Source organism: Numida meleagris, chromosome 1 (genome assembly GCF_002078875.1).
Source record: "Numida meleagris isolate 19003 breed g44 Domestic line chromosome 1, NumMel1.0, whole genome shotgun sequence".
NCBI lineage: Eukaryota > Metazoa > Chordata > Aves > Galliformes > Numididae > Numida > Numida meleagris.
The window spans coordinates 116,658,362-116,776,935 of record NC_034409.1 but is presented as its reverse complement, the minus strand read 5'-3'; the positions used below and the strand labels follow the sequence as shown (position 1 = coordinate 116,776,935).

The 118,574-nt window shown below is 39.5% G+C and overlaps 1 protein-coding gene and 1 long non-coding RNA gene across 2 annotated transcripts; one reads left to right on the top strand and one right to left on the bottom strand.

Annotated features, from left to right (window-relative positions):
* On the top strand, positions 3,132-99,856 carry PHEX (phosphate regulating endopeptidase homolog X-linked). The gene is made up of 22 exons (XM_021408898.1): positions 3,132-3,645; positions 7,806-7,874; positions 9,604-9,765; positions 25,363-25,449; positions 25,707-25,933; positions 29,116-29,184; positions 31,398-31,514; positions 33,228-33,311; positions 33,610-33,755; positions 38,416-38,509; positions 43,611-43,739; positions 47,153-47,254; positions 65,126-65,203; positions 66,843-66,946; positions 74,030-74,088; positions 83,086-83,140; positions 86,482-86,549; positions 87,572-87,702; positions 90,609-90,674; positions 90,781-90,885; positions 92,456-92,532; positions 96,067-99,856. Exons 1-22 carry the CDS (start codon positions 3,534-3,536, stop codon positions 96,167-96,169), a joined length of 2,244 nt encoding a protein of 747 aa, XP_021264573.1. The 5' UTR covers positions 3,132-3,533; the 3' UTR covers positions 96,170-99,856.
* Positions 82,792-84,857, bottom strand: LOC110404532. The gene is made up of 3 exons (XR_002442303.1): positions 83,307-84,857; positions 83,084-83,170; positions 82,792-82,994 (listed from the first exon to the last, which is right to left on the bottom strand). It is a non-coding gene; the product is annotated as an uncharacterized LOC110404532 (long non-coding RNA).

The window sequence follows — 118,574 nt, the reverse complement described above, 5'->3', positions numbered from 1 at the left end:
TGAGCCCGAGCAAGTCTTCCTGCAAGCTTGGGTTGAACATGCACCAACCTCAGGCTGTTTTGTGGTTCCAGCATTCAGTGACAGCCTACATAACTCTGGTGTCTATTGTTTTCAGTGAAACATAGGCAAAATGTGGGATTTTGCAGGTTTATTGAAGGTGTCTGATAGTCAAACCTCAAAAAATGGGAACTTAACCTGAAACCGGGATACATGGAGAGAAGTTCTCGTGATACGATCAACGTCAGCTCTGATCGGCACCCTTCCCTGGCTAGCATAATCCATGGAAGTGAGAATTGTATCTACTTGTAAAGCAGCAAGGTGATGTGCAAATTCTTGTGTTTGTGAGTGAGCAGCCACAGGCATGTGTGTGCACACACTTACGCATGTCGACAAACTTCTGGATACTGGAATGTTTCTTTGGTTCAGCCTGGAGCATGTTCTGTACGGTTTGCCAGCTCTTTTATGTATGGGTTTGAGTGGAAACGTTTGTACATTGTTCTGGCGCTGTTGTCAGTGCCAAAGTGATCCCACTGTTTGAGCGGGATCTTGGTCAGAGGCGGTTCTGAGTGAAAGAATAGTCATTCAGAATGTGCCGCATTTAAATACTGGATATTTTCCTATGTCCGTTCAACATTTTATGAATGTTTAACAGAGTCTGTGCACAGCCTCATTAAATACCTTATTGGACTATAATCACCAGGAGTGCCGTTAGCTGTTCTAGCAGCTTTAAGCACGGTGCGTACTGGGTACCTGCCAAATTACTTCTGCACTTCTGATGAGCAGGGCAACCAGATCCTGGCACACATCAGGAAAGTGTCTCAAATGCGACATTAAACTTCTGTTACTGATCAGCAGTATCAGAAGCTGATTCATATGTTCTCCATACACCTTTTTCAACTGCTGCCTGAAATGGTCCTTTGCAGCTGTTCCATGCAGCTGTTTTGTGCTTTATCTCCAATTTTGTAGTTCCTTACATGCTGGAGAAACCAAAATAAGATACTGACAGCATCCAGGCCCTCGTAACCAGAGGGAAGGACACTGATATGATGCCACATTGTAAATAAGCCCACAAACCCCAGCTTAGAGAAGTCATTGGGCTGCTGGCAGCTGACCTGTGACTCCTTGCCAGAAGGATCACGCAGTGCCCAGGGCTGACTCTCCAGAGGCATTCTGTAGTTGGAGCTGGATGGTTCTTGTCAGGATGCCTCCATGCTCCCATTGCCTTCAACATCGCTTTGGATAAGGTTCCTGTTTGGAAAATGGGACTGAACTGTCCAGCCTCTCCCTCTTATCTGCTTCCCAGTCTCCCAAGGAGAGCTGGAAAATAATTTGTTTCTGCTTTGCACCACTGAAAACTATTCTTGGTTTCTAGTCTGGTGTTGTCCTAGGAAGAGATCCTACCTTGAAACAAAATGCTGTCAGGGAAACACTAATAGAGCATGGTATTCATTCAACACATACTAGGCTGTAAGTAATTACTTCTCTAGAGAGCCAGATTTTAAGTCTTCAATTAAGAGGGAATCCGAGTGAGAAGGGATATGATAATCTAGTGTTGATCAGTTAGGATATAAAGGTGATAGAAGGTATTCACAGGTCTAATAACTGTTCAGTATTTTCAGTATCAGTGGTTTAATAATGACTTTGAAGGAAACTCAGAAAACCAAACAGAAATCCTTGCCAAGGGCTTCCTTTTGAAGTCTACCTGGTGTTTGGATAATGGGTGAAGTTGATCAAACGGTGAGATCGCAACATGTCCATGCATTCTCTGTGTCAGCACTTTGCCCTTTTAACAGCAACTCTGAGACTTGTAGTGATTTGTACATGAAGACTCAATAGCACCGATGTCACTTAAAATTACATTCTCAACTCTGTGCTGGTGACTGAGTTGTACCAGTGATTGTTTATAAACCAGGGATCTGCTCATGCCCTTGGAGTCTTTCACATATCAAATGGAACTCTTGTACAGGCGGGTACATGATTCTCTTTGTTCCCTGACACCATCATTTCCCTCTTCTTTCTCAGCTGTTGGACATCACGGGATAAATAAGGGACAAGTAGGCAGGTGAAAAGAAAAAAATGCATTTTTCCATGCCTGGGCTGAGCAGAGATGAGAATGGCCTTCTGTGTCCTGAACGGGGAGAGGGGCCAGCAATTAGTGTTTTCCCTGCATGACCCCAGCCAGGCTGTAGAAGGCTGGCAGAATCTTCCAAATCCAAGGCTTCTTGTAGGTTGAGTGAGTTTTCCATTTATGCCCATCTGGGATCCGAGTAAACTTGTGTGCAAGCACACACAGTGCTAATCTGTTTTTTCTCCAGACTGGTAAGTCTGCCATCAGATACACCTTGTCTGTCTTCTCTCCTTATGTGTTCTTTTATCAGAGTGGTTGGGGCTGAGAGAAGAACTCAGTGTAGAATTGACTCAGACACAAATTGTTGAGAGCGTGGACATGACACTGCCTTTCCCTGCATCTTTATGTTTTACATGAGAGTCCAGCTCTGGAGAAATTGAGAGCTCTTCAGAGGGCTGAATGTCACAGTCATATTGGGGAATTCACTCCAAAATGCTTAATTTTATTATGGATTGAATGGGGAAACCTTGCCACCTGGAGAGAAGATTGTCAAGTCTAAGCCCAAAACTGGGAAATCCATGCAAATAAGTCTTTTTCCCCTACTTCCTAACTTAAAGTGCCAAATAGATGCTTTCCATTAAGTTGATAGTGATACTTGACTTGGAGGTAGAGATTCCTCTCCTACAGTTCACTGCATATCAGCAAAGACTGAAATACCTTGCCTGGAAAAAAAAAATCCGGTTCTTAAAGGAGCACTATTCTGTAGGTTGTGCTGATTACTGCTTTTGCTGCATAACTGTGATTTTTGGCACAGAGTGTCACATACCAAATTCCCAAAATACAATGCTACACGATATTCTAAGAGTTCTTAGGAAGCTTTAAAAAGGGATTCATCCACTGGGTGAATATCACTTCTGGTGAAGCCACACAATGCAGCAAGAGTGGTTTAGGACAAGAGAACTTTAGTCAGCAAACTGCCTTTTAAATAAGCACAAAGGAAAACAAAAACCTTCAATCAGTCTTGTGTTTGTAAAAGTTGTCAGAAATCCTGCTTTAATTGTGAAGGCTCTACGGTTATATGTTAGAGTAGCTGAAACATCTGTTCGGCAACATTGTGAAATCCTTGTGCTCTGAACTCTTGATAAAGGGGACTGCTGAGCGATTGGCTCGTAGAGACTTCACAGGCAGCAGGAGCTGTAAGTAGAGTGGTCACTGCTTGCCTTGCCTAGTCCTGGTCAGAGGGAAGCACAGAAGACAGCTACAATTTTACGACTGCATGGTTTTGCTTTGAGAGGGAGAGTGCAGGAAGTGCCTAGGAAATGGTTCACGACAGAAACCTGAAGTTGTAAATAGAAGAGAGAAGGAGAGCTGAGGGATGCAGCTTGCAAGTAGTTGAGCTCCTGATACAACGGCAGCAGAGCAAAACCAGACTTCTTCAAGAGCGAGCACATCCCAGCCCATCCCGATGGAAGGGGAGACGGTACCAGCGAGCAGGAGAGCAGCCAACAGAGCCACGCGGATCGCCCTCGGTGTGTTCGTGGCTGGCACCGTTGCACTTGGCACTGCACTTTTCTTGGGTAAGTGAGAAGGTCCAGGCTGGTGTGAGAGTAACCCTCCCGAGCACGCCCGCTCCATGTGAGTGTTTGTGCCGTGCACTGTATTGTAGTGACAATCCTGGTCTTTTCTTTCTCCCCATTTTATTTTTACCCTGAAGTGTGTCAGCACAGAGAGTTTTTTTTTTTTTTTTTTTTTGTGGGGAATGTTAGAGCTAGAAGCTGTAACGTGAGCTTGTGTAACTATTGAAAGCTGAGTTTAAATATGAATACTTGGCTGAATGTGTTCTAGCTAGAATGGGATTCTTGCACAGAACGGGAAGAAAAGGGTAAGGTTATGAATATTGGTAATGCCAATTACAAACTGGCAGTTTGTGACCAACGTGGACTAAAATTCTGTTTCCTGAAAATCAATTTGTAGCACACACATTTTATGGAATCTGTTGGGTAATCGTTCATTTGGTTTTCCTTATTGATTGGCTAAAATTCTTGCAGAAAACTTCAGTAATTCATATGCTTGCACATTTTTTAGATGTTTCTGTTTTTTTCTACGATGAATCGCAAAGCCGTCTTTGCAAAAATCATGAGGTGCATCTAGGAAGAAGCTAAAATATTTTGATCGGATTTATTAGCTGTTACTTGACAAAATAGAGAAGGCATTATTATTTTATCTCTGGGATTTGAAATCATTTGTAGGTTGGTTTTGTTGGAATATAGAATGTTGGAAGGATATACCTATGGCTATAAATGCACTCAGAAACCACCGGACAGTGAATAGAAAGCAGTACTCTGTAAAAAACCTTGTGGATACCGATCCTCTTATGGAATAATTCTGACAATCCTTTCATTTCTTCAGACCAATTTCCCTGGACCTGAGGAAACTCGGTTTCTATGAAAAGTTTTTTTGCTTCCCTCCCATCATTTATGATGTTGTTTGAAAGGTACTCTTCATTCATAGTCACAACAGAGGAAATGGTGTTAGGTTTTCTAGCAAATATTGGAAGCAGCAGTCTCTCACTCAGATAGTGTTCTGTTGTGGAATCAATTCCACAAACACTTGCACAAAAGTAACTATCGTGTATGTGAAGAATCCCACTCAATTCAATAAAATTCAGTAAAAGCCTTTACAAAGGGATATACAATCAGGATTGGATCCTCACCTTGGTAACACAAACTATTGGTTTTACATGAAAAATAATGTTTTTCACTTAAATAATATGATATCAAACACCAGGAAGTAATGGCAAAACCTTGTTCTTTTTTCAGTATTAATTTGTTTGTTTACTTATTACTTGTACAAAGTAACAGAAGTTTACTACAGTGGATTATCAGTGATATGTCCTTTATCCATGGTTCAGACATGAAAATTTAAGCAAATATAATAATTCTCATAGAGCATTTTGTAAGTGTGTTAAGAACTTTCCGTAATCAGGGATTCGGTATCAAAATTTTCATTGGGCTAATGTCTAAGGAAATAGAAATGTTGGCCTTGTGTCAACCAAAATGTTTTTAGAATTTTTTGGAAATTGTCAGAAGATTTCAACCAAAAGGGCAATGGAAAATAATTAAACTGTTTTAACATTTTTTCAATGAAATGCTCCAGTGTTTCATTTTGACACTGTTTTGCTTGTAAGTTTGTGTTTAACTCTTTTTTAGCTTTGTCAAGCAGAAAAGGAAACCACTGTTTGTGGTCGTCTGAAACATTTCAGGCATCTGACAATGACTTTTTTTCTTTAGTTTTCATTTAATTCATGTAACTCGTTGTTTCTGGTGAACCTGAAACAATTGCCCAACATTTTTTTAAATCTGAGAAGCAGAACATCATCTTCTCCTACTTCTTTTGCTTGTTCTCCTTACAAGTCCTACAACTCCCAGAAGGATCTGGAAGAACCATATGTTTTTATTTGGCATTACTTGCTTGTACCACTGGCACTGAAAGACAGGCCAAATCCCCTCATAGTCCCCTCCTCTTTTCTGGATGTCTGTAGTATCAGAACTGTGAGGGCTGCTTTTAATGATTTATCTTTACTGACACTTTCTCATTCTCCCTCATTTCTCCAGGCTTGATGTGGCTCTAGGCAGCCTGGTCTAGTGGCTGGCAACCCTGCACACAGCAGGGGGGTTGAAAGTAGGTGATCATCATGGTCCTTTTCAACTCAGGCCATTCTGTGATTGTATGATTCTGTGATTCTCACCAAGTGCAAAGGGTGGCAGGGAATTTCCCTCTTTTTTCTACTTTTTAAGAAAAAATCTAGCAAACCTTCCAGACCTGGGTGAGTTCTAAAAGGTTAACTTTAAAGAGGGAAAAAGCAAGACTCCATGAATTGGGTAGAGTGTGATGCTTTTCAAAAACTATTCAGTAATAGCCACATTATCCATTATTTGTAGTTTACATGGCTCAAAATTGTCTTCTGGAGACCTACTCTTTGTTTTCTCCTGTTCCTCAGTATTCCGATTACAGTCTTTGTTTGTTTCAAAATCTAGTGCTTTTCTTGGCTTTCTTTTCTTAGCTAATTGCCAAATTGCCTAGAAGTAGTTTTTGAGACGTTGTTTTTCACTGGTTTATTGCAGTATTTGGTAGTCACTAAGAAGTGACTAAGCTATGAAGACCCCCTTCAGGGATTTTTTTAACAGTAAAATTTTCCTGTGCTGATCTACCTTCTCTCATCTTCCTGTTCTTTTTGAACTACAAGAGAACTTTATAATCATCAGCACTGTCAAAGCTATAATACCATGAAATACTTGCCATACCCTTTTGCTTTTGGTTCTGTTTTTGTTCTTGCTATGGATTGAGTTATTAAAAAAAAAAAATGGAGATAGCGAGGTATTTCTTTATGTCTACTGAGCACATCTACTGAGTCTTATTTCATCTGTCCCTTGGGACTCTTTCTCATCTTCATCCCAAGTATCAATTATCTGCATATTTGCTGCCTGACAAGAGTGTCTCAAATAAGCAATCGTGTTTACATTTCAGTGGCTGTGAAAATGCACATTTTTGAAAGAGGACCAAAATTAACTGAGTATTCCATAGCTCTTGTCAGTGAGGTTTTTGGGAGTGAATAAACTTCCAATACCTTAAGAGGACGGCTCATGCAGATGCTGCTCTCTGGCTTATAAACCAGGGTTTTTGCTGCAGACATTGCCAATTTCGCTTATTCCAAACAATAGTGAGGGGACACCAAAGATGCCAGTGGGGGCAGTTGGTGCAGCGCTGCTGCAGGAAGAGCTGCAGCAGGGAAATCCCTGCAGAAGATGGCTAGGTAGCTCCATGTTCGGAGAACAGCAATGGGGATGGATTGCTTGTGCAGTGGTGGTGCTCACTGCCCCCTGTGTAAGGCTGAAGTGCTGTTACTCCAGGCACTGTGCAAATGGACCACATCACACCGACAACCCTTATTCCATGCTGCCTGAGAGCAAAGACAGATGAAGTTGAGGAATCAGGCACAAGAGGGGAAAAATGAGGGCAGCTCCAAAAATAAATCTTCCTATTTTATTATGTTGGCCCACGTGTCCGAGGCGGATGTTTGTGGTATGGCAGTAGAGGTTGAACCTTCCCATCAATATTCTATCAAATTTTGTTGCCATGTGACAGATGGCAGCTGAGAGCCAGTCTGACACAATGGCATCTGACATGGAAGTGCAGATGAAGCAAAGGAGTGTCATTGAAAGTAGAACTCATTGACATTCATCAATGCTCACTGAATGTTTCTGGAGACCAAACAGTGGATGTGAGCACAGTGAGAGGTGGGTTGTGTGTTTCAGCAGTGGTGGCAGCAATGTGAAAGGCAAGCCACATTCCAGAGGGCCACGCAGACTTTTGTGAGCGTGGCATGCAAGCTCTTGTTCATCACTGGCAAAAGTGCATAGCTAATGGTGGTGACTATGATGAAAAATAGTGTTTGGTGTTTGACAATTTGCTTTCTCAAATAATGTTATTGTGCTTTTTGTATCTGTTGTCATTCCCATGGAAATAAATAAAAGGCATTAGTTTGGGAACAACCTATATATTTTTTAGGAGACGTAGTATTTACCTATTGTATGTTATAAGCATTCTAAATCATTGTGGCTGGAGATGCATTAGGGCCAGAGCTTGCACTGATATTTGAATAATCAAGTATACAATATTTGGCTCAAATGGTCAAAATCCATGACAAATGATCTCATTGTGGTTTTCTATTTTGCAGTTAGCCAAGGTCTTATAAAGTTTCATCCAAAGCAACAGTACTGTTTGACTGCAGAATGCATCGAAGCTGGTAAGCAAAAGTTGTCTCCTATCTATTATATCACGATCACAGTATGTTAATGAGATGTTTATATTGTTTTTTCCATATTTCTTTTCACTCAAGATGTTTAATTAATAATGGTGGTTAAAAAAAATAAGAACTTTTTAAAAAAGGTATTTGTCTAAATTACTGCAGATATGTATATTTTCTGCAACTCAACTTTTAATTGCTTTAGTTCTATTCTATCCAGGTTAACTGAAGTTTCCTGTTGGGTTTGTTTCTATTTTTTATTAGAGGAACCAAACACTGGGTGTCTCAACTTTTTTTTTGTTCCTTCCTGGTAATCAGAAAATATTCAAGTGAATTCTGCACAGAAATGCTCTAGGGTCAGGTCTTACATAGTCATGCGCGTGACTGCAGTATAGGAACTATGGCTCAAAATCTGAAACTACTTCTACATCAGTAGGCTCTTTCCCACACAGGTACGCATGTTGTAAACCTCCTGGAGCTGGGACATCTGTCAATATGAAATGTGAGCTAAAGAGATCAGGTTTGGTAGGACCTAAGTCTCATTTTGTTCTTGTCATTTTGACAGCTTTACTCCCTCTAAATCGATGAAAGTCTTTCACTGAATGCAACGAGAGCAAAGATCAAACAATTGTTTCCACATCTGGAAACCTGGCCCTGGATTCATTTCATTTGAAACAAAGTGGATATTGTGTGAACTTCTAAGAATATTTATTTCCATTCTGAACCACATTAAAACAACACTTGTATTTGAAATCCTGACAAAATTCTGTGGGGCTACATACATAGACTATATACATAGCAGACTAAAAGTTATTTAGTGCAGTCAGTCTCAGAGTTTCTTGAGATGAGAGGTGGAACTACAGTTGAGACATGGAAATATTATAGGAAGTACTCTAAAAATAGTGAATGCTAGAAATAGTACTGTAAAGTCTGTGAAAATAATCAGATGTTCTGATAGGAAATTTAATCAATTTTTCTATTTAATTAATTTATTTAGATAAGCCTCAAAACACTTGGCTATCTAGGCAGAAAATGTCAAGTATCTTCATATTCTCTGTTACTTTACCCACATAGGTTTATGCCATAATCTCTGTAACGTGTGATCATTTGTTTACACACAGAGAAGTTTTTTTTATCAAGCTTGTCAGGCTGATATCTTTCTAATGAGTCTCACCTGCAATAGCAACTGTTGGGGAGGTAGTCACAGAAACGAGCTGAAAATACTACATGTATGTCTCCCACTGAATGGCAAATCAGAACTTGATGTGTTTTGCAGCTACTGAGCTAAAGATAAACAGTGCATAATTTTTGGTAAGCTAATTTGTTTGATACATATCACTGCTGTATTCCTCAGGCACATAATTCCATCATGGCAACAGTGGAGAGTCTGTATTCAGGTGTCTGGCCCCAGAAGGTCACTTTCCTGTAGGTTCAGTGGTCATTGTTCTTAAAACATTTGAGCATTCATTGAATAGATATTTTGTCTTTTTCTGTCTCTTATGTAAGTGTTGTTAGATGCTAGAGAAGCTGGGTGTTATTCTTGCTGCTGTTTCAGAAAGTGCAGAGATCAGGACACTCATCAGTCCTAGAATAGCTAGAGTTTGCTGTGAGTGGGGACAGAATCACATTGCAGAAACTGGTTAATCATCATTTCTGGACTTTGGTTTCATATAATTCTCAGTTTAGGTAAAGAAGTTCCGTAACATTTATGTGGTATCCTTTTTCACAGCTGCTGCCGTCTTAAGCAAGATAAATCAATCTGTAGATCCTTGTGACAACTTTTATCGATTTGCATGTGATGGCTGGATATATAACAACCCTATTCCCGAAGACATGTCAAACTATGGTGTATATCCTTGGCTGCGGCACAATGTGGACCTCAAACTGAAGGGTAAATATGTCATTTCTGAAAGTGTTTAGCTGGCTTTTCAGTGTTGCTTGTTAAATGGGTAGTGTTGAAATGAATAAAGATTCCACACTCCATTCTGCTTATTGCATGATATCATGTTCTCTTTTAAGGGTATTATTATTTTCTTTATTGAAAATAACATTGCAAGAAAATTTATTATAACAGAGGCAGAACTGGGGAGGAAGAAAACAACAGGGGTTTTGAACTTGGAGGTGTTGGTTGATGCTGAGCTGAACATGAGACATCAGTGTGCCAGGTCCAGAAGGACCAGGGAGGTGACTGTCTCCCTGTACTCAGTTCTGATGAGGCTGCACGTCTAGTGTAACCAAGCACTACTGTGTTTGGTTTTGGGCCCCTTACTACAAGAAGGACATCGAGGCCCTGGAGCATGTCCAGAGAACAGAAACAAAGCTGTGAGGGGTCTGGAGCACAAGTCTTATGGGGAGCTGGGATTGTCCAGTCTGGAGAAGGGGAAGCTCGGGGGAGACCTTATCGCTCTCTACAATTTCTGAAAGGAGGTTGTGGTGAGGTGGGGTTTGGCCTCTTTTCTTGCGTAACTAGCGATAGGACAAGGGGGAATGTCCTTAAGTTGTGCCGGGGGTGGTTCAAGTTGGATATTAGGAAAAAATTTATTCTCCAAAAGAGTGCTCAGGCACTGGAACAGGTTGCCCAGGGAGGTGGTGGAGTCTCTGTCCCTGGAAATGTTCAAGAAATGTTTAGATGTTGCACTAAGGGGCATGGTTTAGTGGGGAAATATTGGTGATAGGTGGAAGTTTGGACTGGATGATCTTGGAGGTCTTTTCCAACCCTAGTGATTCATGAGTCTATAATTCTAATTGCTGCCAACTCTACAGTTTAAGAATGGTGATATAAAAGGATATTTCTTATACCACAGGAAAGGCAGCAGGAGTTGAACTCCTTCCTCCTTGCAGTAGACTGGTACATTAGGAATCTACTCCTGGTGTACAAGTACAGACTGCACACTGAAGATCCAGAAACAGACAAGCATCTGTCAAGGACAGCACTCTGTTTCTGACAGTGGATAACTGCAGGAAAAGAACATAAGAAGTCAAAAATAGTGATATTTTCTGATCCAGTTAGCTAACTTCCAGAAGGAGGCAATTTGAAACTTTCAGAGGCAGAGGTTGTTTCCTCCAAGTTGCAGTTCAGGTCGCTGTTGAAGTACCTGAACTATCATCAGTGAAAGAGAAGGCTTTTTAAGGATATGTCTAGATAAAAAATAGCCTAGAGTGGAAGAGTGTAGGAAGAGAAGTATCTTAATCTGTATATGACTTGACTTTGTGCTATACTCTGCAGCAAGGTCTCTCATCAGGAAGTTCTTCAAACTGGAAAAAAAGGATTATGATTATTGTTAGTAGGATAAAACTGACAAAATTTCATAATCTCCACTAAAACCACACCACATAAAAGAAGGGAGGCATGCAAGATTCATTATCATTGTCAGTGTGCCTGAGTGACACATACCTTGAGCATATTATTTACCTATTAGTTGACCTTTTAGTCTGCTTTTTGTTCACCACAGAACAGAGATCACTTTTAGAATGCTGTACTTAAATATAACATTAATTTTTTTGTTTGTTTCTGTACATGCATGTGTAGGATCAAAGCCCTTTTCTACTTGTTTTCTTCAGTCACACAATATTCAATTTTCACATCATTAAGCATTTTAAAAGCTGCATTGAGTTTCAGAATATGAGTTTGGAATTTCAAGATAGGATACAATCTGATGAGTGCTGTTTGAAGTCTGCTGAAGATGTCACAACCAACAGAAAAAGTATTGCCAGAGGCTGTTTTAAGTTATGTTTTGCATTCTAATTGTTCTTCTGCCAGGATAAGGCTGTATTAGATAACTGCACATCCTGCATGAACCTTAACCACAAAAAAGACAGATCTAATTTAATATAGAGTAGCAAGCTGTGACTCTCATCCCTAATTTCCTCTTTTTACAGTGCCTAATCAAGGACATCATGCTATGCCACATTTTATACGGCTTTCTTATTGCAGTCCCTTTAGAAGTTGCTAATCCCTAGCTATGAAAGTACAAGACAAAGAAAGAAACATCTAAGTGAGAAGTATTTTCTTAATGGAAGCACCATATCTGAAAAGGGGTGTAATGAACTGCCTGATAATTACATTAACAGATGGCCTGAACTGCTCCTTAGCACAGTACAGGGGAAAAAATGTGAAATGTTTGGTGGTGTAGAGGAGTTGATTTAATATAACATTTTTATCTCCTCATTAAGTTTTTATTGAATAAAATCTCCAAGATATACTCTTGGTAATTAAAAATAAATAAAGAGTGTTGAATATCATATTGTTAGCCAAAGTAACAAGGCGTAACTTTGGCTTTTATATATGTTTGTGCTTTAGCTTGAGTTAATTCACTAAATTAGCTTGACACTTCCAGTTATTAATTTGTAGATGACCACATCCTTGCTGTCAAAATTTTACCAAGATAATGATATTTAGCACTGGGAAGCATATATGGCTAGCCAGATCGTGGAAGCCAATATAATCTCTCTTTCCTAAAGACATCTGAGTGGAGCCTCATACTTTATTGGAAATGTCCTGTTTAATTCAATAGATTAAAAAAGCCCCACTCTTTAAGGAGATGATTATTAAGCAAGTTCCACATTCTGAAATATTTATTATATTAAAGAAATCTGTTAATCTCAAGGCAATAACATGACTTGGCCAGAGATCCACATTCCTCATATTTGATATTCTTTGATGGTGTGATATAGATGGAAGTATTTATTTGGACAATATATTAAGAATGATGCTGTTTAAAATAAATTATTTAAACATCTAATCTGTTTCCTGGTTCCTGAATGTTCCCAAGCTTTAGGCAGAAAGAGAGTTTGAGTATTTGTGCAAAGACGTGCACAAGGCCTTGATTACCCAAGGGTATTTTCAATCTGCTGGAAGTTTCATTTTTTGTTCAGGGCCAATAGACATAGAAGATCTTGCAGCCAATAATAGGCAGCAAGAGTAAGAATTAACTTAATGAGGGCTCTGCACTCTGGTGACAGCAACAGGGCCTGAGGGAACAGCATGGAGCTGTGTCAGGGGAGGGGCAGCTGGGGGTTAGGGAAAGGTTCTGCAACAGAGGGTGGTGGGCATGGGACAGGCTGCCCAGGGCAGTGGGCATGGCCCCGAATGCTGGAGTTCAAGGAGCATCTGGACACTGCTCTCAGACATCGGGTTTGGGTTTTGAGTGGTGCTGCGTGGAGCCAGGGGTTGGACTCCATGATCTTTGTTGGTCCCTTCCAACTCGGAATATTCGGTGATTCTATGATTTGAAGGTACTTCCACCTGCAGTTAACCGGTCCTTTCGGCACTAGACTGTCCCTGACTTGAATGAAACCTTTCATTTTTAACTGCAGGCACATTAAAAAGTTAGCTACAACCACTTTGAGTACTGATTGACTTTTGGAGTCTTTCAAAATGGAGAAAAAATAAGTTTGACTGTGGCCGCTTTTATATGAAGAAAAGTTATTTCAAGCTGTAACAGCTTCAGCTTTCCATTAGGTCAAGCTTGCAGTGTCTCTGAATTACTAAATGTGTTTCACTTACCATAAAATTTCCCGTGCACCTATTTGAGTTCCTGCTGAATTTTTGCATCTTGATTGGTGACCTTAATTAAGAGTTTGGGAGCTCAACTGTCTTACCATTGAAATGCTGTGAATAATTCAAAACTGGAAGTCTGTGGCAAGTAAATCAGTACCTGTGGTGAATGTTGATTGTGAACCAAATAGTTTCTTTCACTTTCTCTGAAATCTGCAGAGTGATGATATACAGCTGGATTTTTTTCAAGTGACCATGCAGGAAACAATAAATTAAAAACCAAAAAGCTCTGCAAATGTTCCTAAATCTCAGCAGTGCAAGGGAGGTGATTAAATTACATAAATTATTTGAGAACATGGCTTTCAGGCCTTTTTGATTTAATTTAAGAGTGTGGAAGCTAGTTACAGATTAAGTCTCCATGCTGATCCTGGCCCAGTGGGACACCTACTTGAGACTAATTTACAGTGCTGAGGTTTTCCAGCGTGGCTATTTTCTGAATGGCTGTCAATTTAAACATAGTGGGGAATTCCTAACATGGCAAACAAGGAATTGAGAATATGGTGTGTGTGTTGTTGTTTTTTTTTAAAGAATATGAGGCAGCAAACAAAATATCTGGTAGCGTAGGAAACTTCTAACGTAATCTGCAATTATTTTATTTAGCAAATAACTACTCTTCAGTAAATCCAGAAAGGCAAAAATATCAGATGGAAATTTATACTATTTGACCACAGGTGTGTCCTTTCAGAGAATCCCAGAAGATGGTGTTGAGTTGCTGTGCTTTGTGCCACAGGGCTCTTGCAGGGCTGGCCTCTCTTCTTCCACTTGTTGACAGACACTTTGTTGGGAGCACTGGGGTGGCTTTGATGTGGTCCATGAGATCTGTAATGTTGTCACTGATACTCACTCCTCACGTTCTGTCTCAGTGGACCTGTCTTTTGTGATTTCTTTCATAAGAGATAGCTTGTTGAGCACTGTTGCAAATTAGAGGAAGAACAACAGTAATTTTTTTTTTTTTTTAAATAAAGAGAGAGAGAGAGGAAGAGAGAGAAGGGATTTATGTTATCCTCTCCAAAAGCCCCTTGTTGGATGGCTGCTCTTGGATAACAAGATAGCAGCAAACAGCAACAGTGGCTGCTCTTTTTTGATTGGCGTTTTCATCTGCAAATGGATCTCTTTTCAATGGTCTAGAACTTTTTTTCAGTTGTTCAAATCTTTCCTATAATGTCCCAAGTCAAATAAATCTTTCTGGGCAACAAGTTAACAGATTTTGATAAAATGAACTACCTGAATCAGAGATGGAGTAACCAAGAATTTTACAGGCTTTTGTGGCTGCTCAAAATGAAAGCTGTATATACAGTGAATGATTTTGGGAAACCATGAGCAGAGAAAGGAGATCATTTTGGTTCCTAAGTGAGGTTTTAAGGCAGCATGGCAGCAGAGCCACAGAATTCCCACAGCATCTCCGTGGTCGAGAGACAGAATGGCATTTCCCTATGAGCCCTGTGCTGGAGCAGGAGCAGGGTTTACACCTCACTACTACTCCTTTGTGTGGCACAGTATTCCCCTAGACTTGGAGGGGGAAGTTCTCTTTCCACTGTTGTCTGCAGAGGGATGATAGGTTCGTATCTGCAGACACTGAATTCCACAGTTACTGTAGGTCTGTATTTGGGACTGGTAATCTTGCAAAAAGAGGCACTTGTACCTTAGAAAACATGGAAATCTGTGACATCTGATTTTCATAGAATCATGGAATCACAGAATCCTTAGAATTGGAAGGGACTTCTGAAGGCCATCTAGTCCAGCTCCCCTGAAATGAACAGGGACACCACAGCTAGATCAGGCTGCCCAGGGCCTGATCCAGGCCTTGGAAGTCTCCAGGGACAGGGCATCTACCACATCAGTAGGCAACCTGTGCCAGTGCCTCACCACCCTCACTGTAATAAACTTTTCAATCTTTTTATTAAAAAAAAAAAAAAATTATTCAAGTACATGTTGAAAGTATTAATACAATTATGTAAAGCTTAATGCTGGTGTCTAGTACAGAGCTCCATCTGTATTGTAACAATTGGGGCTCTTACAATCTTCCAACTTAAATGTAGTTTAAACTATTGCACCTAAGGTTATTGTGATGTGGAATTGCTGTCCTCTATGCTATAATTCTGTTTTGCAGATGTGTGTGTGTTTCTGGAGTGGGTAGCTGCAGGGAATACTGCTCAAAGATTGTTTGAGATTTGCTACTGAAATTAGGTTTATGAACAGGGGCTCTCACATCAGCATAAGATGACTTTTGTTTTTGTTACAGTTTGTGTACATTTAGATTAGTTGACTTTTGGAAGAATTCCATGATGTACTTACTTTTATATATACAAACTCAAAGAATCTGAGTGGGTTGTGGGGGTTAGGGAGACACAGTTTTATCAAACAAGACAGGCTTGATTAAGGTGTCAGCTCCACAAAGAGAATTCTGAGGGATGAGCTCCTGGAGCTGCAGAAAGAACCAGAAGGTTTTATTAAAAATTAATAACTTCTTAGTGGTTTAAAAACATGAAAAGTATAATGTGTAAGGTTTATCTGAGACTGCGCAAGTCAGCACAAGTTCTTCCAAAAGGGATCAATAGCTCAATTCATTGGCATGCTGGATGCTTCTTGCCTTCCAAAGAAGTAGTGGTATACAACATAATGGGTGGTAGGACAATGTGGTTCTGTCTGCATTATTTTTGAGCCTTATGTGAACAAGGAGTTTGTCTTGATGAAATATGTTTGGAGTGATTACTGGGAGTCCTTATAGTGAGACAATTCTGATGACCTGATTACTTGCAATGGGGAGAGTGACAGAAAGAAGGTAAGAAAGTAATGGAGGGCTGATTGAGGAGAGAACACTGGAAAAAATGCGTGCTTTTGTGAAATTTAAAAGGTTTATTATAGGCATCAGAATGGAAAAGAAAGTGTATTGATTTGCTATTTAATTTGTATCAGTGCAGAGTGTATTTTTCTTGGTTGGGGAAACAGGGTGAAAGAAAGGTTGATTGTTCTTCTCTCAAAAATGATATAAGCAATTTCAAGAGAATTCACAGATTTAAGATTTATCTGAGAAATAACTCAGAAAAGTGAGGGAATTATCTTAGCAGTGGATCTGGAGAAATATGGATCCAGATCTTTCAGCTTTCAGGATAACCTCTTAATTGGGGAACTGTAGACTGTGTGGTGGCTCTTTTTCCATCTCTCCTGTTGAAACTGTCTATTTGACATATGGTATTTTAATTTCAAAAGGCATTAAACGTTTTCCTAAATGATTTTAATAGCCAGTTAAGCATTTTAAGATTTTTGAAAGCCTTTGGTGCTGGTTTGTTGGGGCTTATTTTCCACATACACTTAATGAACGGTAGAGGAATCTGAACCACAATGCAGTAGAAATTGAAAATGGATAAATATTTTTGTAAAATCTTTTTTAGTTGTGATGGAGTGAAAATTACATATTTCAGTCTGTTTTCTTATTTTAGAATCATGAAAGCAAACTTTTATATAAAAACCAGTCATTTGATCCGTAATTTTAAAAGGATGGTCTTGGGGATGGGGACTCCTAACTGCATATCAGACTATCCGCCAGACGCCTGAAATAGCAAGAAGCACCACAGAGCAACTAGGAGAACTAGCAGTTAAAAAAAATACATAGTTTAGGGAGCTCCAGAACACAAATACTGTTGTCTATCAATTGTTAAAAGAGGAAATGTGCTGTGGTGTATACTGAAGTTATATAGTAGAAGAAATTCTCAGAAGAACTTGTATTTTAAAGGCATAAAGAAACTCAACCAGGCCCTTGAAATTATGTATTCGAAGCTGGGTCATGATGGTGCCAAAAGGGAACCACAAATGGGCTTCCATACCCTCCCATGAGGCGTGTATCTGCAGTGCTTTACGAGCAGGCTAGAGGTGGCTCAGTTCTTTTCCCAAGGCTTCAAATGCAAAGCAGCACTGAGATGGCAGCTAGGCAGTTAGTAAACCTGCTAAGAGGATCAAGGGTACTTTATCAAGGATAAAGTTTTACTGAAATATTAAACACTGCTTTCTGGAGCAAGGAGATATCTATCTCTTTGCAGGAGTGTTGTCTGAAAGAACAGATTTATCTCTAAGAATAATACAATCTTGGTTTGACTGTACTTGTTCCCAACAGATATATACAGCTTTGAAATATGTCAGTCAATGCTGTTGTTTGTATAACCTCTATGTTAAGTCTGCATAACCTGATGCAAAGGATCTTCACCTCTACCTTTGTAGGAGTCAGGCTTCCAAGCTGATGAGAATATTAGATATGTGTATGATTTTCTCTTTTGAAGAGCTCATAACCTGGATTGTTTGTGATGCAGTCTGTTAATCTCACGTTTTCGTGCAGCAAGCCAAGGAAATTACCGCTGAACAAAGGATCACAGCAGTGTCATCCATAATTTTAGATACTGTGGCCAGTGCTTTTATTTTGAAATAAGACACTGTGCCCTTTGTAGGCCTCATCCATAACGCCCTCCTTCACTTAACTCTGAGCTCTGAAAAGAGAAACTGGAAACAAGACACTCTGAATGAATGTCAGCTGACCCCAAGCCGTTCTGAGATAATCCCTCTTGGAACACGAAAGCTCACATTACTGTAATTAAGACTGTACATTGTTCTAGCTAAGATTTCTGTAACTGCAGCGTGGCTTTTTGTGCTTCCTCTCACATCGTGGGCGAATTATTTCTGAGCAGGATAGCTCTGTGAACTGCAATAAACCTGACTTCTTAAATCCAGTGCACTGGGAGTTTGAAGAAAGGGCAGTGCCTTGATGACAGAGGTGGAGTCCTCAGTGAATGCTCTTGGTGGTGCTGGTGCAGGTGACTACTTGGGCTCTAGGGGTTATGGCTGCTTTTCAGCCATTGTTGACTCTTTCAACAAAACTCTTTAGTGTGAAATAAGTACGCGTTTAGAGTTGGACAGTCCTAATGAGGACTAGATGAACCACAGTTACATAATTGCTCAGGGAGCAGCATTTTGCATGCAAGTGCTGTGTGATTTGTTTGATTGGCCGTTGTTTGACTACCAAGCATTTGCTGCATGTATCTGTATTCTTTAGTGCATACTCATCTCCTAGGGAAACAAAACAACCACATGTGCTTCCCCAGTGGAGAAGATTCTGGGGGCAAGGTTTGCTTCCAAAATGTAACAGGGATGAAATACCCTTTTATTTTTCTACTTTTAAGCTGAAAATCCTCAATGACATCATTAAAATATCCTCCTGCTGGCAAAACATCAGAGGATATCCTCCACATTTCTAGAAGATAGCATGAATTTTGCTTCTTCACAGAAGTAGAACAGAAACTGGGAAGAGAGGTTTAGGTTAGATGTTAGGAAGAAATTTTTCACTCAGAGGGCAGTGAGGCCCTGGCACAAGCTGCCCAGAGAAACTGTGGTGCTCCATCCCTGGAGGCGCTCAAGGCCGGGTTGGATGAGGCCGTGGGCAGCCTGAGCCTGACCCTATGGCAGGAGATCGGAACTGGATGATCTTTAAGGTCCCTTCCAACCCAAAACATTCCATGATTCTATGAAACAAAGCTTATGACTGATAGCTGGAAAGGATGAACAGCTCCTTTAATTATTCAACAGTTTAGAAACCTGAACATTTTAGCTGAGGAGGGTTATTAAGGAGTAGAACAGAGACTTTATTGTTCAATAACCAAAAGAGAAGTCCACCTTCTTTGGCATTCGGTATTTGCAAAGAAACACCTTCTCCACAAGCAGAGTTCCTGAATTTTGGCCTAAGAAACTGAAGATCATTGGGAATAGTAAACATGCAATATGCAGAAAATGTATTTTCTAGCTGCTGCTACTGAAACCAAAAGGAAGAGAATGCTGTTGCATGAGATTTTGACAGCGCCTTACTGTGGGCATAGCTGAAGGATGAGCATCTTCTGCGTTTGGCCGAGTGAATGGATGGGTGTGAGCTGTACTCTTGGACTGCTTTCTGGAACTGTGCTGAGAACAATGCTTTACAAATTGTTTTCAGCTGCAGTACTGAGCCTCATCTGGACAATGCTGAGCAACTCTGTCACTGACCGTAAAGCCACTGCTGGGCTTTCAGTATCTCCAAAGGATTAAGTTCTTTGAGTCTTTGAATCAAATTCAGCATGATTTATGCTCATAAAGCAGCACAGTTTAAATCAGTAAGACTCTGACTTGAGTTAGATATGGAAGAATTAATCCTCTGTGGCTCACTTCCTTTATCTGCAACAGTGGATAATGGCTGCATCTCCTTGTTGTCACATGTCTGAGAGTGCTTGGAGATCCTTATCCTTAACATATAGGGTGCAGTGCCAGGAGCGACCATTAGATTATCTCCTGTGACCTTGTATCACAGGCAATTACGTTACCCGTGTATGCAGCTCACTTGCTTGTGCTGGAAAAAAACATAATTCACATTGGGCTAAAACTTATCTTCCAAAAAAAGTCAAGATGTTAAGGGGCAGAGAAGCCACTATCTCCACAGGTTGCTTGGCTCCAGTGGTTAATCACTGCCACTGCTGAATTTGTCTTCATAGTCCAGTGGCTGGATTTCCTTGTGCCTCTTTTTAGTAGACTAAAGATCTCCTTGGCACCAAGCATTTTCTTATGGCAAAATATTTCTTACTCTAATCTCACTACCTTTCCACCATCTTTTGCAAAACAAAACAACAAATTGTGTTCTTAAAGTCTCCCACTGCATGGCTTTCTTTTCCCAGTTCTCAAGCCGCTCCACCCGAAGAAAAACTTGTTTTTAAAATATGGGCAACAGAGAGCACGCAGAGTTCCAGTCTCTCTCCAGCCTGTGTACACAGTAAAATCACCTCCCCACTTTGATACTTCTCTGTTTTTGCAGTCCAAGACCGCTGCTTTCTCCAACATTGCCCTGGGATTTTATGCTGAATTATTTGCCTCCTTCCAGCTTTTCACTCTTCCAGGGTTAAAACTTTCCAGGAAATGGAATGTCCCCTTGGGGATTTTGTATAGAATTTTTTTAATTTAAAGTCTGAGAGTATTCCCACTGGAATATTCTTTTTCTTCAAGGTAAAAAGCATTAGAATATACTCCAAATCATTATTAGATATCACTGTACAAACTCTTCACTTTGCATTTTCCATGTACAGCAGATGTTTGTAGAAGGATAAGGACAAAAGAGTGGGAAAATAGTGCTACTATCTTCTCTAGCAGTGTGTAGTCTCCATATCTTCAGTTGTAAAGTGCAGTAAAACCTTACGTTATCTCTCTAGAACAAGAAATAAGCTTAGCTAATAACACAGTCTAATTGCATTTCTGAGAGACTATGTATGCAGATAACTATCTAATAGTACACAGAGTATGTATACAGTCTGCAGAACAGGATCCTTATAACCTGAATCTCTCTTTCTAATCTGAATATACGGCATGTGTGCTTCTTTTCCTCACAAATCTGTGCAGCTCCTGTTTCTTGTACTCCAAGTCAGAAGGTAAAAAAGGTACAGGATTTCTCAATGCTGTAAATAAAGTATGGTGGTTGAAAACCAAAGCTGCGTAGGACAGTAGGCTGGAAAATCAACAACGGCTAGAAATGGAAAGTAAGATTAAAGGTAACATTTAGCCACAAGGTTATTCTTAACCACTTTAGAATAGTATGTAGTTAAATACACACATGCACACACACAAAATAGCAAAGCTTACTTTGTAAAGTGCTTTGCTTTCACTTTCAGAAGCAGATGATTGCTATTTACTGTAGGGTTATGAACCACAGGAAACTGGCCTTTTTTAGCTCTCTTGTCCTGGAAAAGCACTGTCTGAAGGAAACGCAGTAAAGAAAGACCTTCCTTCCTTCCCTTCCAAACCCAACACTTCATCCCCAGCTATGGCTATTTTCCTTGACTGCCTGCCTGAGCATCCACAGCTCAGACAACTGAGGATCATTCCAACTATGGCATGGTTTCTGTTGGTGATGCTGAGCCCCTCTGTTTTGTAAAAGGGCTGTAGAGTGTGATGATGTAAGCCTGCCTGACCCAGACTGTCACAAGTCAAAGAACTTTGGTTTGCAGTGCCAACATCCCTGCCCTCAGAACCTTGGTAGAAAAAAAATGAATGATGAAGCAATGCGTGACCTTAGAAGCCTTGGATAGCGGGAACAGTTTTAACCAGTTTCTGTCTGTGCATGAGATAGGTGGTTAATGAGATGAGTTATGTTGTTTCAGCACCATGGAGCAGAATTACCAATAAGTTTTGACATTTGCCATAACTAAGTTTTATGTGAAGGCAGATATAAATCTTGCCTCTGAGCATCCTGTGCATGCAGAAACATAGACAATGAGGTGCTTAGATCAATAGCACAATTCAAGACTCCTTTTATTCCTAAGAGAATAACTTTGGAATTAATTTGGAAGTGAAGGAAACAAAGGACATGGCTGAAGAACAAGAGCTACTTTGACAGAATATCCATTCAAACTTGTACTTTATATTTGACTGGGGACAGGTGATCGCAAATCCATACACTTCCCTTGTAAGAGAATAAAGCAGATGCTTGCAAAGTCAGTAGGGAACTGAGGTCTTCTGCTTTTCTGAGGGTCTTGCATTAGACTGAGTGTTAGCTGGTCTGTGGTAGTCTTTCTTCTCCTACCTCTTGAAAGACTTCGTGGTAATTGCTTTCATTCCGGTGCACAAGCAGTACATATTTGAAGCCATTAAAATTGTTCTATGTGGAAAAGCTGTTTTTCCAGACAGCTCTAGTAAAGAGTTGAATTTTGCCAGGGAGCCTGGATTTGTTCCTTGTGGGTTGCTGGCTGGTGTTTTCTATAGCATAGATGAGATCCTAAAATGCCACATAGTAAGTCAGTGTTCGGAAAGTGCCTCTTCATGCAGGGTCTGCACATCTTGTGGGTCCTCAGAAGCAGTAGCTCTGAGCTCCAGCCCTGTTGCAACTTGCTGCTATGACTAGGCTACTTGCAGCACCTAATCTTACCCATTTAAAGACAGTTTGTTGTATTTACACTGGATGCTATCACAGTGGTGACTTTCTTTCCATGGATACTCCAACTGTGTAAGAACTCAAATATTCAAAGATATGTAAAATAGCTATATATATTTGTGAGTTAAATAGAAAGGATTTCTGAACCTTGTATTTAGATTTTATAACAGCTAATGTAGAAAGCAAATGGATCTGACCCGTGCTCCAGAACTGAGCTTCTGAGTCTTTCCGGAAGCTTGAGGATAAAGCTGAGGAACCTCTATAGTCTGAAGAGCAATCATGGACAACATCCCTTATCCCAGTGTCTAAACACAGTATTCAACCAGCTTATTAAGATTTTCACATAAATTTGACATCATTGGAACCAAGAATTTTCTTCATAAATTAATTCTGTGCAAAAATGGCATCATCTACCCCACCGCATTCTTTGCAAAAGTGTAGAGAGAGTTCCAGCTTCATTCTGCCACATAACAAGGTGATTTGATGGGAAAACTCCAGGTCTCGTTTTGACATGATTTTTTGTAGGTATATTCCTAGAGTTGATTTTATTTTATTGGATCACATCCTCTGTATCACTCCTGAGCTTTAGCTAGGACTTATTGAATTTTATTAGCTTCATAATTTCATGTCTGTGCAGCTCACTGGTTAGGAACAGAAGTTATTACAATGGCTTTAATAGGAGTGTGTTTTTTCATTCTTAGTTTTATGTAGGTTTCATTTATAGTTTCTCTTTAAATGTCATTCTTAAAACATGAATTGATCTGATTGTTCTGCTAAGGACTGTGGACACTGGAAATATGTGTCAGTGGTTGGTATGATATTCTATTTAACAAGCTGAGAAATACTAAGAACTTGAAGATTTAATACCCAAGCTATTAACAAACTTGCTGGACAGGATTCCATATTGAAAATCTCATAAATAAAAGGAAAATGGTATCATTATGTTTCTCAAATGAGGTCTTTTTTTTCCTCCACATGGAGAGAAGAGTTTGGATGAAGAGAACAACTGGCATTCGTTTATCACTGGAATAATCTTTGACAAATAAATATTTTAATGTCAGCTGCATGTTCCCCTGAGTGCAGGTGCTCTGATGGGCATGGGTGAGAAGTATCTAAGAGATGAGGCGTGGCAGGTTCTTGAATAGCCTCTGTGTGGAAGAGGTTTGATTTTACCGTAGCTTGTGTCATTTAGTCCCAGTGGTCTTCTGCTGACTTTGGCAGGCCACTGGAAGTCCTGCATTGCACTTTGTTCTACCTTATGTTTGTGGCATGTTTCTTAAATCAGGCACAGCACCACATAGGACTAGTCTGACTATGCCTTTGCTCATAAACCCTCTTGAAACCCAGAGGGATACCCACTGAGAAATATGGTGTAGGAAAGGTACTCTTGAAGTTTTCAAGGCTTCTTAGCTCTGGGTGAGCACCCAACAGGAGGCATTGGAGATGGTTCCAGCAAAATCATTCTTTCCAGTGGTCCCAGTAAGAGTAAAGTAAAGTTGGGCGTGACCTGTTTGGGTTTCACAAAACCACATCAGGTCCAGCAGAGTTTTCCATCCCATGCTCAAGTGCTGCCTTGCTTCTCTTGTTCATGGAAGTATTCTTGTTGTGCTGTACCTGATCTGACAGATGTTGCTGAAGATAGGTTGGCTCTGTTTAGGCATAGTATGTGTGTGTGCAACAATATCTTGGCTGATTTACAGCCTGGATAAATGGCTCGAGGCAGCTGACAGTGGACTACTGAGATTCAGATGCGCTTTGCATGATATTTCATTTCCATGCATAATGTGAGGAGAGCAAGAGAGACGACAGCTTAGAAAAACTAGTTTGGCCTTCCAGCACAAAAGGACTTGACATATATAGTAAGGGAGCTATATAACACAGCTTCTCATATAGCAGATCCAAACTTGGCCTTCTGTGTCATTCACAAAGCTGAAGCTGTGGGTGTCTGGTGGACAAAAGGGCAGTTCTGGTGAAAATGAACCCCAACAGTCTTGTTCCTGGGATCCTTCCACCTTCTTCTGTAGACCCTAATGACACAGAATGTCAGCACCAGAGGCTGAGCCACCTGGAAAACTCCTGAGTTTCTGCCCTGTGTGATGGCTCCCAGCCACTCCTCTGGTTACCTGTCACCTCTGTTTGTTGAGGTGGCTCTTAGTGAGGAACAGCAGTGAACAGACTCAGTCAGCTGTCTTTATAGTAATCTTTAAAAAAGTACGTATATCCTTGTCGCAGATGGAGCCTAAAGCAATGCACACTTCACTCGTAAGAGGAAGGCAGAAAGATATTTACTGATATAAAATAGGTCTAAGATGGTAATTTGAACAATGATGACAGTGACTCAGCAAGATTTGAAATGGCTAAATATCCTTGACTATTTGCTACACAGAGAGTGGGGGGTGCATAATGAATCTAAGCTCAAATCTTAGCGAAGCTAGTATAGCTTAAAAACAATACCTCACTTACTGTTGGCTAAGTGTCTCCACATCCCAGATGAATCTCTATGCAGGTGTTAAGTAACATCAAGAGGTGTTTCTACTCAAGGAGAGATTCTGGTGTGCAGCCAGCTGCTTGCTTGGGGTTCTTAGGCTGCTTCCTATTTATGGGATAGGATGACTGACTTAGAACTGGATCTATTGAACAAGGTGTTTGTTATCAGTTCACTGAGCATTCAGTTTGAGACAATCTGGTGGTCGTTAACTGTCTCTGGTGAAACCTTGGTTGTTATCAGTCCCAAGGACAAGGTCTTTTGCACCTCACTGTGTGCACTAGGCCTTGGGAATAATGATTGGTCTGGGTGAGGAGGCAAGGAGTGCACTGTCACAGTCCTGTGGGGAGGTGGAAAAAAGTGAAAATACCTCTTGTGTCTGTGTTGTAGCCTAAGAAAATACATATGGAATCTCATCCCAAGTTAGCTAAGTGCTATGACTGAAGTAAACACTGAGACAGGAAAACAGACAGTACCCACATTTTACAGTGTATTGAAAAAATGCCAATTCTTTTTTCAGCATTGCTTGAGAAACCTATCAGCAAAAGACAGGACAGTGAAGCTGTACAGAAGGCCAAGATCCTTTATGCATCCTGTATGAATGAGAGTAAGTGATCTGATTTGGGGACACCTGTGTATTACCCATGTTTATACAGGCAGGCCCTTTTGCTCTCCACTGGACTCCTTGAGGTTTTCTCTAGGACTGCCATGCCTATGCGTTTGTGGGCAGAGCAGTGGCATTGGATTCAGCTATTTTTTCCTGCCTGGAAATCCATCAGTGTGGATAAATCTTTGCTTCTCCTGTGGCTGTTGCTGGATTTGAATCATCTGCCGTGTAACTGTTGTCACACTTTGACGTTTCAGATAAAATCGAAAAAGCTGACGTGAAACCACTGTTAAGCATCCTGAGGCATTCCCCTTTCCGCTGGCCCGTGCTGGAATCCAACATTGGACCAGAGGGGCTGTGGTCAGAGAGGAGGTTTAACTTAGTGCAGACCCTGGCAACACTTCGTGGTCAATACAGCAACTCCGTTTTCATCCGTTTATATGTGGCTGCTGATGACAAAGCCTCCAACCGGTATATCCTGAAGGTACAGGACAGCATATCTATTAGTTTACTTTGCATAGCATTTTGTGATCTCATTTTTTAAAGCAAGCGTGCAAGCCAAATGCTTACGTTTGACTATTGTTGCTGTTATCTACCACATTTGCAGATGTACATAGGTGCCAATTCATGGGAATGCAGTAACCATTAGGTTACACAAGCATTGAAAAATATTTGTGTAAAGGATATTTTCTCCTTTCAAATGACAAAAAAAAAAAAAGGTAAAGTATGTTCCCAGAATCCATGTGTGTGGAAATGAGAGATGTGGATATCTCATCCTGGGAGTTCTGGATGGTGAGTGTCGCTGTTTATCTATGAAGATGAGGAATGGTGCATTGGTCACAAATATTTTGAACTTAAGATATTTTTCTTGAAATGGAAATGTGTTATATTGAGCTTATACAGCACTTTACAACAACAAAAAAAAGTAACCCAAAATCTTCTAAACTGGAAATACAGAATATATCTTTTCCAGAAATTCTTTTGTTTTGGATCAAAGCATGAAGTTTATAACAGTGCATGGCATTACACAACTGTTTAGATTAGTGAGAAAAAGACCATCACCAAAATTGCCTGGCTGTAGTCTGACAAAACTCCAGAGAGAATTGCAACACTTACTGTGAGATGTCATCAGGGAAAGATCCAGTGCCAGGGTCAAATGCATTGTCATCTCTTAGGAAATAGAACTGAATAACCAGAGCAGACCAGCTATTCACTGCTATGAGAATGTAGTTTATAAAGGCCAGAGAGAAGGGACAAAGAGGAAACGTACACCATCATTAATCACAGCAAAATACCATCTACGGTCCATACACTGGTAGTATCCCGGCTAGCTATAGGGGCATATCCAAGAAAACACTGTGTGTGAGACTCAAACAGGAGTTAACTGTGGTGGTACTGGATGTTGTTTCTGAATCAGTTCTTTGAAAGGCCCTTTGACTATGGCATTGGACTGGTATGAAATTCAAGGGTAACTTTTCATCGTTTCTAAGGAGTTTTCCTGAATGGTCGAGGCAACCGCAGATCAACAGTTTGCTGCATTAAGGATGTCATTCTGCTGAGATGCTGTTCAGATCCTGTCAGGATTGCTTTGGCTGAAGATTTAAAGGAACTGAAATGGTAGAATCAGAAGAGAAAATATTTAGCTATCTCCTGTCATACTCCTGCCATTAGTCCTTGACATCTGCCAGCAGAGGGTTTGGATAGGTCTGCATGGCTGATTCTTTGGAAATGAATTATACCTTGTAATATCTTCATCTAGTATTCTTAGTGGCCCCTGTGAATTGGGTATCTAAATAAGTGAAGTTCTACATCCTCTGAATAACATATTATTCCTTAGAGGATTCTGTTTTTATTGTTAATTTGATTAAGAACTTGATCAGTGGAATGCATCAGGCAGTATTCTACTTCGTCAGTGTTTTAACAAATTCCCTGGAGTGCAGCTGTACCAGGGAGTATTTCAATCTGCTTGTGAAAATAGATCTATTGCAAAATTCTTTTGTTGTTCAGCATTGCAAAAGCATGAATGGATCAGAAAAACGGGAGATGCTCCAAATAATGCTTTGTTCAACATTCAATATAATTTTCTTTTTCTTGAAGATGATTAACTTTTTTGTTAATATCTCATATTTGTGCTTTCTTTATTTCAGTGGATTATCAAATCTGACTCTTAAGCCAGGAAAATTTGTATGAGCACTTAAAGCAACAATGACATAGCTGAAATAAAGCAAATAATCTGAAGTTAACAATTGCCAGGACATGCATCTGCAAAGCATAGGAGTATAGAGAGGTTTTTTTGTTGTTTTTTTTTCCTTCAATATGGGGAAGAAAGGTGATACTTTTTTTCAAAGGATCAGAATTGCACTCAACATCACAGCTTCAGTGAACATCTGCTTTCAGTAGATGATTTGTATCATTTTGTTTATGGTGTATCTTAAAGCTTGAGAACATAACTCAGAGGAAATGATGATATTTATTCACTCATTTGAGATTCTATTTGCATTTGCTTAGGTTATTTTTTATAAATGTAGAAAATGTGAAATATAAATGCTGTAGGATATAGATTAAATAGGCTTTTGTGAAATAGTATGAATAAATACAATATTTCTTCGCTACTTTTAAAAAACAAATAAAACATCAAAATAATAATCTTAGAATATCAAAACCATTTTTTTTTCCATTCACATCAATATCTTGTTCAGAATTTGTAAGTGAGCTGAATTATGCTATCAGATTTGGCTTCTTTAACTTACTCGATCACATTGAAGTGTCTTGTGAAATCTCTGTTTCTAGTACTAATTTTAAGAAATCTGCTTCACTGTGATTTCTGGCTGGTTAAGAACTTGAAACATTATGCACATGTTCCCATGTTGTCGTCATTTCATTCAAAAGACTAAGTGAACCCATTAAACTTTCAAATCTGGTTTTAGAAATTAACTTGAAGACCTTATCCAACATTGGGTTATCTGTAGGCCAGCAAGTCTGATCATAGTTTGAATCAGAAATATTTAAAGCCTGTGTCTGCCGTACATCTTTAATGTACTGGAAGCATAACAATTTCCCATGCATGCAATGATTTCTGTGGCTGGAACCCAGCTGTACCTCTGTTCGAAAAGCCAAATACTCATTGCAGCGCTCAGTGCTGGCCTAGGGTGAAGCTCAAATGCATAACCTTAATTTCTGTCAAAGTAGGCTCACGATGCTTTCCAGACACACAGCAGCTGACATGCTCCAGCAGTTAATGGACATTTGGTCCATACACTAAGTTTTGTGTCCAAAGTTGACTCTTGTGCCCCTGAAATATGTACAGCATGAATAGTTGTCTGCACTCTTTATTTGATCCTGTAGACTCACTCCTTTTACATTACCCTACTTGCTAATAGAGCCGTGAATGCATAAATCATGGTAGGTGATACTTTGCTGTAGTAGGTGGCTCAAGGTACTGTGGGAGGCATCTGAGGTTTCCCAGATTGCATTAATATGATTAAGGAAATGTCTGTCAGCAAAGATTTTTTTTTTAATTATGTGAAAATCAGGCTATTTTTCAGGAATGTGTTATGTATTAGATATTTACATTTATCGTTATTGCCAGAAAAATGTGAACTCTTTCAAGGTTGCTAATATGGCTACCTTTAATTATTGAATGCTTTTTCTTGTTATTTTTAACAGCTAGATCAAGCAAGCCTGTCTCTCTCATCTCGAGAGGATTACCTAGAAAACACCACAGAAGCTAAATCCGTAAGTGGTACTAACTAAAACTCAAAATATCTACTTTTGTCATTGGAGATTTTGCTTTGTTGAGCTCCAGGCTGAGAAAAGGTTAGGGTTTGGTTGGATTTAGATTTTTCAAGGTATTTCCTATTAGAAAAAAAACCACAAAAGTGCCACTACTATGAACACTTGCAAAGTTTCTCAAATGAAGATTTTATTAAGAAACGGGATCCCCCGTACTTTTCTTCCCCCTTATAAGGGATCTCTGGAATTCATCTAGTCCAGCCTCTCTGCATAGTGAGAAACAGCTGCAGCAGGTTGCCCAGAACCACGGCCAGTCAGATTTTGAATATCTCCCCAAACAGACACTCCACAAACTCTATGGCAACTCAAAACTGAGCACAGCACTCAAGTGTGGCCTCACCAGTGCTGAGTCAAGGGGGAGGGTCACCTTCAAGCTGCTGGCAGCACAAGGTGGTGGTGTCTTTTGCTGCAAGGGGACATTACCGCCTCACATTCAGCTTAGTGCTCACCGAGACGCCCTAAGCTTTTTTCTGCGAAAGTGCTTCCTATACATTGGCCCCAACCAGCATTCTTGCTTGTGGTTATTTCTCCCCAGATGTAGGATTTGGCATTTCCCTTTGTAGAAATTCGTTATTTCTGTTGGCCCATATCTCAAGGCTAACAAGGTTGTTCAAAATGGCAATGCAACCATCTGGTGCATCAGCCACCCTTCTGCTTTTGTACTTTCAGTATGCAAACATACTGAAGGTGTGCGTGCTAGAAGACCATGTGCTTCAGGCACTCTCTGTAGCTTGAGAGTTGCAGAGCTGTGTCCTGATGAAGGACCATCTAGGTCCAGTAGTCCAACAGAGACAGTTAGCTGGGGCACCCTCCATTCAAGGACGGCTGTCAGAGTTCATTAGCAGCTGCAACAGCTACCCTCACCTTAGCCTTCACCTGACCTGATGGCAATGGGAGTCCCTGCAGCCACTGAGAGGTCCCAGAATTTCCTAGGCCATGGACAAAGAACTCAGAAACTCAAGAATGTCTCAAGAAAGTGGAGCCCAGATGCTGCTGTGTCAGTGAGCTGCTCTCCAGGCCAGATTACTATCATCAAATTAACCTGAATTTATTTAATGAGGGGAACAGGAGTACCTCAGCAGATCTCAGTGATTCATTTCCTCTTCTTCTTCTCTTTATTATTTCTCAGTCCTCTGCTACTGCTTATCTACAAGTTTTCTTGCTGCTTTTCTGTGGAAAGCAAAAATGAGCTGTTGATGTTAAGCACATGTATTAATATTTGACAATGCCAGCGTCTTTTTCACTCTCCTTTGATGAAAGCCTGTGGGCAGTGTCCAGCACATACAGCCCAAAGCTCATAGCAAACAAGCGCTTGGATTGTCATGGGAACAAGTTATTGCTGCTGTTAAGGTATTACAGTATTGCTTCCCTTTAAAGTTCTCTGATAAGCTAGTGAGTTTTTCAGCCACATCCATCTCAGCAGATGTTAGCATCCATAGAACAGTATCTATTTAAAAATTAAAGATGGTAATATGCCAGGAAATGCTTTTGCTTCTGGGAGACTACAGGCCAGCTGGAGCTGATAGGAGCATTTTGATCCCTCCCAAACTTCTGAAAGATGATACTACAGAAGAGAGAGCACAGAAATCACTACAACATAAAGATTGATACATACCGTGTTTTCTGCTGACATTTGTGTGTACACACTAGGCTAAAACATGCTTTTTTAGGATAGCTGGATAGCACAGAGCACTTTAGAAGATACTTGCGTACTGCAGCAGAAACAGAGGAGGGAGGTCCCTTTACCTCCCTGTCTTCTCATCTGCTAAGCTTGCACTTGTCTATCAGTGCTTCTTCAGACCTGTGCTGATTACTGTGTGAGACTGCAAAAACACACACATTGTCTAATCCCATTGTAAGAGCTCTGTGTCCTCAGACAAATCCAGAAGTATCATTTGCACTTCCTGAGATTTATATGCTCTGTGAACCACTGCAGATAGCTCTGTCGGTCATCCACAGTATGTTCATGGCGTTATTTATCCTTTTCTCCTCAATGAAAGCAGGCACTTGAGGTAAAGAAAGTATAACTCTGGTTGAAAGAGCTTGACAGTACAGTGTATTCAAGTCCTTGCTATCAGCTGGATATTTGTGTCCTACTGCTACAGCTGTGTTGAAGTGCAAATCCAGTGATAACTTCCTTTTTCTTTTTTTCCCAGTACCGAGATACCTTTTTGCAGTTCATGGTTGACACAGCAGTGCTTCTGGGTGCAAATGCTTCACGAGCTGAGTCTGATATGAAGTCAGTCCTAAAGCTGGAAGTTAAAATAGCTGAGGTTGGTAATTTTATGTGGAATTGAAAATTGCTTTAAAAACCAAGGGCAATCATGTTTCAAAATGGAAAGTCATTATATTAACAACGTTAGCAATAATGTTTCTTGGAAGGAGGAGGAAAGGAGCAAACCTGATGGAAAGAAATGAACGGTCTTCTTGCTTTAGTTAATTGCTCAACTGAATATTTCTTCTCAAGGGCATTGGGCAAGGAAGTAAAAAATAAAACAAATTAACAAAAACCTTAGCCAAAGATAATCATAGAATCATTAAGGTTGGAGAACTGAGGGCCATCCACAACAGCAGTGATGCAGTGTTTCCATCTCTCTGCTGAAAGTAGATACGAAATTTTGTCAAACCTCTATATGAAAGCAAATAAGTTCAGGAAGAAGGATTGTTATATGATCTCTAATAAGCACAATTAATTATATCCACATCATATTGTGTTTTCAAAAGAGAGTCCTGTTTGTCACTTGGGCTTTTCCTATATCCTGTGTTCCTCTGTACTCTTAAGTGAACATATATCATGGAGAACTTCTGTGCTCAGGAAGAGAGACAGAAGGAATAAAAGGAACATATGTATTTTCAATTTAGGGATGAGTGGCATGCTTAAAGAGATCTTATTGCATACAAGGAAGATTTCAAGTAGATTTGAGTTGCTTTAGGAAGAGGAAAAATTTAGGGAGAGAGCAAGCGGGTTCAAGAAGAGTTTGAAGATCTGCCATATAAATGAAATTTGCGTGAAGGGAGAAGAAAATATTTTTTTGTCTGTATGGCTTGAGCAACAGTAAAACCGCAGACATTTGCTGCAGAATTTTGTTTGGAGATCTGCCAGCTGTTTGGTTAGTCTGGTGTCAATCTCTGCCCTGTTTAAATTCGGCACCATAAAGCCTGTTGCACAGTATGTACCTTAGAGCTGGGCTGGCATTGGCATCAGGAATTCTTGTTTCTTGCAAACAGTGAGAAAATTTATATTTTTGTCTTGTAGTTGGTTGGTTTCTCTATAATGACCCAGACAGACATCTTGGAATCTGAATGTTCCTTGTCAATTATAAAAGGGCATGCTTTGTATTTAGCATTTCTTTTGCTCCATCCTTGAATTTTTACCCTGTAGAGGACACTGAGGCCTGGCTCCTCTGGTCACCCAGATGAGAGGCTCAGTTGGTGAATGCTTTCACTCATTTCTGGCCTGTGTACTTGGGTTTCCTGCTATGGATATCAAGGTAGTTGGTTAAAAGGGAGGAGAAACTGATGTGTATCTGGCTGTTCCTCCAGGTGAAACCAGGTCATAGAAGGGCACATGTTCAAATCCAGGAGATATGCTTCCAGCATGCCTATCTCAGATTTGACATTTAAAACTGTATAGTTTGGAGCTGATAGGATGAATGACATTAATCATCTGGGTGTGCTTTTAGCTTTTATGAACCCATGTTCATTTCCTTGGTATAATCAGAGCTAAAATTGGTCTAAAGTGTTCAGAGAAGACATGCAGCACATCAAATTTCCCAGTAATGAGTTAAACTGGCAATGAATCGTATTCCATTTCTTTGAGTTAAATGCCATCTTCAGAAAGGGAAGCTAATGTCATGAATGCTTGGAAAATGGGTGGTGAGATACTTCTTCACTGGAATTATGATGGATAGTAGTGATGTAAGAGAAGATGATCCTTGTTTTCATCATCTTGGGTTTTTTTCTTCTTTTTTTCTTTTTTTTTCCAGATCATGATTCCATATGAAAATCGAACAAGTGAGGTGATGTACAATAAAATGAACATATCAGAGCTTAGTGCAATGATTCCACAGGTTGGTTGGGGAAATTTTTCTTTTAATTTCTGGCCTGTATAATTAAAAATGCCTTTGGTATAGAGAGGTAGCATGTTAAAGGATTATTATTAGGAATGTATGTACTCAGCTGTAACGTATGTTCTTTTAAATTCAGTTGTGATTTCATGAGGTTTGAAACTGTGGAAAGACAAGCTGCAATAGTTTCTAAATTTTTATTGAGTAAAGTTTTAAAACCATTATCTCAAAGGTATATTTTAATCAATAAATTATCTCCCCTCATAAAGTGCTTTAACCAGTCTTTTCTTTGTCATTTCAGTTTGACTGGCTGGGATACATCAAGAAGGTGATTGACACCAAGCTCTACCCTGAGCTCAAAGATATAGGTCCTTCAGAAAATGTGATTGTCCGTGTTCCCCAGTACTTCAAAGATTTATTCAGGATACTTGAAAATGAAAGGAAGAAGTAAGGACCCAAATTTATGACTGGGCATTAAATGCTGGGCTTGTCCTGGGATCTTTAGGTGCTTCCCAGATTCTAGGAATCAGATCTCTGGGCAAAAGGTCTCCTCATTTTTGTCTGAAAGAAGATAGATGTATTATCTTGTGGACAGCAGGAGAATTTAGTTTCAAGCACCTTTATTAACTCAAACCAGGTCGCAATGATGCTTCCTTTTGCAGATCCATTCAGCCTCTCTTACTTGTATAGGGTTTTACATCTTGTGAAATCATTTACGCCTCTAGAAAAATGCAGGCAGCTCACATTAAACACAATAGATATGCTCTGCACAGGGAAGCAAGACAGCTTCAGGCAATGAGACAAAAAAAGGGGTGTGTGAAGATGATATTCTATTTGGAAGTATCTTTGTTGATGACATATGAGCAGTTTCTGTAATAATTTACTCTCTGCTCAGGTGTGTTGCTGAACTTTTAAAAAACATTTTCAAACTATTGTCTCTAAAAATCATTCGTTGTTGATTGTATAATATACCCACAACTGAGGTTACATTTCAGAAAAGAATAATTCAGAATGTTCTCATATTTTTGATCCTTGCCTCCAATGACAATGCTTACATTAATCCATAGTATTTGTAAAAATAAGAAGCAGATAAAACAATAGGAAACATAAACATGATCATTTGTTTTGCCTACAGATTGTCAAACATACTTGCTTTCCAAACTTCAGACAAATATTGTTAGTGTATCACAAATTTTAGTTTGCTGAAGAAAGTCTTCTACACTGTTCTGGTTTTCCAGGCTTTGTATCTCACAGAGTTAGTTATGTCGGTGGGGATAAGTGGTGATTTAGAGGATGCATTTGTACCAAGACAACAGGGAGGTAGTTACTCTTTGTGTACAAACACTATTCCATGCAAATCTATCGTGCAACTACACAGTAAATACCTGAGAGTATTTACAATGAGGTCATAACATTTCCCTGTGGGATAAAGTCTGAAAGTATAACAAGGATATTTTCTTATGGGTAATCTCATTTTTCTTTCTCCATATGATATTTAAAAGGTGAGAATAATGCCAATAATATGGATTTGGTTTGTTTTATTAAATATTTCCATGGATCAAATTTCTAGTAACAAGGGTTATTCTCCCTCCCAGTTACCCATGTGTTGATGGTGCTGGTGCTTTAGATGAAAGCAATAAATAGGATATAGTGAAATGAGTCCTTGTAATGGAGATGTTTGCAGCTGCTGTAGGAAGTAGCTTTCCTGTTCTCCTGGATGTCAGAATGAATAACTGCTTCACCTTGCCTCGTCTTACTGCATATTTGCAGTGTGGCACAATTAATACAGTACTCCTCAATTCCTGTGTTATAAAGAGGAATTTTCTTTAGAGAGGGATGGGGGTACTAGATCTCCTTTCTGGTCTTGTGTTTCCTCTGAGAAGTTAGTTGGAGAGTTAAGTTACAGTAATTTAACTGGAACTTAAGCCTCTAGCAAGAGACTGAAAATTTTCAGTATTTTAATCAGATTCATGACTCAATTATGAATACAATTACCAACAGATCTCAAAAATTGTGAAAGTGATCTATTTTTATTAAAATGTCAATTAATGTGTCTATCTATCTCATATTAAATCTATCCTCTTTAATTGTCACCGTGTCTATTGATTAAAATATATTACAAACTCTCAAAATTTTACTTGAGCAATCTACTTTATTTCCAGACAGGGTTGAGCCTTCCTCAGCAGATATCCATGAACGCTCGTATAATTTTAACTGTCCCACAAAACAAGCTCTCTCCCACTTCCTTTGGGAGTGTCTATCACGGTGATGGTCATAGTGGCTCAGAAATGGTCAGCCTACACTTTCTGTAACAGTTGTTTTGAAGTTAAAATAGGGAACTGTGTACTGTAATCTCCCCAGAGGTTACAACAACAAATGCTCTGGTCTCACCGGAAGTGCAGAGAAGATCTGTGTTTTATTTTTGCGTTGGATTTTACTCCATGTGGAGAGGTTAACATCTCTGAGCCTCAGTGACGTTATTTGTGTTATTTGGATGAAAATCACCCTCAAATGGGCACTGAAGGCATTTCTTAACCAAAAAGTGTCATTTTTTTTAACATGAATGAAGATAACTGATTTTAAGTTCACACAGTTGACTGAAAAGATAAAAATTGTTCACAAAATAAGTAAACAGACTTTAATAAAAATGAAATTCCTACCCCTCCTACAAGAAGCAAAAACAAGATAATCTTTGACTACGATCATGTCCCCCAGCCTTGAAGATGTAAATTCTCTCAGGCTTTGAAGTGAAACCTTCCTGATTTATGCATTGTATGCATCGGTGGATGCAAGTGTGATTACAATCAGGAATTGTTATCATCTCATCAGAGAGCTAGGTTTTAGGATGTGTCAGCTTTTCATTCCTTCTCAAATTAAAACAAAGCTCAATTAATTGTGGGCTTTTTCCTGAGACAGACATTCCCCTTCATCATTTATGCCTTATACAAAATACAAAAGTTTTTGAATTCCCATGGATATTAATGTCTTTGAATGAGTCACCTTTTCAAGACTCATTCTTCACAAATTTCAGTCTTTCATTCACTCTCAATTTGACAGAGGTTCCTCAGCCTGAATGTAAGGGCAAACACCTCTGGATGAGAACAAGAAGTGCACGGAAGGAGGAATTGACTCTGTAGCAATTAAGTACTGAATTGTAACATATAATTGGTTTATGGTAGCTGTCTACTTAGCTGATTTTTTTTACTGAAGAATTTTGATGGAAATTTTATCCTTAAACCTTTCAATAAATATACTCCTATATATATACACAATATCTATACTCACTTTTAAAATATTTACTCACATAAATACCTACAGAATTGCATTCTAATAAAGTGAGGAATTGGGTAGGTACTGTGGGAGCAAGAGTCCTGCTGAAATGCACGAGGCAGGTACTATGAGGCTGATGGGATTCAGATCACTTTTACAAAATAAATGAGAGAGCTGTATTCTTTCAGGTTGTGTTACTTGCCATTAAGTGAGGAAACTCTACTTCATTAAAAAAATGTGATAATGGGAAATTCTGTGCTTTCTGATATAGTTGAGTAGGTTGGAATACATTTTTAATGACCCTAAGCATTTTGTCAAAATGGTTTAATCACTCAGAGCTAATTGTTTTGTCTGTTGTAACGTATACTATGCTATAAGAATATATTACTTTTGCTGCATAATGTTTGAAAGTTTGAAAAGCTTTTTTCGGATATATTCTATGAATATTGTGAGGATTTACATGTACTGTATGATGTATTTCTATCATGAAGAAGGAATCGTGCCCAGGTTTAAGTGTCACGAGCACCCATCTGTTTCTGGTGTGGTGTCCCACTTAGTGTCTGCACATAGCCAGAGATACTAGGTTATGGTGTTCTCAGTCACTGATAGACAATATATTGCTTTAAGTTGCCTTAAACCTCTTCATCCTCATCTCATTGTCATCTCCCCAGCTGAGGAACCAAGAGCTTAAGCTTGCAGCAACAATCTTTCTTGAGCTGGGGGCTCTAGGCAGGAGCTTAGAGGCAAAACTCAAGTTTTGACTCTGATGATGCTAATGTGGAGAGAACACCCTCAAAAAGTGTTCTCATAGCCTGATTTTATTTGGATGAGGGAACAGTATGTGAAGCATCTATCAATGAAACTAATGGAGTGGCACTGCAGGAACACCTGGCAGCTCCATCTCTATGGCAACTAGAGGTTGAAGAAACTGAAGTTTTAGTGAAGAGGGAGCTGTTCAGATAGCCCATCAAAGCATCTTCTAGTGCAAAGGAAACACTCAGGTCAGTACTAGACTTGTTTTGAGACTGCTTGAAGTCGAATTGCCTATTTACAGTGCAGTTTTATCTCATATAACCACTGCTGATCATGGAGATGGCTCAGTCTAGACTGGACAAATACTTGGTTAAACACTCTAGTCAAGTGCTTGAAGTTTTAGAAAAGGGAGCACAGATGTCAGGTCTCCTGGGGTGTTTGAACAAGTTCTTCCAGGGTTTCTCAGCCTCAGTTCTTTTGAGATTTATCTCTTTGGTATGTCAATTATCAATCTGCAAAATATGAGTGATAGTAATTTAATGAGTGTGGGTAGTAAAAATGTTTTAAAGGGCTTTGTTAACTTCTAAGGAAAGGCATAAATATGAAATAGTGACAGTCTTTAGCACATATGGGATGGATCATTGTCTTTTCTGTTTTATGGTTACAATTTATCTTCCCTACTAATGAGGAGAGAGAACGCTCACTTTGATATTAAAAAAAAGAAAAAGAAAAACAGTTATTTTTCATGCAACTATTATTATGGTACTATTCTTACTACTTCCACTGAAAATAAAAACCACCCTTTGAAAAGAAACATTACATATAGGTGGTATGCTAAGTGCTGAACTTGAAACAGATGTCCTCCAGAAGATGGTTCTCACTGTGCAGTTACGTGCTAACCAGCTGCAATCTTGCAGACTATTCTGTGAAGCAGAGATATAACAATTTGGTCATCACTCATTAATTTTCAAAATGAATTTTGAACTGTTCAGTTTGAATATTTGTGGAGATCTTTCTGTGAGTGCTTTGCTTTGTTACATCATATGCATTTAGAGGGCTGACAAAAACATGTCTGATTTAATAGGACTCTTGCCAACTATCTGGTGTGGAGGATGGTTTATTCAAGGTTATTTAACCTCAGTAGACGTTTTCAGTATCGGTGGCTGGAATTTTCTCGGGTAAGTTAAAGTTTTTATTAGCATTTACAATGTAGTTAGTGTTGTCCCTATCTGTTTCCCTTATAGCTGCTGTTTTGTATTGTTTATATCTTTGCAGAACATGATTTTTCTATGCTGGACACATTTATCGATTAAACTTTCTGTAGGAGTCTTCATTTAAAATAATAAATCCATATCTATTGTGTGTGACACAAAGGAGAAATGTCTTTTGGATTATGTGAGGGAATTTTTGAGACCTTAAAAAGCTTAGGCATTTTATGCTGTAACCCAAAAGCTGGAAAGTTATTGATTTTTTTTGCCAGGGCTGTGACCTGCAAAAGGTCAAACATGTTTGGCCAAAATCTGATCTTTTGAAAAAAAAATGAACTCTTTACACATGCATGAAAATAGCTGAGGCAAAACAAAACTTGAAGATTTCATCTTTTCTCAGTTTACTCTAAACCATTCTTATGCTCTAATGCCAGCTGTATGTGAGCTCTAGCATATATATATACATCAGCTGTTTTCATAGAAAAGCTGATCAGGTACCTTCCAGCTTAGGGCTGAAGAAGCCCCAAAAGATGTGCATTAGTCACTGCCATAAGCTATGAGAGTAGAACTAATTATCTATTAATTATTATGAGTATTTATGTAAAGCACATATTTGATTAAGTGGCTCCTGAATGGAAAACTAACCTGATGATTACATTACAGAGGAACCTGGATAGACTGCATCGATGGGCCAAGGTAAATTGTATGAGTTTCAACAGGGCCAAGTGTTGGGTCCTGCACTTTGGTCACAACGACCCCAGGCAACCCTACGGGCTTGGGGAGGAGTGGCTGGAAAGCTGCCTGACGGAAAGGGACCTTGGTGTGCTGATGGACAGTCGGCTGAATATGAGCCAGCAGTGTGCCCAGGTGGCCAAGAAGGCCAGTGGCATCCTGGCTTGTATCAGGAATGGTGTGGTGAGCAGGACTAGGGAAGTCATCCTGCCCCTGCACTTGGCACTGGTGAGGCCCCACCTTGAGTACTGTGTTCAGTTTGGGGCACTTCAATACAGAAATGACATTAAGGTGCTGGAGCAGGTCCAAAGAAGGGCAACAAGGCTTGTGAAGGGCTTGGAGAATATGCCCTACGAGGAGCAACTAAAGGAACTGGGGCTGATTAGTCTGGGGAAGAGGAGGCTGAGGGGAGACAGTATTGCTCTCTTCAAATACCTGAAAGGTGATTGCAGTGAGACCGGGGCTGGTCTCTTCTCACTGGTGACAGGTGACAGGACAAGGGGAAATGGGGAGGGTTGCATCAGGGGAGGTTTAGGTTGGATATGAGGGAAAACTTCTTTACAGAAAGGGTTGTTAAGCACTGGAACAGGCTCTCCGGGAAGGTGGTTGAGTTACCATCCCTGAATGTGTTTAAAAACCGTTTGGATGTGGTGCTCAGGGACATGATTTAGCGGTGGGTTGTTAGAGTTAGGGTAGTATGGTTAGGTTGTGGTTGGACCTGATGATCTTGAAGGTCCTTTCCAACCTGAGCAACTCTATGATTCTGTGATACTGTGGGCAGTGCAAGGGCTCTTTAAGCAAACCAAAGACAAAACTGTGACTGAAATTTGTTGCACCTTCTTGTTGTTTTCATGCCATGTTTAGATGGTGATATTTTTTTGTCTGTCATAAGGAAAATAAGCTGCTTGGTTATATCTTGACAACAAGATATATTGTGGCACTGAGGGACATGGTTAGTGGGTATGGTGGTGATCCATTGACGGTTGGACCAGATGATCTTAGTGGTCTTTTCCAACCTTAATGACTCTATGATTCAATGAACAGGAGGCTGTTACAATGGTGCTAGTGGTGTGGTGCAGGAGGTGTGGGTGCTCTGTCCTCCTTGGTGAGGCACACAGGTGATAACTGAACCATGAGCTGATCACAAGTCTAAAAATAAACTCCAATACCTTGATGGAAACTATGTAGAAAAGGCCATCTCCTGTGCTCCTGAATCAGCATTGCTAAAGATGCCATTTTCTTTATGCAAAACTGGCTGTCAGCACCACAGTGGCAAGTTTGTAAGAGTGTCCCCTTGTGGAATATTTCTTTCAAGCCAGGTAAAATAGTTTACTGGCCGTCAACAAATCTGCAGTGTATGACTGAATTATATTACAGCCAGGAAAATTCCTGGAAGGAAACAATATCCTTCAGGTACTGTGCTTTTATATACACTATCTAGGTGCTGTCCTTTCTCTGGATACATTCTCCAGAAGCTTAGGGAGAAATCTAATTCAAGTTGTTTCAAAGCTTATTAAAATATTGTCTTCAAGGTTTCACATAAGTGGTTGTGTAAGCTGAGGGGCAGCTCAGTAAGGGCAGTGAGTCAGCAGCTCATTCCCATTATCTGCCTCTGGGATCTGGAGAAAGATAGTTAAGTGCAGTAAATAGAAAGAGGTAATAGTTAATAGCTGTGGTTAAGTGTGGTGAACAGCTTAGGGAAACAGATTTCACAGGTCAGCAGAAATGACATGAGAAACAGAGTTCAAGGCAAAGCTGTTGCTGAGCAGATTGTTCCAGTCAGAGGCTGGAAGACTTGAGATACACAGTTCCTTTGAGATCATAAAAATGGACTCACTAACCTCCTGGTAAGTGAAGAAAACACTGAGTAACTCATACAATGACATGACTGTAAGAAGAATCACTGACCCCTGAAACAAGGGATACATTTTATTTGTGCACTCATTTCTCATCAGCCTCGCACATCCTAAGTAGTATTTTTTCACCAGGTTCTAATTTTCTGTTGGTGGCTTTTACATCTTATGTGCAGAAATCTTGGCACTGAGACACATATCCGGATGGCATTTTGCAAAGAAAGGAGAAAAGAAGTGATGAAACTTTTAAAAACTTCAGGTTGAAAAATAGAACAAACCTGCTGACTCTAGAGAAAGTGTTTGATTACCAGATCAGCACCATCAGCAGCTCCTCTCCACTGACTATTTGAGTTCTAGCAAATGTGCTATGGCTCCTGGGGAACAGCTCCGTTAATTCTCTCATGGAGCTCTGAATTGCCTGGAAAGGCTTGAAATCTGCTATTTATAGTCACTGTAACTACCTGGAGTACTGCATTGTAGAGTGAGACATTAATATTTGGAGAACAATTTCAAGAGAGCTCAAGTTGGCTCTGGTTGTAACATAAATATCAATACACCAGCTGTGAGATATAATCTATTCCTCTCAGCTCTAGTTTTATTTGTCTCAGAGCCTATACTGCCTTTCTGTCCTCCTTACAGTCAAACCTCCTTCAAAATAATAATGATTATTATGTTGTAATAATGCGTCACACACTAAAAGCCAGCTCTGTCTCCTGACTCTCTGTGGTTGATGTGTAGACAGAGCTTTTGGAAGGAATTTCGAGCTCTGAGAATTAATGCTGTCTCCCCTTGTTACTCTGCATCAGGAAAAAGGTCCATTGTGGTTTTGCATGGACACTGGAGAGAATTTTTCTTTTCCTTTTTTTTCTTTTTTAATAAAGTAGAGCGTTATATATGAAGATTGAAGGATTTGGAAAATAAGTTTATTTTCTAATTTGGCTCTGTTTAGGAAACAATTACCTTATTATGCATCAGTTTACCTAATGTGGTTTTCTTATAGAAGAAATGTTCTTTCTGTCATTGAAAATCTATTAGCACATACAGTATTAATAAAAAGCATTTGAAAATGCAATTCACTGGTGTATTTAACTATGAGTCATTGATTAAGCTTAATTACAGCCAATATGATGGAGAAAATCAATCTTTCAACTACCAAAATAGCTGACCTTCAATAGCTGAGCGTTAAGATAGTCTGGAATTTTCCAAGCAAATCCAAGCTCTTTAGTTTTGCTAGAAATCTAATCTTGGAGGAAACTAAGAGGAGACTGGGGAAAAGGAAGAGCCCAGTAGATGCTAGGACAGAGCCTGGAGGCTTCTGTAATTTGTGAGAGGCCAAAATTTTATCCTGCCTGACCTGGTCTGGTGTTGACTGTACCCCACTATTATACAACCAGCAGCTGATAGCTACTGGGCTGGGATTTTGCTTGTTCTTTGTGGAACAAGACAAGTAAATTCCTGATGTAGAAAGGGAACTCTCTGAACCTGAAAAAAGAAAAAAAATCCTGAATCAGCATTGCATTTGCTTTTTGCTTACATGGGCACATTTTGCATTTTGTGTTTTTTTTCATGAACTCTCTCTTTGACTAGAAAATGTGTTGATATCTGGTAAATGCCAACAGTAACAACTTTGAGAAATGAAAAACAAAGTAGCGACGCACTTAAGCTTCATTTTGTCTTGTTCATTTGTGTTTTGGCTGTTCTTGACCATTTCTCTTTTGAAGCTCATGATACGGTAGGATCAGCAGAGCCTGGATGTTTCTATTTAACCACTATTCCATGAATAAAATCCACAGGCTGCTCTAACAACACTTCATTACTGTAACTCAGAGGGGGATTTTTGGGGACAAATATCTATTCTGTGTTGTTGATGATCCAGACCTGTTTTCTCTCAGAAATGTTCTGTTTGGGAATTCATTTCACATAAGATGTGGTATGAGTCAGGTAAACAGCAAAAAAGTGCGGACATGTATCTACTGATGTTAGACAGCTGTAGGTTGCACAGATAAGTGGGGAATCCTCCACTGCCCTGAAGCAGAAGGTGTTTCATAAGGACTGACCTCATTTTCACAAAGACAGTCTTCTTAGACTTCTCACCTAACCAATGAAGAGAGAAACTTTTTCAGGAGATATCTCAGAGCAGGCCGTTTTCTAAAGGGATGTGTCTATCCACTGAACACAAGACTACCAGAATTAGTCTAAAGTTAGCAATTGGGAATGCCTTCCCATAAAAAATCCCCTCATCTTAGTCTCTCTAAGTTGTTACCATTATACTAAGTTTAAAACTTCACAGATATTTATTGGGGTTGAAGAGATTTTTCCATAAGGTTTCTATATTTTCATAAAAATGGAAGTAACTGTAAAACATCATTACTGTTCTTTTTGTTGTTGTTGTTACTATTTAACATGCATAATTTAACTTGACAAGCATAAAAAATGTAGATGCAGGCTTGTATGATGTTATGGCTTATTGCGTTCACCTCCAACAGGTGATCCATGGAACAACATCTTTACTGCCTCAGTGGGACAAGTGTGTGGACTTAGTTGAAAGTGCACTCCCTTACGTTGTGGGTAAGATGTTTGTGAAAGCCCATTTTCAAGAAGACAAGAAAGAGATGGTGAGTCCTCCTAGAAACGTGTTAGTTTCAATTAGTGGCTTACTTATCCTCTCAAAGTTAAAAAAGAGATGTACTACTAGTGACAAAATTCTTAAAGGTGCTTTACTTAATCAATTAAAAGAAAAAAAAAACAACAAGGAGAGCACAGAACAAACACAAAGAAATGTCAGATTTCTGTCCATCTGGGTATTGCCCAATCTTTCCAAATGAGGTCCTTTGGATAAATACATAGGCAGATAAAAACCAGTCTAAACCCATTAGTTTGCATGCATAATGACAAATAATGAGTCACTCTGTGCAGGAGCAGGGAGAGGAGCATTGCTGAGGAATGGTTCAGTTTAAGTAAGGTAATTTAGTACAGTTCTTACTGACCAGTTAGTGAGCGGTCACATTTGCTCTGCTTTAGGGCCACCTTTTTAAGGCTGACTGTGCTACCTGTGTACTCTAACTGAGAAAGCTCAACTGATGTCTTTACTCAGTAGTGAAGGAAAGTATTCTTTCACATTGTTGAGTACAGAGAATAGCTTTTAGCTGGACATTCATCCTCACTGTAAAACTTCAAACACAGCTACATTATCACCTCCCTCAATAACATATTCAAATGATTAACTACCCTTTATGATCATTTATGACTTATTTTCATATTATAGTTTTCTCATTGAGTTTCCTAGTATCTGCTTTTCCAGCTATTGATTTTTCAACAGTTATCAGTTTGAAATCAACTGATTTAGTTATTGAACTTATCTTTTAGCACAGGAGAGCTGCATTTAAGAAACCCATAACCATCATGCATTGGGTGCAGCAGCTCTGTAATGGTCCTGCAGATCCCTGGCTCAGTAGCTGGAGTTTGTCTGCTTGACTTTGTTTAGTTTGACTGTTTTCTTACGGAAGGACTCATTTTTAGGCAGACTAACATTTGGCTTGTCTAAATATTTGACATGTTTCCCTCTCTGCATTTCTTTTGCTGCTTGCCTCCAGCTGGAGTTTCCTCTCTGAGATCCAGCTTTTCAGCTCCCTGATTATCCATCAAGTTTTTAATGTGCTATTTGGCAGATTAGTGACAAAAATATTTCTGGGACATTAGATAGTCTGACCTCTGTGCAAATGGACTGTAAGAAATATACGCTCTGTTGGGGATGAACTGTTATTTCGTGTTTGTGTACGTGAGAGAAAATGATGAAAACCTGACAGAAATAGAGAATGGTTATCTGATGAAATATGACCTAGTTAAAATATTTCTTAGTATGCAAATTCCTTTCAGACCAAGAATTTGAAAAATTATCAAGTTTGAATTCACAGTAACAACCATTGCAAGATATGCATATAACATTTACAGTATAGACCACAAGATTCAGACTTACAGCAAGCTGGAGAAAAAATGTGGATGCAGGTGTAATTTGCTTCAGTCCCTTTAGAAATGTGCTTTTCAAGTTGATCATTTTTGTTGTTATTATTTTCATTTCACTGGTTTTCATTACTATTTCTCTTTCTTAAGGACCAAGAAAGCCCTTCAGAGAATCACTCTTATTTATACGTTTTTTTTTGTTGTTGTTGTTTTTTTTTTCCTGGATCATAAGCAAATCCTGAGTTATGGACAATATGGATTTTCCCCCCATGTTTTGTGACTGATATTCAATACCTTAGAAATTTCCCTCTTCCTCTGTCAGGAAAGACATTATTTGTGTCTAAATATAGCACTGTTTCTAACCCAGAGTGCCTGCAGTGTTTCTTACAGCTATGCCTGAGCAGTTTCAGTAATAGCTTTGATAGCAGGAATAGGTTTCTCCTCCTGCCCCCTGCAGCTACAGCTGGTGCATAAAGCCTAACTACACACCAGGGCCCAGCTGTAGCGCTTTAGTTTGAACTTACAACCTCCAAATACAGGGAGTTCACCTCATTAGTGCACTAAGTTAATTGAGTCAGTGCTCTGTCATCAATACCTTTAAGTTACCCTATTCCCTGGGATGCTGTTTTCTGTGAATGTTGACTGTTTAGTCATATTTAATGCTAGAACTGTTCCAGTTGTCCTGCAATGTTGCTAAAAAAAAAAAGTTTTTTGAAAAGAGTAGAAAAAATGAATAATCAAAAAAGCATTGCTGGGCTTTGTCTAGCTCCACCACAAATACAGATTAGTTCCAGATTAAAATGCACATCTGATACATAAATGACAATTCAGCTGAAGATAATATTACTTTCTGGGATTTAGCCCCCACCTTAATGACTTCTCAAAGCTACCAGATCTATGGAACAAATTTATATATAACTGTGGTATGTGAGATCTTCATTATTTTTAAATGTAACATAACTGATAACACAACAATCCAGTAAGTCTTCATATCGTGGTTGTCTGTCATGGTTTGTACTATCTCAGCTCTGGGCTGACCTGTGGTAAAGTGCTCTGGTAACTGCTGAATCTTCCAAAATGCCTCACTCTTACAGTGTTCTCAAGGTTATGTGTGTTAAGGATCCTCTGCTGATATAAGTAGAAGCAAGTTATAGCCTATACTTTTCTGGTCTGTGTTGCCAAATAGATGCACAGGCGTGAGGACACTTCTGCTCTTTAGACCAATGCAACACATCCCTTAGCTGTCAGACTCTTTGTTCTCTTCATTTCAGAGTTTTCTTAGCCTTTGTGCTCACTGAACACTCATACTATTTCACTTGCTTGTGACATGCTCATGTCTTTTTATAGTTGTTGAACTATCATTTGTACAGAAGCCACGAAGAAGGAGCCAAGATAAAATGATCGTGAGTTCTCCCAGGTTTGCACAGATGCAGGCTGTCCCTGAATGCTCAAGATTAGAGAAACAGTCAGGGCTGCTCACTCTTGTGAGCCACGGCCTCTTCCTGCATTAAGAACAGCTTACTGGCTAAATATTTGAATGCTGCTTTGTATTTGGATCACGATACTCAGCCCAAATTCAGCTCTTTGGCAGTATTAGTAAGGGATGTCTCAGTGTGACATAAACTAAGCAAGGCTACAGATGCTCTCTCTACAGAAAAGGCTTTATCTGTGCAAGCACTTTGCAGCTGGCTCCTTCCTGCAGGGACTAGTGATCTAGGACCAAAGAGACAGAAATCTCCACAAATCACTGCAATTCTCCCAGTGTTTTTGTTTTTGTTTTTTTAAGATTTTGTGGCAGGCATTCTCTCAGTCATGACATGAAAAGATCAGCAGTGAGCAGGTTGTGTGGTACAACCTGAAGGGAATGAAAAGAGGAAGAAATTTGCTTTGAGAAGAATTGTCTGAGGGCTGGAAAAAGAGAATAAATCCACCTTCAAGAACTCCTAGTGGTGACTGTCTGATTCGGAACCATTCATGGTCTTACTAAGTACTTAATGCATTGAAACCTTTCTTATAATGATCCCATCATGGCAGTTTACTGAGGAGGGGTTTGCTAACTGCTTTCCAGATGGAAGAGCTGACTGAAGGAATTCGCTGGGCTTTTATTGACATGTTGGAAAAAGAAAACGACTGGATGGACTCTGAAACAAAAAGAAAAGCTCATGAGAAGGTAATAAACATAAATGGAGGGTGGGTAAAGTCCTGTCAGAGTGAAGACTGGCCTTGAGTGAGAACCCGCCGTTACCTTGTTCTTCCTCCCTTGCCTCCATCTGTCCCAATCTGGCTCTGGCTGATGTAGACTGTGAGCTTGTTTCAGACTTCCTGTGCCTTACCAGCTTGTTTCGTGTGGAAATGGAGGTTTACGCCAATAAGGGAATATGGGAAGTGTCCACATCTCTTATCTTCTCCTGCATCATGGTGGAAGGCCTACCTCTAAAGCCACCTTCCAGGATCATGGCAACCATCCCAGCTGAACACCCATCCTGCTGCTAGTTATGAAGTGTTATGGTCAAGGCTGGCATTACTTGTTATGATTACTTTCGGGTGGTAAGTCAGTAAAACTCAGGAGGTAAAGGTGAAGGCAGGAGGTACTGCAAGCTCCCTTCTTGGTCTCCTTCCTTGCTATTGGTATGTGATACAGGGAAAGGGAACATGTCTAAATGCAGAGCTCTGCACCAGAACAGCAGTCAGGAGAGGCATAAACAAAGCAGAGTGGAGGGAAATGCAAAGGACTGCCTCCTTATTTAGGAGGCAGCAGGATATCAGAGAATTAGTAAATGTCCTCTCTGAATACAATGACATGCAAGTACAACTTTCCTACTCACTGTTCTGGAATTAAAATAGTGCTGTTTTGGTTTGAAAACAAATATAGACTTCAAGGATTTTTTGTTGATTTTGTTGAAAAGGCTGTTCAGGCACTTTATCAGTGGAAAGGTTTAAATTCCATACACAGCCCATTAACATTTTTTACAGTGGTGCCATGCACAGATGCACAAATGAAATACAGCTGCATAAATGGACCAATAAACTCTACATCAAGCAAAGAATAGTAAGATGCAGTTTATTTCTTCCTAACCTGATGGCATATGGGCTGCAGTTATTATTTCTTACTGGCTGTGATGCTTGTTTGTTTACTAGAAATACTCATAGAAATATAATGATCTTTAATTTAGATATTTGACAAATTTGATTCAGACTACAAGCAGGAAGATTTTCTATTACAAGTCAGCTGTTGATTTTCTAGCAAGCAATCTGCTTAACCATTGTGTTAAAAATTTGCTGACTTCCTTCCAGCAGAGAAATGATACAAGCATTGCCACAAACTAACGAACTCTCTAAAATGCTCTCCTTTCCAGGTTAGGGAAGGATGTGTTCAGAAGTTAGGTTAGGTTTTCTGTAGGTGGCAATGACACATGTAGGAAGCTTACAGTATGTGCTCCCATTTTAGGCATCTCAGTTAAGTTTCTGAAGTTAATGGGGTGAGTCTGGGCTGAGCAATGCGTGCCAAAGTAAATTCAAGCTGTACAGTAAAAAAACCTACTATGTGCCATAGTACTTTGAATGTCAAATGGTTTAAATCCATTACCACTGACTTGAACAACAATTTTATAGTTTACTGTGCTAGGAACGAGGTCAAGGTTATGTGACACAAATGTAATGTAATGATTTAGAAATTGCAGTAATATAGAGAGGCGTTTTGGTAGATTTCCAGGCATAGACTTTGTACATGTTTATTAAATACTATTTATTGCTAATGATTTGTATTGGATGTGTGCTGGAACATTTGGATGGACATGTTTTTAATTCAAGAAATGCATTCATTACTTATATAGCCAGATAATTCACTGCAGAAACCTGTGATATATCATAAAACAGCACCTCCAAAATCTGTTACTCCTTAAGATTCTATGAGCCATTTTTTTAAATACTTATGCCGTTATAGAACAGTACAGACAATAGGACTGTTGGAGTAGTGGTTGTTTGATTTTTTTTTTAAAAAAACAAATGCAGTAGTATTGCTATATTATATAGTCCCATACAAGAAATACGTCTTTGTCAATTTGAGAGTGATAGGATTTTGAAAGTTAGGAAGGATCTTTTTCTTGATTTGAAGAAGAGTAAGCTACATGATTCTGGAGGTTTTCATTATTTTACTCTTTGTTTTGGAACACTACCAAGGTAGTTGTTATGACAGTGTTATGTCATAACAGCAGGGTGCTGGAGGCACCTTCTTTCAGACAGAAGGCTAGAGAGGGTCCTCAGCTTTGATTTCTGTGTAGGCAAACTGTAGCATTTTGGCCAATTATTGCTGGGGAGAACCCAGTAACACATCAAACAACTGTTCCAGTTTTTCTGTGATTTCTGTGGTTGATTCCATGGAATTTTTTTATGAGTGTGTGATATTCTGCTTTGAACCAAATTTCAAGTCTTGTGCAAGCATCTTCAGCTTGTTTCTGTTCCTTGAACAAAAGATGGCACCCAATCATTACTATTATTATCTGTTAAGTAAAGAAAGAGAGTTATTAGTTAGGTAAAGAATGTCTTGGCCTTTTATCATGTTTTCATCAGTAGCTATCAAAGGAGGTTGTGCCTCGTTCCCAGTTATGAGGCACAGGAGTAGTGTCAGATCTAGGGACAAGAAATACCACCCTATTTTTTTAATGCTCAGACTACTGCAGTCACCTGTGCTGCAGCACATTGTCCATTGTAGTAACACAGAGTAAAGCTGCTACCTGAAGTTCTACAGCAGAGCTGTAGGCTATATGGAAAGGGCAGGGATTCATATACTAACGATGTCCTCTGGATTTTTGATCTTGCATTCTTGGATGCTCTGGAAAGAGAAGAACTGTAGAGACCTACTGTTTTTTTTTTGTTTGTTTGTCTGTTTGTTTGTTTTATGGGCCTTCTTCATGGGAACTGTTTATTTTGCCATTGGCCCCTTTTTTAACTTCAGGAACGTTTGGGCCATTAACAAACTTTCTGCCCATTTCCTGAAAGAGGAATAAGATCGGTGCAGGATCTGAATGCCTTCCTGGAAGAACAGCATCTCTCAGGTGTCTCTTCTGTTCCTTCTGCAATTGTATCTTCAGGTGACAACACCATAATGCAAATGACTTGGCAGCTTTAAAGAAAATTAACAGCAAATCCTCTCCACAACAGGGATAGTCACAGTCTTACATGTTGACTGATGCCTGTTGGCCGACTGATCCCCATCTTGCACATGGCCAAAGCCAGACCTGTATACCTGCTGGCGGGCTGATGCTTTGCACTCAGAGGGACCGTCGACCTCTGAAGGACATATAAAAGGCCTTCTGGTAGAACTGATGCTTGAGTTGTGCCCCAGGCATCCTGTTGGCTTCATTTTACCGTTGAAGTCGTTCGTGCCTATGACTTGGTATGTCTGTTATGTTAAGCTGCTCACACAGACATCCAGCACTGTCTGTTCACTCTAATTTGATGAGCCTAAAATGTACTAAAAGGATCAAACCAGCAAGTCCATGTGACATAGGAAATATTTTTTCTTGTAACGCATGATTTCTAAGAATCATTCTTTTAGTCCCTGTATACTTTGGAGGTAAGGTTTGTCTTTCCTTCTGTAATAGAATAATATAATGAGAAAATAGCTAATAATAACCCTCCTATCCCCTCTTTCTTCCTCTTCTTCTGTGATCGAAAGACGGATTTAAAACAGCCCATCTTAAAGCCAGTCCTGCAAAGACGGATTTCGACAAGCTGAGGTGTCTGATTCCTGTGCAGTTCTCACCTAATTCTCTGGATGGAGCTCACGCTGCTTCCAAAGCAGTTCCTTGCCGCAGAGGAGCTCTGCTTTCTGTCCTGTCCTGCCTCTGTTCTCTATGAGCCTTGCTTTACTGCTGTATAGTTAACTATCATCCAAATTTCCTAAACTATGCCTGTTAACCTTCCAAATTTTTAATGGCAATCTCTAATTTTAACAGAAAAAAAAAATAGGAAAGATTTTTATTCTTGCTCTTTTAGCCTCTGTTGTAAGGACCCTGAACTTTTGTCCAGATTTGAGGAGATGATAAAATTATTCACGTAGTGAGGACCTAAGGGTGTGTCTCATCAGAGTCCTCAGGTACACAGTCTGCAAGCTGCCGTATCCAAGCAGAGAGATGCCTCCTCTGCTGCCTGGGCACTGGCAGGCTCTCAGCCTCCGAGATGGGTGGTGGCTGAGGATGAGAGGGCAGGCTTTTGTCTCCCTGACCATGAGGGTGCAGATTGCAGCTGTTCTCTCAGCCAAATAACATAGGAAGCTTTATTTTGAAATGGTGGGCCACAGGGAGAAGGGAGAGCCCACAACTGAAATGCCATTGGTGTGGTGACTCGTACGATCGGAGCTTTCGTCTTTAAAGCAGTAATTTATTGCTGCTGCTCTTCAGAGCATAATTCAGTGCAAGATCATCACTGAGATGTAAAATTATTCCCTTTCTTGGGCGGGAGCCATTATTTTATTAATCACTTTTTTCCTTCCTGAAGTGCCCTTTGTGCTTGAGTTTAACTGGAAGCTTGAAAAGACTTTTACACAAGATCCTGTTTTCTGAAAGTTTGCAAATAGGCTGTATTGTAGGAAGTTGGTTTTTTTTTTTTTTTGTTTGTTTGTTTGTTTGTTTTTGCTTTGCAATGCTATTTTTAAGGCATGGATGACAAGCCAAAAAAAAAAAAAATCTTGTTTCTCTGTAATAAGATTTTTTCTGTAACTTTGTTAACCTCTTTAGGTCATAGAGCACAAATCCCAGTGTCACTGTGCAATTATTTTTTGCCTACTGAACTTGCCTCTGCTTGGCTTTACTTCTCTCTAAGGAAGTCATATACACAACATTTGTTCCATTTGCATCTCTCTCTGAACACCGAGGCAAAAGAAACACACAAAAGTGTAAGGACAGTGCCTAGCTATAGGTGTCTCTCTCAGGCAGTGCTAGATTGCTTAGTTTAGCCTACAGTTCTGCTGCTCCAGAGAGCTGCAGCAAACCTACCAATGCAATTGAGGCCATTAGCCCTCTGTAATTCAAGAGCTATCTGTACAAGCCCTGTCAGAACAAAGTGTAGGTGCTTTAGAGGAGGTACATGTCCATGTGTTAGCCTGTAGAAGCCATTCACTTCTCATCTGGAACTTTCTGTCTGCATCCAGCCCTCTGGTCAATTAAATGAGCCCCTGCCATCTTTCCTAGTTCTCCGTAGTCACTCTCTCTTCATATTTGGGTGATTTCACTGAGAACATGATGGCCCTACTGCTCCGACCACTGATCCAATGTTTGGTTCGGACAGTGGCCAAACAGTAGCAGATGCCTAGAGACGAACATAAGGACAGGGCAAGCACAAAGGGATGCTTTCTCACTATCCTTTCCCTGCCTCTGTCAATCTGCAGCTCTGTTGCCAGAAGTGGTGTGTTTGTGTTTATTCAGTTTTTTTCTCTTGTCCAGTGTTTGTCCAGTGACTTTCTGAACCCACGACAAATGTTATCATCCACAGCTTCCCAAGTCAGAAACATCCACTGCCTCACTGTGCTCTCTGTGAGGGAGCACCTCCTCTTGTTTGTCTGCAAAATGTCCTCTGCTCCTCCTACATTCTTGTAGTGGGGAAATCAGAGAATCATCTTTCTCTGTTCTTTTCTCATGCTCATGCTTGTTTATGTATAACCCTGGCACAGCAATACATGCAGGGAGAATAGAGCCTCCTGCATTTATTCAAATAGACTGTTCAGGGCACGCACTGAATACAGTTCTGAAAAATAACTTTTCATTAACATCTGCTGCATACTTGGACAAAAAGGCCAGACACCGCAGCTTTGGGAGCTGAAATTAATCTTGCCTAATGCCATGTTAATTTTGCACAAAGGCAACAAAGCATTGGATCTTGAGAATGGTCAGTGGGTGCTCTGCACATAGAAAAATGCCTCTTTGTATCTTGTGGGTTCTGTGGACCCATTCTTTGAAAAATAATGCAAAATATCAGAGGAACCATCTCCATCTCAGTGCCTTCCGCACCTCAAGTAGGCTTTTTCAGGAAGGAAGGCCAGCACAAGGCTGACAGAACATTTGTAAGAGAGGGGGATGGAGTTCCTAAAAGAGAAGATCCCAAGACACCCTTCACTGGTTCTTTTAAAGAGGGTTTTATATTATTGTTTCAGGAATCTCAAAGACTTCACAAAGAGTCATAAGATTGCTTCAAAGCACTAACAAGCTGCCAGACTTACTTCAGAAGAAGGAGGAAAAGGGGAAAATTTCCAAGGGCTTTAATTGCATTTGGACACTCTATTTCCATTCAAAAGTCAACAGAGGCTCTTACTTCCAAATTTACTGTTTTTTACCACCGAGTTTTATTCTGATCCTCTTACAGCAACACTGTCATTTTTAAATGGGAAAGCACACTTCTACTTAATGCCAGTTCAGCCCTGGCTATACTTTTCCTTTGTGGAACTTAGCTCTCTGAAAGGAGGGTAGTATCTGTCTGGAGAAGTGCTTTGATGTGAAAATTTCAGGTCCTGCCTCTTCTGTAGCATTTTCATTGCAGGGAGCAATGAGAAACTCTCCTGATACAGTTGAAACAAGAAGTTCAGAATTAGCAGAGTCACATTCTAACTCTTTTCCTACATGTCTGCAGCTCTCTTGGGCACTAAAGGTATTACCAGGAGCTTACTTTCTTAGAGGTTGGACTAGATGTTCTCCAGAGGTCTCTTCCAGCCCTTACGGTTCTGTGATTCTGTGTAACTCATTTTTGTCCTTCTGTGAGCAGGGACGTAGGAAGAGAAGGGGGCAAAGTGAGATGGAGCAGGAAGTCAAATAAATGCCACATAGCTCAGAAATGACACAAGAGGTTTGAAAACCTTGCTCTACTTACCTAGTTTAGAATATGGACAGTAGAATATCTCACAGTCCCTCAGATAGCTGTTTGGAAAATGCCAACATTCAGGGTAACATTTTTCACCTGGAAAATAAAGAGAATGAAAGACACTTTCCTTTCAGTGTAAAAGTGTCCTCATTCTCTTCCCCAAACAAAAATAAATCTTCACTTTCCATCAGATAAACAAGAAATTTTTTTTAAAGTCGGATGTTTGTTTGCTGTCACAAACTTTAATTTTTTGAACTCAAAGAATAATCTGTCTCACCTTCCAAATTTAATTTAACCTTCTCCAGAGGACTGGGCTTTTCTGCTCAGTAACCGCAGGAGATGTTCTTCTCCCTTGGCCAGAGTTGAAACTAATAGCCATGGCATGTTTGCTTATCTCTTATCTTTGGGGTTAGATCGCTGCTGTCAGCTTCTCCCTTGTTATCTGGCTGCTGCTACTGCTCACTCAGTTGTGCAGGGATGTCAGTTCCATTAATAACCTGAGCACCGTGCAAACAGATAGTGGAAAACAGGTGAAGAGAGAGGAAATTGTATTTAACCCCGATCTTGCAGCTGTCATTTTTCAGACTCTGCCACAACTGCGTAAGGCCTGAATGGGTGCATGACATCAAAACACATGTAACAAATGGCATGCCTGAAACGCAGAGAGGGAGGTGGAGAGGCAGATGGACACCTGCAGCCTCTCAGGGACAGGGGTGAATCTGGAACTCTTGTGCCAGAAATGCAACATGAAAGCATTGGTATGCCAAAAGGCAGCTTCATTCTTCCAAAGGGCAAGAAGTCTTTCATCACCTCTGGAAGTCTCAGGCAGTTAAACTTTTATTGTTTTTGTTGTTTTACCAAGTAAAGTCACCTTCCATAGAGGAACAGTTACAAAGATATTATAGTCCCTCAGCTGACCAGTAATGGATTCTGAGGCATAATTGTAATTGATTTAAATATAATGTATGCAAAGGTTTAGAATAGAGAGAGATTTGGTTTTTGAGTAAAAAATGGCATTTTCTGCCTGTGCTTTTTTTTCTATATACTTCAGCCTTCATTTTTGTCCATGTATACATCTGCTTTCCCCCCGCATTACATGGCATGGACAACTGGTAGTGGCACACTTGTTGCTGTGCTGATTGTCAAGGCACCAAGCAGAAGGAATGTCACTCCAGAGAGAGGGAAACTTTCAAGTTCTGAGCTGAGCAATGCTTGTGTCAAAAACTGAAATGGGGACCAGGGACATAGAGTAGTGGGATGAGGGGACAAGTCTGCCATGTCTCGTCTCAGCTATGTGTGGGTCTGGTGCTCATTTGTGGCTAGCAATTTTTCACACTCTATTCCAAAAAAAAAAAAAAAAAGTGGCTCTACAACCTTTGCTAAGCAAAGGTAACCTTGAAAATATTAAATGATATTAAATGGTGATGCTAAATGATGCATGCAGAGGCATGCAGAGGTCAGAAGTTATTCCTCTCTCAAACAGGTTATTCAGCATTTTGCTGAGTAAATTGCCAGAAGAAACACCATGGTAAACTCATATCCCATACAACCATGATGTGGAGAGAGCTTCCCTTGCCCTTCCCCTGTGCCTGGGCTGCTCCTCACAGAGGATGCTGCAGCACTCAGTGGCTGAGATCTCTTCAGCACAACAGGGCCTTGGGGACTTTTATTTTGTCAGGCAGCACGGTGCTTTTTGTTAAACCAGCTCTCTCCCCAGAGCTAAAAACAAAAACAGCAGAAAAGCTTTAGCAGCAAGGTGGTGTGTTTCTAGCAATAAGTGGCATGGCAGTGGGAGTGCAGGTTGGCTGATGGGGAACAAAAGGGGTGAGCAGTGAAATGAGTGCGGGAAGAAGTTTCTGTAAGAAATGCAACATAATTTCTGCAACTTGCTAACAGGCCTAAGCCAGTTCAGAGGTGGCCTTTTTTTTTTTTGCATTGCAGATCCTCAGGTCTCTAGTGAAAATGTGTTGGGTAAGAATATCTACTGTAATTTCAAGGGACAGATACAGGTTTTTTTTGTTGCTGTTGTTGTTGCTTGTTGTGGTGTTTTTTTTTTTTTTGTTGTTGTTGTTTTTTTGTTTTTGTTTTTGTTTAATGAAAAAAATTGAACGATTGTCTTGGAAAACATAGAGAGGTGCCTGAAAATAAAGGCTTGAGGAAGAACAGTGTTCTAAAGTACTAAGGATGTGACTAAGTTCAACTGAGGTATATGAGCTACAGAGCTATGCTGAAGGCAGTTTAGCAGCATACTTCAAGGGTATAAATCTACCAGCATGATGTTAATGATGGTCTGTGCCTCCAGAGCAGAATACTTTTGCTTCTGGCTTGCTTGAAATCTAAGTGGAGGAGGCCCTGGCTATCTGCTCACACATCTGTGAATTCACACCCTAATTGGTCCTATGGAGTGTTAGGGGGCAGACAGCACAGAAATGCAGGTGCTGGGGTGGACTTGTCACTGCTGGCATGGTGACATGATGCTGCAACTGGGCCTCACACAGGCTGTCAGTGTGCAGATCTGTGCACCTTCCTTTCTTCTGATCCAGAAGTGTAAACCCTGCTCCGCTGAAAACCCAGCGACTCTTAAAACTCATTTAGGAGCTTTGGATAGTCACACTTTTGTGTTAAGTAATTCTTTTGCCACTTACCACAGCTGTGCTGACCTGCAGATGAGTGGAAGTAAGATATTTTCCCTGAATCTCTCATGAGAAGCAGCCCCTCCTGGCCTAACTGTGGGTGATTGGGCTCCTTGGACCAAAATCACATGGCCACTATGCGTCCTTCGGGCCCATTTGTTTTTTCTAAGGTATAATTACTACTCCATGTGGGTTTTAGCAAGCTCAGCAGGTCAGAAATAATATAAAGGCGGAGCTGTATGTTACTGAGGTAGTGTTCTTCTTTAGCTGGAACATGTGTTGTATTTTCCAGAATGTGTTATGAGGTGATAAGCAAGGAGGCATACACTGTGCAGTCAAATAAACCTGGGTGCAGCTTCAATGATACTGTCAGGAGTGGTTCCCAGGGTGTGTTGTCCCCCAGATCATGCCTGAGCGATGCCTTGGAGAGCATCTGTTGGTACAGTCTGAACCCATTCCCTTTGTTCCTTGTGCCCACTAGCAGCTCTTCCCAGACACTGGAGGAAGACACCCTGCCACAGAGAGGCCAGGCACAGGCAGTGGGCACCATCGGAAGGTATCACAGAGCTGTACATGGTTATCAAGGGTGTTTGGGAATATGCATCCATGAGCACCTGCTGTACCCCTTGCTGTCTTGTTCAGGTCAAATCATGGAGTTAGTCTGTACTCATTAAAAAAAAAAAAAGAAAAGAACGAAAAATAGAAAGGAAAAAAAGCATTGTAGAACATCAAAACTGGAATCTGAGTAGATAATAAGAAAAACCTATTGTTTTATTCATGTGTTCAACTTGGAGTATCCTTTATGCCTCTGAGATTTTGTCCAGATTGAAAGAAAACAAAAATGTGTTTACTCTGCTCAATGCTTAAAGTATCGTTATTCCAATTTTCTTTATTGTGAAGCCAAGCTGAAGGGGTGGGGAGATGAAGGTCACTGGCCAATCAGACTTTGGAACCCCCAGCCACTAACAAAACAACTATTGCTGATAGCTGCTCCTAATCTGGGGGAAATATTTCAGATTTAAAGCCAGATGTAATTACTACTCCACCCCAACCTCGTCCCCAGCCCTCCACATCTTTCTACCTGTAAACAAAAGCCTTCAACTGCAGTCGATAGAGAAGCATTGTCAAGAAATCTACCCTCTGTAGCCTTTGCTTTTTAAAATTCTCATTGACCAAGAGTTGTTTGAGATTCTAGTGTTTTTCCAAAGAGTTGCTCAAGCTTTTCCACATTCATCATTTCAGATCTTTCTGTTGCTTTTGTGGTTGTTAGATTGGGATATAACAAACTGTTTTAAGGTTTTGAGCATATAATTGGCTCTCTTGTTGATCCACTGAAGTCAAACTAAAGCTCTCATTTTAAATTGTGAAAAGGATACATCTAATCATTTATGTATTGTGCAATCATAGAGGAAGATATTTGCTTTGTGAAATGTATTTAATTTACAGAGCTGTGGTTCTGTTCATGGAAGACAGCATTCATGTCTGTCATATATAATGTTCTATTCATAAAAGAATAGATTCATTATAATTGTCATGCAGAGGTTACAAATGGAAAAGGAATTAAAATGGACAAAAGAATTCTTTTTCTTAGTAAAATTAAAGCATAGCTGTCAGTAGAATGAGTTTGGAACCAAGCTGGTAAGAGAATATATGAGAAGGTATAATAATTATACCGCTGCATTGAACTAAAGAGTTATGTTTGTCAAAATGTCTTAGTGAATTTGTATATTTATAAAAGTCATACTGATTCAGGTTTTCTGTTATTTAGCTTGGTTCCTTTGATAAAAGCTCAATGCAGGATGAGTTAAAACTGAAAACTTAATTCCAGTGACGTTAGCATCGCAATGCTTGAACCAATGATTGAGTCTTTGTCTTCCAGAGAGCCAGAACCGGAAGGGATTTAAGACAGAAAAGAGTTGCATTGTGACGTGAATTATTTTTTCCCTTATTTGTTTCTATGCATGGCTGTCCTATTCAGCTTTTAGGTGCTTGCAGCTTTATGGATAATAATAATATTATTGTGATAGTGGATATTAGGAGTAAGTATATATTCCCAAATAACTCTTTGCTTAGAAAATGTTGTGTCTCTTTTCCTTTCCTTTTCTGAGGAAGATAAAGTCCAGTGTGGTCCCTTTTTAAATTTTGAAAGGTGCCTCTTCACCATTGATTGAAGTTTATGATGTGCAAATCCCTAACATTTCATGTGGCCCCTGCAGTGGAAATAAAATACTTCATTAAGATGAGCCCAGTCCAGCTGCCACTCAAGTTGGTGGATCACATCCTATTGATATCCGTAGGGGTTTGGTTTAGCTCCATGATGGAAATTTTCTGTTTTACCAAGATCCATCACTATTTTCCCATTTCCTCTATACATAAAACCTGTGATATTTATGCAGCAATTTTACCAGATGGTTCTTGAATCATCTATTTTCAATGACAAATGAAAAGACCAGAATCGTATATAAAGGCTGAATTAATCTTTGTAATTAAATGGAACATTACTTTGCTGTGAATGATTTTAGCTTTCAGAATGTATTTCATGCTAATTTTTCAGCGAACTGTAATTGTATTAATGTTTTTTTTTTATTTTTAGAAACTTGAAAATGGTCTTCACAAAGTTATTGTGAGTCAAGTTGATATACAGAAGATCTGTGTCAGACTCATATACTTTTGTTGGGGTGAGATGCATAGAAACTTTTGTTTATCTATATGACAGTGAGTTATCAGTACTTGGTGTTACTAGCAGGCCTACAAAGTAACCAAATTTGATTTTGGTGGGCAAAAAAGGCTATCTGAAATCTCACACACCATTTGGTGTCAAGTGAAAATTTCACTAGACTGGAGTGAAGCATCAAAAATGGGTGTTTGTTTCCACCTTAGCAAGTTGTTAGGAGTGAAAGGCCTTTTGTTGCTTTGTCTCTGTAGGAAACTGATCTGCAGTGCTCACATCATGAGTGAAAGGCACGCTCAAGATAAGATCCCCACTGTGTGGAAGTCAGTGGTGGATCTTCCTGGCGTAATCAGTGGCAGAGGGAGTAGTTGCACACCAGGTCCTCTGCCTTGGAGCCAGCTCTCTTTGCCTGCTTGTATAGAAAACTGTTATTGTGACTTCAACGTTTGCTGCTGCTGTGCATCACCCCCTGCAAAAGCCTCTCACTTTCAGTGATGGGAGAAGAAGTCCAAGGAGGTGATTGGAGGGACTGGATACATTGGAGGGAAGGGAAGCCATCCAGAGGGACCTGGACAGGCTGGACAAGTGGGCCCACGAGAACCTAATGAGGTTCAACAAGGCCAAATGCAGGGTACTGCACTTGGGCTGGGGCAATCACAGGTATTTATATGAACTGGGGGAAGAACTCCTCGAGAGCAGCCCTGCAGAGAAGGACTTGGGGTCCTGGTGGACCAGAAGCTGGACATGAGCCAGCAGTGTGCGCTGGCAGCCCAGAAGGCCAGGTATGTTCTGGGCTGCATTAAAAGAGGAGTGGTCAGCAGGGAGAGGGAGGTGGTGGTCCCCCTCTACTCGGCTCTTGTGAGGCTCCATCTGGAGTACTGCGTCCAGGCCTGGGGCCCCCAGCAAAAGGAAGACGTGGAGCTCTTGGAACGAGTTCAGAGGAGGGCCACCAAGATGATCAGAGGGCTGGTGCACCTCTCCTGTGAGGAAAGGTTGAGGGAACTGGGCTTGTTTAGCTTGGAGAAGAGAAGGCTCCGGAGAGACCTCATTGTGGCCTTCCAGTACTTGAAGGGAGTGTATAAACAGGAGGGGGAATGATTGTTCACGAGGGTGAATAGCGATAGGACAAGGGGGAATGGTTTTAAACTTGAGACAGGGGAGATGTAGGTTAGATATTAGGAGGAAGTTTTTCACACAGAGGGTGGTAACACACTAGAACAGGTTGCCCAAAGATGTTGTGGATGCCCTGTCCCTGGACGCATTCGAGGCCAGGCTGAATGTGGCTCTGGGCAGCCTGGTCTAGTGGTTGGCAACCCTGCACTCAGCAGGGGGGTTGAAACTTGATGATCTTTGAGGTCCTTTTCAACCCAGGCCATTCTATGATTCTATGATTCTGTGATTCTATAATTCTATGATTCTATGAGTTTCCTTAAGTTACCAACAGCCTAATATAGGCTGATTACTTAACAGTAGCTGGAGGAAATACCCCATCATTCCTTTTCTTCCTGTACATGTGGTTACTTAACATGCAAACTAGTGAGAGAAATTAATTGAGCCTTTAAACTATAAAAAGTTGTGCATGATGCATTTACAATGGATTCATGTGCAATTATCACATTGTTGGTTCCTGTACATTTGTCACATTTTATTTGCTTTGCCCATGTGTGTGCACACTTCCTGGAAGGCTGATATTTTAATCATACTTTTAATCCTGTCAGGGGCAAAATACTGACTTGATTATCAAAGAACAAGCCAGTCTTAGGAGAGCTTTTTACTTTCTAGTGTTTTATGAATAAGGAGTCTTCAAATTGCCATTAAGTATTATTCAAGTGAATAGAAAAGCTATTCAAGGAAGCAAGAAATTTCCAACATGCAAATTTAGAAACCCTCTCCTAGCAAGACGCTTTCAAACTTATCTGCTGTGTAGATAAGTTGGGCTCTGTCCTAGGCTTAGCTGAAAGGGTTTGGACCTAATGCAAAGCTGTTGGGAGGAATCTCAGTGGAGCAATTCCCAGGGACTCCAAAGGGCTTCCTACATCCTCTCAGGAGTTTTGCTTTGGCTATAGGTAGCAGTCCCCTCCACCAAGAGCCCCACATCCTTCACTGTTGGCATCAGGGGACTTACTGATGTGTCGCAGCATCTTGACCTGCTGCCAGTGCTGCCTTCCTGGTGTGCCTGCATGGGCTCTAAGGGCCTAGACCTCATCCTGGTTGGAGCCAGGGTGCTGGAAACAGTCTTCTAGAAGGACATCCTTAGTCTCTCTGATCAAGTAAGCTTATTCCTCTCTTTCTCCCACACCAGCATGTGCTATGTGGTGGAGATTTTGTCTGGCCCTGGGAGAATACCTCAGCAGGAGGTTTGGTTGTCTCGTGAATAACATTAGGACCGATTGAGACACATTTCTTTTGTGGGACAAGATATATAGCAATATGTGAATTGTAGTTGTACTGATTTGCCCTCCATCAATTCTTGCTTTTCAAAAAGGCTTCTAAATGATGTTGTTTATTTGTGATTTTCCAAAAATTCCAGAGCCAAAAGCTTTGTTTCATAATGGTGCTTTCGCATGTAGCTACGTTACATGATAGCAAATTAAGTCAATGTTTTAGTAACAGTGTGCTTTTCTGAATCTTTGTTATCCTACATGACTGGTGGAACATTCACAAAGACATAAGAATTACACTGCTATTAAGTTCTACCTTAGCATTTAGGCAGACTTCTGCAACACATATCATGGTAAGAATTTCTAAGTAACATATGCAATAAAGTAACATTTTTCCCTAAATATATATGTAACAAAATACAGACAGATTAAGCCATTGTTAAAACATCAAAGTACTAAGAGCAGCATTACTTTCTGAGTTTCAAAATACTCGGAGACAAGCTTTGTTATTTAACAGTGTTTAGTGTTGACTCCATAGCAAAGTATCTCAGTGGCATCTGACTGTTTGTCCTCATGCATGGAAATCTTAAGCTTATAACATCAGTTGTCAAAGATTCAAAGCAAGACTTTGTGCAACTCGACAAATGAGCCTATTACTCCTGAAGTAGCCTGGTTAGGAGAACTCTTCCTTTCTTCCTTTTCTAATGCAGCAGGGCCATGACAAGACTAAATAATTTAAGTATAGCTGAAATATAAAATTAATATTATTATTGAAGTATTAAATATTATTTAAGTCAACCTACATCACACCTGCTATTAAGGAGCCTGGAGGAGGAACCATTCTCCTCCATGAAGATATTTGGTTAAGGAATGGGTTTTTTAAAGTTTTTCAGCACTTTTAAGCGCTGAAAACTGGCATTTCCATACTGCAGCTCTCACTGGGCTGCTTGGAAGAAGAGACAGATGGATGTGGTAGATATTTCACAAGGACTCCTAAATGTCCACATAGGGAAGGAAAGATGAATGTGTTGTGATCATGACGAGACAACTACTACTGTAGGTCTGAGGGCAGTGCCCATCTCTACTTCTTTGAGTAAAAGAGTGCTACCAGACCCAGGCTGGCTTTGTAGCCTTCTGCATTTACAGCCCATGACATGTGAATCTTTTTGCTTTCATTTGGAAGGCAGTCTAGAAGGTTTTTAAAGGATACACTGTATTTTAAAAAAAACCAATAATGTTATTTTATATGCCAAAATACAATCAACAATTTTTGATTGACAAAGTACTGGCTAAATCATGATTGAAATGGCATTGTACCGACAGAGTTAATACTTTTGGCAAGTTGCACTGTAAATTGTTCTTAAAATATTACTCTTCATCATATAAGTTAATTAAATAGATATGATGTAAATACCAAAGTGTTAAGGGGTCAATTAAGTAGATTCAACTCAGAGACTACTTCAAGTAATTCAGACGATGACTGGAACGCATGCAGAGCATTTGATCCACTGAATTCGTGTAAGCAGCTGACTTAATAGAAACTAAAACTGATGAGTTTTGCACTTTGCTTTATCTAGACTAGTATAACAACTGGGACTAAAATACTGAAAATGGAAAATGAAATTTTCCAGCCTCTTGCAAAAGTTCAGTCAGCTGGACCTGACAGCACCATCAGCAACAAAAAATAGATGCTCTTGATTATATACAAACTTGCAGATGTATTGTGCTCTCCTCTCTTTCCCTTTTTTTCCCCTCAGGCATTTAAACTATCTTGAAAGGCTGCTGTACCTTCTGGAAAACTGAGAAAACATTCAGCTGAGAGTTAATTTGGCTCATTTCATATTTCCTGTTCAGCATTTGTCTTCCATTGTTTTTTTTTTTTCCACTGGGGATATTTGCATGACAATGGGATCTTTCTTGCTTAAGAGTTCATCTGCTCCTGCTGCTAATTTCCCACCTGAAGTTGTAATCTTCTATTTGAGACATCTTAATTATCTCAACCGCAATTAATTGTGATGTCACAAGTGGAGGATTATGACTTTAGGTTGGAAATGAGATTGAGAAATTGAAGGAGTTTCAAGAAGCTAATAGGTTTTTCTTCTTGAAAATAAAATAGAAGAGAGTTTTTGTTAAACTGAGGCAGTCCCCTATCAGCTTTCTTACTGTTGTGGAACAAATGATTCTAATTCTTGCTGTCTTTGGTCTTCATGAGAGGCTTTGTTGTATGAGATGCTGTGGAGTGGAAAAAAAGGGCAAGGGTTTTATTGTGGAGAAAAGGGGACCTTCGCTTGAACTGCCATCTCATGCAGAAAGAGAGAAATAGAGGACAGGGGGCCACCGAAGAGGTCCAGGATCTGCTTGCAGATAGAACACAGTGTTGGTATGACTCTTGTTTGTTTAAAGCCCAATCAGTTTGTTGCATTTTGTATCTTGCAATATTCACTTGCATTTAGGCTTTTGACTTTCCAGACAATATTTGTGGAAGAGTTTTTTTTGTGAGGGATGGAGGAGAACCCAAAAACTTTGAGGAGAAATAAAGTTCAGCTTCCCAAAAACATAGGAAATGAAAACTTTGTGCTACCCTGATCCATCACAGCTTTAATTTATTCAATGGCTTTGTCACATTACACTTCTTTGTATGTCATCTTATCCTTTCATATTCTGCTTTTCTTTTGGAAATACACTGTTTTCACAGCAATGCTCTGTCTGGGTGACCTGCTGCTGGTTTTGTGAGGCCATTGCTAAAGTTGTTTATATCTTTATGAAGTGGCAATACTCATCTACAGCTGCTGTCAATTCACACCAGCATGTGTACATGGATTACACATAAACACTGGGACCAGTTCATGACTGAAAAGGAATAAGACAAAGGAAGGCTAAGTGTTGTATTTTAACACCCTTAATGATGTTAGGGAAAGGCTAAAGGCTGTAAATTAGAGGACTAAAAGTAGAGAATGAACTAAAGGTCAGCCAAGTGGTTTTAGGAAAGTGAAATGTCCATCAGAAAATTGTTCACCCATCCTCAGATGTAAAGGGAAGTGATCCTCAGTGAAATCATGCTGATTTGCTCTTGCTGGGATACAGGCTTAGCCACATCTGTGAACTTAATATATTTTAACACTTGGATGTGTACCAGCTGCTGGGCCATTTCCTGGAGTCTTCTGGAAAACACTGAAAAAAAGGCATTTGACCATTTGATTATCTCAGTTACTGGTAGAAAAGATCAGCTGTTAAGAGTAAGATTTTCGTTTTCAAACACATTGCTGTAATTCTGCAAAAACTCTGCAGGTGTCAACAGACCCACTGTGATAATCTGACCACGTTGTGAAGTGAAACTCATTTGTGGCACTGAGTTTACCTTGTAGGCAATTTGGTTTGAAGTTAAATTAAGATGCCCTCAGAGAGACATAATACTATCCAATGGAAAATAATGGGAAAAAAAGGTCATACACTGAGAAATGCTTATATCTGCCAATACTTACTTTCTTTTTTTTTTTTTTTCAAAGGCAAAAGCAGTTATGGCAAAAGTGGGTTACCCTCAGTTTATAATGAATGACACATATATTAATGAAGACATCAAAACAGTAAGTGTCAGACTTGCAGCTTTCTTCTTTTACATCTTGGGACCATTCTTGGCTCTCTTCTACTGCTGTCTAAAATCAAAGCCTTTCTTTTGTTTTGCCCGCATCTGGAGTTCCACTTGCTTGGTTATTTTTAAACATTGGGTTAAGCTCTAGTGCATAAAGCGTCAATGATGTGTTGAAGTGAGAGGGCCACCAGGCTTGCTGGCAGTAAAGTTTACATGGGTGCAAAGAACCTTCCAGCTACTAACCATTTTTCAGGTTAAAAGTAACCCAGCATAAATTTTGTATTTAGTTATAAAAACAAAACAAAAACATATTTCCTCAAGGTAACAGCCTTCAAAAAACTTAGTGCATCTTTTTTGTCTGAATTATCACAATTGGTGCCTATGCAGTGTAGGGTCTCTCCTCTTTCTCCAGGCTAGGAATTTTCTTAGCTTGTTGATATCATGTCTGCAGGCCCTAACCACTGTACAGCCCTACAGTTAGACATGCCGGACAAGGATACTGTTGGGGCCTCCTTCCTGAACCAGTATTTATTCAACCTAGTGACAGCCGGAAGGAAGATGATGAAGAATAACATATTTTGTCATTTTCCAAAGAAGTAATTGTGGCATATGTGTGATGAATTGTATTACCGCAAGTCACAGGCAAAGCAGAACCACAAATTCAATCTTGAACCGCTAACATCCAAGTAGGGATAGTGTTACGTTGCCAGAGAACGGGAAAGAGCACTAAAAGGAGGCATGATTTATTGAGGGTCCTTGGAAGAGCCAACTCTACAAGCTTAGTCCTTGCTCATGGACGAGTAGGGTTAGGTGGTGCTGTGAAGCCAGTGCAAAAATACAGAGGATGCAACCAGCTTTGCCACTTAGGGTACGGAATTACTTGCCCAGACAAGTGGTTATACCTAGCAAAATAATAATAATAATAATTGTTAATCACTGTTGGAAAAACAAACAAACAAACATTTAAATCTGATGTATAACCCCCTCACAAATCCTGGTATTGCTTTAAACTGACGACAGGGATTTCAGCTGGATTTATAAAACATTAAAATACCTTTTTCTTGCATGGTTAGTTGCGTGCATGGGTTGCTAATAGATTTGGAGGCTTGTGGGAACATGGAACCCTATGGCTGTATGAGTTAAGGCGAGGAATGGTAAAAACCTGTGAAAAAGCAGCAGAATCCTCCAAGGGCGCACAATACAAAGCATCTGCAATGAAATGCAAAACAAACAGAGAAAAAGAGGTTTTGTTACTGTCTTAAAAGTGGTTTTAAAATGAACTTTTAAAAATGAGGATAGACCTGTTTCCTTACAGAAAAGAGGCTGCCTTATAATAGCCATAGATACATGCAGTCTGCAATTTGTCACTGGGTACTTCTGATTTCCTCAGCTGCATCTGCACAGGTGAAAGCTTTTCTAATATTCCAGTCCCTTGTGTAAATCCATTCATGATCCATTTTTAAACTAACATTAGAAGATATTTATTCTTCCTACCAAGTGTGGAAATTTCATTTGTTTTGATCATGTCTAAAAAAAAAAAATTATTATTTTTTTAATTAAAAAGTTCTGATTGTTTCTTCAGCTCTTGTTTGCTTGGACATGTTCTGAAAAATATCTGTGCTTTGCCTATACAGCTGAAGTTTACAGAAAGTGACTATTTTGGCAATGTATTACAAACTCGCAAATATGCAGCCCAATCTGATTTCTACTGGCTTAGAAAAGAAGTTCCAAAAACAGAGTGAGTAGACAAAAGATAAATTTTCATACTCTTTTAACAATGTTTTAATTTATAGTATTTAATTTATACAATTTCACTTTAATAGAATTGTAGGCGCAGCAACATATTGCAATAAAAATGCTTATGGGCAAAAAAAAAACCCAACAGTTATTCAGCAACTCCTGTGGATATTTTTATCACAGAATTGCTTTTTTCATTAAGTTCTAGATATTCCTATTTTGATGCATAATAGTCATATGCTTGCAGCTTAAACTTTTAATTTAATGAAAAAAGGAGTAATTGAATCTCAGTTAAAAGTGGATTATGTCTCTTGGTCACAGTTAGAATTTGGAATGGTACAGCAGGGATTTATGAAATAAATTTTCTATGAATGGAACCATTATCAAGAGGTAATGTTATTATTATTAGTAGTAATCAGCACTGTTAGTTACCTGCTGTTGATAGCAATGATATGGACTAAGACATGATTTAATTTACATATGTTATATTTATTTATTTGTAAACCTGAGAATACAAATTGTGTCACATACAGTCATCAAATACATGAAAGAATCAGTCTCTCTTCTTACTGGTGGGTATTCAAATCCTTTAAGTGCAAATTAAAGCCTAAACAGAAATTAATTACTCTAATCATGCTACTTAAAAATGACTCCTCCTGCATGGAGACCTTGAAATCAGTGTGGCTGCTTAGCTCCTGTGATGCAATTTCCTTATGGTCCCAGAAATTCTTGCTCATACTGAACTGTATCTTGTTTTGAGGATGGTAGAGGGTGCCAGCAGGAGAGGCACAGCCTGTGCCTCCTGAAGGTTTTGTAATTTGGTCCTGTGTACTCGAGGGGCTGTTTGTAGCTTAATTTTAATGGTGAGTTTTACCTTCTTGTCTAACTTCCATCAGTCTGAGGTACGACAAAGCTGGCCTTAAATGTATCTGATCTTTCCACATTTTGACTATCAGACCACTTCTTTTTGATGCTTTTGTTTCTCTTTCTGTCTTTCTGTCTTTCTGTCTTTCTGTCTTTCTGTCTTTCTGTCTTTCTGTCTTTCTGTCTTTCTGTCTTTCTGTCTTTCTGTCTTTCTNTCTTTCTGTCTTTCTGTCTTTCTGTCTTTCTGTCTTTCTGTCTTTCTGTCTTTCTGTCTTTCTGTCTTTCTGTCTTTCTGTCTTTCTGTCTTTCTGTCTTTTCTTTCTCCCTTTTTGTTTTTTTTAAGCCTGTATCTTTCATTGAACTCCACAGATCATTGGTCTACACTGAAGCTTGACACTGTGTTAATAGAGAATTACCCTTGGGGATTGTTTGTTTTCTTTTTTTCCTCTTTTTCTTAGTTAATTAGCTTTTAGCAAAATATTTACATTTAGAGATAGATATTATAAAATGATCCATGCTGTGGACTGATAAATAAGGAAAAGAGTATATAAATAAATAAGTTAACGCCTAGTCTTTACTACCACCATATTACCTGCAAAAGTGAAGCACTATATTCATTTAGCAGACAGTGCAGATTTCTCGGCAATCAAAATGGACTCTTTCATCAGCATAATTGACTATATGGAAAATCAAAGTGTTTGTTCACTTAGAACACCAAGGAAGCACTGTCATGGGACAGACGGAGGAGCTGAGAAGGCAAAGGAGTTCAATAAAGAGGAACGTGGATTTCAAAGTGGAAATAGTTATTCTGGAAATACAACAGTTTTGTAATCTAAGAAGCAGAAAAAAGTCTCCCAAACCAGAAGTATTTTACAAAATTCTTTCTCCTATGTTTTGCTCCCTCCTGACCTAGTGGTCACCTGGCTGAGTGAAAAGGAATGGGGAGGACTCAGGTGTGGTGTTGCTCTGGCTATGGATGGAGGGATGCACGGGGACACATTTCATGCTGGCTGTTGCTGAGGAGATGTGATGTTGTACTGGGGTGCCCAGGGGCTGGATACCCTGAAGGCACGCCAGTCACAACACCTGCCTCAGATACTGGCCATGATCCCAGCAGCTGGGTGGGGAGCTGGCTTTTGTCTTCACAGCTAGCTCTTTCAAACCAGAGGGTAAGTGCTAGTATCAGGAGAGAGATGTACCTGAGGGATTTGTGGCAGCAGCTGAAGAATATGATGCCTGAAGCAGTGCCAGTTGGATGGACAGGGCTAAATGGAGGTGGCAAGGCTGGAAAGGGAGAGCATGGGAGGGAGGAGACCAAGCGTGAAGGCAATTACCTTAATCCAGGTGAGACATGACTGGAACAGGAGGAGGTGAAAGGCAGCACATGGGGAGGTGATGGCAGTGTGGAAGGGAGAGACAGAGGAGAATCAGGGTTTTGGTGGCATTTATTTATCCATCCTTGGAACCATATATGTTAATGTGTGTAAATACTCATGTACATAAAAACAAACATCTTTTTAACAGTGATTGAATCTATGCTTCCCAATGCCTATAGCATACTTGCACATAATAAGAAGTTAGAGAACTTTCTGAGCATCTCACTTCATTATTATCATCTTTTTCCTTTGAAGTCAGGAAATCTCAAAGATTGTTTCACTCAGCTCTCCATGCTGGAGTTGTAGGCATCTTGTAACCCTGCTGTAGGACACACAGGAAGTGATCCTGGATTTTCTGCAGGACTTATTTCAATTTTTCAGTCACACACTGTTGTCAGTTCTGGCCCTTGGTTCGCTGCCGAGAAGGGCAGCTTTGAGATGTGCTGGGTTGGATGTGGTTAGGGACACCACAGAAACCGCTCAAAAAAGGAAAAGCAGCCACAGAAGATGCTGGACAGGCTCTTGACTGCCGGAGGGCTCTGAGCTTAGAAATACTGTGAGTGGGCCTGCTCTGGAGAGGAGGGGCTGGATGGAGCCTAATGGAGCCTTTTCCTGACCTCTGAATCTCAGTTTAAGCAGTGATGTGGTACTGGAGGCCACAACTGTCCTTATTGCTTCCCCAGACCTGAGGGAGACAGATGGCAGCCTAACCTGGGAGGCTAATGCTCTATTTTTATGCACGAAAATGTATAAATTTGGCTAACAGTGTGAACAGGAAATACACTCTTCAGAGTTACCTTGAAGATGACTTCCCCTTTAGTAGATTTTTTTTATTGCCTTTTCTTATCTTTTGAGGAGATTTTCCAGATTCCAGCTTCATTAGCAACTCTGTACCAGAGTGATTAACTCAAAAAGTTGAGGAAATAAATTGCAACTTCAGTTCATGCTTTGCCGAGAATTATAGAAATAAGCTTTTCCGTGCATGGTAAGGATTCCCAGTCAACACTTCACGTGATTGACAACATAGCGCGCTATGTTCTCAACTCAGGAAGGAAGATATGCTGAAGAGAGCATAACACATAGCATAAGCAAGTGTAACACAAGCCTAACAGAGTACCTGCCTCAGTTGTTATTTCAGTGAAAGATTTTTTCCGCAAGAGATCTCAGATTTACAAGTATAAAGTCTGCCGCGTTATGTTTTGACTGCTGCAGAATTTGATAGGTAATGTTACAGGACTTCACTCACAGCTGTTCCTCTTTCACATGCTAATAAGAAAAGGAAACAGTGAAAGCAATTAGTCTGTAGTTAATGGGAGCTTAGATTTTGTTATGCCTGTCTTTTCTATACTTCTGATAATAGAACAAATGCACAGACGTAACTAGATCTAGAGCAAATGCCCAGGCAACCTGACTTCCAACAGGAATGTGAGAGCTATTTCTAAATTTGCTTCACCTTAAAATTTAACACTGACAGCTATTTATTACAGCTCCTCATATACTAATTTGATGTATTATTAGTTAAGGGCAATGAACCTGGTGAGGGGTCTGGAGTGGCTTCTTATGAGGAGCGGCTGAGGGAACTGGGATTATTTAGTCTGCAGGAGTCTCAGGGGTGACCTTGCTGTTCTCTACAACTGCCTGAAGGGAGGTTGTACTGGGGTGGGGGTCGACCTCTTCTCCCATGTGACTACCAATAGGATGAGAGGGAATGGCCTCAAGTTGCCCCAGTGGAGGTTCAGGTTGGATATTAGGAAATACTTCTTCTCTGAAATAGTGGTCAGGTGCTGGAATGGGCTGCCCAGGGAGGTGGTGGAGTCACTGACCCTGGAGGTGTTCAAGGAATGTTTAGATGTTGTACTGAGGAGTGTGGTTTAGTGGGAAATGTTGTTGATAGGTGTATGGTTGAACTGGACGATCTTAGAGGTCTTTTCCAACCTTGGTGATTCTATGATTAAGGTCTGCTACTGAAGGCTCAGTTGTTTCAAGGAACTCACTGAAAAATGCTGACAGATTTGAGGTGAAGTTGTTCATCTTGTCGGAAGTGGTCTCTGTTATTTCTGTTCTTTTGTGGAAAATGCTTTCTAAATCTTCTTGAGGATGGCTTGGAATGGTACAACAGAATGCTGGAGTGCAAATATGCTCTTTGCCAGAGCGTCTAAATGTCAAACATGTAATTCAACAAGTATATTCTGCTTGTCGCTTGGAAACTCTTTCCTTTGTGACTCCTTGGTATAGCTTCCTATCTGCTTGAAAATGTAACAAATTTCATACTGAGTTGTTCCTGAGGCCTTGTTGTGTAACAGTTACTTGGAAAGAACATAGGACAATTTTACACTGAGAAAAATGAGACTGCTATTGGTCTGCGGCTTATACCACGCCCAGGAGACAAGATGGGCTCTGCTGTAGCAATGGTAGATCATGAAGGAAGGAGTAGTCTTGGGATAGAGATGTTGTGATAAGACTCAGTAACTTGTCTACAAGCTACGAGCTAGGTTCATAGGTATCAAAGTGTGGCCAGCAGCAGTGTGATGTCCTTGGTTTCTTTCAGGCTAAGTGAGGTGTTTCTGTGGTGAAAAATACACATATCACTATGGTTAGGTCCTCACCCAGTAAAAACAGATTTAGACATTTACTGTTAGAGAGGTATTGCTTGCAGACTTGTACTGTTAGAGAGGCACTGCTTGTCAGTGAAGAGCTCTTCAACCGCAGCTTGAGGTATTTCCTATCCTGAATGAGATGTGGTGAGCCTAGTGTGGGCCCCGTAACTGCAACAGCAAAGAGGATGGAGAGGAGATCAAAGCACATCAGTCTGTTTTGAAGTGTAAGTTATCTGCCTCAGGCCCTTGATCCTGTGACTGAAAATGAGGGAACCCTGTAAGACACGCACTGTAATACGGATTTATTAAAAGGGAATATTTGTGGTTCAGAAGCCTTTTTCATGCTTAAAAGATGCTGTTCAAGGGAATAGAAGGGATGTTTTAAGTGGAATAAACTGACAGAGTAAGGTGGAAGTTGCAGTGCTTTTTGTCTTTGCTCTAACTTCAGTGAAATCCAAATTAAAGTACTGAGTGTTTTAGATGGGTCCCTCTGAGGTCTCCTTGTCAAAAAGTGATAAGTCTTCCAGAGCTACTGCTAAACCAGAAGAGCAGGTACCACTGCACAGGTGGCTGGCTGGAATCCTTAACAATTCAGCTCATCAGTTTTGTGAACAAATGTGAAATTAAAATGTAGCAAATTACAGCCCGTAATTTATTATTTTTTTTCCCTTCATCATAGGCATTCTTTCTTAAATACTTCATTATCTCATTACATTACTTCTAATGTTTCGTTCCTTTATTAAGGAGAAAACAGAAACCACAACAAAATAAACAACCTCCCCCTGCTCCTCCCCTTCAGCATCTCCTAATAAACAGAAATGGGAGAATTATCTGTGGCAATTAGAGACTCTAATGTGATGGATGGTTAAGATGTTTACATGACATCACACTTGGCTTTCCTTGGTTACTTTTTCTAGTTGCTGCATTGTGAAATAAGCTTTGAACATGAGAGAAGCAGATAAATTTATGGATCAAAGAGAGAATGCTGCCATTCTGAAACTCTCCCATTTGCTGCATGGTTTTCGTGAGGACATGAGTTGCCAGAAAAACAGGCAGGATCTGCAGATAACTTGTTCATTTGATGGTGCTATTTTAAAGCACAAATCATGGACTTGAATGTCACCAGCATCACACATTTTCCATGTTCTTATAGATCTTCCTTTGCCTTGCTCATTGTTGTGCAGCTGCCATCTCTTCTCTTTGAAAGAAAATTTCCAAAGCATTTGTGTTACATTCATTACTTTTGAGCCTTACAAAACTTCTGAGTAATGTAAAGACATCAGGATTTTCCTTTTTAGACATTTATTGCAGTTGTTTCTAATTTATTATGAATTAACGACTAATTCTCATTATCTTTATTACTTTAATTTTCTCTTAGTTCTTCATTATAAAAGTGTAAGGTGAAATCTTGGGCTCATTGGAGTCATAATTTCCTCAGAGGGGATTTGGATTTTGTTGAAGTCTACTGAGATTTTTCCACTCATGTGGGTGAAATCACTGCTAATACAGATGAGCTTAGTCTAAGGAGCTCCATAAATCCTGTTTGCATTTCAGATCAAGGTTTCCTTCCAGTAGGTTTGGAAAATCTAACTCTGAGAATAAATGTTTATATTCCTTGTAAAATTTGTTTTGCTTTGCAAGATGTCTGTTTGTTTATGGGCATGCTGATATCCATGTTTGCTGAGCAGGGTACAGACAGAGAAGCCATTTATTTCAGACTTAGGTTCCCAGAAAGGACCTGCCCATGCTGTTGGCATCATCCTAATTGTACAAGTAGCTGCGCAGCAAAGAGTCTGAAACCACTCCAGGTGCTTAAAAATGCTCTCCTCTAATTTCAAGAGGGAGATTCTCCATACATGTTTGAAAGACGGATATAATAGAACTGAAGAGAGTTTTTACAGCTGCTATCAGTGTTGTACCTCTGTTGGGTGAAGTCAGGACTTCAGTTTATCAGCACAGCAGACCTCATGGGCACAGCTGTCACGTAGAAGTACAACAGATTCTGCAACAGGAAGCTTAGCAGTCACTGACTATGTGCACTTAAATTAAAGCCATTAAACAACAGATTTCAGTGTTCCAGAAACTGTAAGTAGCACATGTTGAACTGGAGAAATAATTAAACTTTAATGAATCCTAGATCTTTTACATTTTTGCATCTTTCCACTGAGTTAACTTTTTATCTTTGCTCATTGTATTCAGAGAGATGTTGAGGTGTACTGACATGATTTTTTTCTGCTCTCACTACAGGTGGTTTACGAGCCCAACTACTGTCAATGCTTTTTATAGTGCATCCACCAATCAGATCAGTGAGTATCTGAATTCTGAGCTTGCTTTTAAAGTGTCTGTTTGGAAAATGTACGTATCAAGCTTCACACGATATCTGTACAGTTTGTGCGAAAGTGACTATCAGGTGTGATGAAAATCAGAAATGCAGGCATAGTAAGACATCTTTAGTTAGAGGATAGTTTTGGAAAAGCCAGGGCTCCACAAATCGGAATTACTGCTGTTTAATAAGTTACTCCATGTCAGCTGATTTGCAGTAACTGCTTATGTACACTCTGTCCGTTGCAAGTGTGAAAGAAAAAATTAGCTTAAATCACTTCTATTAAAGTTGATATCATTTTCTATTTTCTGTTTGCTGCAACAAAAAGACACGCATGTACGCTGCCATAAATAAGCAGTAATAGGTAATAGGAATTAAGTGATAGGAATTCAATTCACTAGTATTAGTAAATATGCAGCAATAAACACGATTAGACAAAACTGTGATGTAGACCAGAGAACCTAAGAAGTGATCTCCAGTGGAGTTTTTCAGTATCTTCCAATGACGAGGAGAGGTATCTGTAGGTAACTGCTAGTATCTGCTCTTCCCTTTTTCTGTAAACAATTTTTTGCCTCCAAATTTAAATTCTTTTGTGTCTAAGTGAGCTCATTTGTAAAGCAAGCATGATAATTAAGCAGATCTTTTGATTAAAATTGGTTCTAGCCCTAGACTGCTCCACTTTAACTAGAGGACTGCCATCATTAAGCAGCCATGTTTTTGTCTATCGTCAAAGTGAACTTTTGAGGCGGGTTTCACTGGGTTGATCAAAGCTCTAAAGTACATCTCAGAAACGACAGTTGGTTTTCCTGCTAAACTGAGCACTGGCCACCACTGCTCTTTTAGATGTATTGTGTGGATGTAGAGGATACTGTCAGTGCAAAATGAGAGCTGTTGCTGTTACATCTTCTTCAATGTGAGATCCTTTCAAGTTTCAGCAGCATTCATCTCTCCCAGCCTCCCCACCATGGCACATTAGAGAAAGCTGCAGTGAGAGGCTGGAGCTTCTGAAGCTAAATTTCACACTTGCTGTGTCATGAAACAGAGGGCTGTCAAACATAACTTATCTGTCACAGGTGTAGAGATGACTGTGTTTTGTATCATAACTGCAGACTGTCTCATACTGCTGGCATTTGACCTTGAAGTTTGGATAGTGCTGCTCACTGTCCTTTTAAGACTGTTCCTAAGAGGAAAAGGGTTAAGGTTTTACAAATTTCTGAACAAATACTACATTTGCAATAAAAATGACATGAAATAGGAGGGGAGGCTTGAAGAAAGGCACAGCGCAAGTGGTCTTCCACCACTGACCAGTGTGTTTTGCAGAAGACATGGCTCCTGTGAGATATAGAGGGAACGTGCTTGGGTCTGAACCTGCTGATAAATATTTGTCATATCACTACCAAATTCCCATTAATGCTGCTGGGAGAGAATTGTGGCGCATGAGACTGAACTTAGCAATTGTAAGCATGCTGCTGTTGTAGGCTGTAGGGCAGATCTCACACCCAGGAGTTGTTGTCTTATCACTGTGCAGCTGTGTCCTCAGTAGTAATCCACAGCAAATTCTGCAGGGGCTAGTGATGTGCTGTGAAACCTGTGTCCTTCATAAACGCCTAGCTAAACAACATTAAAAATGCTCTTAGAAGAAGAAAATCATTTGAGAACAAAAATAAGCACGAGCTCTAACAAGTTAAATGTAAAGTGGGGATATAACAAGACCACAAAGGTTGGAGGAGCACCTTTCTAAGAGTATAAGAACTAATAATAAAACTTTTTTCAAATACACTGAAAGAAGAGTCCTTAAGGCATAAAAATAATGTAATTCTCTGTATTGGAAATATAAGCATGAGATAATATTCTCTCAGGTATTCCAAAGAAACTTTTTGACAAAATATGCCAAACAACCAAAGTTATCACTTACACTGGCCATTGCATAGGCAGAATAGGTGTGGCAAATGTCAAACCCTTTTCTTTGCAAAAGAGCATCCAGAGAGATCTAATAACATGCAGAAAAAAAATCATTCTAGCACCTATGTGAAGGAAACTGGCCATAACAAAGAAGAGTATGAACAAACAAACAAAATGGGAGGGAAGAGTCAATGTGACTTAATTTTTGCTTTTGCTTTAGAAAAGAATCATGCTTCCTTACTCTATTACAGCTTTTTGGAATTAACTTGTAAATGAGCTTGATAAATCATGTTTATTTCTATGGAACAATTTTCATGAGGTTGTTTCCCAGTGCTATTAATTAGAAATTGTCATGGGACAAGAAAGAAGGTCCTTCCATAAATAATGACTAATTAGAGGTGAGAAAAGGGGGTAGGAACAAATTAACTGCTTTCAAAATATTTGGAGGAATGTATTACCAGAAGGTCTGTGTTGGTCACTTTATTAGGAAACAATCAGAAAAAAAGAGTGTTCTCTCCTGAACAAAGGAACAGACAGATAGAAACTGATTCAGGAGGACAGATCCCTCTGCTGCTGATTGCTGAAGGTGTAACTGTCTACTGGCAGAACTGCCTCATAGATTCCCAGTGTCCTTTCCCTATACCTTTCCCTATACCAGAACAGTTGGTTGCCACTGGAGAGCAGAGAATGAGCTAGGCAGGCTCTTTGTCTTCTTGAGTGCTCTTGCTCTTCAGTGACCAAGCTAGATTTTAGTGTGTTCAAGGCCCATCTACTTCTGCTCTTGGTAAGTGAATCTACTAAGAAGCAGTATTTGAGAAAAGCAAATTTTGAAATGCATAATGCAAATCGTTTCTGGAAAGAAGCTTCTACATTAACTGGAAAGGTCTTGGTTGCAAAGTTGATTCTAAGAATTAAGATACCTCAATTTGGAAACAGAAATGTACTATGTGATATTATCAGCATAACCACAGCAACTACAAACTCGATTAGTCACTGAGGGCTTCATGAAACAATTTAGAGAAAAGGCACTGTTTGTTCCTTGAACTGAGGATTCTGAAAAGGAGCTGCCGTCAGGAACCTGCAGAAGTGGAGGAGAATGTGGCAGTTCTGATCACTTCTAGGAAGATGCTTCTGTTTTGCACAGGGAGGTCTCTAGCATGCTCCTGGCAATAGGATAATAAATTCTCTTGTCACTATAATCTGTTACTGACAAAAGCGTTACATAACAAATTGCAGTAATCTTCATACAATCTTCATATAAGGGCAAGTTGTTAGAGTTTTCAATGGCATCTTGACTACCCAATTGCTTGAAAGAAAAGGTCTTTCTTCACTGAAAGTGAAAATTAATGGACAGTAGAAACTAGATGACTTAGAAAATGGCTAGATTTGGGAGAATACAGCAAAATATCAATATGCAGAGATTGTAATGAATTCTGCCATGCTTCAGTGCAAACATCCTTTATGTTTGCTATTACTTCTTTTCATTTTCATTAGTAAATTATTGATAACTTGAATGTCCAACAATTCTGTTAATATTTGCAAAGGAGAAATAAGTATCAAGGTAAGATATGCTGCAAAGACCAAATTTATAAAACATGTTACATGTAATTTATCTTCTTATTAAAGTTTACTTCTGATGCTCTCTATACATGAGTTCTGCTTATTTCCAGTTTTTTTCCAAAGTGCCTTAGATTAACAATGATGCTTGTTTATATTGGCTGTTACTTGCCTAAATTCTAAATGTAATTTTCTTAGCATTTGCTAGTCGATTTCCCTTCAATTATAGGTACTTAATAAGGACAACAGGCACCTATCATTGCCTTTAGATGTCACAGAGGTATCTAAGTACACTTCATAAAATCTAAGCAGCATGAATGCTATCTTTTTTAATTATGATCACTGGAACACAAAAACACTTTCCCAATGAGAGTGTTTATTTTAATGAGCTCCAGAGCAGCCAATAAATACATGCTGAAAATGGATACAAGTGATGATCAAAGTACGCTAGCGTACTTCTGTTGAAGAAAAGGTTTTATTTCATTACAGTACTGAAATATTGGTCCTTGAATACGTGAAGGGTAGAAGAGAACTGCTCATTAGACATTTGGTGTATTTAGTTTTCCATTCCAAGTGTAGATATGCATGTCTCTGGAATTTGTCAAAAAAGTAACATCTGTGGGATGTGAACAGTAATGAGAAGTGGATTTACAGTGAACAGAGGAAAATAAGCAACACTGTCTATGAGGTATGAGCCTGAATAGATGTATCAGATAATTAAATACTGTTGATATTATCTCTGTAAGTTTATACCTATGCTTCCTCGAAGTCGTATTCGCTTGTACTGTGGTTCTCTAGCGAAGGTCAAGAGGACCCTTTTGAGAACAGCTTCATTACATCTTAGAGGAAGAAGATATAATCTAAAACAGAATCTTGAAATTATGTTCAAATTAGCAACCATAGAGAAAACCACAGATGAGAGCTCGTATTAGGCAGTAAGTATCATCTTTATAGAAAGCGGCATGCAGACATTGATGCTGGCAGCTGGCTGATGCCGTGAGTGTCAGGGGCAAACTCTTATCTCGCCTGTAGCCAGGCAAGCACTGGCAAACAGCACATGGTGCTGTGGCCAGCGGGGGATCAGGGGACTCCACATAGCACCGCTTTTTCTTCCCTTAAGAGCTGGACTAATTGGAAGGTTATTGATGAAGTAGTTTTAAGTGCTCCATTAGTTTCCAGGAGGTTAATGAACACAACAGATACGGACTGAATACTTTCTGAGTCCTGTTATTAAGTAAGCTTTAAGTGTTCTTAAGTGAACCCTCATCTTCAATTTTTCCAATTTACTAATGGCCAGTATTCTCTGTTATTTAATTACAGTCATAGGTGAGATGGTGCGTGATCCTTACACTCATTTCTTATTTCTTCTTCCTAAAATTCTTACATATAAATGTTTAAAATAGGAGTTTTTTTTCCTGAGTATTTTATTTTTTCAATCTGAGGAATCTGGAGAGTTGTTGCCTTCGAAAAACATGTTTCTTAGTCCCTTTGCACACAGTACTCCTCAGCCCCCCACTAACTGTCATTTCTGTTTCATGATCAGCAATGGTCTGCTTTTGTCAGGTGAAGTGGAAACAGAGCCACAAATTGAAACAAAGGTTGCTGAGTCCTCTCCTTTAAGACCACCATTTCTCTTTATTAATGAATGTATTCACTACTAATCAGAAAGCTACACTTTTTATTCGCTCACAGTCTGAAACAGTCACTGTGCTGCACACAATGCATGTTTTCCATCCTTTTTGTCCACAAGATAAAACTGGAAGTTAGGTATAGGATTTAGTTCAATGTTATGTCAGAGTGTTTGATCCTAATCACCTCCATATAGGTAGGCCAAAGCTATCTGAGATGCTTTACAGTACACTGAGACAGGACTTGCAGGAGACCTTGTCTCACCAAGACTGGCAAAATGCATGTCCCAGGAATGACATGCAAAAGTGTATCAAAAGGCACTGGGAAAAGATTCAGTATGGAAACAGCTCCCAGCCTATGGAGCCATTTTAAAGAAATGTATCCTACCTTTAATACTGTTTTTAGATAACTAAACAGCACCCTCATAGTTTTCATGTTTAATTCCTTCTGTGTACTCACAGTCCTTTGCTTACTGACCAGCACTTATTCTTCTGCTTACATCTTATCCATTTAAAACTCTCAATCTGAATTCATTCAATGACACTTGAAAAAAAAGTTACAGTTTTTAAACTCATCAGAGAACAGCTCGTACAATAATCAGCAGAGAGCCCTGTATGCCACACAGCTCTGCACAGCTGTCTCCCACATCTGCTATTTATGTGCTGGAATCACCAGCTTGTCAGAAGTTGCTTTAAACAAACCAACTAATTCTTGGAAATTGTAGATGCACTGACTTTGAATGAGGCTTCGCTAGATCTTTTCTTAGTTAAAAATATATGCAATATAAATGAATAATGCAATTAAACTATGTAACTTTAATTCATATTTAGATTTGAACTCCAAGTTTCTTCATGATTTGGTGAGCCATCTCAATTGGTTTTAGTTTACTTCATCCATTATGAGTTTGCATAGCTACAGTGAACTACTAGACGAAATGTCATTGTGTCTCTCTGGAGAAGTAACACTATTCCCTTGAGTCTCAGGTTGTTCATCTGCGCAATATGTATAATACCAGATGGTATATAGCTAGTAAATTGATTCATTAATAGCAGGAAACCAACATAAAACTGGGGGGGAAAAAAAACGGAAAAAAAAACAATGACACAACAACCACAAAACAAACTAAACAAAAAAAACTCAGTTTCGACTTTGAAATATATTCCTACAAACTTCACAGCACCGTGCTGGGGAGAGAGGCTGAAAATTGATATAATGGATAAAGGGGATCTAAATGCATTCAATTAAGTCCTGTCCAGGTGAACGGCTATGTCAGAGCTTCAGGATAAGCATAAATTCATACTGAAGTAGTTAAAGTAAGCCAGATCTGCTCCACTGCTTGAAATGCTCCCATGGTTCAGAGAAATAAGATGAACAGCAGTAAAGTACAGCAAAAAATCACTTTCCAAGCACCCAGACACGGGGGTTAGAAAAGACAAAGCCTACCTGAAGATGAATCTGGTGAAGAATCCAAAAGAAAGATCTAAAGAAAGTCTAGGGAAAATGTGGGCCCAGTGCTGAATGGCTCAGGGGACCTGGTGACAAATGACATGAAAAAGATTGAAGTGCTCAGTCTTGATTGACTCACTCTTTACTGGTAAGACTGACTTTCAGAAATGTCAGAGACCAGAGGGAAAGTCTGGAGCAAGGAGATTTACCCTCTGTGGAGGAGGAGTAGGCTGGGGAATGGTGTCCCTGTTCACTGCAGGGGAATTGGACTAACTGACCTTTAAGGGTCCCTTGCCACTCAGACGATTCTATGATTCTATAAACAATGCATTCGTATCTCCACCTGAAACACATACAAGTGCAAATGCACTATATGAGCCTGTATGTGGGCAAAATCATTCCAGCTCCTTACGAGACCTTGATACCCTCTTGATGTGGTGGAAGGCACATAGCTGTGTGCCAGGACTGTGTAATCCCTAGGTATGATTTATAGGGGATTGCGTTACTTTGGATCACACCATCTCCACTATGGTCTCATTTCTTCATTTTGTCCACAGTTCTCTCATCTGCTTTTGGGAGAGAGGACCATTCAGGGGTTAGTGGACTCTAACATTTCTTTCATTAAGTAATATCTTTTACATGTCCAGTAGTCTTTACTGAGATTTGAAGTTTGGAAGGAAGCATGCAATCTAGTTCAGACTCTTACTGCCAAATGGTACTTAGCACAGGAAGTCAATGACAACCTATAGCAGTCACAAAATGCCTGTGAACATGACACTGAAGGTTCAGGTCATGTGAACCAACTTGGATAAGCAATGAGATGAATGAATGCAGATTCAATCCTGTTAGAATATTGTATGTTCCAACGCGGTACAGGGGAGTGCTGTTTACTTACACCAATGTGCCACAGCCCTGTTCTTGAATAATTCTGTTGGCCTTTGTATTTTGTTCTCTAAACTTATCAAACCTTTTCATCAGGATGTGCCAGTGTACCATTACTATGAGATGCTTTAAAACACATGTAGTAAATACTCAATACCCTTCTGTGTGTGCTGGGAGGCAAGGAGAATTAGATCAGGAAAACTTTGTCCTTGACATTGGTAAAATTGTGTTTTGTAGCACTGGAAAAGCAATTCAAAATGTGCCTGAAAAAAAAACAACAAACAGCATCTGCAGAAAAAAAGTACTCAGAAAATAAGTTTGAAAACGACACATTTTTTAAACAAATCACAAATTGGTGGTCAAGGCAGACAGGGAGAAGCAGTGGGAAAAAGCAGATGGCCAGAAGGACATAAGACTATCATTTGATGTGAATTACACTCAGAATATCGCGTTTAAAGACCGTGGAAAGAAAGGACAAATCTTGCCTGAACACTTATTAAAAAATCCTTGTCCTATTTGTTGATAAAAAAACTGAATAGGGTCAAATCAAGTGAATCTGATTTTTGTTTTGATGTGAGTAGCTAGGCGATTTCTTCACGAAGGTGAAGCAGAGATTCCTGGGAAAATAAGTGAATCATCAGAGAATCACTGACAAAGAGATGCCCACGTGGGGTAACCTCAGAAGCAGATGTAAGCCCACATTTTGTAGATGGGAATTCCTCATGCAAAGCATCAAATTCCACACTTGGTCCCAGAAAAACTACAATTTTCACCAGTATTTGAAAACTTTGAATATAGGCATCTGCCTTATTTGTTAACTCTTTGCGTTGTTAAATTGTTAACATGTTCAATTCAATTGTCTTCAGAATAATGTCTCTGAAATGTCACCCAGCAATTAGAAATAGACCCGTGACTTTGATCAAGGTACTGTGCTGGTGTCTGTGTGCAAAATCAGTAGATCATCACTGAAGTCTCTCCACCGATAGCAGGTTTTGGCTACAGGTTCATTTACCCATAAATGAAAAAGCAGCCAGGTAATCCTGTAGCCAGACTGGCTCTACAGCCTTAATTGCCTACAGCTCTGCTTTACTGAAGTGCCTAAGTTCCTTTACCTTTGACTTTCACAGATTATAATTAAGCTGACATTTTATCTTTTCCTTATATCTCTTGCTACACAGAAGCCTCTCTAAGCTAAGTTTCCTAATTCTTGTTGCATTTTGCCTGTATATTCCTTGCTGATCTGTCAGCATGTCTGAGGACAACTAACTTGTTTTTTTGATTTCGACAGTAGCTGTTTATTGACAGAACACATACAAATGCACATACGCGCCATGTAAGAAAATAAAGTTCTTGCAATGCAGAATGTAGCTGCCTTTGAAGTCTTGAAGGAGGGAGATCTCCTCTTCTTCTCAAACATCTTCTCTATCATGTTCTGAAAGTACCACCTGATGGAAAGCTTGTTAGCAAAACCTTCTGAAATGGAAAAAATAGAGGTCATAAACCCAAACTTAGATTTTGTTATTCAGCTGTATAACCTCACAATTATAATTTTTTGTTATTACAGGATTTCCAGCAGGAGAACTGCAAAAGCCCTTCTTCTGGGGAACAGAGTATCCTAGGTAAGTACTGCACCAGGGAACCTCTTATACCTGGAAATGAGGAAAAATAGGTAAAAGTGTTAGAAATACATATAAACAAAGGGAAGGGCATAGAGAAAAAAGCTATCCTGCTGAAGACAGCCAACAAGTTGAGCACAATTATACCACCAGTGTGCAGAGAGCTCACCCCTTGGTCTGTGTGTTCTTCCCTGATGTATCCTGATTTTACTATTGAAAAACCAGACTTAGAAAACTGCTGCTCCATGCAATAACTTTTCTTACCCTTGAGAGCAGAATGTGTTGCTGTTGTCTTAAACTGATGACTGATTTCTCACAGGAATTGCTAATTAAGTGCACCTGAGTGGAAGTGTTTCACTGCTATAGGATGCAAATGCAGCAGTGTGCACATGGCAGGTATTAAAAGGAATTGTAAATCAAGTAATTAACGCCTCTTGAACAGAACTGAATACCCTGAGAAGCCTTTTATTATTGGTTTATTGCTCCATTTCTGCTAATATCTAAGATTAACAGTAAACCTTCTCCTGTGCTTGCTGAGGTGCAGGAGAATATCTCCATGTGTATAACTGATTGCCTGAGCAGAACCCATGTGCTACTGTAGCTGAGGAAGAGTAATTATAGGTCACGTATATTTAATTTTGAAAAATGACTGCTTCAATGCAGTCCAATATCTTTCTATTTTAGGGAAGAATCAGGCCAGGAATAAGTCTGACAGCAGCTTCTGAAAGTTGTTTTGCAGTTATACAAAGTCAAATAATGCTGAAACATATCCTTAATGTGTCTTTGCTAAAAAAAAAAAAAAATCAAACTTTTAAAACACTTTGGGTTTGAACATTTTCTAGTATGTATGTGCCCATGTAAACAGGAAATTTTGCAGTATATGTAGAGAGAAACATTCAATTTAGGAACAAATGAATTTGTATTCAAAGAGAATTCTTATGAACCAGGTGACTTTGTAAGTGTTAATTGGGGATAGAGAAAAGTACTTTCTAGTTAAGGAGAACGTATTTTCTGCGGTGGTTATTGCAGACCTTTTTCCAGCTTTACTTTTTGAAGAGGTTTTTCTGAACTCTGACCTTCTACCACACCAGTAGAATTGTGGTTCTTTCAAAGAATTGTACTTTGCTCATTTTTCTTCTTTAACCTTAAAGGTTACCTTTGCTTAAATTGGTTTTGCTTGAGTACGTATCAAAATGAAATTTAGTAAACAAATGTAGCTGTTTAATATCAGACAACAGATTGCTTTTGTCCTTGAAATATTCCAGATCTGTCTTCTGTCTGCTTAAAAGAAATAGTACATGGCACTGGAATAACAAGAAAAGAAACATCAAAAAGTCATCAGCACTTGCTGGAAAACTGATTTAGCAAATATTTAACATTTAGTGCAGTTTTAGTGTCCAGTTCCAGCATAACCACTATAAAAGAGCTGCATCTATTTGCATAAAAGGAAGTTAAGTTGTCACTTTACATCTTAGTACCCGAAATAAAATACCATTCAAATGTCATTATTCATAGTTATGAGTCTTCTGTGCCAGATATATTGAAATATATTGAAAGGGAAACTGCTTTAGCAGGGGGGATGGACTAGATATCTCCTGAGGTTCTCTTCCTACCTCTGTGATTCTGTGATTATGTGAAACAGAGACATCAGGCTGAGTCAGTAACTTCCTTGCAGCCCCCAGAGCCTCCTCAGTCCCAGAACGTTCCCCTCCAATACGGTACCTGTTGGGCTTCATCTAATCCTATCCATCTCTGTCTGGCTATTCTCCAAAAGTGAGCAGCATGAGTGGACCTGGGAACATTTTTTACAAAACTGTTGTTGAGCTGGACAGAATTCTGAAGGGGGTTCATAGAAAGATGGGACAAAATTCATTCAAACCTCACCACATCGTTTGAAGCTAGGGAAAGCCGTAGGTACGTCTGGGCACCAGTCTGCTGCTTTTACCTGCTATCTATCACTAAATAAGGTACAATTAGTAACAGGGCTCATTGGTTCTTGTTGACCTCTTCACAGGTTTCCTGACATTCTTTAGCTGCCGAAGATCCTATGTAACTGCTTTACTTCAGATGTGGAAAATGAGTCTAATCTAGCACATTTACTATGGATCATTATCACTGTGTGCTACACAAGATTACAAATTTGTCACATGAAAGGGCAATATTTTCATTGCTGAAATGTATAATTTTAACCAGCATTTTTTGATGAAGGTTTGAAATAGTTGTGGGGGGAAAAACAGTAGGGAAGATTTTATCACATGAAAATTACCTTTCAGGAAAGAAAAACAAACAAACAAACAAACAACAAAAAAAAAACAAAGTGAAGAATTGTCATGGGAGTAGGGGGAATTAAATCATATAATACTTTTTGGATATGACTGAGATGAGCAATTAGTGTGCTATGGATCATTAGGTCCAGTAATAACATGTTACTTCAAACCCCTCAGCCTTTCTCCTGTTTCAATACAATCTGTTAGAATACTCTAAGCTACTTTGAAGTATGGCACCTCAATAAGTGAAATAATTAAAATCACAAGGAACAACTTAACAAATGAAAGATGCATTTAGTAGATTGCTCTCCCCTCCCCCAGTATCCACTGCATTTGATATGAGACAACTGAACCTTTCATTCCTATTTTTCCAAGATGCGTGCTTATTCAGGTATAACAAGGAAGATATGTTGTGGGTTTTTTTGTTTGTTTTGTTTTTGTCAGTCAGGAATACAAAACATTTTGGTCTATTCTTGTTTTCCAGTGCATTAGATGTAACTGCAAATCATGTCCTATTCCTATGCAGGTGCATGGACATTGTATATCTTCTTCTTTGAAAACTGAAGGGAGATCTGTTTAATGCTTTGCAAAATAGAGTTGATAATTTGCAAGTCTGTTTGTTGCATGCCAGTGAAGAATGATTTGAGCTGGCATTACAGAACTCTCTGTAGCCTTTGATCTATGTTTTTTCTTTCATAACTACATGAAGAGAATAATTCCACCTATAACTCTGTCCTGGTCTCAGTTAGAATATACTTCATGTAGTCAGCTGAAGGAGACATTCTGGAGCTCAGATTATGCTAATAAGAGATTTAGTTAGAAGAGTGAACCACCACAGTGCTTTTTAAACTTCTGTGTTGAAGATTGTTTTTAAAGAAGCAAGAGTTCAACATTCAGACTTCCAACAATATTAAGTCAAAATTGTGCCACGTGATTTTTAGTCCTATTTCCACCCACCCCTCACAATCTTAATAACAATCTTTCCTGGCACATAAAACTGTTTGATCTCCTATCTTTTGTACTTTGATGTTCATGAGTGTGGATGCTCTCAGAGGAAACTGCTTCTTTGTGTTACAGGTCGTTAAGCTATGGTGCCATTGGAGTAATTGTTGGCCATGAGTTTACTCATGGATTTGATAGTAACGGTGAGTGTTTGTTCATATGTTGATAACTTTTATTTTTCTTACAGAGTTGACAAATTTGTGAAGATGGCAGAAAGATGATTTGTGTATGATTTAGCTCTGTCATTATTTTTTCTTAACGATGCTGAATTTTCTGAAGAGAATTAAAGTGTGCTGCCTTGTTCAAGGTGATAAATTCCCTAGATATATATTTATTTCTGTAATGGAAAGCTAAGAACCTGGCCAAGGGGCAGTGGTTTGCCCAGGGAAGCAAATCTTAAGTTCCTGTTCTGACTGGCTGGAGACATGATGAAGATGAGATGCTCTTCTACAAATAAGATGGAGCAAGTACCCAAGGCTGAATCTTCCATGAGCCATTGATGTAACCACCAGCCTATGGAATGGGAGATATGTATTATCTTTGCTTTCTTGCTTCCATAAATAGTTCAAATGTTCTGGTTTTGCTCCAAACCAAAAATGGAAGTTTCAGAAGTTCCCATGACAGATTTTCTTTTTCTGGTCAAGTGTATAATTGTTGCATGCCAGTGAAGAATCACTTGAGCTGGCATTACAGAAGCCCACTGGGGCCTTTGATCTATGTTTTTTTTTTCATGAATACACTAAGAGAGTAATATAGAATAAATTAGTCATCATCAGGTTTGCAGAATCAAAGGTCAAGGAAGAAAAATACAATTATATTTACAAGAAAGCTCATATGCCTCATATAATTATAAAACATACTATAGAACTCATTAGTCATTACTATTTTTTTCTAAAACTGAAAAATAGAACAATAAGTAGAATGCAAGCTATTTACCACTGAATTGACCAAAGTCAAGATTTTGCCTGCTGATACTAAATATTTTGTAGACACACTGGTATTTACCTCTCATTTTTGTGCAATTGCTAGATTCCCAAACTGGAAAAGTATGTTTTGTTTGTTTGTTTTTGCTTTGTTGTTTTTTGTTGTTGTTGTTTGGTTGCTTTTGTTTTGCTTTGCTTTGCTTTTCCTCTGAAAAAACTTGTTTTCTTTCTTTATTTTGAAGGTCGGAAATATGACAAAAATGGAAATTTAGACCCTTGGTGGACAACTGGCTCTGAAGAAAGATTTAAAGAGAAAACAAAATGCATGATTAATCAATACAACAATTACTACTGGAAGAGAGCTAGCTTACATGTATGTAAAACTAGTGATTGAAAGCACTGATTTATTAGGAGTTTTTTTTTTTTCCTTAAGCTATCTGTTCATAAATCCAAACATATTGGGATATTTGGCTACTGCCTTCATTTCTCACAACAAATCATTTTCTGAAGTGAATAATTGTGATCAAAATTGTCTGTCACATTTGATAAGTCCAGTCAAATACCAGTACCCTTACACTGGTGACAGGGCTAAAGAGCTTCTTGCTATCACATCATGTTGGAAACAGAGGAAGAGGATGAAGCCACTCAGCAGGACTGGTCTAATTTCTGTGAGCATGTTGAATATCTTCTGAAGATGAGATCAGTAATGAAAACTGAGCAGCCACTCTTTCTAGACAGAAGAATATAATAGCATGTTTTATATACTCCTTTGAATTCTGTTATTTATTACAGCTTTAGAAGAAGGTACATAAACGCTACTTTATTTCACATTCAACTCTTACAGTTTCTTTCATGTGTGCACACAGACCCAAATGAAGGGAGCATGATAGCAGAAACTCATAGAAAATTATTGAGAAAGAAAATACAAGGAAACAGTTTCTGTTTCATTGTCTATCAGAGATACATACTTTTCTGAAAACATGCAATTTATGTAAGTGTTCCAGACGATGCATAAATAGGATAAATTCTAGGCCTTCTGAAATCAATAGCTAGAATTCCAGTAATGTTGCCTGAGACATGATTTTAATCTTAATTTTCAGGATAAAACACATGTTCACCCATCCACTCAATATCACCATTTCTACTTACATTCTAGAAGCATAAATACAATAAATTCTTTGCCTTTCAAGAAAAGAGATGTTGCACTGAATGCTTAGCAATATTTTCAATACTTTCCCCAGGCTGTTTGTATTGGTCTCAGAGGCAATGAGACCATACTGTAGTCCAATTTGAAGTCCAACAACTAACAGTTGAAATACTTCATATAGGGTAATTTGCAGATCAAAATTCTCAGGCTTGTTCCTGAATGTCTATAGGACAAGAATTATCAATACAAAAATGTCACTTAGAGGTCATCCAAATCTTCCCCGTGAAACTGACTGTCACTCTAATGCTACTGCCATTGGCTCGGCGTCAGCTTTACTTTCTACAGGTGTCTCTAGGTGTAGAGCTGAATTTTCTGCACCACCACCTTGCATGACAGTGGATGGGCTCACAGAGAGATTCTGTTACCCACAGCCTTATCATCCGTGAGGCTTTTTCCTCCTATTTCTGTGAAATAACCTATAGCACATTTTAGAGCATAGAAAAAAAAGTCTCAATATTTTCTGTTGTGTTTAATAGCTTCTGAATGAAGAAGTATGCATGCAAAGGGCTTTTTCTGCCTGTTATTTACATCAATATTCATATATTCTGCAGGTTTTTTTACTCCTGTACAAATATTTTACATGAATCTAGAAATCTATTTACTCTTTCTCATTCAGTTTACAATAAAAATGTCTCCAGAAAAGAGGGGTAATGAAAGAAAAAGTGGATACAGAAATAGCTTCAGAGTGCAGTGATCACATAAAGTCATCTGATCAAATAAAGGACTTATCTTGGTCCCTGAGCCCTGTCATGAACTGTGTATACACAGTAGTCTCAGATACCTGATCCAGAGCTGCCTGAGATCAACAGAAAGGCTTCTTCCACTTATTAAAATGACCTTTGGCTCATGTGCCACTGCAGGATTGCTCTCAACTTATGCTCTAAATCAGTCTATTTCACCAGATCACTGAAAGAAAAATGTGCAAGGATGGAGGCCAGAGAAAAAAAAGACAATTGATATGTATGCATATTCCCTGGTTTCCTTTCTCCTCATTATCTCTCTTCCATCGCCACTCCAGCCTTCTGAGTGGATGGACAACAGGTAGGAAAGGGGCTGCAATGTTACAGCCTTACCAGGTGCCAAGGTGCTTACCTACACAGAGTGGTGAGGCTGTATGCATGTACCTGGGCATGCCATGGGCCCATTTACTTTTTCAACCCTATTTTCTCCTCTTCTACAAACATGAAACAAAAGAGGTTCTTGAACCTAAGCCCTCTATACTCATGCCCTGAGGCACAGGAGAGCCTGTCATTGGAGGATTTGTGGGCAAGCATTGACCTTCACTGCTCAGCTCAAAACTGTGCTCAATAACATTGTTCATTTTAGGCATAGTAGAGAGCAAAACTGCTTAATTACAAATATAGTCTGGTAGCACTAAGACCCTGTCTGCTGGGTGATCAGAGGCAATGCTGTACTTGCAGAAATGAGGAGTTCTTTGTGATGACATTGCACTTTCTAATACCAGGAGACTTACTCTTTCAGAAAGTTCAGATACTCACAATATATTCTTGTTTCCATTACTTTTGCTCTTGGAATGAATAATGGGGGAAAGCTGCATGAATCTCCTTCACATATATTTTTAGAGTACTGAAAATACTATCAATTTCAATTCTGTCTCTGACAGCTACTTTTGATTATGCTATTTTATGTTATGACTTAAAAGTTACTTTAGCATCCCAGTAGTATATAAAAATTCATGTAAAGAAACAAACATAACCTCTTAGATAAAAGTTTAAGAAAGGGGCTACTGGATCTCATGTGTAACCAGAGAAAAACAGTCCTCAGGGTAAACTAATTGATGCTCAGATCAAAGATCAGGAACAGGATTTTTGACTGCATCTCCTACATTTTGTGCTGCAGAGATCTAGGCCCCGAGCCAGGATAACTCATCACAAAGAATTATCTACTGACAGTATTCGCATTTAAAAGCAGTTTTCTTAACCAGAGATATGGTGCTTGAAACTGTCTGAAGTTGTTCTTGCCTTCCTTTATTTTTTACTCTGTCTCTTGAAGTTGATCAAGAAGGAAGTTCAGAAACAGGTCAAATGATGGATGTTTTTTCATTCTGCCAGGTGAATGGCAAGAGGACCTTGGCAGAAAACATTGCAGATAATGGAGGTTTGCGAGAGGCTTTCAGAGTAAGTACATGAAAAATATCTGGAACACATTATTTAAAAAGAACAGAGAAAGTTGTGGTTATACTCATGTCACTGAAAGGCACTTAGTACATCTCTTTCTTATCAGGCATACAGGAGATGGATTAGAGAAAAGAGAGGGGGAGAAGAAGAACCTTTACTGCCAGGCCTTGACTTCACGCACAACCAGCTTTTCTTTCTGAGTTATGCCCATGTGAGTTGTACAGATGTGTTTTAAGAACCCAACTATGGATTTATGTAATGTACAGTGCAGACATTAGGCTGCTTTGGTTCAACAGTCTATACCAATCAGACCTGGAATTTTGAGGGTATAAGTGGAGAATTATTTTTACAAGACTATTATTTGTTTTGTCTTTCTCTCTTCTTACTCTTTATTTATGCATTGTGCTGCTTAAGTTCTTCTGTTTTGTACAGTGTTCTCATGGCAGCTCTCTTCCTTCTTGCTGCTCCCATTCACTGCAAAGGTTATTTTGCACATATTGTCTCTTTAACCTCTTCTGATATTAGCATCCTACTTTTCTAGTGCTTGTAATATGCAGCATTTTATCACTGCTTTCCACCAGTAGTTTATCCAACACGAACTCCTGGTGCAAGTGTACTACCACCATTTATCACTGAGCATGTTGTTCACTGAAACTAAACAGAAATGAGGAACATTGTTGTGGGTTGTTTTTTTTTTTTTTTCACATTTTTACTTGCTCTACACTAAATGCACAGTGGTAAAACTGATGAAAGATGTGTTTTTAAGAAAATAAGTAGAACAAAGGAGAGAAACAGAAGTGATTTATTTGGTTGAAACAACAGCATAAACTCCTTGTATGAGAAGTAAAAGTTGAGCTAAAAAACTGCTATAACCACCAGAAGGGATGAATCATCTGAAATTGAAGAAACAGGACCCAGTGCAACCAGTGTCAGTCTTTAACCAACCCCAACTGAAAATCACTTCTCTGTCAAGAGTCAATGTAGCAGTGTACATACAGGTCTATGACCACTTAGGTTTGATGATATTAACTGATAAAAAGACTGCATTAGGGTAGTTTATATTGAAGTTCATATATCCCATGGTTGGTCTGCCTTTAAGGATCTTGTTGATGGTAAACATTCAACATGGGGGCTTAGGTAAGGTAGGGGCTGAGAAATTGAGTTTTTCAATGCATAAGAGCATAAGAGGAGTTATTCAGCTGTGCTAATAGTTTCATTACCTTGCTTAGTGGTCAGTCACAATTGTGTCAAATATTCTAATAGGAATAGTGAATTGGGGACCACTGATTGAAAGCTGAAAAATTTGTCATTTCAAAAGAAACCACCATTTCAATACGGAACAAATGTCAGGTAATATAGATGCAATTCTAGAGATGACAAACATCATTACATGTACCTTTTATGCATTACATGGCTTTGAAACAAAAAAATATACTTGGTAATTATTGAAATGTGAGCTGCTCCCATATCTGAAAAGCTGAAAGCAAACTGCAATTAAGAGTATCTCAAAAACAGAGAAATGGTAAAGTGGTTATGGTTAGATGGTGGGAATGAGTGGGTGGAAAATAACAGCAGGTGGAGACTGGATCCATTAAGAGATTCAAAACAGGAGAGTGTATCAAGAGAGCAAAGAAAAGGTGAAACAAAAACAAGAGTTAGTGATGTCTTTCCATTTCGCACATTCTGTCAATAACAAGCATACTCATAACTGTGACATTACATTCTGCTTTACTTACAAATTCACCCCAAGTAATGTGCCTATTTTTTCTATCTTTTACTAGGTAAGATGCAACTCCTTTAGATCAGAGTCTGCAAGAGAACAAATACATATTGGAGCTCACAGCCCTCCTATGTTCAGGTAGTGCAAATAACATATTCACTCAGTATACATACAGAATCAATCACTATAGCACACAAATGCAGAAATTTAGCATGTTAAGAGGAGTTTAACAGCAAACAAAATCAGACTGTGCTCTTGGTCTAGGCTGAAAGTCAAGTGTTTTCATTGGCTTATATTCTGCTATTTCAAATGTTCTTCTGTAAAAATGAGAATTTGAACCGGAACAATCTCTGATCCTTGTGACATTCTATAATCAAGACCTGAATACATGAAATGTCTTATCTATCACTTTTCCTATGCAATTCTAGATCAGAAAACAATGAATATTAGGAGCGTTCTTGATTTAATTTGCCTGAGTTCAGTAAAAGTTTTGAAGAGAGTGCCCTGAATTATACTGATAATGAACAGGTAGAAATGCAAAGCAAAACATGCCCTATAAGTTTTGTTCAGGACTGAGCTTTTCATTTGGCCTTCAAGATACACAATGCTTGAAAGATCTGTATTAATCCATCCGTAACAGCTTCTCTGCATCTTTGCTCAAGGGGCCTTTGACAGGCTCTCATGATCACTGAACATCAAGAAGAAGAGGCTGCAAAAGGAGGAAGGTTTGAAGACTACGTCAGAATTATGAGGCCAGAGTTTATTTCTCTGCATCTCCACAGTTTGCATAACCAACTGCAAGTTGTTTCTGCTGAGATTCATGCCAGTTGCATTTACTTAACTAGGAATTGTGTCTTTGCCCTCAGTCATGTGGCTATGTTACCTCTTTATTTTGGGAAAGGATGTTAATTCCACATACTGATTTATAGCAAAAGTGCAGTGGATTAGTTGCTTTCTGGAAATTCCTACCACTTTCTACTGACAAAAAAAGGGACCTGGGATATAAGCATCCTTTGCCCCAGTTCTCTCCTGGTAAAAGAAAAATAGCAACACTGCCTTCACAGGGGAACTGTAAGGCTGCTTCACAGACTGAAAGGGACAACTACTCTAACATATTCCCTGGACAGTCACGTCCAAGTTGGACACATAAGCACAGTATACGTAGCACATCGTGGGGTACTTGTAACAAGAATGGGTTAAGAAATAAGGAAACTACAAACTTGATAACAGGAATTTAGTATAAGCTAGAAGTGCAGATGACAGTGCTTGGTCTTGGCAAACTTCTTTACTCTGTATTTGCACTATTGTACCTTTGCAATACTTGCCATGCTAGTTAAGGTAAAACAAATGTGATATACAGATCTGCACACCTTTTAACAATTTAAAAATACTTCACATCAATGAAGACTGAAATATCGAGCTGATCTTTAGCCCACAGAGTGATATCTTCTATAATTCTTACACTGTCAACTTTTGGTAAAACAACCATTCCTTGGCTTTTTAAGACCTCAGATTTATTTACCTTTCGGTACATACTGAATCATCACGTAGCTACATTCCCATGAGATGGTACAAATCACAAAATATACAGGGGTGCATGAGGATAAGGCATTCATGAGGAAAAACTCATATTTAGCTGAAGGAATAAGGTTATGGAAGAAAATTACAGAGAAGATTAAATGAATTTAGAGTCAGAAGGTATAGACAAATCTTTCTCTTAGCTTTAGAGTGAGATACTCAGAATAGACTTCTTTTTCAGATGTTAAGAGAAACTTTGGTTCTTGTCTCTTCTTCCAAATTATATCATCTGGGCTAATATTATCTGCTTCCCCCAACTTTCTTCATTTATGTCACATTGTGACTGCAACAGCAGTATAGCCACTTTTCAAATTGACAATTCTTGCTATCCAAAAAAGCCCAAACAACCCTTTGTAAATTAATTATAAAAATTAATTAATTAAAAAAATAATTAATTATTAATTATAAAAAGTAATCACAAAAGAAGATAGAAATGAAAAAATACATATTTTGAGCATAAGTGTGTGCATCTGAGCTAGTCAACCCTACTTCTCTTTACACTCCAAGAAGAATGGGCATTTGGAAGATATATCTCACCATTCTGTAAATAAAAAAGGCTGTATTACATGACTCTGCAGGTGAGCCTTTCTGTTGGCAGGCAAGGAAGCCCAGGGTGATCCTTTCAGGGAAAGGTGTCTGCTGCAGTTCAGTGGGATGAAATCAGAAAGCCCACTTCTGATTCCGTGATTAATGTGTGGCAATGTCAAACCGTGTGCAGGAAAGTCATGTTTATGGGCTCATAAAGATGTTTTGCTAGCTAGATTGTGGTTTTATATATTTTTAACTGGCAAATTTTCAGTATTAGCCTGTGACTTAACTTGTTTTGAACTCAAATTTCAAAGTGAAGTCCACAATGTTGAAGGAATAATACCCATCAGGTTCAGTAGCAGTTATGGATAAGCAGCTCTTGCTTTTACAGTTCCTAAATATGTATTTGTGATGTTTTTATGGTAAAGATGTTCCCCAAATATATTTTGTAATTCTCCCTACAAAACTGACCTTTAGATATTTTGCACCAGCTGCCTGCAAGTTTTCATATGCACAGAAAGTCTAATCAAAGTAATAAGAATGTTTTCTACCATGCTGAGCTATCCTGAGAAGCTCATTGTCTGCAATGGACAAAAATGCCTTCCCACTGCACAACATGGAGTGATGAAAGGCATACAATTAATATCTCAGTAGATACTTTTCTGCTTTTAACTCAGGATGCTGTTTACTTTAATACCATTTCAAATTTCAGGTTAGTAAATTCCAAGATGCTTAAAAGCATGCAAAAAAAATCAGCAAACAACACAACCCCAGTCTAGCAATAGTAAAATAATCATTTCTGACAGCATGTAATAAAACAGATGTGGAAGAAGGAGCCAAGGATGACTGCACACAAAGAAAGAGCTCTTCCCTTGTACCTGAAAGTGTCGATCTGCAATGCAGGCACACTGTTTTCCTTGTGTGAGGTGAAGAGGCAATGCTCTTTCAGTAACATGCCATCTGTGATGGAAGGAAGAGACCCTGGGATCCAGTTAGGACAGAAGCCTCAGAAAATGAATTTCCAGAATATCGGAAGAGCTGAGATGCCAAAGGATGAGATGCTCTGCCACCCCAGCGTCATGCTGTAAAATCCCAAGGAGATGCTTTGTGTGTGTGCTGTGGGCAAGGAACTGTTATAGGAACCTTGCTGTCATGAGCCAAACCAAAGCAGCTCCAGCATACCCATCGTGTGTGTTCACATGCTCTGTGTGCTGGGTGCAGCAGTTCGGCAGCTGCTGGAAGAGGGATTCCACCACACAAGACTACCACCAATCTCCTGCCTTTCTTGCCAATGGTCCCATTGGAAAATTGCTCTAAATGACATAGTATCCACAACTTGCAATTGTTTTTGGTTGAGTTTCCAGCAAAATAAGATGTTTCTCAAAGTACAGAATGAAACAAGATTGTATTTACATTAACTTTAACTGGGAATTCTCCCAAACTTCTATTTTTTTATTTCTGGAGAAAAGACATGGGAAGCCTGAAAATTCAACCTAAAGTAAGCATGTTAAAACACAAGTGTTTAATGTCAGATAACCTGTCTGCCAACCGCTTTTCTCTTTGCAGAGTTATCGGAGCCATGAGCAACTTTGAAGAGTTCCGAAAGGCTTTCAACTGCCCAGCAAATACAAGTATGAACCGAGGGGCAGAATCTTGCCGGCTGTGGTAGCCGTCCCATCTGGATCTTCTATCTGCAAGGGTCTGCAATGTGAACTGCTGTGCCTGAGCTCAAGCTCGCTGTGAGAGTTTCAGAAGAATGCTCTGCATTCTGGAGAGGTGTTACTCCAAATGTGTCTTCCTTATCCATGCCGATGAACTGCATGGACACTCCTTTTATCCATAAAACTCCTCCTGTTCATCTGCAGTTGCATTGCTGTTGATGGATAACTGCCATTACCAATCCCAATTCCTGATTTATATTTGAGCAAGAGGTAAATGCTAAAATCCAGTTTTAATCTATTGCTCTGCAGGGTGGCTATGCAGAATGCTCCCATATAGAATTTGTTCTTTCTGGATGAAGAAATTAATGAGACTTGCTATAAAGCCAGCTCTGATTTGCTGCATGATACAGCAATCTTATAACTTAAACTGTCACTGCCTAGCATGCCATAAACGATGTTGCATGGTGTAAAAGCCCAGCAGAGGGATTCCCCAGCACCATGATACCCAGAAATATTACAGCACTTATCCCTATTTACAGTGTAAGCATTTATTTTTCCCCCAAGGGGTGAATTTGCCTTGTGCTGATGGTGGCCTTGGCTACATTTATTTTTAAGCCTGAAAGAACAGTTTTAATTTTAGGGTGTCTTAGTGTCTGCATCTTACAGAGGAATACAAGAACTGTAATCTGGACAGGGTAGGGTGACCTGTGGTTTTAAGGAAAGAAGAATTTGTGGCTGAAAAACAGAGTGCCAACAGCATTTGACCTATCTGGGTCAAAAGACTACTTTAGAAGCTGAAAACTTTTAAATACAGCATATATACAGGCCATTTGAGTTTTTCACCTGATTACTAAAAACATTTCCAAAAAGAAACAAGCAAACATATTTTATAGCAGAAAGATTTGAACACAACTATTACTTTAAAGGGAAGAATATAAAAATAGTCCTTTCTTCCTCCACAGAAATATACATACTTAACTGGTATTTATTTATACCTTGTGCATTCATTCTTTTTTGGATGGTGGAATCATTTCAAATGGAGAGAGGGTTTCTTTAGGTTGATTTAATTACTGCAAATCTATGTGTTTCTTTGTGTACGTACTTTATATATATATATATATATATATACACTTGCAAAAATGATATAAATTCTTCTATTAATTTGTTTAAGTTTTATTATATTGGTATACAAATATTAATGAGATAAACTTTTTTACAGTGATTGGTCAAATATTTTCTAATAGTCAAAGTGGATGAAGTTTCAACTGTAGCTAAGTTTTTGCAAAGTGAGTTAGTTTCTTCCATCTCTTTATAAAGAAGGAAGATATGAAAAGCTACTTTAGGAAAAGAGATAGGTCCTCAAACTACCTTCCAGAGTGAAGGAAGTTGAGACTACTAAACTCAAGGCACTGTTGCCACTTTTTAGAATAAAATCACTATGTTTGGGGGAGATGGGATTTTCTTCTTTCAATTGTCCCCTGAAAAAAGTCAATTTTTTCTTAAGAGCAAATGCACATCTTCCTTCAAGTCAGTTCTGAGTTCCACGGATTATAGTTTGTCATTTGAGTTGACACTATCAATTTTTTCCTGGTGATATTTTTCACAAAAACTATTTAGATGTCCATGTTTTCACAGGAACTTTCTCAAACAAGCAGGCATGGCTCTTGAGCAAAGTAATAGTGTTTGCCTACTAATGGGAAAGTTCCTTAGCAAATTGAATACTGTCCTGAATTCATTCCTGTCCTCATATGAGCAGTGACACTACTTGATGCTGACTGCTTTGGATCAACAGCACAAAGTTCAGGAGTAAAATCCCGGCCCCATTAAAGTTAGTACCAATATGGTCGTTGTCCTCAAAAAACTCAGGACAGCCACTCAGACACTTATCTTAACTTTCTAAATTACTGGCCTAGGCAAAAATCGTTTCACTACAGCCAGCTTGGAGTTTTCTATTTTTATCTCTCGGGTCAGATATGCATTTGAAAGAGCTTCTCTCTCATGGCTATTTTCCAGTGGGACAGATCTTGTAATTTTGTAGTTTATGGGTTATTATTCTATACTGGATAGTGATTTCTTCTAAAATGCCTCACATTTGCTGCCTAAAATATCACCCTTGCTGCTCATTGCTAGGCTTAAGCCTTTCATGTTTAATACCAAAGCCTTTTGAACTGTAATATGGATACTCGCAATAGCACAAGAAACATTCAGAAACTATCTCATTGTTGCTAGGGCAGGCACACATCTCACACAGCAGGCAGAGAGATGGCTTCTGTGCTGGGGGCATAGCAGGGAGCTTGGGGCTCAGGGACAATGCACTAGAAGGAAGGAAGAGTGGGCATGGCCAGATTTTGAACCCTGCTTTTGGAATTTCAGTGAAGGCCTACGTACCACCTGAAAAATGAGGAGACCTTGCTCCCAACATGCACATTCATCAGTAGCATAAACGTTTGGGGAATCCTTGCTGTGAAATTGGGTGTTCAGTGCTTTGGGCTTAGGTCTTGCCTACAGCAGCATGCAGGGAGCCAGTCCCACCTCCCCTGCCTAATTGTTACCTCTAGCCAAAGAGCTGATTGTGCAGTTTACAGGAGAATCAGCTGTCTAGGTGACAGTTAGGAAGCAAAGCAGAAGGTAAATAAGCACATTTGTAAAACTCAGTCACGAGAGACAGGTAGCTAGAACATGGTGACAATTGTGAGATCTCTTCTTGTTGCTTCTATTTTAACAGATTCCCTGGCCCTGCTTTGTTTTCACATTGTGCCTCCTGGCTCTGTGCTAGCAGTGCCTTGCTGTATTGACTTCAGGTTCACCTAATGCATCTATGCAAACAGGTTCTTCATATATGTTCTTCTCCTAGAGCTTTTAAATTGGTATTTTTTTTAATTGCCAGTAATACAACCCTCATTTCCCCTTGGGCACATTGCAAAATGTTTCCTTCTCCTGGGTCAATAGTCTTTGTATCTACCAGTGGTCAGGAGGAGAAAGATGCTATAAAAAAGTATTTTTACCTGCGTGAATTTGAAGCTATACCATCACCTTACACACTGTGAGTATTTCTGCTGATTGTGTTGTGAAAGCGTAGCTTTACACATGGGTAGCTCTTCGAAAAGGCAGCTGTGCTACTCACCTGTGTGAACTACTTAGTTATGATGTCCCTGCTGGGACTTGATGCTGAAGGACCAAAAAACTCAGCTGCATTATAAAGCTCTGTCTCGTGCCTTGTGCAGGGGAACTTCAGCATTCTTTAAATAGGAACGCTATCATAACACTAAATGTTTGAATTATTTATAAAATAATCAGTTGGCTTTATGTATAACTGTTTCCTGAGTATTATTCAACAAATTCCATGCACAGAAGTCTGTCTTGCAGCAATGTGATATATTTATCTGTCTGTCTCCAAATAAATATTAAAAACTTGACGACTTGAGGCAGAAAGTGAGTTAAAAGGTCTTTTGTGCTTATGTCTTTTTAATCTGGATTTTTATTTTGCTGATGACTCTACTCCTACCTTTTCTTCTTGCATAATAAGTTGACTGACTCATTAAAAAACAGTTGTGTTAGCCAATGAAAACCAAAGAGAAGAAGAATTTTCCTGTGCATTCAGTATGACAAAAGCTGCTTGGACTGTCACTGTTCAACTTTACAATGTTACTTCTGTAATATATAGTCTTTATAAAATGTAATAAAGAGCATAATGACATGGCCCCAGGTTCTCAAGGCTACCATTATTGCTTGACAGCATAAGAATTGCCTCTTCCTTCAAAGAGGCTTCCAGACATCTTCAGCCAGAGTTTATTAAGCTCCATTTGCCCCAACTAATTTGCCAGAGGCAACTATAATGAATGTAGGATGAGCTATCATAGGTGGGAGCTGGATGGTGCAGGAACTGCAGATGTGTATGAGTCTGAAGTGCGGCTCCGTGACATCTCTTTCCAGCTGGACCAAAAGAATGGCTTTGCACCCTTATGAACTTGTGCATGTTAAAAGTAAATGTTTGCGTGGAGGAAGACAAATGAGCAGAGCAATGGCTGTGTGTGAGTGTAAAACCAGCCTCAGCGTGATGGAAATATTTTGATCAACTCTCACGTAGTTTGCTGAGTGTCTTGGAAAGATTCCTTAATAATGGGTGCAGATTGTCCTGAGGAATTCAGGGTTTATCTGCTACAGCAAGGTCCTGCCTCACTAATCAGACAATTTAATCCCATTTAAAATGTAATATATATTTAAAAAAAAGAAAAGAAATTAAAAAATCCCTAGGGATTCTCCAACACAGTGCCATGTTTTATTAAATAAAACATCAAAGCTGGAAGTTACTGCGAATCACGATAGTATGTTACACTAATTTGTGATCAAAGAAACAGATATAATGATATAATTTTAATCATCCATAAGCACAACAGCTGAAAGAGCTTTATGTACAAGGTCAGAAAAATACACAGATGCATATGTTAACTGTAGGTGTGAACTCAGATGGAGATTTTCAAAAATGTATCTAAAAAATTTATCACATCTATATCATCTCTTTGAACTGATGAAAAAGTGACCTGCTTAACAAAGCTCAGGGAAAGACTTCAAAGGGGATTTTAAGTCTTTTTTCACCACAAAATTTACTCAAGATACCGGTACATCTTTGAGCAATAGCAATGTTGATTTTTTTGCACGGCCAATATGTGCTCCCCTTCATACGAGTAGCAGACATGTTGGTACAGGAATCTGAATAAAGACAATATCATGTCCTCCTACTTCAAAACCGGGAAAATATTTGGACAAAGCCAGCAAAAAAAACCTCAACCCAACAAATCTATTCCCTCCCCCGCTAAAAAGTCTTCCTTCTCATATATTCATATATGACAATTATGGAAAATAAATTAAAGATATGTCACAGAGTGCAATTAAAACATTGCTCTTGTAGAGGAAGAAATTGACCCAGCAGGCCTGGGAAATGGTTGACAGACTTGCCAGATCATTCTTGCTGAGAGAAAAAATGGAGCACAGGAGCCCCATTAGTGTTTGCAACTGGGTGCTGGAGTGAGCAGCCCAGTCTACTGCACTGGAGAGAGAAGAACAACATATGGTGTGACCTCTGAATAGGAGGAAAGAGAAATTAGAATATCTTTTCTGTGTATGTCATGAAAAGATTTTACAACACATTAGTACAACGGTACTGCTATAAAAGATAATATATATAGGCACAGCCGAGGAAGTCTGTAAGTCTACGTTATGTAAGTATATATAAAAATGTCAGAAATATGAATTATTTTTAAATAAATAGAGTCTCAGGGTAATACTTTCACCCCACTGACTTCATTGGGTGATTTGTCTTTAGCATTGGAGGGGCCAGCGTTTTACTCCATCTGTACAACAATACACAGACTTTACTGATCTAAAACTATTTGGAATGCATATTTTCTTCTTGCTAGAAAAAACATCTAGTCTTTGGGATTTTTTCTAAAACAGTGCTGCCCTTTCCACCGTAGGACTGGCTCTGTTTACCCTTATCTAGCAGGTACTACATTTTCATTTAGTTCTTTCATGCATAAGGCTCTACTAACCACTAAAATAAATACGAGATGTCCTATCAATCTAAGTGTAAGCTTTTATATGGCATCAAGATTTTGTGGCCTCCGTGATGAAACAGAAAGTCTGACTGAGGTTAAAATACCTAGTGTCTTACACAGGAACCTTCCTCCATAGTCCACAGAGTGTTTTCCAAAGGCAATAGCTAATGTTAACCTCATTTGCGACATGAGGGAACATAGCTGCAGAGAGCTGAGGCAAATACACAGTAGGCCAGGGCAAGAAGAAAACATATCCCACCAATACTAAGCAAACACCCCCCTTTCAGAACACATCTTCAAGACTGACCCAAGAAACATAGTGCCTTGGTGGGGATGATAGATGTCCCTGCTTTGCTAGGTGGTACCTTTCAAACCCCATGGATGTAGCACTGGGTGCAGGGACCAGGCTTTTGCTACCTCCACACAGAGTATCCACCTCCTCCCAGACTGCCTGCCCAGACAGCCTGCCACTGCTGCAGACACCTCGGGGTTTCTCTGTTGCTCCCATAATGTAAAACATCAAGAAAATCAGAAAGGGGAAAATCAGAGCCATCCTCCTGCCTTAGGGCAGGCCAGTGATGACAGCACCCAAGTCTTGTATGGACATCGCCACCCACCTCGGCCTATGAGTGTTTCCTTCCCTTATCTGAGGTGAGGAGAAGGAGGGATGGCCAGGTTGTGTAGGAGGCCCCACTAAGGGGAACAAAGCCCACATCTAGGGAAAAAAGCCCCCGCTGAGGGAAGAGCAGTGCAGGAGGGCTGGGCAAGAGGCACCAGAGACATTTAATCACATTTAGCTTCATAGAATCATTAAGGTTGTAAGAGACCACTAAGATCATCTAGTCCAACCACCAACCCACACCCACTACGCCTACTAACCATGTCCCTCAGTGCCACATATACACATTTCTTTATCACCTCCAGGGATGGGGACTCCACCACCTCCCTGGGCAGCCTGTGCCACTGCCTCACCACTCTTTCTGAGATGAAATTTTTACTAATATCTTCTATTTAATATTTACTAATACCTCCCCTGGTGCAACTTGAGGCCATTCCCTCTCATCCTTTCAATGTTATATGGGAGAAGAGACTGACTACCACCTCGGTCCTTTCAGGCAGCTGTAGAAAACTATAAGGTCACCCCTGAGTCTTCTCTTCTCCAAACTGAACAATCCCAGCTCCTTGGCTCACCTTGGTTCACAGGAGCTCTGGAGTAAGCACTGGTGCAAGCAGTGGTGTGCCACATAACCAGCAGCCAGAGTTCAAGAGTGTTCCCTCTCTTCCCTCTGTCTCATACCCAGGTGCCAGTAAAGGAATGTTTGGCATCCTTGCCTGGGCTGAAGTGAAATGTCACGGTCTGACTTCAGCCTAATAATTATTGTTTTAGAGCTGCAGCATGTGATGGAAGGGCAAAATATGGAGTCTTTGTTTAGTGAACATTTTCATTAGTTCAGCTGGGTTTTTCTTTGTTCTGCCTTCAGTTCAGCAACAGCCGGCAGTTTAGACTTGCTAGCAAAGTGCTCTTTGCAAGAACAACATGTGTTGAGACAATCACTGTGTCTGTATTCAGCATGCTTATTCGGCTTTGTTTTAATAAATCCAGTAATAGGCTTTCAGAGGCAATGAAGGGAAAAGAATGATTTGAAAACAAAGCTGTTGAAAAGAAGACAATGTAGACACAGTACAGAAGAGTGTGATTTTGGAGGTCTGTGCAGCTGTTTTATTTCTTTAGAGGATTTTAATCAACCTGTAGGGATTTTTAAAACAGTGTGGTCACAATCAGCCAGAAGAGAAAACAAAGTGGTGTTTTCCCTCTCTCATATTCTTCAATTTTATTTTTTGCCTTTCATGTGATTTTTCCAAATAGAACTGCCATATTAATTCATTTTAATTAAAAATCTATCCACACTGGGCTTTTGCTATAGAAGTAATTTCAGGCTTTGCCCACTATATCATCTAATCAAAGATATCCTAAACACTTTCAAGATTGCCATGGCTGCACCCATCCGATTGCCATCAGTGTAATGGCTTTCCCAGTGGATTGGAAAAAAATGTAATTGGACAGAAGCTCATCCTTTCAAGTGGGATTAGCAGCTCTGCTGCAGTCTTCCCCTAAATTTCAGTGTCTGATGTTCTTGTCTTGCTCCCTGTTTGCTTAATGTCCCTGCTGCAAAGCCACCCTCCAGTGCCACCATGTTGAGCTCAGCTGTGCACACACAGAAAGGGAAGGAGCATGTGAGCCTGTGGCTGTTGACCATGACCTCTACACTCTAGTATCACTTTTACTCTGCTCTGTGTTAGACGATTCAAGGTTTAGCTCAGTCTTTTCTGCCAGTAATAATGGTTCTCTAATTTATTTCCTGCTCCCCAATGTTATCCATGTTCAGCTGAAACTGAGTAGGTTTGTTCTCCGTAGAAGAGATCTCTCCCCTCCTGCTTCCTCAGTCTGAGCACTTGTGCTGTTCAGCTACAAGGTATGGCTTTAACGGAGGGGAAATAATGTGGAAGATTCTTTGGCCTGCTTTATTCAGATGCTCAGACTTGATAATCACAATGGTCTCTCATGGTCTTAAAATCAATGAACCAAAGATTAATTTTGGTTGTTCCTTTTCTTATCCACTAGGGAGTCATTTTATTTACAAAATTCTATGTCTTTGAAAAATCAGATTTTCTTTTTTTTTCCTACAGAGAATAACATTTCCACACAAAAGACTTGGAGTTAGGTCTTTTCAGAATATTGGGTGTTCTTTTAGCTCTCCTCCAGTGTCAAAACTTTTCAGATCCCAACTTTTAGTAGATGAATGTTTGCAATGTTATTTAAGTTTTCACAATGCCACAAAAGCACTGGAAGTGCCAAAGAGGAATGTACAGTTTGGGGAGAGGCAAGATTATGGAAGCATAAGTGCTGCACACATAGTGTTGGTCTTTTGCTAACCCCAGTATCACTGTCAGGTTACTGGCAGATACAGCAGCAACAAAGCACCTAAAATACTAACCAGCTGGCAAGACAGAAGGAGTGTAAGAGGGATGCCATGTCTGGGCTACGGAAAGAAAATTTCACACATAAAGACAGGGGCTAATTAAATGGATGATCTGAGATTGATTTCTGCAATGGAAAACTGTTATTTTAAGACATTTCCAGATCCATTTCTTGGACTGACGTGTTGTATCAAACAAGAGCTCAGGACACAAAACCAGACCAGCTGAAATTCAGACAATGAATATGGCAGGTCTCTGCCCAGACCCTTCTCTAGAGGTGACTGAGTGAGAAATATCCTTGGTGTCAAGAGCACATTGGGATAAGACCCAAATGATACAACAGAAACTCTTGATGACTCTTTATCATCATTGAGTTGCCGAAGAGTTCAAAGGGCAGCTGAAGAGTGCCCAAGATTTCCTTGGTTCTGCTTCTGTGGAGTGTGGATGCCACCACCAAATACAACAATTTGGAAGGAATATTTCGTTCTGAAAGCAGGTGGTTTTGAAATACATGATATTTTTAACAATTTTCAATTAACTCTTGAAGGAATTTATTAGGAATAGATAGTACAGGAACTGGAAGAGCTTTCCACGTGAAGATGAGACACAAGCAGTATAATTTTAAATAAGATACAACATAGAGGTTAAACTTTGATATAGCTTATGCTATATCAAAGTTTCATGTTTAAACATTTTAACATTTCACGTTTAAAAGTAAGGGCTCAAAAGCTGTTCTTGCAAGACAGAAAGAGAGAGGAAGGGTTAAGAAAGCAGGACTCAGATGGGATTTGAGACAAAATATGCAGGAAGAATACAGGAAGTTCTAAAATCAACCCCCGATGTTAAATTATTCATTTGCCAGACAGAGCTCCTAGACCTTGAGTAACACGGTTAGACAATCATTAACCAGGAGGACATTGGCCAAAATACCACATTCAGTGAGAAACAGAAGGCTGATTCTCAGTAAAAGCCAATAAAACATTCACCACGTAGGATACAAAGATGACAGCCACATAATCTCAGAACAGGATTTCATACGGACAATGAACAACATTGCAACACATGATACATAGATAGACAACTTTAAAGCAATGCACTATTTTGACATTTTTAAGTTAGAATAAAGCTGGAAGAGACCTCTTGCCCCAGATCTCTACCAGGGAGAGAGAATTTGTTGGAGGGCAGAGGCGAAAAGAGATGCCAGGTTTCTTTGGGACATTAATACAGCAAGTAGCAGATGTAAATGTGTGACTAGGTGTGTGCTTTCTTTTAGGGGAAGATGAAGCAAAATAGGAACTCCTCCCTTATGCATCACTGCAAAAAAGTTAAAAAGGGCTAAGACATTTGCACCAAAGGGAATGGGAGATAATTTTGGCAACACAGCTGCTACCAATTCTTCTCTTTGCTTTGTAGTGACAGCCTAGGGCCAGAAAATCGCTTGAAAAAACAAGCAGGTGTCCATGCAGCGCCTTCTTTGATATTCACTCTTATCCCTTCATGACAGTTTCACACCTGATGTATTTTATGAGGAAATATAACAAATTTCTCATAGCAAAGACATGAACTTGTTGAAACCTCTGTGAGCTACAACACTTCACATGTAATATGAAGGTTCACGCCTGGCAGTAAGTCAGAATCTTCAAAGAAAAAAATCAAGAATACATTTTATCTTCTCCTGTTGTTTGTTGTTGGTTTTGTATGTTTGTTTGTTTACATTTGCATCATCCGTTTTCACTGTAAAGACAAACTGGGAATATAACCTTCATTGTTTGCACAAAGATTCTCCTAAGAAGGCCCTAAGGAGCAAGAATTTGAAGGACATAGAGCATTGTTCCCTGAGTGTGTGCTTAATCATGGGTTATTTTTTTTCCCAGAGCTGTCTTTCATCTTTCCAAACAATGATGTCTCACACTTGACAGAAGTGGTAGCACTCCCAATCATCTGGATATGATTCCGGGCAGCTTAATTAATAAAGTGCTTATCTGAATGCCCCATGGGGAAAATAAACACAAAAGTTTTCCAAGTGAAAATAGATGTAATGTGCTAAGAGAATGTTAAAACTCAATTGTTAGTTAATGTGCATAGTGAGACAAAAAACATAGAGCAATATTCAGAGTTTGGGAAAGGATTTCAGATGCATAGTAACAAAACAGAACAATTAATTTTCTCTCTCCCTCTGATGTCTCTTATAGGATGAATTCTCTATGAGAAGTTTTCTTTGAACATTTGAAAGCCTCCATGTAGAGCTGACATCTGGAAATTATCCCTTTCCATCTGGGTGCTGCTTCCAAGTCTTGAAAGATTTTGATGCATTTGGCTAGTTCCCTCATGTAAATGACTCCAGAGAGTTCTTCCTTAGAGCTTTTCTTCCTACCAAAGAGATGAATATAACTAATTTACTGTAATATAAGAAAACATAGAGATAGCAACAGAGTAGCTGGAGTTTAAACTAGCAAGGGATTTGAAGGACAAAAAGAAGGGCTCCCTGTACAAAACTGCAAAAGGAAGTGTAAAGGAACTGTGCCTGCTGCTGTGTAGGGGTAGAGATCGATGGACAAGGGCATGGAAGAGGCCAAAACAGTCAATGCTTTTGTGCCTTTTTTGCTACTGAAGAATTCCTTCAGACCTCTCACCCAACTGGACCTGGTTTCAGCACTTGGCAGAACACAGGAATACTCAGAGGACATGAAGACTTAAGGAGCACTCAAGAAAACTCAGCGTGTACCTATGTAAGCCTATGGGACCAAGTGAGACATCTCCAGAAGCACCAGAGTTGCTAGCCAATGTCACTGTGCAGCTGTCTATATCAGCTTCGGTATGTCATGGCAAAGTTTAAGGAGCAAATACTCTTGGAAGTCCTGTCCAGGGGCATGAATGTCAGAAAGGTGATTGGAATCTGCCAGCGTGGAGTTACCAACAACATATTGTGCCTGATAAAGCTGATTGCCTTCTATAGTCTCTCAATCGGGAGAGAGCTGTGGAGAATGCCTGCAACAGTATAGGCCAGGGACTGAGTGGTTAGAAAGTGGCCTTGCAAAGAATAGATCTCAGAATCTTGGTGATACAAAGTTGCATATAAATGAGCATTGTGTCCCTGAGGGAAAGAAGGCCGACCACATCATGCACTGTAGTAGCCAGCATGTCCGGGGAAGTAACGATGCTCCTCTATGTGGCACTTCTGAGGCTGTATCAAGAGTTCTGAATACAGTTTTAGGCTCTCTGCTGCAAAAGTGTCATGGCCTTTCTGTAGCATACATTGTAAAAGAAAAACCACGGGAACTGTTGTTGCTGTTGTTTCTCCCAGCTTGGAGAAGGCAAGGTAAAGGAGAGATCCAGTTGCTGTCAACAACTCTTTAATAGGAGTATGTAGACTCTTCTCAGAGGAGTGTGGTGATAAGAGGTACATGACAGAAGAAGCAATAAGGGAAATTGTAAATACATAATAGAGAAAAATTCTTCACTGTGAGGGAGGTCATACATTGGTACAAATGCCCAGAGGGGTTTTGGAGTCTCCATTGTGTAAGATATCCACACCTCAACTGGAGGCCCTACACAATCTGCTGTAACTGGATTTGCTTTGTGTAGGAGGTGGACTGAAAAGGTCTCCTTCAACTTGAATTACTCTGTTATTCTTTGACAGTGTTAATCCTATAGCAGTTGCACTGTGTGAAATTAAGTGCGTGTGAATTAGAGACTCCATCAGACACACAGATTTTTTCAGAATGGAAATACAAACAACTTTTTAGTTGGAGGGATAGATGCCAGAGCACTTTGGGATGTGTTCAATGAGGTGAGGCAGCCTTGCAAGGGGTAGGAGAAGAAGCTGATAGAGAGGCCAAGCACAGTAACTGTAATGTTGTTAAGGTCCTTGCAGAGAATCCTAAATAGCTACATTCTTGTGAATGCTGAGCGGACATAATTACCAGTGAGCAGTCTGAACACCCTTCACTACAGACAGCATTTCATGGCTGACTGCTGTTTGCTACTTGACTAAATCATAGAATCACAGAACCATAGAAGTCCAACTCCTGGTTCCACGCAAGACTACTCAAAAATTAAACCTTACATCTGAGAACAATGACCAAATGATTCTTGCACTCCATCAGGCTTGGAGCCATGATCGCTGCCCTGGGGAGCCTGTTTCAGGACCCAGCCACCCTCCAGTGAAGAACCTTTTCCTAATCCCCAGCCTAGTCCCCTAACACAGTTCCATGCCATACCCTTGGGTCCTGAGATTGAAGAGATCAGCAGAAAAATGCCGTATCAAATGCTCCTGAGCTTCGAATGAAGTTCATGCAGTACCTTCAAGAAAGGGCAGGTGGAGCTTCCAACTATTCTCCCTTACAAATAGTCCTTCCTGAAAAAATAGCAAGGTGAACAATCACAAGTAGGACAGTTTGTCTTATGAAGTTAATATTTTGAATTGTTAGCTGAAGGAAAATGATTTTTATAACCAAAGTACGATGATTTTTAACCTGACTTTGAATAAATAGCTAGTGTGGCTATTTACTGCAAGATTAATGTAGTCAGTGGTTTGCTCACTGTGACTTGAAGGTTTGACTATTAGGTACAACACAGTCTGTGTCTAGTGACCTGAACGTATGGTGCTGATCCTCTTCTCCAGCACAAAGCTCGCAGTTAATTTCTCAGAAAAAAAAAAAAAAAAAAAAAAAGTATTTTCTTTAATTGCAGAATGAAATTAATTAATTCTGAGAACATCTTTTCATGTGGACAAATAATATCTCAGCATTCTCTTAGATAGAAAATGGCTTTCAGCATCAGGCTACCAGGGCTGTTTTTTAAAGTTAACCAGATTTGTTGCAACTTCCAAAATTCTTTTCTGAGGGAGGGAGCTAATGCATTTGGACACAGCTAATAATTTCACAGCACATAGCCACATGATTTGAGGAGTTTCACAAATAAAAATGCTTTTCTCAAAATTCTCAAAGGATTGTGTCAAATGGCATTCTCGAATGCTTCTCCACAAAACTACGTATATCAGCAAGCTCACAACACTGTTTCTGTCTCTCTTGACACATATTGATCCTCAGTTCTCATGACAGAGATAATGGCTTTGCTAATGGCACAGTGAGTATCTCAATTTACATCAGCTATAAATCATCAAGCATTTCAGGAGTGTACAATCTACCGTGAATGGGCTGAGTCATAAATTGCAACCTAGTTAGATTTGTGCCAGTCCAGCAAACCTAGATCACTTATCTCTCTCATCCCCACACTTCAAAGTGCTACCAAAAAAAAAACTCACACACAAAAAAACCCAAACAGCAACAACAAAAACAACAGAAATCTAGTAATTTATTTAGAGACATGTAACAATGCATCTAAGAAAAGTCAGCTAGTAAACTCTTTCTTGGGATTGTCGGCAAAGTAAAGAAAAATTAACACATAGTTTTATAAAGAGACAGCAAATCATAGAATGGCTTAGGTTGGAAGAGAGCTTAAAGATCATCCAGTTCCACACCCCTGCCATGGGCAGGGCTGCTCCCCAGCAGCTCAGACTGCCTGGGGCCCCACCCAACCTGGCCTTGAGTGCCGCTGGGGATGGGACATCACAGCTTCTCTGGTCAGCTGTGCCAGCGCCTCACTGCCCTCTGAGCAAAGAATTTCTTCCTAACATCTAACCTAAATCTTTCCTCTTTTAATTTAAAGCCATTCCTCCTTGTGCTATCACTATCAGATCATGTAAAAAGTCAGTCCCCCTCCTGCCTGTAAGCTCCTTTCAAGTACTGGAAGGCCAGAATGAGGTCTCCCCAGAGCCTTCACTTCTCCAAGCTAAATGAGTCCAGTTCCCTCAACCTTTCCTCATAGGAGAGGTATTCCAGCCCTCTGATCATCTTGGTGGCCCTCCTCTGGACTCGTTCCAAGAGCTCTGCATCTTCCTTGTACTGGGGGCCCCAGGCCTGGACACAGTACTCCAGATGGGGCCTCACAAGGGCAGAGTAGACAGGGAAATCCATGTATCTATCCTCTGGATTTCAAATATCTGTGGCCTCATCATTTAGGAGGAAAAGAATGAAGCCCAGAGAGACACACACAAACAATGCATTGAACTACATTTTTTGTCTTTCATCTTGAGCAGACAGTGTGACACTTTTCTGGACTACTGTGGAGCAGATGTTCATGGTCTGTCAAGCAGCTCATTTAAATGAGGTTCTCTCTGCTCTCTGCCAGAAAGATGGTCCTTCCTGGCTGGGGCAGAGGTCAGAGTCACACTCATGGCTGTAGGGGATGTGAACGCAGTCTCAGTTTTACATAACTGCTATTGAAAACTGAAGCTGTCTGCTCCAAGTTGCAAAGACTTGCCGGAATCAAGGGAGCAATCCTTGGCCAGCTTTCCACTAATCTCCATTTTGATTATCTTGCATTTCATTTGTGTCTAGCATTGACAAACACAGTGGCTGTAAAAAAAGCTCCAGTAAAAGGAAAGGATTGAAGTAGGTGAGCAAATTAACAGAGTATAGCCAGAAGCTGCTCTCTGCTAGATGTTTTTTGTCACTCTTTCTGCTGAGCCAATGCTACATTGAAATTCAGGACAGGTTGAGAGAGCTGGGGCTGTTCAGCTTGGAGAAGGGAAGGCTCCAGGGAGACCTGATGGTGGACTTTCAGTATCTGAAGGGAGGCTCTAAGAAGGAAGGGGACAGACTCTTTAGCAGGGTCTGCTGTGACAGGACAAGGGGAAGTGGTATCAAACAAAAAGGGGAGATTTAGATTGGATGTAAGGAAGAAGTTTTCTACAGTGTGGGTGGTGAGGCACTGGCACAGGTTGCCCAGAGAGGTGGGGAATGCCCTGCCCCTGTGTTTACGGGCATTTGGCCCAGTTCCGTGACGAAGGGGATGGGGGACCCACGGGCCCACGTCCCAGGAAAAGGGGAAAAGGGTAAGGAGATGGCCCTGAGAGCAACAATCTGAGGAGAAACAAACTAATTTACTAAATAAAATATCGGAATGCAAAACAACACACTATAGTACAATATAATTACAATTTAAGCTGATAAATCCAATACAGAGAGAGAGAATGTCCCAAAATCAAGGTAGGCCTTACTCTACTACCGACGATAAGACGGCTGGAGAGCGAGGTGCTGCCAAGACGAGAGACGGCGGAAAAAGGGACCAGGTCTCGTGATCCGCAAGTTTTTATACTGCGAGCTTTTATCTTTTCCCTCCGGCTGGAAAATGGTAACAGAGGAGCAAAGTACCGTGGGGAATGTAGTAGTCCTTCTCTTCCGAGAACCAGGTACATTCACTACATGATGTTATGATGTGGAGTACCAATAACCGAAAATCATAAAACCATGATACCCTGGAGATGCTCAAGGTCAGGCTGGACGGGGCTCTGAGCACCTGATCTAACTGTAGGTGTCCCTGTTCATTGTGAGAGATGGCATTTAACGGTCCCTTCCAACTCAAATGATTTTATGATTCTATGATGTGCTATAATGTGCTATGATGTGCTATGCCATGTCTACATTCTAGCTAGTGTCCGCATAAACCCTAACTGTATGGTTCTTTAAATTAAATGCAGCAAAAAGAGAGTGGGCACAGGTAATGAAACAGCCATAGCTTTCACTGAACATTTTTTTTCTTATGAATTTCAGTAATCCTGAATCAGAATTTGAAAATATTTTCTTGGCTAAAGGCCTTACTTTATTTCAGTGTCCCTTCAACACACTGGACTATCACTAAGCCTGCAGCAGTGGTCTTTTGACTGTGTGAATTTAGAGCGCTCCAACACACCTGGCAAACTTACAAATTTTGTCTCAAAGCAGATAAAAAGTGTAATAGTTTCTTAGAGGTATATCAGCATTTTGTTCTAGCTGCCCCCACTATTTTTTTTGAACTATTGCTTTTAAGATAGTAGGTGTCTGATGAGACTCTACATTTGTCTCTCCCAGGAGCAGCAGTAGCAGTGATTTTACAAAGCAGTACCCAAGACATTTAGTACTTCTAGCTTGCTTTACATCCAGTACATCACAGTGGGCTCTTGAACTTTTTAGCTTGAGAGAATAAAGGTCTGTTTGCTGTATATATTGTCAGGGTTCTGAAAACGAATCACTCTTCTTTTCTTTTTTTTTTTTGTATGTTTAGGTAGGATCTCGGTGGGATTAGCAATGCAAGTCCAGTTCAAATCTTTTGCTTATCAGAAGTTGCAGTAGAATGGAGCCTGACAGTTTGTGTGAGACTCAAAAATGTTTGACACAAATAAGAAGGAGGGAGTCTACAGAAAAGTCACAGACTGTGTTATCTTTTACTGTAGTTTTAGTTGTGAACTGGTTCCACAGGGAATATTTTTGGATGTTGTGATATCATTCTTAGGCAAGGAAAACACAACAGGTCACCCTGCCTATGCAGCCAAAAGATTTTCAGCTAAGTCTAGAGATACTCATTTCAACTAGCAGGCTCTGTTTTGCATCCTGCTAACACTAACCTTGGCGTAAACTGAACTAAGATATTTTGTAGAAGAGGTGTTTATAAAAGATTGTTTATAACCCTCAACTACTGCAAATTTCTGATAATTTTCAGAAATGTTTCTGCAAGAAGTTGAGGTTCTTAGGATGGACTGTGAATGCGAAAACTCTGCATGCACGTAATAACACGGGTGTAAATTAAACAGTTGAATGTATTTGGGAAAAAAAAAACCAAACTAGTTTTCTGCAATATCTTTTGCTGAGGCCCAGGAGAGGAATGAGGATCCCTGTGCTACATTAAATGGTCATGATTTCCACAAAGTCATTCTAAGATCATTTGCTATTCTAACCAGAGGAGTGGCAGACAGAGTATGGGATTTTCTTATTTCAGGGAAAGCAGAAAATTGGGTAAAAATGCTATTCTGATGATAATGCTAAACAGAACTACAATTAACATGCCTTAACATCTGGATTTGATGATCGTCCAAGCCTAATGACTATATGGATCTATGACTTGTAGAGTCAGGTGTCAAAGCTATTTCCGATGTAAAACCTACTGTTGAGCACCAGTTTCTTGGAAACAGAAAAATTACTAGCTAGAATTCTCAAAATTCACAGCTCCTTTTTCAGTGACAAGAGTGAGCAATAAGAAGGATGTCATGACAAAATTGCCTACCCTGCTGTGTATGTTCCATTTCAGAGTAATAACTCATTTTCTTCATAAATGAATAATATATGATCTTTAATATTTGAATAGTCCCTCAAACTGTAAAATAAAGTACACTTTGAAACATTTTACTCTTAAATAATACTATAATTAGTATATGTTTCATTACAAAGTTTCTCAAGAGCTTTCCTATTCCTTTTCCTAAGCAGCACTCAATCAAATCCAGCTATTTGGGGCTGGAGCACAAGGACTGCTATAAGATTATGAAGCAATATGTTTGTGGAAGAACTGGAGCATTCAAGCTCCTTAGAAAGCTATGGATAATTAAGAAGAACTGGTCTCTTCACAACACAATATATTTGCTTTTTGTTTATGAAGTGTACTGATTTTTTTTTCTCTTGGAGGCCTGAGCATTTTGAAATAACTAAAGAATTTTTTTCCTCTGAAAGATTTTTTAATGTAAAGACTGTATTTTAATAGAATATTTTCACAAAGAAAATACTTGTTTCTTATTTTTTAAATAATTGCCACCTCTTTTTGATTCATCTTTGAACTCACATATTTTAGTTTGAACCTTTACCGACAGACTGCTATGGTAAATAATGCATGTTATACTCTTGGTTAGATACTATTTTTCTCTTCCTCCTGTTTCAACAAAACTATTTCCAGCATTAGAAAATCTCCACAGCTGACATCTAGACATATTTTCCAATGTTAAATAAAAAAAAAGGTTCTCACTCTACATTTTTTGCTTGTTCATGACTAAAGTTTATGAGGGCATTTCAGTTCAAAATACATAAAAACCAGGTTTGGGACTCCCTTAATATCACTGCAAAGAGATGTGGAAGCGAGGAGGGAGGACGTGAAAAGGATGACTGACTCTCTGTAAATAGAATATTTTCTGCATATCACTGATCCTACACAGATGTCTGTCAATGACAGAGATGCTGTTTCAGAAATTACTTAAACAGCTGCATTCCAGACAAAGACGAGACAATTAACAAATGGAGTGGTTTGCAGAAATATTTAGTTTCACTGTAGATGTTTGGATACAATCTTACTTTTTTATTTATGGGATAAATGCTCTTAATCTGTTTCTCTTTTATTTTTTTCTCAGAAGAGTATAAGTAATTATTTTCTATGTGAAAGTGTTTATATCACAATTTAAGAGTCATTATTGTTTTACTAGGAGAAAGTAGATGCCTCTGAAGTACTTTTTGGCTAAACACAGACCTTGTCTCTAGGTAGGGGATAAGAATGATTGTTGATGAAGGTATATACGAAATCAGAGACTTAGGACCTCCTTTCCACACAGATGACAGTTTCCAAGGGAGGACATCTCCAGGACTGTATTGGTACAACCCATCCTTACAGGGGTGGATAATCCAGTCTTTCAAGATTCCAATTTTTCAAGTTTCCAAGCACAAAGTAAATCTATTTCTGAATGTTGGGGACAAGACTTAAACTGTTAGATAAATAATTTTACTTAGAAAACAATTCCTTACAGAATGATGAAACACTGGATTTTCCATGGGAATATGTGATAAATCAATAGCCAGGATTTTGCACAAAGTCAGACTAGGTAACCTCCTAGTCTCAAAATCTGTGCACTCTTAAGAATTTAATGGCTAACTTTTGGAGTCTGATTCTAAACATCATCACGTACCATTTCAGTCAAGTTCTTTAGAAATACCTGAGATAAAGGTTTACATTGCCTAGGAATTCTCCCCTATTCCATTAGTGACTGAAATCAATCTGAAGAACTCATACTGTGACTAGGATTGCCCTACTCATTTTTATATTTATTTGCCCCAAATCTCTTCCCTTTTGGATCTGCTTTGCCTAGTTATCTATGTGATTGTTTCAGATCAATTGGCATTGACACATGATGATGGGTGAAGAAGACAAGGCCTAGGGAACTGTAAATACACCTTATTGTATGGTTGAGGATGAGGCAAGTGCAATGGGATGGAGCCCAGCTGCTGTGATTTGAGGCATGTGGTAGGTGTTAGTGTGGAACCAAGCACATGCTGGGAGTTAATAGAGCTGGTGCACTGCCTCTGAGGAGTTTAAGCATAGTGGATATTTTAACTACCTTTCTGAAGACTAAATCATTTGGTTCTAATTTCTGAGCAGGGACCTGCAGCCCACACAACAGCAGGTCTTGATAATTATTAATTACATGTTTTTCCTTTGTTCTGTATGACCTTGTTTGCTAAAGCTATGTGATAAAGCTAGAATATTAAGTGGTTTGTGGGCCCCATCATGCCACCCAGCTGGAAAAGAGGAAAAGATTTGAACAAATGCATATTCCAAAGTAAAACCTTGAATTCACATAATTTCAGAAGGTGCTAAAATCTGGGGGGTATTTGCCCCATGCACACCACAACTGGAAGAGCCCACAGGTGATTTTATTTCTTAGCTACAATTAACATTCAAACACACTGCCTTCTGACAGTCTGATCTAAAATGGCAGCAGTCTGCACAGGCAGACAGCAAACTGCCCACACAAGGAATCCTAGCTTGGAAGTAAGCATGAGCTTTACTGTGGCAGATACCCAGACACTATGGCTATGGCCTGAGCAGCACTGCACATTGCACAAAGGGAAGACTCGGTTACTGTAGGGAATCCAAATGAAATCTAAAGAGGGAGAAGGCTTGGTATAAAATTTTTCCTCCATCCACATCACCTTTCATTTTGGCATTGCCTAATGAATGAACAGCTGCACTGCCCTCCAACTGTAAGATCTCTCTGTTCCTCTATGGATGTGCACGATAACCTAAAACTCCAGCCTTCTGCAAATGTGAATGATTGGATTGTTTATATCTTGTACTTAGAGAAATGCTACCATCTGATCTTTCTCCAGCTGTCCAATACTCCCAGAAATGACTTTTTTCCCACTAGAAACAGTGAAGCAACCTGACTTGCAGCAGAAGAATGTCCTGGGAACCCTAGAAGCAGCCAGTTTGCTATAGTAACAAAGAAAAAGCATTGGAGGACCTGGATTTTGGAACACTGAGGAGATATATTTGAGTTCTCTGAAAAATCAGTTGGGCTTCAAGCCTTGACACAAACAGAAGAAAACAGATTTCCTTATTAACTAAACTTTGTTTTTTTGAGGGTTGTTTTTTTTTTTTTTCCCAAACAGGTTTGGAACATAATGTCATTCTCTGCATGGTAGCTTGTACAGTAAGTGAATTATTGCAGTGTTGTTGGGAAGAGGACCTGGAGATGTTCATGCACTATAAAATCAGCATCCACCCACGCTTTACTGTTAATGTTATCAGAGAACACAAGCACAGGATAGCTCAAATTAAGTTAGAAATCTCAAATCTTTTTTTCTCCTGCCCTTTTGACTAACAATGTAATGTTCTTCTCAGCTCTTTACATTGCACAAAGTGGTCTCGCTGGAGTAGCAAACTTCTGTGATAAAGATTGATGTACAATTATGGCTAGTAAGAGAGAAAAAAGAAAAGCAATCTCATGAAAGCACAGACATCTGCTGCAAAAGGAAGATTGGCTAGGAAGTTCAGAACAAGAATATGACACCCTTTCTCACCTGAATAGTATTTTATGCACAAGTGGTGCCCCTAATGTCTCTGCTTCAGGTGTTGCAAAGAGGTCACACCTGGCTCTTCAGTCTGTTCGGGAAATGGAAAGAACGATGAGTTCTGCTGTCACCTCATCTTTTCTCTGTTCTGTCCAGATTTGTTTCATCTGTCACTCATGCCCTTTTGCTGAAACCATAAGTGTAATCTCTCAGAGATGAAGAAATGTCATTTTGTCTGTCTGTGGTCCCTAGCTACCAGTGTACAAGGGATGTATAAAAGGATGACAGTGGCTTAGCTCTGGTTGGAAGCTAAGAAGCTGCAAATTGGAAGCAGGACTCTTGATACTCAAATTAAATGCTACTGAAACCAGCTGTCTGGGTAAGACTTGAAATTGATTGCACCTGGGCCATTAGTTTTATTTCACAAATACGGTAACCAGATAACATGAGAATATAGGGGCTGGGTGAAAACTCTGTGGGAGGAGAAGAGACCATTTCTATACCTTTCTCCTCTTGGCCTGCTGAGGGGTATCAACACCAGATACTGTTCCTTCAGCTTAGGAAAGGCAAGATGGTCTTCGCAATAACTTTGGTGTCATTCATGATTAGACCTTCAGATCTCCAGGATGTGGCAGCTGCTAATGGAAACAGTATGGATGGACTTTAGAAAGTAGGAACTATTTGAAAGAGCTGTTTTCCAGGCTGAGGAAAAATTCTATCTGTCCGCAACATAAAGTGGATTCTGTGATACATAAAACAGGGTCTGAGCATAGGTTTTCCTGAGGCAGTTTCTGTGGTAATTTATAGGAACGCAGACCACTCAAAGCACCAGGTCCATCTTCCACTGCATTCTTTGTGACTACCCGTTGTTCCTTCCTGTAACAAGTGCTCATAAAACCCCAGTGATTCATATTTTTTATCACTCTCCCAATTTAGCTAGATGATCATTAGGGAGCCTGGATGCAGCTTAACAAATGGTAATAATTAATTCACTATTACTTTATTTGTAATTCTTCCACTCAATGTAATGTTCCTCATTAAATATTCTGATAAAATACGTAAGTGCAAGAAATGTTAGCACTGGGTTATGTAAACAAAGCAACTGGCACAAAGGAAGATTTATCCTGCTACAGTCTGTTATCATAGGGATTTTGCTCAATTAAATTGAGTATGCGGTGAGTGCTCTGTCTACATCTATGAAGGAAAATTCCTCACTGAAGGGAAAACACCAAGGT

Excerpts from the sequence above, each read along its gene's own strand:
- PHEX (XM_021408898.1), top strand. The coding sequence starts at position 3,534 with ATGGAAGGGGAGACGGTACCAGCGAGCAGGAGAGCAGCCAACAGAGCC. Across the intron at positions 86,550-87,571 it reads TCATGGATTTGATAGTAACG|GTCGGAAATATGACAAAAAT; the intron begins GTGAGTGTTTGT and ends TTTATTTTGAAG. Across the intron at positions 90,675-90,780 it reads GTTTGCGAGAGGCTTTCAGA|GCATACAGGAGATGGATTAG; the intron begins GTAAGTACATGA and ends CTTTCTTATCAG.